The following is a 144179-nucleotide window of genomic DNA, read 5'->3' as shown; positions in this document are numbered from 1 at the left end:
AATCATTTAAAATGGAACCAACACATTAATTACCTTTGTAATAAATTACGTAAAATAGTATATTATTTTGTTTTATTGAGGAATTACTTGTCAATAAATTTATTACGTACAATATATTTAACTTTATTTCAATCGATAATTATGTATGGAATTATAGGATGGGGTAGCTCATTTAAATCCAATTTTAATCCACTTTATTTATTACAGAAGAAAATAATTAAAATATATCTTCATAAACCAATTGATTTTCCATCTCAAAATTTGTTTCTAGACTTTAATGTACTTAATGTAAGACAAATTTATTATATTGTATTAATAAAATTCATACATAAAAATCGAAATAATTTTGAATTGTATTCTCATAGTTATGAAACAAAAGGTATGAATTCTTTAAGATTGTTTGAACCAAAATGCAACACTGTTACAGTATTTAATCATAGTAGTAATTTAGGCCCAAGAATATATAACAAATTTATATTTAAATATCCTAATCTTGTCAATTCTAATAGTTCTAGTATTAAATTTAAAAAGTTATGTATGGATTTCATAAAAATTGAAAAATTGTAAATTTAAATTTATATACTATAATTGCAAATTGTATTGTATAATTATTAATTATAATTGTATTGTATAATTATTAATTTCAATTCAGGAATCCGCCCCTGAGCACGAGTTCTACTCTTTCAGGGGCGAGCTGAAGTTTCTCTGTATATTTTATATTTTATGTTACAATTATTAGAAAAAATAATAAATAAATAAATAAATAAATAATAAATAATAAATAAATAAATAAATAAATTTCTTAACCCTAGCAATACCAAGGTATTTTGAATAACATGCAGTACCAACTATTTATTTATTTATTTATTTATTTATTTATTTATTTATTTATTTATTTATTTATTTATTTATTTATTTATTTATTTATTTATTTATTTATTTATTTATTTAATCTGACAGGATTAAGGCCATAAGGCCTTCTCTTCCATCCTACCAGATAGCACATATAAAAACAAAAAATAAATACAAACACTGATGAAAATAATACTATTTTGTGACTATTAGAAAAATGATTAATATTGAACAAATTTTTAACATTTGAAGGGGTGAGAATAAGATAGTCCGAAGCCACACTTTTAACAAAAATGGTTTTTTGTACGAGTTCATTTCTTACACGTATGAGGAAGCTAATATTAAAATATTATAGAAATTACTCAACAAATGACGTAAGTATACGTCCAAGAAATTGTGATACCACACCTAGTAGCATTGGACTCTGAACCTTTAACACGCTCTCCTATAAAATTTTGTCTATGTGGCTTGGAACTATATCATTCTCACCCCTTCATTTGTCATCAAAAAATGAAGAGTTCACTGCAAGAATGATGGATGTCACTTTCTTGTCGAAAATGAACCAAGACTGTCAATGCATGGCTTGAGACATATAGAATGTACATACAGAGTTATATGGCATTAACACTGATAGTCATTGTCCAGTAATGATCGGAAAATCACAGTGAAGCTTTGAGCGCTAAGCATTTCAAACTTTCAATTGCTTCTCCTGCAAAAGTATTCCAAATGACATCCATCATTCTTGCAGTGGACTCTTCAATTATTATGCACTATAATAAAAAAGAAAAATTGAAATGTCATTGTATATTTTCGAACAAATACTTCAACACAACAGTCTGGAAAATGTTACGCATCACTTCCTTCACACCAGTCCTCACATATTGAACAGATCACACTCTTAGTACAAAAATGTTTAATTTTGAACAGTTTTTTAACATTTGTAATCAGGAAGTAGTATATGTACTCTAATAAAAGAGCAAAATTGAAATGTCATTGTATATTTTCGACCATTTACTTCAACATAACAGTCTGGAAAATGTTACACATCACTTCCTTCACACCCGTCCTCACATATTGAACAGATCACACTCTTAGTACAAAAATGTTTAATTTTGAACAGTTTTTTAACATTTGTAATCAGGAAGTAGTATATGTACTCTAATAAAAGAGAAAAATTGAAATGTCATTGTATATTTACTTCAACATAACAGTCTGGAAAATGTTACGCATCACTTCCTTCACACCCGTCCTCACATATTGAACAGATCACACTCTTAGTACAAAAATGTTTAATTTTGAACAGTTTTTTAACATTTGTAATCAGGAAGTAGTATATGTACTCTAATAAAAGAGCAAAATTGAAATGTCATTGTATATTTTCGAACAAATACTTCAACATAACAGTCTGGAAAATGTTACACATCACTTCCTTCACACCCGTCCTCACATACTGAACAATTATATTATTGAAAGTACAATGTTGGAAAACAAAGAAATAAATGCTCGGGAGGTGATGAAAATAAACAAATATTAGGGAGATGATAAAAACAAATGATCTGCACTTTTTTCAAACTTTACCTATCTTTGTTCTGGTAATAAAGTATTATATTATATATTATATTATTTTGTAAAAGCACTTCATCATCATCATCATCATCATCATCTTCAAGGTTTGGGCCTGGTGGCCTGTTCCTTCCTCTTGGAAAGTGTCCTCGCATCTATGGCGGGGTCTTCCGACATTCCTCCTTCCTTCCGGTCTGTAGTTCAGTATTTTTTTGGGAATCTGTCTTCATTCATCCTTAATATATGTTCCTTCCAGTTTTTCTTTTGTCTTGCTAATCTGTCGTTTAATTTGAAAATTCCCAGTTCCGTCCTTATGCCTGTGCTTCTTTTCTGGTCCAATAGAGTGTATCCTGCCACTGATCTCAGAAACCTCATCTCTGCAGCCTCTATCCTCCTTCTTTCTGATCGAGTCAATGCCCAGTTTTCACTGCCATACATAAGAACAGGGACTGTCATTACTTTATAGAATTTTAGTTGGGTCTTTTTTTAGTGTTTTCCGGGATAAAGTTCTTTTTATTGTACCGCACATTCTCTGGAATTTATTGATTTTGTTGTTAACATCGTTATTTTCGCAATAGGATGCGTTGCAACCCAAATAACTGAAACTACTCACCTGCTCAATAATTTTATCCTCTATTACTATTTTGGTAATTAGATGCCTAGTCCCCAGAAAGCCTATTGCTTTAGTTTTTGTTAAGGATATTTTAAGATTATAATCTTTAATAACTCTTAATAACTTATTTGTTGCTATTTGCAAACCGTTCTCTGAATTACTGAAAATCACTTGATCATCGGCAAACAAAAGAGTAGGCCTATCTATGCTCTCTTTGCCGACTATAAAATGTTCTGTTAAAATACTTTGCCATCCTTCAATGATGCGTCTATATTTATAACCTTAAATCGTAATATACTATTTTAATCCTGTAGCATTTTTACAATATTTTCAAGAAATATAAAGTGTCTTACGTTTTCGAAAACATACGAGATTTCTTATCATGTTTCTCTCAACAGGATCAATTTTCGACAGTTAAAATTGATTCCCTACTCCATGTAGGCTACATTGTAACATTTGATACAAGCTTCCTTAGCCGTCTGCAAGTTCCCTCGCATCGTGCGTGCATACTGTCGATTCCTACGACTTACAAAAAAACACGCGTCGCCTTTCCAACCCTTTTCCCAGAAAGGAAAAATATGGCGTCGTAGAAATCCGATCCCTAAACACTGTCATCCCTGAAGTATTAGACTCTTCATTGGCCCGTTACGGTCACGCACCATCTCTCCTAAGTCTTCCCAAAATATCGCCTTCTTCTTCGAATATATTTCACTACTTCTTTTGGCAATTTTCCTACTTCAGTTATTCCTAGACATTGCTTCCATTTTGTCTTGTATTCCTAGACATCTACAATCGCCTGTACTTTCATTCAGTACATATTCGTTTCTGTTGTAATAGCTTGTGTACATTTAGCGGCCAGCGATGCCCAACCCCTTCTCATAAGAGCTAATGACGTCACAGCGTGGCTTTACCCCACCTCCTTCGTTTGGAGGCATGATCGTGGATGAACCACTTCCCCTAATTTTATTCACTCAGGGGCGGCTGACTGTAATGGCAGGTTCCAAGGCAACCAAACATACCATTTTCCAGAAAGAGTGGGAGGAAGAATATTTTTGTGTTGCAGAGGAAACGACGGTCAAGTGTCTTATTTGCAAAACTCATTTATCGTGGGTTTCACGATATAATATTAAACGGCACTTCGAAAATAACTTCATGAAAAAACAAGTAAGCATAAAAATGTAAAATACTCATATTTAGTATCCATTATAACGTACCCCTAAAATATAACTGGTTTGTTATAATTTATAATATTTATTATTTGTAGGGTCATGAAGTTCCAGAACTAACTCAAGAAGAATGGCTGTGTGACCTGGCTTTTTCGACCGATCTATTTCATCACCTTGATATCCTAAATATGAGTTTGCAGGGGAAAGATAAAAACGTAATTGGTTTATCTAACGCAGTGAATACATTTATGACAAAATTAACAGTATGGCAAAGTCAACTGGAAACTGGCGACTTATATCATTTTCATTCCTTGGAATCAATTTTTACAATAAATGTCACTCTGTTAGAAAAATATGTAACAATTATAAAGGAACTATATGACACTTTACACAATTGATGAATTGTTTATGCTTGTGAATTGAATTATTCTGCTTAAATGACATGTACAATTTTATATAGCTCAACTAAAATATGTTTTTATATTGACAATCTGTTTACTATGTATTGTATTTTTTGTTTAGCATAACTGATGAATTGTATGTACTGTAAATTGAATAGTATACTGTATAGGTCAACTGATGAATTGTTTAAGCTTATAAATTGAATTGATCTACTTCATATGAATTGTATAGCTTAACGAAAATAAGTTTGTAAATTGAACTAATTTGATTGTATATGTTTGTATAGTTTGGCTGATGAATTGTATATGTTCTTAAAATGATTACTAGTCTGTGTAGCTCTACTGATGAATTGTATATAGACCTACTGTAAATTGAATGGTAATATGTATAGCTCAACTGATGAATTGTTTATGATTATAAATTGAATTAATCTACTTGATATTAATTGCACAAATTTGTATAGCTTAATGAAAGTATGCTACTTTGTATTGTATATATTTGTATAGTTTTGGCCGATGAATTGTATATGCTTTAAATTGAATAGTAATCTATATAGCTCTACTGATAAATTGTTTGTGTTTGTAATTTGAAGTAGTTTGCATGATATGTATTATCAATTTCTGTATATCACAACTGGTTGAATTGTTTATGCCTTAAATTTAATTAAATTGTTTTGTATTATAATATAGCTCAACTGATGAATGATCGCTTGCGTTTGTAAATTTAATAATCTGATTGGCTATGTATTGTATACTTTTAGTAGAGCCATCGATGTAGCTCAGTCGGCAGACTCGCTGGGCTGCTGTTCCGGAGCTGCGTTCGGGCTTGGGTTGGATCCCCCTTTGGACTTTGGTTTCTTCCGAGGTTTTCCACAGCCGTGGGACTGAAGCCGGATGGTCTATGGCGAGTCCTTGGCATCAACACCTTTGATTTGATTACCCCCTTTGATTTGATTACCTGGTTGGGTTTTTTCCGAGGTTTCCCCCACCGAAAAGGCAAATGCCGGGTAATATTTTGGCGAATCCTCGGACCTCATTTCATCTCACTACATCTCGCCAAAATGTAAAAAAATTGTACAACATTGTAAAAATTGTAGAAAATTACTAAATTGTAAAACTATAAAAATTTTAAAAAATTGTAATTGTAATATTGTAAAATGTTGACATGTTCCACATCTTAAAGCTTCATTGCTCATGTAAGATCTATGGAATAAAATAAATGAATGAATGAATGAGTCCAAATTTCGAGACTTGAAAACAATAGAGGCGAAAATTAGTCTTTTTAACAACCCGTTCAATTTTGCTTGCAAAGATGCTCCGCATGATCTGCAAATGGAACTAGTTGCTTTGCAGAATTCTACAGCCACGAAATGTTCTCAGAAAGAAGGTTGGGATTTGTTTAAATCTTTACCCAGGGAAACATTTCCCAGATTGCGAATGTTTGCTGCGAATTTAATGACAATCTTTGGTTCTACATATATCTGCGAGCAGATGTTCTCGAGAATGAATCAAATAAAAAGCCAATCTCGTAACAGAATAGGGCACGAACATTTGGTTCACCTTTTAAGACTCTGTTGTTCAGCCTTTGCGGCAAACATTGACGAACTGGTTGGAAGTAAACAGTGCCAACAAAGCCACTAACAGAAAAGGTGTTCAAGATGCTTATTTGATTTTCTTTCCATCACAAAATAATGACATTGAAATTAACTGAAGCCGCCACTGTAATAAGAGAAGTTTGTGACGTCATGAGTACATGAATGCGTAGTAGCTTCGTAAAGAGAGGGTGGAGGTAAATCCGCCGACTCCTCTTGCGGTTAAGGTTGGGCATCGCTGATTTAACCTTTCTTCTCATAAACTCCATCTCTGCAGCTATGCAAGACTCGCCTCATCTACTTTTATAACAGTTTACAGTTTACTGCCATAAGCCAAAACCAGCCAGAGTCTGGTTTGTTTCTCGATATGAGATACTCTTAACATCGCTTCATTATACCCATGATTGGATATCTTAATGAAGTTTATGGCCATTTTTTTCTCCGCGGTTTTCCCAACTGCGATGTCAAGTAACATTAGTGAGCTATTCCCCTCCGTTAATTCAATAGACATTTAATATGTAACATTTAATTATACCATGTTGAATCTTTCGTACACTACTTTTAACACTTGAATATAAACAATTGATTAAATGGCGATCTTACTCGTGTTAATTGTGTAAGCATGTGCGGCTTACAGCTGTTTCGGTGCTACTTGACACCATCCTCAGAGGCTTCTGTGTCTCTGCGCCATCTCAACTTAGCTGCCTGTTGTGTGGGTGCGTTCGTGTGATGAAGAGTTGTGTCAAATAGTGTGTGTGTGTTCTGAAATTGACCTGTGTGTTGAGAATTTGATCAGGGTGTGTTTTAGTGTGTCTGTATACTTCATATTGTTCTAGTGTGTTGAGTTTTTGGTTTTTGGGTTGGATGTGTAGGATTTCAATGTCTGTATTTATGTTATTGTATGTGTGGTTAGCATTGGTTATGTGTTCGGCATATGTAGATGTATTGTGTCCTCTGGTTATTGCTTTAATGTGTTCTTTGTATCGAGTTTGGAATGATCTGCCTGTCTGTCCAATGTAGAAACTGTCGCAACTATTGCATGTGAGTTTGTATACGCCTCTGTGGTTGTATTTGTTTGTGTGTTGAGATGTCTTTGTAGTGTGTTTTCTGTTCTGTATGCTATGTTGTATTTCTGTTTTCTGAATGAGGATGCGATCTTGTGTGTGTTTTTGTTTTCGTATGTTAGTGTGATGTATTTCTTGTGTTCTTGTGTATGTGTTGTGTTTTGTGTGTTTTTGTGTTTGTTAAGTTTTTGTTTTGTCTTCCTTATGATGTTGTCTATTATGTTTGGGTTGTAACCATTTTCTTGTGCTATGTATTTGATTGTGTTCACTTCTTCATTGTAGTGTTGTTGGTTCATGGGTATGTTGAGTAATCTGTGTACCATTGTCCTGAATGCAGCATGTTTGTGTTGTGTGGGGTGGTTAGATGTGTTGTGTATGTGTGGTGGTGGTGGTTGTTTTCTGTATATTTTGAAGGTGTGTTTGTTGTCAACTTTTGTTATGGTGATGTCTAGGAAATTTATGGAGTTATTGTTTTCAAGTTCCAGTGTGTATTGAAGTTTTGGGTGTATTTTGTTTATGTATTGGTGTATTTCGTGTATTTGTCTTTTGTTTCCTTTGTATAGTATGAGTATGTCGTCTACGTATCTGTGCCAGTATATTATGTTGTTTGCATATTTGTTGTGTTCATTGTTGAGTATGTATGTTTGTTCTATACTGTGTAAAAATATCTCTGCTAGTATGCTGGATATGGGTCATCCCATTGGCAACCCTTCTGTTTGGGTGTAGTAAGCCGCACATGCTGACATAATTAACACAAGTAAGATCGCCATTTAATCAATAGTAAAAATATTAATAATGATGATAGGGCACCCAGCACATCAGTTATTCATTGATTTCAAAAAGGCATATGACTCGATTAAGTTGAGTAGTTTTATATAACATTCTTAATGAATTTGATATTCCTAAAAAGCTAGATCGATTAATTAAAAAGAGTCTTAGTGAAACGTACAGCAGAGTCCGTATAGGACAGTTTCTGTCTGATACTTTTCCAATTCACTGTGGGCTAAAGCAAGGAGATGCACTATCACCTTTACTTTTTAACTTTGCTCTAGAGTATGCCATTAGGAAAGTCCAGGACAACAGAGAGGGTTTGGAATTGAACGGGTTACATCAGCTGCTTGTCTATGCAGACGACATGAATATGTTAGGAAAAAATCCACAAACGATTAGAGAAAACACGGGAATTTTACTGGAAGCAAGTAAAGAGATAGATTTGGAAGTAAATCCCGAAAAGACAAAGTATATGATTATGTCTCGTGACGAGAATATTGTACGAAATGGAAATATAAAAGTTGGAAATGTATCCTTTGAAGAGATGGAAAATTAAAATATCTTGGAGCAACAGTAACAAATATAAATTGCATTCGGCAGTAAACTAAACGCAGAATAAATATGGGAAATGCCTGCTATTATTCGATGTTAATAAGTGTAACTTTTAATTGTATAACTTTATTTTTCATTTTTAGTAGGTTATTTTACGACGCTTTATCAACATCTTAGGTTATTTAGCGTCTGAATGAGATGAAGATAATAATCCCGGTGAAATGAGTCCGGGGTCCAACACCGAAAGTTACCCAGCATTTTTTCATATTGGGTTGAGGGAAAACCCCGGAAAAAACCTCAACCAGGTAACTTGTACCGACCGGGAATCGAACCTGGGCCACCTGCTTTCGCGGCTAGACGCTCTAACCGTTAAGGCTGGTTCACAATAAACCGGAAACAGAAACGAGAACGGAAATAATGTTAAAATATGTGTTTTTGAATATGAGCATTCAGAATAGTTATTTGTGAACGCTCCCACTTAAATACATTTATTTTAACATTATTTCCGTTTTCGTTCTCGTTGTAGTTTCCGTTCCCGGCTTATTGTGAACCAGCCTTTACTCCACAGGTGTGGACTATAACTTTATTATATGAACTTTAATTATATAACATTTTCCTTCATATTAACACTGATCACCAGGCATATTACAAGCATTATAATGAAAATTATATGGAGGGACGCCCTATATACAGAAAAATTCCTTCTGTTCGTAAAATTGACGAGTCCATCGTACCAATTCTGGCGTCCATTTAACGCTACCCTTTTACGCAAAGTATTCTCACTACGTGAGTTTTCATTCTCTGAACAACGTATTTTTGCAACATTTCGCAGCATTTAATTTGCCAATGATTACTGGACCACCCGGTATATTACACATGGAGTAAACTATAACACAAGTAAAACGAAAGTGGATCAATGCTAATAAAATATTCACATGTTACAATAATTATTCAGTACGCAGCAATGTTCGAGGTCTCAAGGCCGAGAATTAGTCAAATGAGAAAACTTAGAAACAGAACAACTATTGCTTAGCGTTTCAAGTTGTGAAGTTCTACCGGAGTTCAAGTTGTAATGACTCCAGAGGAAAGTTTATAACGCAGGAAGTGTGTGCAGTATTTCACGACCCTTGACTAACAGAATTCAAACATGCCTCATTATTACGAAGAAATATTTCATATCTATACGTAAACATTAATTTTTTGGTCCTACAGAATATATCTGTTATGGTAACAATGGTTATTAGAGGAGAAAAATTCGCTCCGGCGCCGGGGATCAAACCCAGGTCCTTGGTTCTACGTACCAAGTGCTCTACCCACAGAGCTACGCCGAAGTTCAATCCAGAGCACCGGATCGAATCATTCTCCTCTAGTGTTTTTCCCTTTGTGGCCTGACTCCAAGTTCGACATATGTTGACACATTAACTCAACTGCCATTACGCAAGGAGTGCACTCAATTGAGTGACTTGGTGGTCGGGATTCCACAGTATTATGCACTGTTGGGCGAAGAATCTACGTAAAGATTAATGTTTTGGTCCTACAGAATATATCTGTTATGGTAACAATGGTTATTGTGGATTGAACTTCGGCGTAGCAGCAGTTAGAGCAGTAGGTACATAAAACCAAGGACCCGGATTCGATCCCCGACGCCGGAGCGAATTTTTCTCCTCTAATAACCATTCATATCTGTAGTTGCAGATATGATTTCACCTTGAATTGTAAGTCTGCATTATGTCGTCTAATAGTCATATTTTTTTTGTATTCGACAGATAGTCGAAACCGGATACCAGAAGACGACACGCTGAAAATAGCAATTGAGGAAGAAATTCATGTTATTGCAATAGACGTGTAACGTAAATCAATGAATGACTTCCCAAAAACGTTGCCGATTATGCTTGGATGAGAATGGCGAACAGTTGAGGCAATAAAGTGACTTTGTTAGTATTGTTGTAAGTGACCTGGGTTATAGACATAAAATTTTGTTTCAAACATGATATTGTTTTTAAGACAGCATGTCTGTTTGCTTTGGTGGCTCACCATCGTGTAGACCTGTCTGTTATTTCTGTTTTAATTCGGTTATTTAACGATGCTACGCAATCAAACGTATAGCCGTATTTCTGATACACCCTGTATAATATAATATATACCTAATAACGCAAGTACAAAGAGAACGCGTGTTTCAGTGACGGGAAGATGAATAAGATTTTCTCGCATGCTGAACACTGATCCCACACGTTTATTCTTTCAGTTTATGTCGTTTATGAATGCAGATGGAAAAAATCCTGGGACGAAATCTCCACACGATATTATGAGCTATTTCATTGTCTACATTCCAGCCGCAACTGAAGAATGCTGTACAACTGAACAGATTAATTAACACGCGACGGGCAGTATATTAAATTTTGTTTTGAATATTCACACATTCATCGCTGTCAGTTTTACTTCATTAAAATAGACGCATAATATGTTCTTTGGGCTGAAAGAATGTGAAGTCAAACTTCACGAAGTTTAGGTTGTCTAGATTTTTTTTCACAGAATTCAATGCGAACCTATAATTAGGCCTATTAACAACCTAATACATGTTAATTAATTTCAACATTTAATTATGTGTAGTTAGAGCAATAGCCTTCTTTCAATGTACTTACTTACTGGCTTTTAAGGAACCCGGAGGTTCATTGCCGCCCTCACATAAGCCCGCCATAGGTCCTTATCCTGAGCAAGATTAATCCATTCTCTATCATCATATCCCACCTCCCTCAAATCCATTTTAATATTATCTTCCCATCTACGTCTTCGCCTCCCTAAAGGTCTTTTTCCCTCCGGCCTCCCAACTAACACTCTATACGCATTTCTGGATTCGCCAATACGTGCTACATGCCCTGCCCATCTCAAACGTCTGGATTTAATGTTCCTAATTATGTCAGGTGAAGAATACAATGCGTGCAGTTCTGTGTTGTGTAACTTTCTCCATTCTCCTGTAACTTTATCCCTCTTATTCCTAAATATTTTCCTAAGAACCTTATTCACAAACACCCTTAATCCCTGTTCCTCTCTCAAAGTGAGAGTCCAAGTTTCACAACCATACAGAACAACCGGTAATATAACTGTTTTATAAATTCTAACTTTCACATTTTTTGACAGCAGACTGGATGATAAAAGTTTCACAACCGAATAATAACAGGCATTTCCCATATTTATTCTGTGTTTAATTTCTTCCCGAGTATCATTTATATTTGTTACTGTTGCTCTCAGATATTTGAACTTCTCCACCTCTTCAAAAGATAAATTTCCAATTCTTCTTTCAATGTACAATTATAAATTCATTTTTATTTATTTGATGTACCTAGCTCTTACTATCTTTATTCTCCAGGTAAGAAGGTAATTTTAATGTAATATTCTATGATAATTATGAAAATTATATACAAACACAAGAGGGGATATAGATCTTCAGCCCGCAACAGAAAAAATTATAATATTTAATTGCTTTAAATTTATTTAAATCGATATACTTAAGGTATTCATGACCCTTTAAATGACTGTTTTGGTCAAAATTTTGAGTTCCTCAATTCTGATATTTTCTGATTCCTTGCTATTTCTACTTTACAAATATATGCAGGGTGTTTCCGGACTAGTGTTACAAACTTTCAGGGATGATGGGGAAGGGCACATGTATCAATTTGGGACAAGGAACCCTGGTTCGAAAATGACCGAGTTGAAAATTACAAGCAAAAATAGTTATGTGGAAATGAAATAATTTTATTCCTCTGTAAACCTTATTTATGTATATTTATCTGTACATCTTACACATACTGTATTCATCTGACGTTGTTTACGTTGTCTACTTACAGTATTCCATTCAGTGCGCTGTCTGAGGGATGGGGACAGGAAACTACACTAAAGCAATGCAGATAGCGAAATGTGTAACGGACATGGTCGGTCCTGATATGCACGTCTGTAGACAGCAGTGTATGTATACAAGTTGCAGTGTCCAGTCGATCAGTCCTAGTGAAATGGAGGAGTACACGAGAGCGGAAAAAGCAGACCTGATTTTCGAATACGGTTGAGCCAATGGGAACAGTAGACAGGCTCACAGATTGTATCGGAACAAGTACCCACGTAGGAGACATCCGACCCATACCATCTTTTCACGACTGTTCCAAAGGATCAGGGAAGGAGGGCACGTGGTGGAAAATTACAATTCCATTCCCACACAACTATTTTTGCTTATAACTTTCGACTCAGTCATTTCCGGACCAGGGTTCCTTATCTCAAATTGATACATGTGCCCTTCCCCATCATCCCTGAAAGTTTGTAACAGTAGCCCGGAAACACCCTGTATAGTTTACATATATCTTGCTTCAATTGTCGATTGTTAGCATTTTTCTAACCGGAAGCAGTCATTCCTTCAACCAGAAGTTGCTGTCTGCAAGTGTACGACTGTCATTTTCAGGTTTTTTTCTGTGACAAATAAGTTAAATTTGGCGATATTAGTTTGGAAGAAATTTTTCTCATATTATAAAGTTACTATTTTTTCCACTAGATGGCAATGTTCTTTATCTATTCAAAGTTTGTTTCTCGTTTTCTCTTTTATTGATTTGTTTATTTCCAAAAATAATAACGCCCATAAAATAGGATCTTAAATGACTGTGCCATATATCAAATTAAAGGAAATTAAATACCCTGTGTTCTGAATCGAATAAAATTTAGAAAAATTGCATAACCAAAAATTTTGTGAAATAAATAAAAAAATATTTAAAAAAAATCACCCTCGCTAAAAGAAAAAGAAAAAGAAAAAGAAAAATGAAAAATTCACATTCAAAATGTATACTGCACAACTTTTTGAGGTTCCAAACATTCAACACATATTTAGGAATGTTCTGAATCAAAGAAAATCAATTTAAAATAATTCATTAATAAGTTAGAATTATAAAAAATGTAAATTTATATCGTAAAATAATTTTTGTGCTGCTTCTCAATATATATATATATATATATATATATATATATATATATATATATATATATTTTTTTAATTTTTTCTCCATAGAACACTTAGTATTGGTTCATCAATGAATCAGCAAAAGTTTGAAAAAACATTTCTCAATAATTGAAGATGTCTACTCAAAAGGATCATGAATACCTTAATGGTATGATTCAGAAGTTTTTTATTTAGTTAGTTTATTTATTTATTTAATCTGGCACGATTAAGGCCATAAGGCCTTCTCTTCCATCCTCCCAGATAGCACACATAAATATAAAAGAAATACAAACACTGACAAACACAAAATAAATTAAAGCCCTGTAGAGGGTCAACAGGGTCAAAGAAAATCATTAGCTGGACAAAATTAATAACTTCTCTGCAGTCTAACGCATTGTTATGAAACTTAATATATGCCATACAGCTGGCACATATGATTTGTGTACAAACTCTGATTACGTTTGCACAAGAAAAGCTACCCCTTTATAGCGAGTGCATTTAGACAGAATTAATAACTTCTCTGCAGTCTAACGCATTGTTATGAAACAATGTACGGAAGTTACAGGTAGCATATCTTTTTTTGTGCACAAACTGTACTTACGGTTCATAAGTGGAACTACTTTTAGGGATGCATTTAAACAAAATTAATAAATTCTGTCCTATCTAACATATTTTATGAAACTTTATACAGAAGTATATATTTTTCATCTACAAAGTCTGATTATGTTTTATAAGAGGAACTACCCCTTTATAGTGGGTGCATTTAGACAAAATTAACAACTTCTCTCCTATATAATATAATTTTATGCAACTTTGTACAACTACTAGGTCTAAAGGTAGCATACAGATGTAACCAGAATTTGTACACAAAAAGTACGGTAACTTATATGCTACCTGTAACTCCTGTAGAACGTTCATAAAATCTGTTATGTAGGAGAGAAGTTAATCTTGTGTAAATGGACCCCCTGTAAAGGGATACTTCCTCTTTTGGAACCGTAAATACAGTTTGTATACAAAAAATATATCCTACGTGTAACTTCCGTACAATTTTTCATAAAAATCTGTTAGATAGGAGAGAAGTTACTATTTTTGTCTTAAATCACCCCGTATAAATGGGTAGTTCCTTTTACACAATCGTAGTCAGAGTTTGTACACAAACGGTCTTACTAATAAAAACTCTATATACAGACGTTTAACTGTCTTATACTTATACAATGAGTAGCTCGTTTATAAGTCGTGTGTAAATTCCTTACTAATAATCATTACATACGTCGTGTATAACAGTATAACTGTTACACGCTACGTCATAGTTTCGTCATTACTTCATTACGAAAGGTAATAGAATATCTGAGGTTCTCTATTGCATCCGGTAGAGCACTCTAGTGTGCCGTGTTATATGTCGATAGTGCAACTGGCTCTGATCGATTACATACTATATTTTGGTCAAAGAGTACAAGCTACAGCAATATTATTCTAATTATTCTATGCTCTTTGTTTTGTTCTTCTGTGGTTACTAGGCAACGATCATCATAAAATGACAGTCGATACGAACAGCTGTTAGATGAGCAGCCATTTTTCTCTATATACAACGCTTAAACAAGGGATTTCGTGTATATAACTACTGCAAAGCAATTCCCATGTATAGTTACAGCCTGTTTATAAATCCATCGCTTATGCATGGTTTATTAGTAACGTTTTCTGTCTCAACTCTGCAGAAGTCTCTTATAAAAACTATTCACGGTTTCAATACCCGGCCCCGTAACAATTTTTCCCTTGGAATTATTCAAATCTGCTTTACAGGGAGCTTCACCTGAAAGACTAGATTTGCATAATATATACGTCACTGTGTACGTTAACAGAAAACCACAATTCCAAGTCACACAGAGATTGTGTGCACTCGAAGTGGGTCTCTGGCGTTTCGTCAGCCCACGCGAGTTGTGTGGATATAAAGGGAAAAGTTGAGACGGTGTCGGGTGGAGTTCCCGGGTAGCTCAGTGGTAGAGCGCTGGTACGTTCAACCAGAGGCCCCGGGATCGATACCCGGCCCAGGAACAATTTTTCCCTTGGAATTATTCAAATCTGCTTTACAGGGAGCTTCACCTGAAAGACTAGATTTGCATAATATATACGTCACTGTGTACGTTAACAGAAAACCACAATTCAAAGTCACACAGAGATTGTGTGCACTCGATGTGGGTCTCTGGCGTTTCGTCAGCCCACGCGAGTTGTGTGGATATAAAGGGAAAAGTTGAGACGGTGTCGGGTGGAGTTCCCGGGTAGCTCAGTGGTAGAGGGCTGGTACGTTCAACCAGAGGCCCCGGGATCGATACCCGGAACAATTTTTCCCTTGAAATTATTCAAATCTGCTTTACAGGGAGCTTCACCTGAAAGACTAGATTTGCATAATATATACGTCACTGTGTACGTTAACAAAAAACCACAATTCCAAGTCACACAGAGATTGTGTGCACTCGTTGTGGGTCTCTGGCCTTTCGTCAGCCCACGCGAGTTGTGTGGGTATAAAGGGAAAAGTTGAGACGGTGTCCCCGGGTAGCTCAGTGGTAGAGCGCTGGTACGTTCAACCAGAGGCCCCGGGATCGATACCCGGCCCCGGAACAATTTTTCCCTTGAAATTATTCAAATCTGCTTTACAGGGAGCTTCACCTGAAAGACTAGGTTTGCATAATATATACGTCACTGTGTACGTTAACAGAAAACCACAATTCAAAGTCACACAGAGATTGTGTGCACTCGTTGTGGGTTTCTGGCGTTTCGTCAGCCCACGCGAGTTGTGTGGATATAAAGGGAAAAGTTGAGACGGTGTCGGGTGGAGTTCCCGGATAGCTCAGTGGTAGAGCGCTGGTACGTTCAACCAGAGGCCCCGGGATCGATACCCGGAACAATTTTTCCCTTGAAATTATTCAAATCTGCTTTACAGGGAGCTTCACCTGAAAGACTAGATTTGCATAATATATACGTCACTGTGTACGTTAACAAAAAACCACAATTCCAAGTCACACAGAGATTGTGTGCACTCGTTGTGGGTCTCTGGCCTTTCGTCAGCCCACGCGAGTTGTGTGGGTATAAAGGGAAAAGTTGAGACGGTGTCCCCGGGTAGCTCAGTGGTAGAGCGCTAGTACGTTCAACCAGAGGCCCCGGGATCGATACCCGGAACAATTTTTCCCTTGAAATTATTCAAATCTGCTTTACAGGGAGCTTCACCTGAAAGACTAGATTTGCATATACACGGTTTATTAGTAAAACCGAAAGAATATGTACTATCTATAAGGTCTGTACAAAGTTTCATAACAATCCTTGGAATGCGAGAAATTATGAATTTTTTTTTCCAGCTAGATTTGCGTTATTGCGACAGTGGGAATTCAAGGACGCGGGATACACAAATTGCTAGAGATAAACGAGAAACCAGATTTTCCTTTACATCTAGGACTTTGAGAAATTCACCTTCCTCCTTGAAGATTTGTGTGACATAACTTTCTTGCTTGTTCTCAAATTTGGCTTGCTGCCTATTAGCAGACAGATTAGAGCCCATTTAACTTGGATGCAGCCAGTTCCTTGACCAGAGCACCGTGGCGGTTACTGCGGTACAACTTGGGGGGTGGGGGGGGCGCCTCGAAACTTTGCGTCAACCGCCTAAGAAACTTTCAAGTAGTTGAATCGTAAACTCGTGGATGTTAAGGTAATATTGTGCTTCGGGAACAAACATTATGCCTCGGATGCTTGTAGAGGAGACGTGAAGGCTTTATAAAGCCCGTCTTCCTCACATTGTATATCCTGCAGGTCGCAGGAGAGTGTCTAGGGGTTAATTCTCTCCTTTGTAGTGCATAGCGAGAAAGCAATGCGTGTGCAGGTGGAACAAGCTATTGGAGTTGAATGTAAAATATTTACGAGAATATCAACGGGAACTCGAAGAAGAGGAGAAAAGAAAACTCAATATGTCGGTGATGTCAAAACAAGTGCATTTTTCTGACCTTGACGTCGTGAGCGGGCATCAAGCGCTAAGTATGGAAAGAGGAAGGGTTGTGTATATGAATAAGCAGCCTGTTGGATTAAGAAAACAGTGGTGCACAAACTTCAAACGGAACGTGAAATTTTATGTCGTTATTTTTATATGGCTTCTTTCTGTTTAATATTATCTATATAACTCTGCCAGCTAAAATAAATCATTATTATTATTATTATTATTATTATTATTATTATTATTATTATTATTATTATTATTATTATTATATTGTCTGTAAAACAAAAGTACTAACACTGATTTCTTAATATTGCACTTGTGTTTTAAATCTTAATAACATAATAGAGAGTTAAGAAGGAATATTCACTTAAATTCCATAGTAGTATAATATTATACTGTATTAAGTGGATGAAACACATCATTCATAAAGAAAGTGATATTCCAAAGAAAGAGATTGAGTATGACATGATGAGTTTGAATTTATATTGATGGTATCTTTAGTCTTACAAAAGTAATAAATAAACTAATCAAAACAATATTACAGTACAAAGCAAAGTTACCTAGGTACTGTATCTGTTTTAAGTGTAACTAATATTACATAACAAAACTCTTATCGCATTATGCATTTAACGTGATATTTGTGAGCAACTTCCTATCATCAGAATATTAAATTATTTTCTCGAAATCTGCTGAAGCTGTAGAGCTGACATTTTTACAATACATGGGCACGTATATTTTGCTTATGATGTAACAGTAGTTGCTTTGTTAATTCATTTCCTTACAAACAATTTCCATGCGAATATTTTCAAAATTTTCAATACACTATCTTCAGTAATACGTATATACGGTATATTAGATTTACGAAAACATTCTGTAAGACTACTAAAAGTCTTTCACTTTTCTATACGAAAAGTTGAGAAAATATTTCTTTTGAATACAAAAATCAAACTTGTGAAAAATGAGCATTAAAATTAAAGCTTACATTCCTATAATGCACTTATACTTCTCAGGCAAATCTAAAAATTAACATGGATACAGTTTTAATAAGTTCTCTTCCCTTTGTCTATTGAATCAGTGCTGGACATCCCTGAATATAGCTCGACCAAGCGGCATATACCACCTCTTTCGTCTGTCTCTTTCCTTTCCGCTGTAAAGCGCTCAGGCTCTCCTGAGCTCTAAAGCGCGCGCTTGCTCCTGTGGGCATCAATTGACATTCCTGTATTACAGTATTGTTTCAAGTTGATTTCTGACCAAAAATCTGACTGTTAAGATTATTGTCCGTGGGTTTATGAAGCCACCTAGGGCTTTTATTTGCTAGAATTGGTTTTGTCCAAGCATTTCTCCGTGTAGTACACTAAGCTGCAAATGAAATGCCGAGTCGAAGTCGCTATCGATTTGAAATATTATCGTGTTCGATTAGGAAACAATATAAATGGAGATACCCAGAAGGCATTGCATTATAAATTCAGAACTGGCCTGAATTTTCTAAAGAGTTTTTATTTCATGCAAAGGAGAAATGTGTATTTAAATGTTTCAATTAGATTCAATTTTCAGTTCTGTAGCTGTATTTACAATAAAATTTTATATTTCTATTTATAATAAAATTGAAACATTTTTGTTAACACAATATGAAACGTAACTGGCCGTATATATCGAATGTAACAATGACAGCATCCATGGATAATAAGGAAGGCTGTGGAATACCATATAAACTGCAGTTTCACTGTTTTCGTGTAGTATTCTTATTAATGTTGTAAAAGAAAAGTATATGAATAATTTTGTATTTTATTTATTTATTTTATTAGGTTATTTTACGACGCTGTATCAACATCTAGGTTATTTAGCGTCTGAATGATATGAAGGTGATAATGCCGGTGAAATGAGTCCGGGGTCCAGCACCGAAAGTTACCCAGCATTTGCTCGTATCGGGTTGAGGGAAAACCCCGGAAAAAACATCAACCAGGTAACTTGCCCCGACCGGGATTCGAACCCGGGCCACCTGATTTCGCAGCCAGACGTGCTGACCGTTACTCCACAGGTGTGGACTATATATATATATATATGAATAATTTAAAATCAATTCCTACTAAACAATTTTATTTATACAACAATTTGTAATATGTATTTCAATACGAGATTGATATGCAATTTTGAATTTTGAAGCATATTCATATAGGAGTATTACAATAGTATTGTAAAATCTTTGTTAATGTATGTAATTTTTTCTTGAAATAATAAACATTATTATTATTATTATTATTATTATTATTATTATTATTATTATTATTATTATTATTATTCTGCAGTTACATCTGTAGTACTCATTGTAGTAAGATGTAGTATTCAACTTTTTCTAACAACTTTGTTGATTATGGCCTGTTTAGACAGCCATGAAATCGTGATCATGAATAAAACAAGCTGTAATTACATGGATACTTACTTCTTAATGGTTCTGAGTTTAAACAGCCATGACATCGTGATCTCGTAACCTCTTCAACTTGAAATATTTAATGTAATTTTTAGCAATATTTATTTATTCTGGTGTAGTTAAGACCATCAGGCCTTCTCTTCCACATCACCAGAAATACAAATACAATAATAGAAATAAAATAATAGAAAGCCACACAAAAATATACAAAGGTTACAGTCACGTGAACCTAATATGAGTTATGAAGTGTCATAATAAATTATATCCTAATTAATTAATGAACATAAAGAAGAAACTTGCAATTTTAATCTATGAGTATAATAAAAAACACAAAACAACACTTCTAGCAGTGCCTAAACACCATGAAATAAGACAAAATTTTAGAACTGAATTTTGAATTGTGATAAGTCCGACAGTCCCTGACGTCTTTAGATAACGAATTCCAGAGGCGACGTATTTCTACAATGTAGGAGAATTTGTGCTACCATAGAAAGACATTGTATGATACACATTCGTAAAGTTATCTTTTCGGCCTTCGTGTGTTTGTGAAAACTCGACTTCGCCTCGTTTCACAAACATGACACTCGTAGACTACCAAAAAGAGAATCTTTACGAACTAATACCATAAGTAACTGAATCGCCCCATGCAGAAAGAGCTTCAGTCACAAGTTTTGAAAAAACGAGATATCGATGGAAATCATATCTTTATGGGTGGCTCCATCGACCTGTGCAGAAAGGTATTCAGTTCAATGCTTGGAAAGATAGAAACTGAAGCGTCAGTTCTATGCAGAAAAGAATTCAGTGTACAGATTTTTTTTTTTTTTTCTCAAAATTAGGTCTAATGGACTGAAGCCCTTTCTGCACTATTCCAATATTTGTGTAGACGTGGTCTAATCGACAGCTGTGAAAATCTAATTTTATTATTTGTTTGTTTTGTAGTCAAACCGTGACTTTCTGTTCATTTTTGTTGTGTTGTCTGTATAAATGCTATATGATCTTTCCTGCCAGTGACTTTTAACCTTTAGGCGCAGAAATTTAAATACTTCTCTGACATCTGTAACCGGGATTTAAAATTTAAATCACAGTATCACCATTTGACGTCAATTTTACTGTGATTAAAACATATATTCTTATTTCTTATTACCGCATTAACAATAATTTGCAATTTATTGGTAATTATTAGTTCCTGCAAATATGTTTTGCTCATGTCATCTATATATTTTGAAATGTATGATACACTTAATATTCAGAAAGCATTCTCTTAACTTTAAATTCGTGTGTATACTAACACGAAAAGTCCCCTATTACTGCAAAAACACATCATTGGCTTTAATTTTGTGAAGAAAAAAATATATATATATATACCAGTGGCTTGTGCAGCAAATGCAGCAAATTAAGTTCATTAGACGTTCAAATAAACATTTTTCAGATTTATTTTCAATGAAGAATACCAGACATTCTGAAAGTTATTTGCTTCCATAATAATGAAAGATACTCTCTCTCGAGCCAATACTGAAGAGAACCACGCATATAAATATCTACACCACACCGCCATTAAGTATATGAAAAAGACCCAACCCCACTTGATTAACTATAAAAATAATTGATTTTTAATAATATTATCTTACGTAAGTTTTATAGCTTTCAGTAACATATACTATATATATCATATAGCCGCCACTCAGTAAAATATAGAAATCAAAATCTAATTTAAGGGGACACTCAACTTAAAAATTGCAGAAAAAGTGTCATAGAAATGAAAAATTAAATTTCTACACTAATTTACGTGACAGAACTAAATCAATATGCAGAATTCTTCCCCTATTCATTGAGAAGTCACAGTCAAATGCACAAAGCCAAAAAATAAAAAATGATAGTTAAAAGTGATATTTCAATTAATGATTGATTAAAAATTGAAATATTTTTTTTATTTTGAAAAGTATTGGATCTAATGAGCTGAGATTTTGCTCGTTACTTTCCATGTGTATATTAAATTTTTTCTCCAAATTTGAAAAAAATTGGTCAAATAGGAAAAAAGTTCCAAAATATAGTTGAGTGTCCCCTTAAGTTATTCTCTACATCTACTTAAATAACCCCAAAACGTTTCACTTTCATATCATCGTTATAGCATTAATAGGTATAATTAATGAAAAATAGTCACATCATGGCATTAACTATAATAATATTTCATTTATAATGGTAATAATGTCATCAAACCACCTCAAGTTTTGTAGTTTTTAATATCCAATACACAGCTGTATCCAGAAAATTACACACCACAGAATCGAGCCTGTAAATTATTTTTTAGTAAGTTAAGCTTTTAATAACTAATTTAATTTGAGCTCTAAATATGTCAGCATTCTTCCAGATCATGGCCTTCGTGTAATATTGTTTACTGTAGTATGTGTTTTGTTTTATTCTGAAGTGTAACACGGAGGACTTGATGCTCGCTTCGCTTCTCCTTTAGAAAAAAGCGAAGGGAATATCAAGTCGGCCGTGAATGCTATTAGCTAGTTCTCAAAACTGACGACAGATGGATTTTGGAAAATAGGAAAATTATGTTTAAAAATTGACATTTCACTGATAACTACTATTTTTCTGAAAATCTTTGAGTTCCAATCTTCAAAATGAGAGGTCATGTATTAAAATCCGTCCAGCCGTTTTCCCGTAATTTCCATTACCAGTTCAAATTATATATACAATATATTTATATATATAATATATATATATATATATATATATATATATATATATATATATACACTGGATGTTAAGAAAGTATCTAGTATTTTAGGAAGTGCTAGTATGCATCAACACAAGAAAAAAAATCTAATAAACTTGGGGCCTACAACACATACTTTCTGAGATCTGAACACTTGTTCATAGGTTGTGCTCAATGTGACGGAAGAGGGAATGTTCAATAGGCTGTTTAACAATGGACTTCCTATCGAGAGTAGATACCAGCGTTGATTTACATTCCGCACGTTCGTCACAATGCCATTCGATGACCTTTTTTGGCATCCTATGTTTCGTATAATACATTAAACTTCTGTATATGAACTTCATACCCGCAATTTTGGTTGAAGTGAATCTAATTTTACCCTCCATTGCTAAGTAATATTAAAACATTGTACAGTTCATATAATTTCACTCTTCATTGCCAAATACATATTACTAAAATTTTTATACATCTTGATTACACAACTTTTAACAATGTATCACTTCGGAATATGTATGATAAGAACTTTCTTGTGTTAAATTTTAACCTACCTTGTTAACATGTTTCGACTCCAACGATATTCTCAACACACAACTCAATTTCAAAACACATACACTCTTTGACTCTACACTACGAACGCATCCTCACAGGAACCAAGAGGCGCCAAGACCAACAACGACCATTTCTGAAGATGACCCAAAATAGGTCGAAACATGTTAACAAGGTACGTTAAAATTTAACACAAGAAAGTTCTTACATTCTAACATTTTCAGCAAGTAACCATGGAAACGTTAGTTATTTTTACCCTATTTAAACAACAAAGTCAACTGGACTAGAAACTAACAAAAAATTAGCATGTGACATCGTCCGGTGACAAAAGTGTAATCTGTGAAAAACCTTCCGGTGACTAAAATGTAATGTGTGACGAATCACTTATGACGAATGATCCGGATCCCGAATACATCAAATGTCAAAGCTGCCAAATCAATAACAAAAATAAATGGCGCACATTTCTAATTTCAATGGGGTTATGAATAAACTCTGCTAGTATTCTAGGGTTAAGAAAGCCTCGCTGAGGCCTTTATAATTCTTGGGTCCACTACAGCATTCTTCATCTTCATATTGTCAAGATGTAAGATGCAGGTTGATTTGCAGACCGGGAAATTCCATGATAAGTCTCTCGTTAGGACTATTCAATCTGTGCAGAGTTACATCAAGTCTGAAGATGGAATTTCCTATTAGAGATGGAATTCCCTATGAAGTATTCCATTCATCTGGTAAGAATATTCAGGGTGCGGCATATTTTAAACTCACAGTGTAAGTGAACAAAAGCTATTTATTTTTCCCAGTATTAAACGCAAGAGTCCACACCTGTGGAGCAACGGTCAGCGCGTCTGGCCGCGAAACCAGGTGGCCCGGGTTCGAATCCCGGTCGGGGCAAGTTACCTGGTTGAGGTTTTTTCCGGGGTTTTCCCTCAACCCAATACGAGCAAATGCTGGGTAACTTTCGGTGCTGAACCCCGGACTCATTTCACCGACATTATCACCTTCATTTCATCCAGACGCTAAATAACCTCGATGTTGATAGAGCGTCGTAAAATGACCCAATAAAAAATTAATAAATAAAACAATTAAACACAAGAGAAAGAAATGTCACTTACCTATCAACAGTATTGTCAACTCCAAAAAAAAATCTGCTAGTTGTTACTAAATATGACTTAACGACAAATTTATCACCAAAACGGCTAGATTTTTAAATAAGATTACATAATCATCCTCTCCATTCAGGATAATGTCATCTCCATCCAATTAGGTGGAACTGTTCTGTAATTGTGGCAATTTTATTTAGAAATAATGTGGAAACTTCGTAGTCATAATATTTCCCATGTTCTCTAAGACCTGTCTTAATTATTAGGTCATCGTTCAACCTTCAACCTCTGCGTTGAACTAATCCCATTTCAACTGCCAATAGAATTTAAAATTCCTTCAGTATTAAAATATGTTTCAGGTGTTGAAAATGATTGAACGTATTACATCACGTCCTTGTCTATGCGGATGACGTGAATATGTTAGGAGAAAATCCACAAACTATTAGGGGAAACAAGGGAATTTTACTGAAAGCAAGTAAAGAGATAGGTCTGGAAGTAAATCCCGAACAGACAAAGTATATGATTATGTCTAATAACCAGAACACAGTACGAAACATAATTATAAAAATTGGAAATTTATACTTTGAAAAGGTGGAAAAGATCAACTATCTTGCAGCAACAGTAAGAAATATAAATGACACTCGGGTGGAAATTAAACGCAAAATAAATATGAGAAATGCCTGTTATTATTCGGTTGAGAAGCTTTTGTCATCCAGTCTGCTCTCAAAAAAAGCTGAAAGTTGAAATTTATAAAACAGTTATATTACCGGTTTTTCTGTATGGTTGTGAAACTTGGACTCTCACTTTGAGAGAGGAACAGAGGTTAAGGGTGTTTGTGAATAAGATTCTTAGGAAAATATTTGGGGCTAAGAGGGCTGAAGTTACAGGAGAATGGAGAAAGTTACACAACACAGAACTGCACGCATTGTATTCTTCACCTGACATAATTAGGAACATTAAATCCAGACGTTATGGGCAGGGCATGTAGCACGTATGGGGGAATCTAGAAATACATATTTATTTATTCATTCATTCATTCATCCATCCATTCATCCATCCATTCATTCATTCATTCATTCATTCATTTATTTATTTATTTATTTATTATTTTGCTAATAATTGTAACAAAATATAATATATGCAGAAAAACTTTAGCTCGCCCCTGAAAGAGTAGAACTCGTGCTCAGGGACGGATTCCTTAATTGAAATTAATAATTATGCAATACAATGTGTCTTATGTGCAATTATAGTATATAAATTTAAATTTACAACTTTTCATTACTTATAAAATCCATACATAACTTTTTAAATTTAATACTACAACTATTAGAATTGACAAGATTAGGATATTTAAATATAAATTTGTTATATATTCTTGGGCCTAAATTACTACTATGATCAAATACTGTAACGGTGTTGCATTTTGGTTCAAACAATCTTCAAGAATTCATACCTTTTTGTTTCATAACTATGAGAATACAATTCAAAATTATTTCGATTTTCATCTATGAATCTTATTAATACAATATAATAAATTTGTCTTAGGTTAAGTACATTAAAGTCTAAAAACAAATTTTGAGATGGAAAATCAATAGGTTTATGAAATTAAAATCAATAGTGTGTTAGTTGGGAGGCCGAAAAGAAAAAGAGCTTTGGGGAGGTCGAGACGTAGTTGGGAGGATAATAAAATTAATTTGAGGGAGGTGGGATATGATGGTAGAGACTGGATTAATCTTGCTCAGGATAGGGACCGATGGCGGGCTTATGTGAGGGCGGCAATGAACCTCCGGGTTCCTTAAAAGCCAGTAATTAAGTAAGTATATTATATTATATTATATTATATTATATTATATTATATTATATTATATTATATTATATTATATTATATTATATTATATTATATTATTTTGAGAATAAGGTTCTTAGGAAAATATTTGGGGCTAAGAGGGATGAAGTTACAGGAGAATGGAGAAAGTTACACAACACAGAGCTGCACGCATTGTATTCTTCACCTGACATAATTAGGAACATTAAATCCAGACGTTTGAGATGGGCAGGGCATGTAGCACGTATGGGCGAATCCAGAAATGCATATAGAGTGTTAGTTGGGAGGCCGGAGGGAAAAAACACCTTTAGGGAGGCCGAGACGTAGATACGAAGATAATATTAAAATGGATTTGAGGGAGGTGGGATATGATGATAGAGACTAAATTAATGTTGCTCAAGATAGGGACCAATGGCGGGCTTATATGAGGGCGACAATGAACCTCCGGGTTCCTTAAAAGCCATAAATAAGTAAGTATTATTATTCCTAAATGAGTGCAACGGACCTAGAAGATCGAACCCATGTAGGCAACTTTCCTTCCGTAAAAATTGTCATACAGTTTTCTATCGACGGAAGCTGGTCTGTGAGTTTCATGAACCCCATGTTCTCGGGACGGGTAGTACAAGAGGGCACAGGCGCGGTGGGTCTTCGCCCCTCTCTCTCCTGTCTGCTCGATAAGTGCCGCCCATGACCACGCGTCGGGACGCCCCATGCGCCAGACGCCCGACGGCGCCGGCAGGAGGCCGTGGTGCACATTTAAACCCAAATCTGGAGGAGAGTTAAAACCCGAACCCATATGCATTTATTTACAGACGGCACACGCTCTGACGCAGGCCGTAAATACTGCACCATGCCCATTAGTGATGCGAGTCAGGGGTTTTAATCTTGATAACGTCTGTCAACGGGATGCAAGCAACCGCAAATCAAGGCTGTCCCACCGGCGAGTCACAATGTCTGGCCCAACTCTAGGGTTATAACCACTTCGGGGTTATTCGAGTCTATTCACTTCTGACTTATTTTCTTAGTAACTTCTTATCTGCAGAAATTATTATTATTATTATTATTATTATTATTATTATTATTATTATTATTATTATTATTATTATTACTATTATGACACTCGGGAGGAAAATAAACGCAGAATAATTATGGGAAATGCCTGTTATTATTCGGTTGAGAAGCTCTTATCATCCAGTCTGCTGTCAAAAAATCTGAAAGTTAGAATTTATAAAACAGTCATATTACCGGTTGTTCTGTATGGTTGTGAAACTTGGACTCTCACTTTGAGAGAGGAACAGAGATTAAGGGTGTTTGAGAATAAGGTTTTTAGGAAAATATTTGGGGCTAAGAGGGATGAAGTTACAGGAGAATGGAGAAAGTTACACAACGCAGAGCTGCACGCATTGTATTCTTCACCTGACATAATTAGGAACATAAAATCCAGACGTTTGAGATGGGCAGGACATGTAGCACGTATGGGCGATTGGAGAAATGTATATAGAGTGTTAGTTGGGAGGCCGGAGGGAAAAAGACCTTTGGGGAGGCCGAGACGTAGATGGGAAGATAATATTAAAATGGATTTGAGGGAGCTGGGGTATGATGATAGAGACTGGATTAATCTTGCACAGGGCTTATGTGAGGGCGGCAATGAACCTTCGGGTTCCTTAAAAGCCATTTGTAAGTAAGTAATTATTATTATTATTATTATTATTATTATTATTATTATTATTATTATTATTACTATTATGACACTCGGGAGGAAATTAAACGCAGAATAAATATGGGAAATGCCTGTTATTATTCGGTTGAGAAGCTTTTGTCATCTAGTCTTCTTTCAAAAATTCTGAAAGTTAGAATTTATAAAACAGTTATATTACCGGTTGTTCTGTATGGTTGTGAAACTTGGAGTCTTACTTTGAGAGAGGAACAGAGGTAAAGGGTGGTATTCATAGTCGACACTTTATATCACCACTTTGCAAAGTGACGCTTTTGATGAAAGTGGCTCTTTCATATTAGTGGTATTCATAGACGATTGAAGAAGTACACTTTACAAAGTATCACTTTGCGCTAGCAAAGTGTAGAGTTACAATTTGGTTGGTAATAGAAGTCCCACAATGCCTTTCAAAACAAGTGAACAAACAATAACAAATTAATGACGTATAACCTACAAATTATAATGCTTGTGATTTGAATTGGGAACCTAATTGATTGCGTGAGGAAGAAAATATATATTTAAAGTTGTTTTATTTCAGTTTCTAGCTTTTGTTGCCGATAGTTTAGATTATTTCAGACAGTTCAGATATATAACATTTTATTAAATAGTTAGTGATACTGCTGGTGAAATTAGGTTAGGTTTTGTACAGTACATAACTGATCCATTAATTTATATAGTTAGATTAGGTTCTGTACATATCTTTTTCATTGATATATGCCGCCAAGTTTAATTTTGTATGTAACCGTTCCACTGATTTATATAGTTCGGTTTGATTTTGTACATATCTTCTATTAGTTTATATAGTTAGGTTAAGTTGGATTGAGTAGGTTAAGTTTTGTGCATATATATATAATTAAATTTATATCATTAAGTTAGGTTTTATACGTTTCTCCTTCATTGATATATCGTGTTAGTTCCTTTATTTTCATTTTTGTCTTTTTCGTGAATAGTGAATAGAAGTAAAAAAAGAATGAAATAACCACATTACTACTGCCATTATTATTATTTTTTTTCTCTTTCTTTCTCTCTCTCTCTCTCTCTCTCTCTCTCTCTCTCTCTCTCTCTCTCTCGTTTCCATTATTGCCTGCTCTTCAGGGATATTTTGAATGCCAAATGTTTCTACAATGCATAACAAAATAGGCCTAATAGTATGAGATTTCTTTTCATGGTGAGGTTATGACTGCACATGAACTAGAGACAGTAGATGTATTGCTTACCGGCGTGAAAATATATATTACCGGTATCAAAACAGTAATGATTATATCAACATCAAGATAAATGTTATTTCAAAATACAGGTAGTCAACAAAAATCAAAATCATTTTAAACCCAATATAATTATGGAATCTGCTTAGAAGGCAGGCACGTGAGGTCTCTCAATGCCAATTTAAGATAGTTATGCCTACATTAGATTGAAGTTAGTTTAATATTATTTAAGTTAAAAAATTCGTTTCAATAATAAAAAGTAGGTTATGTGGACATATCTACCTACATATCACTTCATCGAATTGAGGTTATAAATATACGAATGTTACTACAGAAATATCTGAACTATAATATTATATATATTAATGTATGGTACATATCTGTAGCATAGAATTTTAATGCAGTCAATAACTGTATTATTGGAGGCACTGGCAAACGTCTATTATTCGTTTTTGTCAACCAGTCATGGAAAAGATTAGCAATCTCAATAAGTTTCTTTATCAGATTGGAACCGGTTTTTTTAATTCTATATCATTATAAAATTCCGCGGGATTGTCTTTAGGCCTATCTCTAATGTAGCGCTTTTGTACATTGTGCATCTCTTCCGCACATTCTAATAATCGACAACTTCCAAGACGTCCGCCATTTTTCTACAAAGTGTCACTTTCGGCTCAAAGTGTGGTCGGAACTACACTTTCATCCAAAGTGTTCCTTTGCACCAAAGTGTCGACTGTGCAACGGAAAAGTGATACTTTGCGTCTTCCAAAGGACACTTTACTCGAAAGTGTCGACTATGAATACTAGCCTAAGGGTGTTTGAGAATAAGGTTCTTAGGAAAATATTTGGGGCTAAGAGGGATGAAGTTACAGGAGAATGGAGAAAGTTACACAACGCAGAGTTGCACGCATTGTATACTTCACCTGACATAATTAGGAACATAAAATCCAGACGTTTGAGATGGGCAGGACATGCAGCACGTATGGGCGAATCCAGAAATGCATACAGAGTGTTAGTTGGGAGGCCGGAGGGAAAAAGACCTTTGGGGAGGCCGAGACGTAGATGGGAAGATAATATTAAAATGGTTTTGAGGGAGGTGGGGTATGATGATAGAGACTGGATTAATCTTGCACAGGATAGGGACCGCTGGCGAGCTTATGTGAGGGCGGCAATGAACCTTCGGGTTCCTTAAAAGCCATTTGTAAGTAAGTAATTATTATTATTATTATTATTATTATTATTATTATTATTATTATTATTATTATTATTATTTATTATTATTATTATTATTATTACTATTATGACACTCGGGAGGAAATTAAACGCAGAATAAATATGGGAAATGCCTGTTATTATTCGGTTGAGAAGCATTTGTCATCTAGTCTTCTGTCAAAAAGTCTGAAAGTTAGAATTTATAAAACAGTTATATTACCGGTTGTTCTGTATGGTTGTGAAACTTGGAGTCTTACTTTGAGAGAGGAACAGAGATTAAGGGTGTTTGAGAATAAGGTTCTTAGGAAAATATTTGGGGCTAAGAGGGATGAAGTTACAGGAGAATGGAGAAAGTTACACAACGCAGAGCTGCACGCATTGTATACTTCACCTGACATGATTAGGAACATAAAATCCAGACGTTTGAGATGGGCAGGACATGTAGCACGTATGGGCGAATCCAGAAATGCATATAGAGTGTTAGTTGGGAGGCCGGAGGGAAAAAGACCTTTGGGGAGGCCGAGACGTAGATGGGAAGATAATATTAAAATGGATTTGAGGGAGGTGGGGTATGATGGTAGAGACTGGATTAATCTTGCTCAGGATAGGGACCAATGGCGGGCTTATGTGAGGGCGGCAATGAACCTACGGGTTCCTTAAAAGCCAGTAAGTAAGTAAGGATCCTTTCAGACGAGAATATTGTACGAAATGGAAATATAAAAATTGGAAATTTATCCTTTGAAGAAGTGGAAAGATTCAAATACCTGGGAGCAACAGTAACAAATATAAATGATACTCGGGAGGAAATTAAACACAGACCACAACATATTCATGACCCCATTGTAACCAATTGGCTTGTCGTCAGCACGACACCTCATCCTGCTCAAGGTTTTTCCGTGGTTTCCCTTGAGTAATAAGACAAATGTCGGTATGAGCCCTAAAAGAAATGGGCCACGCACCACTTCCCTTCCCCCACTCTTTCTCTTCTACTATCACAAAGAACTTGCTAATTTCTTAGATGACAAACCTGTATTATGATAATAGGGGAAAATAATTATACTGTAAGTTCACAGGGCTAACGGCTTCGAAGCTGGGTACCTGGTTCTAATGAAGTGCACTGGAAGCAATTTAAAACATGGGGGCATGAGATAGTTACTCTGCCCGCCATAAAAATTCACTTCAATTAATCCCCAAGGTAAAAAAAAAAATTAAACACAGAATAAATATGGGAAATGCCTGTTATTATTCGGTTGAGAAGCTTTTATCATCCAGTCTGCTGTCAAAAAATCTGAAAGTTAGAATTTATAAAACAGTTATATTACCGCAAATCTAGTCTTTCAGGTGAAGCTCCCTGTAAAGCAGATTTGAATAATTTCAAGGGAAAAATTGTTCCGGGGCCGGGTTGAACTTACCAGCGCTCTACCACTGAGCTACCCGGGAACTCCACCGTCCCAACTTCTCCCTTTATATCCACACAACTCTCGTGGGCTGACGAAACTCCAGAGACCCACAACGAGTGCACACAATCTCTGTGTGACTTGGAATTGTGGTTTCCTGTGGTAGAGCGCTGGTACGTTCAACCCGGCCCCGGAACAATTTTTGCCTTGAAATTATTCAAATCTGCTTTACAGGGAGCTTCACCTGAAAGACTAGATTTGCATAATATATACGTTACTGTGTACGTTAACAGAAAACCACAATTCCAAGTCACACAGAGATTGTGTGCACTCGATGTGGGTCTCTGGCGTTTCGTCAGCCCACGCGAGTTGTGTGGATATAAAGGGAGAAGTTGGGACGGTGTCGGGTGGAGTTCCCGGGTAGCTCAGTGGTAGAGCGCTGGTACGTTCAACCAGAGGTCCCGGGATCGATACCCGGCCCCGGAACAATTTTTCCCTTGAAATTATTCAGTTATATTGCCGGTTGTTCTGTATGGTTGTGAAACTTGGACTCCCACTTTGAGACAGGAACATAGGTTAAGGGTGTTTGAGAATAAGGTGCTAAGTCAGTATAATTAGAGTTTGGCTATATTGCTTCAGCTTGTACTCTTTGACCAAAATATAGTGTGGTAATCGATCAGAGCCAGTTGTACTATCGATACTTAACACGGCACACTAGAGCGCTCTACCGGATGCAATAGAGAAACTCAGATATTCTATTACCTTTCGTAACGAAGTAATGACGAAACTATGACGTAGCTGTGTAACAGTTATACTGTTATACACGACGTATGTAGTGATTATTAGTAAGGAATTTACACACGACGTATAAACGAGCTACTCATTGTGTAAGTATAAGACAGTTAAACGTCTGTATATAGAGTTTTTATTAGTAAGACGGATAAAGAATAAATAATTTATCCCTCTGTTGTATTTCAATAACGTGAGCGGTTTTCCTGTAAATTCAATTTTTAAAATCTTACACTTCAAGCCACTGCACGATGCGAGCAGGCTGCAACGTCGCGCCAGAGAACAGCTGACCTAGCGAGACACACAGAGTCTGTTGACCTCTTACATCTGTATCACGAGAAGAGAGTGTTAGCGGCGATGTTGCCGGACTACAGAAACTTCAAACTTTATTTTCTAATTAACCGTGCATTTAATCACAAAACGTAATATAGGATTTCTATTCATTTACGTGTACAGTGAAACCTCTCATTTACGGACATCGAAGGGACGTGACAATCTGTCCGCATTTGGGAGGTGTCCTTTATTGGGAGGGAGGCTCTCCAATCTAACAGTAAATTTATAATATGCACTATGTATCCCTTCACGCTTTAAGTGAAATTTATTATTGTAGTTTAATTCTACATACAGTATTGTTTGCAACTTTGAACTACAGTAGATAAAATCGAAAAAGGAAAATACAGTACTGTGCCATGCAATTTTATTCTATGTCTACAGTTATGCAATACTGTAATTTACAGTTTTCAACTTAACCTTTACGTTCAGGTGCCATGTCTCTTGAAACAGAACAACTGATTGAAGTGAAGAGAATAATCCTACTAACCCTATCATGTGGCGAATACAATTTCACGATCGCGGAAACCTTGGACCTACCAGACAGGTTAAATTTTATGACTTTGTTTATCCACCCGCTTCCAGCTAACAAGGGGTAGGGCTAGTGGTAGCCTACGAGAGCCTTATGTAATGTTTCATGTTAAGGAATTTCTGTACAGTTCTCAAAACTAAATTTTCCATTTTTGTAACACATCAGGTCTTGAAACCCAAGTTCTGTCCGCAGTCAGGTGGTAAAGCAAGCTTTAGGACTGTGAAACAGCTGTCCGTGTCCGTGTCTGAAAGTGTCCGTAAACGAGAGTTAAATTTATCATTATTTCAGTTGGGACATAAAAATCTGTCCGTATACATACTAGGTTCAAAAAGTTCCCGGAATTTGCTAGCATCATAGAAACAACGTACCTTAAACACTATTCTACAGCATTTCCTTCAAAATAGTTGCCTTCCGCAACAACACACTTTTGCCAACGCGTGTAGAGTTCCTGGAAGCAGGCCTGGAAGCCATTTTGTGAAACCCGTCTTAGTGCTCTCGTCGCGTTTGCGATAACCTCTTCAGCATTGAATCTCCGTCCTTTCAGATGACTTTTCAGACGGGGAAACAGAAAGTAATCAGGTGGTGAGAGATCAGGAGAGTATGGTGGGTGATCCAAAGCAGTTATGTTGTGCCTGGCAAGAAATTTCTTTACAATAATTGCGCGATGAGCAGGTGCATTGTCATGCATAAGGAACCAGTTGTTTTCTACCCACTTCTCTGGACGTTTCCTTCTCACTGCGTCCCAGAGGCGACGGAGGGTTTCTACGTACAATTCTTTCGTTACAGTACGACCTTCTGGAATGAACTCATGGTGCATGAGACCCTGAGAGTCGAAGAAAACTTCCAACATAACTTTGCTTTAAGTGTGCTTAAATGCGACAGGCTCATGTCAGTAGATTTACTGGCATGTGAAAGAACTCCTGCGGGACAAAATTCCGGCACATCCGGCGATGCTGATATAACCTCTGCAGTTGCGAGCGTCGTTAAATAAAACATAACATTTAAAATAACTTTGCCTTTGGAAGTGTCCCTAGGAAATTTTTGCTTCCGAGGAGATGTTTTCGATTTCCACTCAGATGACTGTCGTTTAGGGACTGGGTCGTACAAGTATCACCAGTTTCATTTTGTTTAAGAAATCACCATCTTCATCAGCCATACTGATCATGTCCCCAGCAAAACACAGAACTTGATGTTTGTACTTTGCTCTGTGGACATAATTACAAAATGCGACGAACAAACAAAACACTATGATAAACAATTGCCTACAACTCAAAACCAATAATTGCCATTATCAGCAAACTTTAAGGAAATGACATCATGAATGTTACCAACAAAACAAATGTATAATATCCCTTGTTATATATTAATACGAAAAATGGTAGTAAAATTCCGGGAACTTTTTGAACCTAGTAGTATGAGGAGTGTCCGTGTCTTGGGGGTGTCCGTAAGGAGAGGTTTCAGTGTACTATATCGTCCCTTATAATCAGGAAGGTTATTTCACTTCCACCCTGTATAAGAAGTTCGGAAAAATTATGAAAGATAAAAATTACCGATGGGAACCGTCAACAGCCTTTGATGACTAATAAACTCTGGGATCTGTATCGGTGCGGCGAATATTTAAGCAACACACACTGTGTAGTGTCGGCGTGTCGTTTCAAAGGATAGAAGAAATGAAGACAATATAGTAGCGTGCAAATTAATCCTAACACGACATATTTTTACATTTTCTGTCATTGTTGGCCTCACAGCTGCTCATACCGCTTTAATTGACATCTGTAGTACGTGTAATTCCATTGTTGAAGGTCTGTCATTACTTTTTTTTTATAATATGCGACATTTTGCCTGTCGTTTTGTACTTATAAGCATTTCAGTTGTGTTGAAGACTTAATACTGCAATCCTGTGTACATTCTGTCGTCTTCACAAATGGATACAACTCCACGAAAACGGTCTAAAATTATAACATTAGCAGAGCATTCTTCTATGACACAGAGGCAAATTGCTGCAGAATGTCACATCGGTTTGGCTACTGTTAATTCGATCATAAAACGATACAGGAAGACTGGATCCATTACACCCCAGAAAAAAGGAAACTGTGGCCGGAAAAGGAAGACTTCACCTGCAGATGATCGTTTAATTGTCAGGAAAAGTAAATTAAATCCTAGACTAACTGCTGTCGACTTAACCCGCGAGTTAATGGCTACCACTGGGGCGAATATTCACGTCACAACAGTGCGGCGTAGGCTTTTGGAAGCTGGACGAATGGCTCGTAAGCCTATTAAGAAGCAACTGCTAACCCCTGTTATGTGCAAAAAACGCTTAATATGGGCAAAATTACATCAACACTGGACAGTGAATGACTGGAAGAATGTACTTTTTTTCCGATGAGTCTCATTTCAAGGTCCACGGCCACCGTGTTTCTTACGTACGGAAAGGATCCGAAAAAGTAACAGCAGCTCATCTCCAACAAGCACCCAAATACCCCCCTAAAGTAATGTTTTGAGGTTGTTTTACACATTAAGGGCCTGGAGCATTAATACCTATCAAGGGAATGATGAATTCTGACAAATATATTCACTTATTGGAAACCAGAATCGTACCCCAGCTGCAAAAATCATTTCCGGATGGCAGAGGTGTGTTCCAACAAGACCTGGCACCATGCCATACTTCTCGAACAACTACAGAATTCTTCAACAAGAAGAATATTAAGGTACTCCCCTGGCCAGGCAACTCACCCGACATCAACCCCATTGAGAACTTGTGGTCAATTTGCAAAAGAAGAATGCACAAAATGGATTGTTCTACAAAGGAGAAGATGATTTCTGCCCTCATTGGTGTATGGTTTCGCGATGAAGAAATGAAGAATATTTGTGGAAAATTAGTGGAATCCATGCCAAATCGTCTCAGAGCTGTTATTAGGAACAAGGGAGGCCACATAGATTACTGAGGTATGTCTTAGATCCTTTTTTTTTTTTATCCCGTTTGAGTGTTTTCGCATAAGTAATTACGTTGTTCGGATTAATTTGCACGCTACTGTATGAAAAGCTCGAATGAATTTTCGCAAGTATTGCACGCGGGTAGCTTGGAAATTCGAGTAACAATTTAACACTTTGTCCAACGTATTACGGCAAGTTTTAAATGTATTACTTTCTTTTTACATTTATGACATAAATTACCCCTTTTACGCGTCGTATAGAAATTAATCTTTTTCGCGTAACTTTCCAGTCCTGGTCTCACATTACATATTGCAAACACACTTATTATGGGATTCTAGTAATGTGCTTACCATTGGAGCTAGTATGGCTCGAACCAGCAACGATGTCCGTACATCAGTCAGGCGCTTGACGTGGAGAGAACTGAAAAAACGGGAATGAAATAATATACATCAATATTCTTACATTTCGTCACAACCAGGATAGGAGAGCAAAAGGAAATCGTCGCTTAAGAACCAATACCGCGTAACTGACAAAATGTAAATTTTACAGGAGAAGGAAAAAACTGAATAAAAACCATAAAAATAACAGAATAGTCTTGAAAAGTGGTGTATGGCTATGAAATAGCTTAACTAATTTATAACTAAGTGAAAATGGATGATCATGGCTGTAGACATTTGGCCATGTCACTTACGCGGTATTGGAACTCTGCCGTTGACTACATTTTGTTAGTTACGCGGTATTGTGAGACAACTTTAGCAGCTTCAAGATACATGTTGACAAGCGTTTTCTTTGCGTGAAAACTGCTTTCTGGAAATATTATTCGTGCTCTTGTATATGTCAATGTGTTATCTGAATTGTTGTCCTACCATCTGACTTGAGGTCAAGGTCGGTAGGCTGTAGCTTGAATCAGCACTAGATTACGTTCCAGACAATGATTGCTGTATTCTTAGTCAATCAAATGCTGAAACTATGGGAAAGGAAAAACGAAGACACAGTTCAATGTTTATTGTTATAATAATAATAATAATAATAATAATAATAATAATAATAATAATAATAATAACCTGTTACTAGGTACTTTATTTTCACACTAAGTATTTGAATAGATAAGTAGAATTGTTACTAAAACGTTGCTCACAAGTATAATTTTATAATAAAATAATTAATAATATTATTATTATTATTATTATTATTATTATTATTATTATTGACAATGAACTTGACTGACTTGCGAATAATGAAAAGAAAATGATATAAAAATATAATAATGATGATAACTTTTCAGGCACAATATTCGTTAAACACAATAAATAATTATAGGGCTATGCTGAAATCACAAAAAGTAATCCTTGAGTAACCCTAGTGTGGAATACTATCATAAAAACTATGGCACAATCGGTTCTACATACAGTAATGTGACGGTAATTAGACAGGCTACTGATGCTTTTTTTTTCTGTGCTTTTGCACGAGAACATGACTTTTTTTTATTGAGGGGACGCCATCAGTACTATTAGCTAACCAATATCGCACAGTTCATTCTTTAATTCCCAATGTACACAGAAACATCTTTTTGCAAACCTGAATTTTTTTCTCATCAACTTTTAGATTGTAGACAAATGTTCTCTTTCTTCTAGATTCAGAATTTGTACTGCCAGGTCTTTTAGTAGGAGTGAAATTCACAAGATTTGATACGTGAACGGCCCTCTGTCCCCAAGTCATAGTTTTCTAGAATGCCTGAAAGATGTGAAATTAAATTACAGCCTCTTACTTTCGAATTTTGGCACATTTTATAACTACACTCTGGCCCCAAATTCCTTGCATCTCCTTCCGTATCATGTGTCACTTTGCCATCTTTCGACCTCTTGTAGCTAAGATAAGCTTCCTCTTCCATTCCAAGTTTTCTATTTTTCATTTTCTTCCACTTAACCTTGTGTGGCTTTGAACTTATTTTTCTCTTTTCTGTCAAATTTCCATGAAACGCTTGAAGATTCTTCTCTTTACCTTTTTCTGACGAATGTAAAAATGTAGAATAAGTAGCACTCACAAATTCTTCGGGGTCGTACACATCTGAAGACGCATCCGAAATTTAATGTAGATCCTTCATTGACGAGGTATTGTCTTCAGTTTCTGTCCTATCATATTTCTAGCGATATTATTTTAATAGTGTTGCTTTAAATCATACCAGACTGCATAATGTGATCATAACCTTACCGGTAACACTGCACGGACAATCCCTGATTTGCAGCAGCCCATTTTCAGAAGGACGGTTTTCTTTTGCATTTGAATTATCAGGCAGTACACCTACGAATAAGATGAGATTACTAGTGTTCATAAATGTGATATAAATTGATTAAAAACATGTGTAGTAAATATTATCATCAATTTAGATCTTCCTCCTACCGGAGGAAATGGAAGGGACCAAGCTTAGGACCACTGAATGTAGCGCAAATTATTTTAGCGGCCCATTCATGATTATTTATATTAGGCTACTTAAATTAAGTTTGCTGTTATGATTCCGTAACTGAAGAAAAATAAATCTTTAATAACTGTGATACTTCTTATGCCATACCTTTGTTAATGTTCAAAGAAGTTTCTCCCGTCTTGAATGCAGAACATAGCACAGATAGGATTTCGTTCTCGCTAAACTGACCGTCGTCTGATTCATTATCCATTTCTTTTCTTGTATCTGTAGGCCTATATAATAAAATATTAAATGTACTATATTCCAGTGAATGAACTTGCAATAAGATTCTGCGGGAATTCAGCTCAACTAACATTCAATTGACATTAGTGAAATAATTCAGTTATATTTACCTTTCAAATAATTGAATCTGAACACTTCTTTAATCTTCTCAGAATATCACACACTGTTGACACAATTTCACAAGTCAGTAACGAGAACCAGCTTCCGTACTGACGGCGCGCAGGGAGTAGACATAACAGCCTATCTGTTGTCAGATACGCGGTATTTCCTACAGACTTTTCGTGACTTCAGATACGCGGTATTGTACCCCCCTCCTTCACACGCAGGCCATTCATGCAATCAAATTCCCGCGCTTGTCAATGCATGCAGATGACAATGGAGGTACCATCTGTGCAAAAAAACAGTTTTGACCAAAAATGTCAGTTACGCGGTATTGGTTCTTAAGCGACGAAATATCAAGCTGTGTTATAAAACTGAAACTAATTTAGATGAGTACAACAAACTGCCTAAGACGTCGTTACCCGGATTCTAGGCTTTATCCTAATTTTAAAATGCATGGCGTGCGAAGTTAATAACAGCCAAGTTTCTGTTACGCCACTGTTATAAGTTTTTAAGATTGTGAAATAGAAATTACTCTCGAAAGAATGTAAATACTACAAAAATTATATTGGCCATCTATGCCAGTTCTCTCATTATTTAAATATACTGCTTATTATAATTCAACCCTCAAGAAAACCGTCTGACTATATGAAAAGGATAAAGAAAAGCATTCACTAGTTTGAGAGGTGGTGGTATTTATCAAAACAAGGAAACAGAGTCTAATGAACTTGGGTCCAAAAATAATATATTTCGATAAATGAATGCTAGTTCATCAACATTATAGGAGATGTACAATGTGATTTTCATTAAAAAAAAAAAAAGATTCAATATTCTGAAAAAAAAAAAAACAAGAAAAAAGACTAATGAACATGAGTCCTAAAACTAATATATTTCGAGAAATAAGTACTTGTCCATTAGTATCATGAAAGATGCTCGATATGATTTTCATTAAAAAAAAAAAAGAAGATTCAATGTGATTTTCATTTAAAAAAAATTCAATGTGATTTTCATTTTTAAACAAAGAAGATTCAATGTGATTTCCACCTTAAAAAAGAAAGAAGATTCAATGTAATTTTCATTTCAAAAAAAGAAGAAGAAGATTCAATGTGATTTTCACTTTAAAAAAAAAAAAGATTCAATGTGATTTTGATTTTTAAAAAATTATTCAATGTGATTTTCATTTTAAAAAAAGAAGATTCAATGTGATTCCCATCTAAAAAAAAAAAAGAAGATTCAATGTGATTTTCATTTCAAAAAAAAAAAGGTTCAATGTGATTTTCATTTAAAAAAGATTCAATGTGATTTTCTTTTTTTTTTTTTTTTTTTTTTTTAAAGAAGATTCCATGTGACTTTCATTTGAAAAAAAAGATTCAGTGTGATTTTCATTTGAAAAAAAAAAGATTCAATGTGATTTTCATTTTAAAAAAAGAAGATTCAATGTGATTTTCAGTTTAAAAAAGATTTAATGTGATTTTCTTTTTTTTTAAGACGATTCAATTTGATTTTCATTTGAAAAAAAAAAAGATTCAGTGTGATTTTCATTTGAAAAAAAAAGATTCAATGTGATTTTCATTTAAAAAAAGGATTCAATGTGATTTTCATTTTTAAAAAAGGATTCAATGTGATTTTCTTTTTTTCAAAAAAAAAAAGATGATTCAATGTGATTTTCATTAAAAAAAAAGACAATGTCATTTTCATTTAAAAAAAATGATTCAATATTCTGGAAAACAAGAAAAAATCTAATAAATATAAGTCCTAAATTTAATATATTTCAAGAAAAAGTACTTGTCCATCAATATCATAGAAGATACTCAATTTGATTTTCACTTAAAAACAAAAAGAAAAAGATTCAATGTGATTTTCATTTGAAAAAAAAATGCAATGCTCATCAAAACAAACATGAGTCTTAAAATTAATATATTTCGGGAAATAAGTACTTGTCCATCAATATCATAAGAGATGCTCAATGTGATTTTCATTTTTAAAAAATTCAATATGATTTTCATCTCTCTTAGGTTGGCAACTTCGATGTTACGTGCGCTCTGCGATTGTCAAGAATTGAGTAAGACGTTTAGTTCAGTAATTCGCCGATAAGACTTATGCTTGGCCCCGCTACATCTCATCCTTTGCTGGCCATTGAAAATGCAATGCTTTCAATTTTAACATTGTTGAAATAGGAGCTTCCCCGATGGGTTTGTGGGCTACACGTTCTGGGAACTAGCAACCTAGCCCAAGGGAAGTGTGTGATAAATAGCGCCGTGACCGTATTGACAATATAAGGGCGTATTGTGTACCGCTCTGACAATGTGGCTATACTACAGTTACGGGCATAGCATTTCAAAGCCATGATAGCTGCTTACACATTGGTTTGGTGTTGCAGGGTCTTTTCAATGTGAAATTGGAACCTCTATAAGCGAGATGAAGGCCGTTGTGGATAACATGTTATTGCATACGATCTATTATTCCTTGCTCGAACACAATGATCTATGTAATGATGAAGTCATTGGTACATTTGTTACATTATAAATATTGATTACAATTAATAGATTTATTTTTTATTTTATTGGGTTATTTTACGACGCTGTATCAACATCTAGGTTATTTAGCGTCTGAATGAAATGAAGGTGATAATGCCGGTGAAATGAGTCCGGGGTCCAGCACCGAAAGTTACCCAGCATTTGCTCGCATTGGGTTGAGGGAAAACCCCGGAAAAAACCTCAACCAGGTAACTTGCCCCGACCGGGATTCGAACCCGGGCCATCTGGTTTCGCGGCCAGACGCGCTGACCGTTACTCCACAGGTGTGAACACAATTAATAGATCAGTGAACTGAATTTATTCAACTTTGCCGGCAGATAATGGTTAAATTATTTTTAAAACATTTTCAGGTGAAACTTCGATATATTCCACACCACAAACCAGAGAAAAAAAATTACGCACTCAAATAATTTAAAATAACCTTAGAATTGTAGCATACCACTCCAGAAACACGATGTGATCACTGCGAAAGTTATCATATAGCCTATATTTAATAGGTAACAGTTCCGTATTCAATATATTAATTAATGATAACCACATTGCATTGTATAATAATTATGTTTTCTTATTAAGGTATTTTAATTGGCTATTTTACGACGCCTTATCAACTGGTATCGTTATATAGCGTCTGAATAAAACGAAGGTGATAATACCAGCGAAAGGAGTCCAGGGTCCAGTGGCGAAAGTTACCCAGCATTTGCTCTTAATGGGTTGAAGGTAAACCCCCGAAAAAAATCCTCAACTAGGTAACGTGTCCCAACCAGGATTTTTATTGAAGTACGGTACCGGTATTAATTTTGTATGTATATATTTCATACTTCCATTTTTATATCTTAAACATAGGAATAGGTCATTTTCTATCTTCTTTGCTGTAAAGCAACTGTAAGAATATTACAGAATGAATAAATATATTAATGCATCTATCTATCTATCTATCTATCTATCTATCTATCTATCTATCTATCTATCTATCTATCTATCTATCTATCTATCTATCTATCTATCTATCTATCTATCTATCTACCTACCTACCTACCTATCTATCCATGTATCCATGTGTATCTATCTACCTATCCAACTATCTATGTACGTATCGATCTATTTATCTATCTATGTGTGTATCTATCTATCTATCCATGTGTATCCAACTATCTATGTACATATCGAGCTATCTATCCATCTATTCATCTATCTATGTGTGTATCTATCTATCTATCCATGTATATCCAACTATCTATGTACGTATCGAGCTATCTATCCATCTATTTATCTATCTATCCATCCATCTATCTATCTATCCATGTATCTATGTGTATCTACCTATCCAACTATGTACGTATCGATCTATCTATCTATCTACCTATCTATCCATGTATCTATGTGTATCTATCTACCTATCCAACTATGTACGTATCTATCTATCTATCTATCTATCTATCTATCTATCTATCTATCTATCTATCTATCTATCTATCTATCTACCTACCTAGCTACTTATCTATCTATCTACCTATCTACTTATCTATCTACCTATCTATCTATCTATCTATCTATCTATCTATCTATCTATCTATCTATCTATCTATCTATCTACCTACCTACCTACCTACCTACCTACCTACCTATCTATCTATCTATCTATCTATCTACCTATCTATCTATCTATCTATCTATCTATCTATCTATCTATCTATCTATCTATCTATCTATCTATCTATCTATCTATCTATCTATCTATCTATCTATCTATCCCACCCATCCGTGTATGTATCAGTCTATGTGTCTATCAATCTATATTCTATGTGTAACTATCTGCCTACCTACCTATCTTTAACCTTATAAACTGCGTCTTTACAGTATGAAGGTATAGTTTCCAAATAAGTAAAACATAACCTAGGAAGTGAAGACGCAAGAAGACTTAATATCAATTTGGTCCAGGGCATATAACTTATTAACCAAAACAATAACCGAGCCGTCTAGACCACTGCTCATTTTGTTTCCAATTTATTGTCTCTAGTAAACATGGCTTACTGTTACCTGTATAATGAATACGCATCGTTCCAAGATACATTAGGAATGAATAGATTTTTTTTTTTAATTTACCTCGAATTTCAAATATGAAAAATGTGCTTTTGTTTCCTGATAAAACGCTCGTTTTTATTCACTAATTAATAGCACCATTTTTTATCAAGAGAAAATATTTTGATGAAACTAGCGCTGAGTTACTTCTAGTGATTTCGGAAGTGAAAATCCGCCATTACCCATATTACTGACATCACAATAAAAATTACCAGTCTTTGCTCAGCGTATATGCAAGGTATAATAAAAGTCTAACCTAACCTGTCACAGATTTGTGTAACCAAGGCATAGCGTGAGTGTACACTAGTGTGAAATTTTCCTAATGTCACCAAAATTATGTTGGTATGACTGAGAAGAGAGCTGTATACACTTGAAGTACGAGGAACTAACTCAACGCTAGTTTAGCCACCACTTGTATGTGAATATAGTAATGATAATAATGATAATAATAATAATAATAATAATAATAATAATAATAATAATAATGAGTTGGCAATGAATTCTACGAATTCGTATACGCTAATTGCGTTGAACGTGTAAGTGATTGGTGGTTGTGTGATTTCAAATAATCGCAAGTCACCTCTTGATGAGAATCATCTTAATCATAAGATGTATGTAGACTATTACCAAGAATGGTAGCGGACATTTTTCCCGAGTATGCACGTCAAAAGAGTCTTTTTAACATAAAAGGCAAAAAGGTAGATAAAGTAATATTATACTTTAACAAAACTACACTGTAGTCTAATCGCATAGTATATACGTATCATATTACCCATCACCAATTATGTACATCTACAAATGAAACTGTTTTATTTCCTTTATAAATAGGCTACCATAATATATTTCTATCTTACCTAAAACCACGCAATTTGTCGCTAAGTTAAAGAACAAACAAGACGCTTTTTGTTTTTACAAGGAATATAAATATAATTTTAACATTGGATTAGCTGGATGAAGACATGACTAACTACGTCTACCCAGCAACGGCGATGGCACCTCAGCATGTGGCAGCGCAAGAGATCACAAGGAGGGGATGCCGGCTGCATTCATAAATCTGAACTATAGAAAATGTTTATATCATTAACGTTTGATCTGGGGCTTATGTATCATAATCTGTTGCATCGGTAGCGTGAGACAGAAAATATTGTTTATTTTTTTATAGTTAGCTGCTGAACTAAATATCTTGTAAGAAGTTCCAAAATGAAATTAATAATTACATTTAATATTAAAACACAATAAAGTGGACTGATTTAATGAAAACAAATACAGACGCCATTATTCCAGGAACTATCTCCAATCAATCATTCCGCTCCCAATACAACACAAAAGAAAACAGTCGAAGAGTAACTATTATCACAGATTATATACCGGTACAAATAATTAATTAATCGCCTTTATGATGAGCAATACTTATTTAATAAATGTTCTTAATTTATACTCGAGAATCATACGAAACTTTTAATAAAAACGTAAATATTTTTGGGGGGAATAAGGTTATGTTTTTACAAAACCTACCATACGTGCAATATTAGGTTTGATCCAGCAAGCGATTCAGAAAGCGTTCCAAACTAATACCCCCGGTAATCAGGTAACTTCTTTCGACGCGTGCGCCAGTTGTGTACAAAGACGTTATAATAGTATACTAGACTCACACAGAGCGCTGGTGTGCTGTCCAAAATTGAAACCAGTCTGCGCATGTTTACGCCGCCATGCTACTGGTAGAAATAGAGCGGTAAACACGATTGTCATACGACACGACACACGACACATATTGACACGACAAATCCTTTGTTTTGTCTCGGGTGTTTTTAGTGAATAGTGTGAAAGTAATGGCAATATAATTTTGAAAGATGATATATTATCGCCGCGGACTCATGGTTAACATGTCGGCATCATATAATAACCTGCGGTGTGGTTTAAAAAAATAATTTTGCCGACCGATTGTTGCTCTGTAGGTTTCACTCTAAGCGTCACGTTGTCACGTCTACTTTCTCGATAAGAATAAGCACTAGTTTGCTATATTGTTAAATGGCTATTATTATTATTATTATTATTATTATTATTATTATTATTATTATTATTATTATTATTATTATTATTATTTCATATACGAGTACGTTGGCTTTCTTAACTCTTAATAATAACTCTTTAATAATAATTTTTAATCACATACCTTAATGTTCGTCCTCAGCACAAGACATTGCAACCTCGGGTTTAGTCTACGTGGATTAGACAAGTAAGTGTCATTTAATAATAATTGAAGCTGCTTATAGGTTGCATTATTGAAATTGAGGCGAGTGATTGGAGCAGCGACACAAGAAATTGAAAACAATAATACAATTAAATTTCAAAGACCTGCCGAACGCATGAGGCCGCTCAAAGACCTGCCGAATGTTAACCATGAGAGCGCGGCGATAACACCATCCCTGTTTAATTTTCCAAGCTATTTGCGAAAGGCACGATATAATATTATTATTATAATGTTGTTACAATATCAATATCATTAAAAATCAATCAGTAGTTTACGACAATAAAGAATACCTAATTGTTAGTACAAGTATATCAGACTGTGGAGAAATCCCACTGAGTGAATTATTTTAGACTTACACATCAAATGTTAAAACATTAGTGGAAAGATAACTTTTTGTTTTTATTATGTAAATGAATTTATTTGCAAGATAATAAACTTTCATTCAAGATCCATATATGGATAAATAAATATACAGATAATAAATAAATAAATAAATAGCTATAATAGCTAAGCCTCCTTTGTGAATTTATGATTCAGAGTTCACCTATAAATAACTCTTTTACATTTTGCCGGATATATTTTATTAACAAAAGCAAGGAATGGCATCTTATTGATATTGCATATGTGCATAAAAATTATGTACCATCACTCCGCAAGCAATGATAATATATCTATTTTATTTATTTAAAATAAAAATACAATATGTAAAAAATCCACACATAAAAAGTATGTGGTTTTTTTATCTTGCATAAAGTGATTGTTTAGTTTTTAGGTCTTCACGTTACCTATTGTTTGCAATGTATTAGGTACCGATACTTTTTATAATTGATAGCATTCCCTTTATTAATTGAAGAATGAATTCAATGTAATTTGGCTACCTTCGCATATTATATTTTGCCAGATTACCTATGTCCTGTGGTCTAAAAGTACCGGTAATATAATTTATTTTTGATTCTCCAAAACTTAACAACAAGTCTATACTGATTATCGCATATTTATTTCACTTAGGGATTTGATTATAACAAGAACTTGTGTAATCAAGGTGCATATATTTATGTCTTGTGATCTAAGAGTTAATATGTTAATATAATTTTAGATTCTCTGAAACCTAACAATTTGCTGATTATCGTAAAATTATACAATCTATAATGTGTATTGTGTAGGCCTATTTATGGATGTATCAGTATGTTTTCTACAAATTGCTGCATACGTATTTTCTTTTCTTTAATGTTCTAACACATATCAATGAAACTTTGAATATGTTTATTTCGTCCTAATTTTACGTTAAACGTCGAAAATGGCCATAATATGTCAATTTTAGATCATCACAGCGTTAAATGGCGTGATTTACGCACTGCTATTATTTGTCTGCTCTCCAACAATATGGCGGCAAGCGCAGCGTTCAATTTGCCCCGGTTTCCTCGTTTCGCGCAGCCGAGACTGTAGGGGCTTGGTTGTGTACGGTGTCAGAACTAGTTCGGAATTTTACGTTGTTGAAACGTTTCTTGAACTCTTCTTTCACGGCCTTCGGAATTTCTTCTCATATTAAAACAATATTTATCTTCCGAACTTAATTCTTCGTAAAATATATTCCTACGACTTTTCAAATCACCCATAGTGAACTACTACTTTTTAACCGTAACTTTATAATACATCATCTGCGCATGCGTCAGCAGTTCAGAATTCGCAAGTTTCTGCTATCAGTCGAGAACCAATTTCACTTGTTCCGAACAAGTTCTAAAGCACGCTGGAACAGAGAACTGGGAGTTCAGTAGCTATCGTTTCGGAATCAGTTCTATGCCCGTGTGCACCATTCTCGATCAAAATTTGACCAAAGTTAAGTCGGCACTTGACCGTCTTCAACGCCAATTTGCGGAGTATCAATCTCGATCAAAGTTAAACAAGCGAGTTGATGATGATCAAATTTGATCACGGGTGTGGGACTGATTATCTTGAATTGAACATGGTCAAGTCGAGAAAACCAAAATGGCGGCACGATTTGACGTACTTGATGGAATCGAAGATGAAATGATGTATCTTGAACACGCAAATCACTGCGGAAATAATAGAATTGGTGTTATTGTAGAAAGAGGAGATCCTTTCGAAGATCTGGGAGACAGAAAATTTGAAGAGAGATTTCGACTGAGTAAAGAAACAGTGTGGTGGTTAGTGGACCAAATGAACGATAGGTTAGAGTTCCCTACCAACAGAAATAATCCCGTTTCTCCTATGAACAGAGTTTTGGCAACTTTACGATCGTATGCCACAGGTGCTTTTAATATTGTTATCGGGGACACTGCTAATATACATCGAACAACAGTGCAGCGTATCACCAGTGAAGTGTCGGAAATCATTGCATCGTTCTTTCCACGCTTCATTGTTTTTCCAGCAAGGGCCGATTTACAAAATGTAATGGATGGATTTCATCAAATAGATGGATTTCCGGGTGTGATAGGAACAATAGATTGTACACATATTAGAATTCAATCTCCTGGGGGAGACAACGCAGAACACTTCCGTAACAGGAAAGGTTATTTCTCTTTGAATTGTCAGACAATCAGTGATCACAATCTATTGATAAGGGATATTGTGGCAAGATGGGCAGGATCTGTGCATGATAGCACCATATTTCGTAACTGTGCTCGTAGAGCACAATTTGAAAATGGTGAAATACCGCATGGGTATTTATTAGGAGATGGAGGTTATGCCTGCAAACCATATTTATTAACTCCACTGTTAAATCCACTAACTCCAGCCGAACAGCGATATAATAGAGCACACATCAAAACAAGGAACACTGTAGAAAGGCAGTATGGTATATGGAAAAGAAGGTTTCCAATATTGTCAGTGGGTTTGAGATGTGGTCTGCAGAAAGCCATGACTGTAATAACGGCTACTGCAGTACCGCATAACATTGCCAGAAGCACCAGCAATGAAGAACCGCCTGAAGATCCACAGATGGTGCGACTACTAGAGGAGTTACGAGGTTTAAGAGGCCCTGACATTGATGATGATGAACCTGTTCCCCAAGGAGAGTTGATGCAGCGCAATGATGCTGTGCCTGGGAGAGCATTTCGTCAAGCTATAATTAACCAACATTTTCAATAAGGTAAGTCAGTCAGTAGCATCAGTGTAATAACATTGAACATTAATTTTTGCTTTTAATTATGAACATTAATTTTAACTTTATATTTAACAATTTCTGAAACACTTATTTTTTAGACAAAGCGCTAGAGTCATTCTGTGTCAGTGCAACTAAAACATGTCACCCACTGATAGCGATTGTTATGATATTTGGTCATGAGTTTTATGTGTACCAGTACAGAAATCTGGCAGAATTTAGATTATTCCGTTGTTGCATGAGTGAGTTACAGCCCGTTGAAGTTCATGTGTTCTCACCCAGTAACTGATATTGATGAGTGCAGAGTGGAACAAATGTAGATATAAAAAGTAAAGAATGAACGCCAGAGCCTTGATTCTTCCTTTATTTTATTCAATATACATTGGAGAATTTCACAATATGGCTTCTTGGTATCAGTATACTGGTAATTTAGTTACCTAAGTGTCAAATTACTTCAAAAATTTAGATATGTATAATATTATAAAGAACAATTTGCTGTATATTCAGAATTGTAGATTTTTTTTAAGTGTGCACCAGTCTTTACTAGGGAAGAAAATTGTTTTTTTTTTTTTAGAAATGAGAGGTTCTCGAGAAAAAAAAAATACTTTGATAAAATCTAGAAATTAAGCCACATAAAGCATATGTAAAATTATAATTTTCAAACTCTGCTTTGCATTATATTTCTGAAAAGTTTGGGTAATTCACTTAGGCTATATATGGAATATTGATATAGGCCTACGAGTATTTTAGATAGTGTAAACTTGCTGTTGGCTTATTACTTTTTTTATTGTACAGGTATAATCTTTAATACTATAAGTCTCAAAAGTCAATGTTGTTAGGTTGCTAATGCTCTGTGTATTGGAGTTCTTCCATTTGCATTCTTGCTTCCCAGTATTATGACAGATGTGTACTGTTAAATTTGTACAATTCTTGAGGTGTGTCATATCCATTATAGTATTTTCTTCTTTACAAAATAAATAATTAGGAGTATGAAAAATATTTATTTTATATAGATAAGCAGCCAAACAATCATATCACATATATAATTGAAAAAGTGCGACGACAGCTTTCATTCATGGGCAGTCTGGAATTAAATTGTTATTGTTTAATAAAATATTCCATTGCTTATTTATACTCTCATGTAGGCCTACTAATTTTTTGTGTATTTCTTGTTGGATGATTTTCTTAATTATTACTTTGGAAAATTGAAATGATAAACATGAATTTTTAATTTGTTGGATCATTGTGCCTTTTTTTAATTTTTGTTAAGAAATCTGCTATCTCATTAACAAGAATTCCACAGTGTGAAGGAATCCATTGCAAAACTATTTATTGTGAAGAGATAACTTAGTGTTTGATACTTTGGTGAATTTCAGTAATTCTTTTTGTTGCATAGGTGTTTGCATTAATGGCTTGTATAACTGATTTAGAATCGCTAAATATAACAGCTTTATTAAAGAGGTTACTGTGATAGAAAAGTTATTTTTATGTAGAATTGACTGCTTCAAGTTCTCATCAAAGTGAGTTGAATTTTGACCTAGAAATATATAAAAGCAAAATAATTTATTATATATTCCAGCACCAGTCGTATTATTAAAGTTATTGCTGATTTTAGAACCATCGGTGTAGATGTGTACCCATTCAGTTTCTGGAATCTTGTGTTGATAGTGTTATATTGTAATTTGGATTTTTAATTTATTGACAGGATAAGATGGAAGTTGTAACCTTTCCATACTATATTTGTCTAATGGTAGGCTATATTGGTTTTTTTTTTAGATATTTAACTTTCTGTATGAAACCTTGTTGGATCTCTAAGCTTGTACGAGTATCTGAGAAGGTTCTCCAGTAGTCTATGTTAGGTATTCTTTTCAGTCTTTCATATAAAATAAGGCTGCGTTGATTTCTGTGTGATTGTAATGGAGTGTTATCTGTAAAACCTTGTCATAAAGTCAATGCATATGCTGCCTTTTGTTCAAATACTGATACCTGTCAAGGGTCTGTTAATGACAAATAAACAAACAAAAGAAGAGGAGAATTTCTGTTATGGAGAGAAGATATAGCAATATCAAGTCTTGTAACAAAGGCAACATGCTGTGATTACCATAAGAACAAATAATTATCTCTGGAGGTTTTCACTCATAGTGAGCAAGTGTAATTTGTTTAAAACACACAAAAAAACATATCTGGTTTGAAAGAGATATAGCCTACCTTGTTAATGCCAGGAAATTACAGAGGAAAGGACATAATGCTGCACTTGGCATAAAGATGTGTCCAAATTGCAGGAAAAATGATACTTACTTACTGGCTTTTAAGGAACCCGGAGCTTCATTGCCGCCCTCACATAAGCCCGCCATTGGTCTCTATCCCGAGCAAAATTAATCCATTCTCTATCATCATATCCCACTTTGAAGGAATCGTATCAAGCTGTTTTTTTACAGTGATGGGTTGTTAGCTCTTCGCCCAACCCCCAAGCTGAGGACCATCCCTCATCGGCTGTCCGCGACTGCTTATTCAATATATATATACATATGCAGGAAAAATGATAAAAAAAATAATAGAAGTTTCTGAGGAAGCAAACAGTCCAGTCCTTTGGATGATCTTGTAGTCAAACTGTTATGGAAATTTTCTTTAAAGAGGGTATAAATGAAAGCCTTGTTAGTTTGGGTGTCTCAAGATCCATGGCATCCCACAACACAGAACGGCATCTGTAGCCAAATATAAAATAGAACTTGCATCAACTTCTCTCAAAGCAAAACTAGGTAAATTTTATATGGGGGGGGGGGGGGGGGAGAATCCTTTACCCTGATTCGGCTTCACTACCTGAAGAGGAAACACTTAGAACTGAAATAAAGCAAAAGACAGAAGATTTTGATATACTTTTAGACCTAATAATGCAAAAAATTCAAACTGTAACTAGCAGGGAAAAATTTAGTTACTAACACTAGTTTCTTAAAGTTGGTCAAAAAAGAAAGAGAGTGAAGCAATGAAGAAAACTTGTGAAAGAGAAAGGGAGACTTTATCTTCGAAACATAAAAAGAGGAAAGAAGCTAGCAGACGAAACAGTGAAAATGGTAACTGGCTTTTATAATAATCTGAATTTACCAGAATATTGTCAGGCATCAGAGACAAAGCATTTAAAAAAATGTACATGAACAGAAATGCCTTATACTTTGCAATCTGCAAGAACTATACTCTACTTTTAAAGCAAAACCCTCTTCCACAATAGTTTGTTTTTCTACATTTTGCCAATTTATTAAGACCAAAACACTGTGTCAGCAGGATCACCAGGAACACAATTCCGTGTGTATGTAAAATACACAAAAATATCCAGCTCCTATTGACCAGTACAGAACTAAAAAGCAGCAGTAAAAAAGGAGAAGCGTATCTGAAAATGTTAGTCCTTTTTTTATATTTTTCTAGAAAGGGGGTCCATAGCTTTCACCATATTTTCAAAGGGGCCTCTTTTTCCAAAAAAAGATTAAAAACAACTGTCCTAGTGGAACTGACAATATTTTATCACTTTATTTCAATATCTTTTTTTCAAATTAGAGTGTTGTATTTATAATATATTTACATTATGTGCACAACTAAATGTTATCATTATGATTTTGCTTTAAGCATTTTCTTGTTTATATTTTTTTCCGTTTTTTTTTTCAGTAACCAGGGAAATGTCTGGAATAATGCTTTACTTCCCTATAACTTACTTCACTGATGACAGTCTTTTTAAATTTTTTATTACTTGCATACGCTCATCTCGAACAGTAGAGCGTTCGCGTGCTAAGCGAAGGGTCCCGGGATCGATACCCGGCCCCGGAACAATTTTTCCTTGAAATTATTCAAACCTGCTTTACAGGGAGCTACTACCTGAAAGCCAGATTTGCATGATTTGCATAGTATCATATGTTTGAGCATGCCTGATGTTGTAATATGGCTCAATGTTATATTCTGTCCCTATAACAGAGTGCCTGCATAGTAAGTGTTTGGCAAGTTTGTCAGTTTGAACAAAAAGAGTCACTTTAAATGTAGTGCTGGTACTTTTCTGTTCTCTTTGTAAATAGCTTCCTTACTGTAGCATAAAATACTTCGATCTTCAGTAATTTCATCCCTATTTAATTATGCTATGTTTAATTTGTACTTCAGTAACTAATTCTTTCTTTGGTCTTAACTTCTATAATAAATTGTCCAGTCTTTATTATACAAGTAATGTTTAGTACTTTGATTTTATTGTAATTGTAAATTTAATATTAAATTATATTTTTGATATTGTAGTTGTAATCCCCTGGTAGAGGGAAAGAGAAGGCTACGGCCTTATCTCTCTCTACCAGGTTAAATAAATATTGTATCAATAGGTCTATCCATGATACAAACCGCAAGCAACCTTACTGCTAGGTTACAATAGGTCTGAGTGCACGACACTGTCTGTTTGCATGTACAGAAGTTTCCAGCACCCGCCCATCTTCTGCACTGGGCGATGTGCCCACCATGAGTACGTCTGATCTACAACTTCTGTAGGGAAACACTTAAAGAAATTGAAATTTTTCTTTGTACCATAAAAGACATCATGAACTCGTGTCCAACTGAATAAACGATTTCAGCAAGCTTTTATAATTTCTGGTACTCACAGTCTACATCAATTTGTGCCCTTGTCAATAAATGAAATTGGTGCGAAAAGGTTAGTGCTGATGAACATTACAGCATCAGCTCACAATGGAAGTGCAATAATTACAGTTGGAGTGCAAACTCCAACGTGGCTTGTGTATATGATTCATACTGGTGCAAAAGATTTGCAGAAGCAGTAAATACTGATGAAAGGGATATAACTGTTAAATGTATGCGTCCACATGGCCCAGCATTATCATATTATAGGTCTCAAAGTGATACCTGTGAGGTTGCTTTTGAGCATTACACTGTGTGAAGGCAGTATGCACACAGCAACAGGAAGAACATAACAAGTGACCAAGGAAACAAATGAACCCATTAATTCCAAATGACAGGAATATTAAGGAAATAAAATGTCAACAAACATTTGTGTGAAAATTATATTACTAAACTTGGACCCGGGGTACAATTATAAATGTCTATTTTTGTTTGTATCAGATATGTAGTGGTTCTAAAAGCTATGTTGCTCCACATTTAGACTTTATTATGATGTATCATGTACAACCTTAGACACAAAAAATGATGGGCCGCCATACAAAGTCCCCTTCGGAAGACTTCAATTGATTCAATGAGAGCTTAGGTTAACACATGAAGAAATTTCTTATGCATGACTCCGCTATTTTTCTTCTTTGTTTTGTTAGTTGCTTTTATTTGTCTGTTTATAGGTGTTATGAAGATATATGTGTTATAAGGAAGATATATTCAAATAATAAATTAAGTGCAAAATAAATATCCTTTCCCTAGTCGTGTAAACCAAGTGCTGTCCAAAATGGACTTAGACAAATTCACACTACAGGAGATGTCATTTTTTGTGTCTAAGGCTGTAAGTATATACAGTTAAAATACGCACGCACGCACACACACACACACACACACACACAGATATATATATATTTTTTTTACAAATAGCAGTGCATAAACTGAATAAAGTTATACAAGCTTATGAAATGGCAATTTCTACCATAAAAAACAAAAATGATGACATTCATAGGCCAAGAACCAGTAAGAAGTGAAATAGTTACTAATAATAAAATCACTGAGCAAACAAAGTCATTTAACTATTTAGGATGTTTACTGTCTCATGAGAATGAAAAAAATTACATCTCAAAGTTCCTAAAAATAACAGGACTCATAAATAATATTTTTTAACCTACAAAATTTTCAAGGAGTACCTACTAGAGTAAAATTTATAACAATTTGGCACTTCCAATGTTAATGTATGGCAGTGACATATGGACTCTAGAAACATCTGATAAATCAAGAATTAGAGCGGCTGAAATGAAGTTCATGAGAAAAACTGCGCAGTATAGCTATTTTGTTATATCACAAGGCTAATAAACAAATTTTAAATTACCAGTAACTGAAAGTTACATCAGTGCTGGATTAAATACAAAAATAACTGGTTTGAACACATCCAATGGATGCCACGACATTGTCTCCCAAGAATAATGAAAAATTTCCAACCTTGGGGAACAAGACATTAGGAACGACCATTGAAACAACTACTGATAACTGATACTGAAACAGATTAACCATTTGGCCCAAATCCATGGAAAGTGTTATAATGTGTGTGTGCGTGTGTGTAAAAGAAAGCAAACAATTATAATTTCATATCAATAGTAATTTCAAAATCTTCAATAACAAACAAACAATTAAATACAAGAATCAAGTACAGTTATTCCGTTTTTGCAGCAATTTTTGTTTCTGGAGTGCCTTATAAACCGTGTTTGTGACATATATGCAATTTTTATATTTTCATGAAGCTATAACAAAGAAATGGTGCTACAGGTAAAACAAATATTTTGGTTATGTTCACATCTCAGGTAAGCAAACATGTTCACCTAATACGAAGATGATCTGAGATGGTGGGTGACATTTTGAAAGAATATTGGTTGAAATGACACGGAATGACCCAGTTGAAAACTGGAAGAGACAGTGGTAGGCATTTCAATTAACAGAATTTTTTTTTTTCCAGTATTTTAGTTTCTGTCGTAACACTGAAATTTTTAAGTTTTTTATCCTAATTTCTTTTAGATGTTCTTCCTCCATCATTCGTAATTGATTTTCCAGTACACTTATTCTTTTTTTAAAGGTGTCAGCTACAGCATCACATGAAGGTTTTGGTTTTTGAGGCATCCGACGACGATTCCATTGGTACTGCTTGGAGCTGGCTGGGGTCTTGGAGTGTGCCACTTCCTTTTCTTGGAAGATATTAGGCGATACCATATCGACTGGTGTCTGTACATTTACTCTCTGTGTGATGTCCTGTATTACAGTAGCTGATACTGTTGATGCCTGCTCAACTGGTTCCATTTCAGGAGCAGTTGATGTTGATGGTACCTCATACTGTGTAGTTACTACTGACAAACTACCATCATACAAAACGTCACCCTGATAACTAGTATCAGAGTCAAAGGCATTTTGTAAGGGTCTTACAGAATGGCCCATAATTTCTAGTAGTTTAGGGTCAATGTTTGTGGTTTTAATGTTCTTTTTTCCTCCGCCAGTCTTATATGTCTCTACTTTCTCATCTGCAAGGTCTTTGCATAGACGTCTTTTTAAATTCTCATAGCATACTTTTAGATTTTGTGTAGACCTTTTTGTTACACCTAAAACATAAAGAAACATAAATATGTAAAAACCATGTTAATAATTATGCTGCTATATAGAAAATGTGGGTTAAATGTATTCACAGTCTCTATTAATGTATAATTTTCAACCATAAGTACAATATACTTCAAACTTTGTAGGGGATCCTGCATAATAAGCTTATTTAATTTTAGAAAGAAAGGAACTTGTGTAATTTTATTTTACTCATCACAGCTTCCAATAACTCCACATTATATTACTTATTCATTATTTACAACGAGGTCAGTACTGGATTTCGTAACTTTTTTTTCTGCAAAACCTCGATTTAATTGCTGTTTTACAAAAGGAATGTGAAATTTTTTTTGGAAATATACTCTCACTGTACAGCAAGCCTGGCTTGTCACTTTAGTTTAGGTTTGCTCAGCTTAACTTAGGTTTAGTGTATTTTATTAACAGTTTTGCCAAGTGTCAGGTTTTAAAACTGACCAGCATTTTCTAAAGTTTGTCAGCTTGTCAGTTCATATCTGTTGTCAGCTTTTGTCACAATTGCTGTGCCAATGTCTATTTTGTATTAATCGGTTAATTTAAGTTTTCAATACACATTTTTATAGAAACGACAAAATGAAACTCAGAACTCTCTCTTCCATTGCATGTTGCAAATTAAACTATGTTGGAAAGTGCCCTGAACAAGTGTTTGACAAAAAATATTTTAATAAAGTCAGATGTACCACACTGAAGAGTATAATAAAAATAATTCATAGCAATCTGGCTGTATTTGTTGTGTGTTTTACATTTCAAATGCTGAATAGTTTGTTATTGTATGCATGGTAATGTATTTACTTATTTTATCTTATGAAAATAATAATTAATGGTGTCAGCTTATTTTTGTTGTTTTTAACATGAATTTCAGCTTTTTCAGAATTTTAACTCGGCAACCCTGTATTAATAGAAAAAAAGAGAAAATTGTTAAAAAAATATGTTTTTTTGTGTGTTTTTGTGAAGTAAAAAGTAGTTCAAAATAGTTTAATACTGACCTCACTGTAAATAGGCTATTTACCTATTACATATTATGTTCAATTGATGTAAATTATTTAATTTATCAGATAACTGTCATGTTCATTTGTATTAATGTAGACCGCTGGAATTTTTTAAAATTATAATACTACTTGATTATGATATTGAACACTGATATAAATTGCAATAAATTTATTTTATTCACTTCTGTCTAATCTTCAATTTCATTTAATCACTCCTTACACTACCCAACAGTTTTCACAGGGAGGTCTAATAATATATCGATGGCTAAAAAGTGATATGTCTCTGCAAGTTTGCAGATGAATAATAAAAATATATATATTTTTTTTTTGTAAAAATAGACTAATATTTTATACATGTTTCTGGGGACTTTACTTGAGGACAAAATATTATTTAGGCCTAACTGTCCAATTTAATAATAAAGTAGTTATTATATGCTGGTAATAATATAGTAAAACTAAATGACCATTTTGTGGAATGCGAGATTATCACTTATTAGCTATAGATTTGCAGTTTCAAACTATTAGGACCTACATGACGTTTTGGACAATAAGGCTATTGACGCTTGAATTAAGAGAAATTACACGGATACCTTCCTTTCCCTCTTACTCCAAAATTCCAACCTTGTGAATACAAAATAAATGGATAAATTTCAGAACAAGGATACTTTCCTTTCCCTCTTACTCCAAAATTCCAATCTCATGCACACAAAATAAATTGGCACTAAAAACTTCCTTTTCGTATGCATGATGATGCGTATTCGACATACACAGATGAATTGCCTTTTTTTTTTTTTTTTTTAATAATTGTTAGTGAGGTATCCCTATACTGAAATTTTCCCAAATAAATTATTGGCTCTGCAATGTCTCTTCGTAAGCAAGATGATGAGAATTCGACAAATACATACAAATCTGCTCTTTTTAGTAGCCTATTTCAAGATAATTGTCAGTGAGGTATCCGTATACTAAAATTTTCCCAATTATTATCAAAATTATGAAATAACCACTGTATAAATTATGTGGATGGGATAAACTTCAGAACATGGATTGCACCCTTTCCCTCTTAGTTCAAAATTCCAACCTTGTGCACACAAAATAAATTATTGGCACTGAAAAGTGCCTTTTCGTAAATATAATGATGCGCATTCGACAAACGCAGACAAATCTGCTCTTTTTAGTATTTTAAGACATAATTTGGTACGTGCAATCCATGTTCTAAAATGTTCCCGAATTATGTAAACACGTATAACTCACCTGGAACAGCGTTGAATTGTGAGGTTAAATCCAACCAGGTAGCCTGCTTTTCTCTTAGAGAACTTCCGTCAGTACTTTTATTTTCTAATATAGATGCCGAATTGCCGACGAGTTCTAAAAGAATTCCCACTTCGAACTGTGAGGAGTTCGGTGCTCTTTTCTTTTTTTCTTCCATGAAACTTGTTTTGAAACCTGTGACGATGTTTGAAACAGTCCGACAAGGCGACAAACAAAAACGAAGCGATAATTGACAGAGTGCGTTCGTTCGCTGTTTTATACGCGGTTACCTAGCGCTCAGATGATTCTTCTCAAGCGAGCGTACCGTCAGCTGACGGTAATGAGTTGATCGAGGGAAAATGTCGGTGCACCGCATCTGTAACTTGATCATTGTCAAGAATTGACCATGTTTCCGTGATTGCTGATAAACGGGCTAGATGATCGAGAATGGTGCACACGGCCACTAGTCTTATTGGAATGCACATGGGCAGACATTTCAGAACCGATTTTAACCATGCTGGAACAAACCTGTTATATCATTGGCGTTTCATAACTTTGTATACTCACTGTACTGTATTGAAAATGACTAGTTTTCTCAAGAGCCGAGAGAAAATACCATAAAAGGATAGCTTCCCTTCATTAAATACAGTAACCATGCCATAGGCTATTAATATAAACTTGCAAGATAATTCACAATAAAAAAATATATTACCGATATTTTAACAAAACTGTCCTAAAAAGAAGAAAGGACAGCTATATACCGTATATAACAGATTACTTGCTTTTAGCGAACCCAGAGGTTCATTGCTGTCCTCATATAAGCCAGCCATCGCTCCCTATCCTGAGTAAGATTAATCCAGTCCCTACCATCATATCCCACTTTCTTCAAATCCATTTTAATACTAACCTTCCATCTATGTCTTGACCTCTCGACTAACACCCTATATGCATTTCTGGATTCGCCCATAAATGCTACATGCCCTGCCCATCTGAAACATCTGGATTTAATGCTCGTAATTATGTCAGGTGAAGAATACAATGCGTGCAGTTCTGCGTTTTGCAACTTCATCCCTCTTAACCTCAAATATTTTCTAAGAACCTTATTCTCAAACACCCTTAATATAACTGTTTTATAAATTGTAATTTTCTGTTATTTTGAGAGCAGACTGAATGACTAAAGCTTCTCAACCGAATAATAATAGGCATTTCCCACATTTATTCTGCGTTTAATTTCCTCCTGAGTGTCATTTATATTTGTTACTGTTGTTCCAATATATTTGAATTTTTTCACATTTTCAATTTTTATATTTCCATTTCGTACTATATTCTGGTTATGAGACAATCATATAATATGTCTTTTCAGGATTTACTTCCAAACCTATATCTTTACTTGCTTCAAGTAAAAGGTTTTTTGGAACAGAAAATATAATTAAGATAAAATATTTTGAAGTATAATTTCAAAAACGGTGATATTATGATAAGATTTCTATTACATTGGGGTTGCTGTTCTCAATTAAGATTGTAATAACCTCAGAATAATATTAAATACTTTGTTATTGTTAGTTAGAAAATACCCGTTTGTACCAGCAGTGTTATACCAACATTTAATACATTGCAGAGTCTTACCTTTGTTTAAAACAGTGATCATCAACTCGCGTATGAACGGGCGCGGGCAGTGCTTGGCTGATGCGTGCTTACTGTACCGGGCAGAGGACCGGTTTGTGGGAGCTAGCTATTGATGCTGCTCTTCAGTGTGTTACTCAAATTTCTGAAAAATCTATTTGCATACTTACCGACTCCAACGGGGCTATATTTAATATAATTAAATATATACCAAACCTATACGCACATAGAATTATTCCAATTCAGAAACAACTAAGTAAACTAAAAGGAAATAACATTTCAATGGATACCTAGTCATTGTGGTATACCTGGAAACGAGAAAGTCGATAATATTGCAAAACAGACAACATATTTGCAACCATGACCTCTTCAAGTGATATCTCTATCCAATGCTTTTGCTTCAGTAAAGTCTGATTTTACAAACCTATGGATCAACAATTGGCTCTCTTCTGACAAAGGAAAAATTTTACAGTCTGTACGAAAGAAACCAAATGACCTGGAAATGTACAAAAAACTTGCCCAGACATGTTCAAACATTTTTAACAAGAGCCAGAACAGGTCACATTGTCACTCAATTGTACCTATAACGATTTCACATTTCTGATAATTCTACTTGTCTGTGGTGTAATAATCATGATGAAGATCTGGAACACATTCTTCTATAATTACTGTCCATCCATAAACCACAAAAGAAGTAAATTAAAATCATCAGTACCGGTTGCAGAAGACACAGCCCTGCAGTATATATTGACTACATCCCACCTCTGGCTACTAGCAACAGGCATCTATAATGAACATTGATCAAAACATCCCTCACTTCTCATGAAAAACACAAACTTAATAGACTACAGTGGACTATAGTGGATTTTATGTTGTCAGCAAACAGCTGGATACATTAAGAAGCTTGAATGATTGATTGATTGATTGATCTTTCTCTGTAAGAACAAGCTCCAATCTTCCCCACACATTTTACAGAACTGGACGTCATACACTTATTCTTAAAGATCACTAGATCACTCTTTATGTGCAATATAAGGAACATAGAAACTGGTGATAGACTTTAAACTGGAAGATGTTATGCTTATACTCTTATAAACACAATATAAATATATTACAGTACATATTTACAACAAACTGAAATCGACACATATAAAAATGCGATCATTTTCAAAGGCAACTACACGTGTGCAATGTTTGAGCTAACAGTCTTCTAAAAATAATCATGAACTTATACCCTGGTGCTAAAATTGAAACATTCTGTTAGAAACTTCCTGTTGAACTAAATGTCCATGACTTCGTGCACTGGCCTGCCTTCAACAGCTCTCCTCTTGTTTGGGGATCACTGCATTACCTGCAATAAAATTCAAAATCTATATTTATAATTTGAACTGGTAATGGAAATTACGGGAAAACGGCTCAACGGATTTTAATAAATGACCCCTCATTTTTAATCTTGGAACTCAAAGTTTTTCAGAAAAATAGTAGTTTTCAGTGAAATGTCAATTTTTCAACATAATTTTCCTATTTTCCAAAATCCATCTGTCGTCAGTTTTGAGAACTAGCTAATTGCATTTCAGAATAAAACAAAACACACACTACAGTAAACAATATTACACGAAGGACATGATCTGCAAGAATGCTGACATATTTAGAGCTCAAATTAAATTGGTTATTAAAAACTTAACTTACTAAAAATAATTTACAGGTTCGATTCTGTGGTGTGTAATTTTCTGGGTACAGCTGTGTATTGGATATTAAAAACTACAAAACTTGAGGTGGTTTGATGACATTATTACCATTAGAAATGAAATATTATTGTAGTTAATGCCATGATGTGACTATTTTTCATTAATTATACATATTAATGCTATATTGATGATATGAAAGTGAAACGTTTTGGGGTTATATAAGTAGATGTAGAGAATATCTTAAATTAGATCTTGATTTCTATAATTTACTGAGTGGCGGCTATATAGTATATGTTACTGAAAACTATAAAACTTACGTAAGATAATATTATTATTAAAAATCAAATAATTCTATAGTTATTAATCAAGTGGGGTTGGGTCTTCTTCATATAATTAATGGCGATGTGGTGTAGATATTTTTATATGCGCGATTCTCTTCAATATTGGCTCGAGAGAGTGCAAAAATTAGAGTTCCTAAGGAAAAACCAAAAGGTATTACTTACTGATAAAATAAGAAGCCTACAAGATTTTGTAGTCTCCCGATCATTTCAGCAAGATCCCTTAACAGGATAAAATTATTCTATCCTCTATATTTCAAAGTAGTTCACGAAATATGCAGCAGCTATACCAAGATGCTACGTCTATTGTTCGAAAGCATAGCAAACCTGATATATATTTTTTTTTAACTCTCACCTACAATCCACAATGACTTGAAACAGCTATTGCTTTACTCCCACATGAAAAACCGACTGACCGTCCTGACATTGTCCTTGCGTTTTCGCGTTCAAACTAAAAAACTGAAGGTGGATAGGTTCAAGAAAAAGTATTTGGCATAAAAAAAACCATTCAGAGGGAGTATGTTTCATTATTATGGAAGCAAATAACTTTAAGAATGTCTGGTATTCTTCACTGAAAATAAATTTGAAAAATGTTTATTTGAACGTCTAATAAACTTAGTTTGCAGCATTTGCAGCACAAGCCACTAGTAGGCCTATGTATATATAGCCACCTATAATCTCTCCTGTAATTAGAGTGGAGCTTCGATTATCACCATTACTTCGGCACACAAAACAGTAATGATCATAGAAAAATTCTCTCCAGCACCGGGGCCCGAACCCGGGTTTTCAGCTCTACGTGCTGATGCTTTATCCACTAAGCCACACCAGATTCTACTTCTGATGTCAGATTGAATCCTTCTCAGTTTAAGTTCTACCTCTCTGTTCCCCTTTGGTGGCCTGCCTTCATGTATTCCTAACGGCACTCAAAAACAAAGAAATGCAACATGCAAACATAACACCACCCAAAGCCTAGATCAACCTTTCTCAAACTATGGTCCGTGGACCACTTATGGTCCTCGAGGTCTGCCCTTGTGGTCCTTCAAAAAAGACAGAAGAAAAAATAAAATTCAAACAAATTCACATCACATTATAGCTGAAAATCTCAGAGTTTGTAAATGACACATGGCAATCGCCTTTCACTTTTTCTCCCAGTATTGACATTTTATGATATTTATTACCCTTCCCGTCTATTGACTTCCCACTCTACTCTCAGCAACAAAAGAGGGATTTAAAGCACTATGATATATGATACGAGGGGGATCCAGGAAATAACGACCGTTCGAGCATACCCGCTGCGCAGCTGACTCCCCTTCCTTGTTTGAAGGTCAACTGGCTTCCTTAACATGTGTTCTCATAATGTTGTGAGTACTGGTTGCAACAAGTCGCCATTGTGCATTTTGTGTTACTTCAAAATGAACGACGTGATTGATAATCCCGCCGACTGTGAGGTGAGGAGTGTGATTCGATTTTTGAATGCCCGACATTTGAAACCTGCAGAAATTTACCGGCAATTGAAAGAAGTGTATGGTGATACTGTAATGAATGAAAGAAATGTGAGAAAATGGTGCGAAATGTTCAACAATGGGCGAACAAATGTCCACGATGAAACTCGACCCGGACGCCCATCACTCATCACAGAAGACCTGAAGACTAAAGTGAACGACAGAATCTTGCAAGACAGCCGCACATCACTCGACGAATTGCATATTGCCTTTCCTGACATTTCTCGTTCTTTGCTTGGTGAAATTGTGTCGCAACATCTTGGCTACCACAAAATCTGTGCACGATGGGTTCCACGGCAACTGAGTGACCAACACAAAATTCAGAGAATGGCCTCAGCATTGACATTCTTGATGTGATATCACACAGATGGAGACGCCTTTCTTGATCAAATTGTGACTGGTGATGAGACCAAGCGCCAATCACGTCAGTGGCATCATCCCTCATCACCCAAGAAACCGAGAAAATTCAAACAGACTCTCTCAACACAAAAAGTCATGGCTACTGTCTTTTGGGACCGCAAAGGTGTTTTTTTGCTGGATTTCATGCCAAAAGGCACTACGATCAATGCAAATCGTTATTGTGAGACTTTACGAAAACTACGGCGAGTCACCCAAAACAAGAGGAGAGGAATGCTTTCGAGAGGAGTTGTGCTTCTTCACGACAACGCCCACCCCCACACTGCTGCTTCAACTCGAGAATTGCTGGATCAATTCGGTTGGGAAATCTTTGATCATCCGCCCTATAGTCCAGACCTTGCTCCTAGCGATTTTCACCTTTTCACTAAGCTAAAAGACTTTCTGGGTGGTTCGCGTTTTGGAAGTGATGAAGAGTTGAAGAAGACAGTGAACACCTGGCTTAATGAACTGGCGGCAGAGGAGTATAACACGGGAATTCTAAAGCTAGTGAACAGATACGACAAATGTTTAAATGTAGGTGGTGATTATGTATAGAAGTAAAGGAAGCTTCAGTTATGTAACAGACTTTGTTTTTTCAAATAAATATTTTTTTTTTTTTTTTTTTTTTTTTTTTTAGTTATTACAACAAAACGGTCGTTATTTCCTGGATCCCCCTCGTATTGATAGCTATCTGCTGGTGCTAGTTCAGGATATCCCTATTACAAACTCTTTGGGAACAATTGACTGTGTTACTGCCATCGTGATCTAATACAGGCGATAAGGCAGACCATGTGATTCGCTCAACGAGTTAGATCTCTTTCTAACTCGTTGGTCTTGTCCCTACACGATAAATGTTGCACATTGCGCGCTTTTCTTCTTATTATTTATTATTTTTCCAACGTTTTTACAAATACTTATGTTTCGTTAATTCTTATTCTATAACTCAATATTATAATCTTAATGCACGACTTAAAATAATTTATCCATTATATTATATACAATAAAAAGGATCAATTTTTAAAACGATTAGGATAAACACATAACCTCAATTTCTCCATACCCAACTACATTTAAAAATTATCAACTGATTCAATATCTGCATAACCTCTTGGTACATATGGTTAACTTTTGACATGTTACTGTTCAGTTAGGTAAGTATTTATTTATTAAATGTACGTGTATTTATTTGTTGAATTTTCCTGTATAAATCACAGATGTGTGGCACGTATAGAGAAATCGTATTCACATTTCATTGCTCTTCAAAATTTCCTGTTTTGTGCATCGATATAAAATATCGGTGTGACAAAATCACCGATAAAGGTCACAGATATTTAATTGTCACAGTCATAGTTGTCACAGATACTTGAAAATATCGTTTAAGCTCATCTCTAGTTCTGCTGCTCAGTAGAGATGAAATTAAACAAGTGATTGTAATAATTAAATATCTGTGACTTTTATCGGTGATTTTGTCACAGCGATATTTTATATCGATAAGTAAGCACAAGAACATACAGCCACAGCCCGTGACCCCGCATAATGCTCCTTGATAGTTTCCCATATTAAGCAATAGATGCCACTAACAACGATCTTCATCCCCAAACTTAATTGTTACGAAATTACGAACACTGCAAAATTATTGAAATGGTTTCAAAGGAGATGAAATTGTTTCGTTTGAAGGAAATAAAAGCAAGAAAAGATATTCTATCGCACATATTTATCAAAATATAAGTTAATATTATGAAATAAAAAATATTTAAATCGCATTAGTACATGTATGTATTAGCCTCCTTTCATTGGTAGAGAATACTTGACAATTCACTAGTAAGTTACAAAATAATAGCACCTTTGCTGAACACAATCATGAAACTTCAATGGTAATTTATAAGTATGGAGTAGAAAAGTCTTTTGTGGAACAGAAACTCTAGTGATTGGAATAGGCCTCAGATATGGTTAGTGGTAATTTACTTAATCTCTACAGCTTTCCACAACTGATGGTGTTTTTCTCAGGGGACATACGAGCTATTCCATCTCAAATCGACCGAAATTGACCTTACAATTTCCAAATACAATGAAACTTTTTTTGTACGTAGAGAACTGTGATACAATGCTTTGTGCAAAGTTTGAGGCATCAGAACTTCATAGTGTTTAAATTAAAAATATTTAAATTTATCGTATTTTCATAAAATTAGCAACTTTAAACTGTTGTGGCTCCGAAACCCTTTCACCCAATGATCAAAATTATGGTTTATTTTGATGCTGAGAAATTAAAGTTTATATTGACATATAAACAGATTTTCTTACTTTTTATGGAAATGGAGAAATTTAGATTTTTCCTCATTAAAACACCTTTGGCTAGGAAAAAATATTTTAAAAATATATAGTTAGATTCCGCTTTGAAAGTACAAATAAACACATATTTTTTACTGATGGTATGTTGATAAGAAAGTATTGAAAATATCAAATAAAGAAAATAAATAGTACGCGCGTGAACTAACCAGCTGACTGTGAGACGGGAGCTTAGCCGAGACAAGCATGGCCAGGAGACAAACACGTTATGTGTCGTCTAGCAGTCATGGCTGTGCTAGCTTTATCACAAGTTTTCATAAACACAGTAGTAAAATGACGCCCAACGCTCGCTTATCTTCAGCTTTTGGCCAGTGCGTGCGGTACTGCGCCGTTCAAGTCTAGGCGTGTGAAAATAATCTATTTAATACCCTCGAAACTTATTGCCGTACCACTAAGCAAACAATGCCGAATCCCTTTTAATAGTGCAAGGTTTTTTCTCAATATTTTTTTACATTTTTACAAATGGCCAAAAAACCTAAAAGCAAGTAAAATCAGATTATCTGTCTCTCTGTATACAATAAAAATAAGGATTACCTCTTAACATAACCTACCAAATGTCAGCTTCAAAATGAGCTCCAGTTCAATGTTCTCCAGTAAATGGTTCCAGAGTTCTGAGTGCTGAAAGAGGCTTGTTTTTCTAAAATACGCTAAATTTGTCGCTCAATAGTACGAAAACCGTTTGACTTTCGATAGTATATTTTTGAAAATGCACTCCCCTCAGCATCTTGTATAAGTAGGGAAAAAATTAGAGTATAAAAAAATGCGAGGTTTTTTACTGATCGATTTCATATGGAATAGCCCATACTCTTCACTGTGTTATATCCAAAGCCACAGAGTATCAGACTGTGCTTCTAATATGGTTATAAAAAGTTGTAAGAAAAATTGGAAAGAGCATATTGGAGGAATAAAAGCAAATAAAATCCCAAAATAAATTCTCAAATATTAAATCAAAGAACCCAAAGCAGATGCTTGAAAATATGTCCAAGAAGAAAAGAAGATATGATGGCATTGCATAGAAAACATTGAAGCTTTCTTTCAATCACCACTGCAGGGTTGGGCACGAATAACTGACCCATTTCATCTTGTGAGACACTCACACCCGGGGCCTGTTTCACAATGTTTACAATCTTTGTTAAATTGTAAACTTTGCTTGTAAATTGTAAACTTCTGTTTCACAATCTTTGTTTGTAATGTTGAACTTTACAAAGGAAATCAAATTTTTACAAATTAAATTTTGCTCACTTTACAAGTATTCTGTTTCACAATGAAGAGTAATTTTACAAACGTGTAAACTTTACTTGTAAAATTAGCACATTTTCTACAATACCTCTGAAATGTGTAAAGTTTGATATTGCAACAAATTATGAATAAATACAATAAAGAAATACTTATTAAATTAATTTTTGAGTAACTGGATAATATTAAGAATTAAACTAACGCAGTTTTGATGTTATTAAGGAGTTCTAATGACTCAGACGAAGATACTGAATTTAGGCCTAATCAAACGAAGATGTATACGTAAAATTCTCCGGCCAAAAATTAATAACACGTTCGTATCATTGTATGAATTTAATGAAAGGTTTTGAATGAGTCCCATGCTATACTTCAGTATACCGTGTAAGTATTTATATATGAAGACTGTATTTAATAAATACTCGCACTTAAAAAAAGATGTTTCCTGCACAAAAAATAAATAATTCAATAATGCAATAACGTCACTACTTATGCGGTATTCTGAAGTCGTTTTGAGTTCCATTTCGCTGGAATCTCTCCTACAAGATATGGGACATCATATCCAACATCCAAAAGGAAAAAGTGATGCCCTAACCTCAAAGCGAGAACTGTATTGTTTTGCATTGGTTGCATACTAACTGTCAGTTCCATGCGTTAGCAGATAAGCACGGAATTTTTAAGATATCAGTATGCAAAAGTGCCCACAGGGTAGTTGATGTTATTAAAAGAGTTAAATTCGGGGCAGGTTTTTGATCACCAAAATGTTATTTACTATAACACAGAATTTTTATGCTGCTGCTGGGATCACTAATGTTTGTGAGGTTATGGATGCAACATTAATAAATACTGATGGATCAACACAAAAAATGAACCTGATTTTGTAGTTAGACATCGTAATTATTTTATCAATTGCATATTTGTACGTGGAACAAATCTGTTATTTACTTATTTTACTGAATTTGGTGCTAACTTTCGTCATTTAAGTCATAGACGTATTGATATACTCGACCAATGACATCACATGAAACTTCATTGTCACCAATATATAAAAATCTAAATACTTTTAATTTTCTTTAACAATACTTTATATTTTCTGTTGGTGAAATATGAATCAGCAAGCATAGAATAATCTATTTTAGTACAAAATATAAAAATATATATCAATAGTAGTAAAAATTCAGCGACTTTAGCTCTGCTCCTTAGCATTTTTTGTAAACTGTCGTTGGCGATATTGTGTAACCAATAATGTGTATTTGTAAATTTCTTTAACTGATTTTGTAAAGTTCGTCAAACTTTACAAACTAATAAGATACCATTGTGAAAAACAATTTACAAGCATTTGTAAACTTTTACTTGTTATTTTTAAATTGTTAATTTGTAATTTGTAAGGCCCGTAACACACTTGCAGAGTTTTCGCCAGCGAGAAATGTGTTGCGAGAAAATAAAAAAACTAATAACATGGACTCAAATGGACGTCCACACATTGGAAGAGATTCTCGTTCGAGGCAAAAACCTCACGTGAGTTTCTCGCTGGAATTGGTAGCTCAGCAAATTTTCTTGACACATTTATCAAAGATGTTTGACATTTATACTCTTTAAGACGATTGAATGTAGAAAAAGATATCACAGGTGGCAATGAATTGTATTGTTTTTATTTGAAAATGAGGAAAATTGGATGATAATTGCAGTCAGGAACTTGTCGAACTTGTACGATGTCACCCGTAGGCCTATTTATATGATACACGGGATGAAAACTATAAAAACACGAAACTTAAAGAAGAAATCTGGAGATTATCTCAAAATAAATAGGGCTATATTTTATTTTGATGAGATTTAATAGTATTGATTAAACATTTGAAATAATGTATCTATATGTCTTAACAGTTTACATAATTTTAATCAGAATATAGCAAAGAATCCTTTATCATATCATGAATGGCAAAAAACTGTGGTCCATTCAACCTGAAATAACGCCTAAATGTATCATCATTCAAATCGAAACCAGTGTCCAAAACTCGCCCTTATTTTCGTAAGATGCAATGTGATTTTCAGATATTTTTGGCTTTAATTTTAGGCCTACTTCTTCTTTTCATGAACAAAATATGTTCATGTAACTCCATTTCCTCATCATTTGAATACTCAGATTCAACATAGCGTTCGTACATAATTTATAAAGTACGATAATATACTTACAGGTTATATAATTAAGTACGACAATATACGTAAATACATAACCTACTTTCCCCAACAAGCGATTACTATAATCAGAAAAATGCTTTCTGCATGAAGGCAGTGCATAGATGATCATAGTGAGGTGTGATCTGTGATAGCGAGAACTCGCCAAGTGTGTGGAGGAAGGCTCTTCGCCTCTTTCTCGCAACACATTTCTCGCTAGCGAAAACTCTTCAAGTGTGTTAAGGGCCTAAGGATTGTGAAACGGGCTCCTGGTCTTAAACTATTCTTTTTCCTACATTTAGCCATTCCACAGCTTCATTTTCACTTCCATTACATTCCATTACAATTAATTGAGAATATTTATTCTCAGAACAAGTGACATGAGGCAGGCCGGTTATTCGTGCCCAACCCTGTAGCTCAGCTCACCTTGATGAAGAAGGCACTAATTCGATATTTTTGGAAATTCTTTGACGTGAACAGTTAGCATTACATATCTGCGGTGCTCCATTTGTAGGCCTCGTCATCCACAGCTTTACGTGAATTCTGGTGTTCAAACCACTTCTTCTCGTAGCCATTCGATCGGTCCACACCATCCCACCTGTAGCCTGGAGGGATACCAAATCTGTTTGGCAGATAGGAACCTTTGTATTTAGGTTTACCTGAAATCCAAGAAATACATTATTATTCAACGGGCTACTCCAGCTCAAATCGATAGAATATAGAGAAAATTAACCTTGCAATTTTTAAATACAATGAAACTTTTTCTGTCAATATTGGACTTAATAAAAGAATTGTATTCCAATGGATACCATCCCATTGTGGAATCCTGGGAAACGAGAATGCGGATGCTTTAGCAAAGAAGGGCAGCACTGCTACTTACAGACCTGTTACTAAATCTACGTATTACTCTGTGAAAAGATTTATTAAATCTACATACTTAGACTTCAACAAACAAAATTTGATAACACAATCTCAAGGTAAAATCCACAGTTAATTCCCGATTTACCACGAAAATCGTCTGTAGCTGCATTTAGATTGGTAACAGGCCATGATTGTTTGGCCAAGCACCTGCATAGAATTGGAATATATCAGTCCCCTAACTGCCCATTGTGCAACTCAAACCAAGAAATGGATTTGGAACACCTCAAAATCTGTGCTTCAGTGGCCAGCCATGATAATACCTTTGAAAAATATTGGAGTGCAAGAGGTCAAATGACTTTATTGTCAAACGCCTGGCATTAGAAAACAACAACAACATTACTATAGATTGAGATATGCTATTGAATATGCCGGTACTATTGATTATTGAAAGTCGAGTCGATTTTTGGGCTTCATTATTACAAAATTCACTTGAAAAGTAGTCCTTAAAATTGGGATTTTCCTTAAACTGGGTTTGTTTAAAAGCAGGAATTAATTAAGTTATTCTTATGGTAATTTGGCTGGGACTTAACATTATACTATTGTGGCAACAGTGCTGGAAGGTTCTCGCTGCCTCGGGAGTCGAGCGCGCGTCCGGCAGAAGGGAGGGCGCGCGGGAAGGAAGGTGGCGCTGGGTTTATACCTTATATCTCCACCTATGGTATATCTAATATACCGAGATATTGTACGATAAGGACCTATCAAGGATTACATACCAAAATAGTAACAAAAGGATCACGATGAGGTATAATCTTATTTATTATCTCAGAAGTATTCGAAAGAGAGGGGGAAGGAAGACCACTGCGGCAGAAGTAATGAAACGTCTGGAGACCGATTGTTGTAGAAGCTACGAGACACAGTACATTCGAGAATGTGTGATCTAATAAATAGAAAGGGCAAGTGAGCTGCAGAATTTACTTCAGTTGAGCCAGTCTAATTAGACAGTCAGCTGCGAGGAAGCTAGTTAGCTGCGACGAATCCAGTGAAAGTCTTGGGTTCGAAGTACAGTGAACTTAAGTGATTACTGTGGCAGTGTCCAGGCAAGGGCAACGCGTCCGGAAGTCTTGGGTTCGAAGTACAATGAACTTAAGTGAGTACTGTGGCAGCGTTCAGGCAAGGGCAATGCGTCCGGAAGTCTTAAGTTCGAAGTGCAGTGAACTGACTCTGGAAGTCTTGGGTTCGAAGTGCAGTGAACTGACTCTGAAAGTCTTGAGTTCGAAGTGCAGTGAACTGACTCTGGAAGTCTTGAGTTCGAAGTGCAGTGGACTGTTATCTGGAAGTCTTGGGTTCGAAATACCGTGAACTTGAGTGAGTGAGCTAGAAGAACTAGCCAAGGCGAACGAACTGAGAATTGACAGTTTTGTTTTGTAAATAGTGCTTTGTGAACATTAGTTGAAATTAGGAGTACATTGCTGTTCTTCTCAATAATAAACGATAAACGTGAATAGTCATTGTCGTTCAGCGGAAAGCAATAACGACTACTGTGTTGCAGTGTTGAGTGGAATACCCATTGTTGACGGGTGTGTGGTTGTTGTAAATAAAAGTAACATTATTGCTGAAATATGTTGTTGTTTTCTAATGCCAGCAGTTTGACAATAAAGTCATTTGGCCTCTTGCACTCCAATATTTTTCAAAGATATTATCATGGTCAGCCACTGAAGCACAGATTTTGAGGTGTTCCGAATCCATTTCTTGGTTTGAGTTGCACAATGGACAGTTAGGGGACTGATATATTCCAATTCTATATTATTGAAATATAAAAGTTACACTATAATAATAATAATAATAATAATAATAATAATAATAATAACAATAATAATTTGGAATTTAACGGGTTACATCAGCTTCCTGTCTATGCGGATGATGTGAATATGTTAGGAGAAAATCCACAAACGATTATGGAAAACGTGGAAATTCTACTTGAAGCAAGTAAAGAGATAGGGTTGGAAGTAAATCCCGAAAAGACTAAGTATATGATTATGTCTCGTGATCAGAACATTGTATGAAATGGAACTATAAAAATTGGAGATTTATCCTTCGAAGAGGTGGAAAAATTCAAATATCTTGGAGCAACAGTAACAAATATAAATGACACTCGGGAGGAAATTAAATGCAGAATAAATATGGGAAATGCCTGTTATTATTCGGTTGAGAAGCTTTTGTCATCCAGTCTGCTGTCCAAAAATCTGAAAGTTAGAATTTATAAAACAGTTATATTACCGGTTCTTCTGTATGGTTGTGAAACTTGGACTCTCACTCAGAGAGGAACATAGGTTAAGGGTGTTTGAGAATAAGGTGCTTAGGAAAATATTTGGGGCTAAGCGGGATGAAGTTACAGGAGAATGGAGAACGTTACACAACACAGAACTGCACGCATTGTATTCTTCACCCAACATAATTAGGAACTTAAAAAATCCAGACGTCTGAAATGGGCAGGGCATGTAGCACGTATGGGCGAATCCAGAAATGCATATAGAGTGTTAGTTGGGAGACCGGAGGGGAAAAAGACCTATAGGGAGGCCGAGACGTAGATGGGAGGATAATATTAAAATGGATTTGAGGGAGGTGGGGTGTGATGATAGAGACTAGATTAATCTTGCACAGGATAGGGACCGATGGCGGGCTTATGTGAGGGCGGCAATGAACCTCTGGGTTCCTTAAAAGCCAGTAAATAATAATAATAATAATAATAATAATAATAATAAGAAGAAGAAGAAGAAGAAGAAGAAGAAGAAATTCTATGAGAATGTGTGTCTGTATTCTTAATACAGGTTGTTCCTAATAAAAGAATTAATAAAATAGAGGCACAACGCATCTCACTTTTTGTGGTGTCTTCCTCCGTCTTCTTGCTCCGTATGTACTCCAGCATGGGATCCCCTTCGCGCTCTTGATTGCGCAAATGTTGCTCCAAGTCTTCGTCATCTGCATAGCGGGCCAGTGGCTTCGACATCTCGTGTAGCGCATGCTGCAAATTCTCTTTCTGGTCTTCGACTTGTTTCAACCTACGATATTTAAAGTACAAGGCATTAGGTGAGGCAGTTAAACTTCTCAATTCTTAATAACAATGCATGCTCATCTATTTCAACAGAATATTCAATTAAATACAGTAAAACCCCACTTAACCAAACTTCACTTAACTGAAACCTAGAAGGTGGAGTAAAAAATTCATATACGCTATATACCATTTCCTTAAAAAATATAAAGGAATTCAGTAGGTACAAAAATCTGTTTTCAATGGGAGACACTCGACACAATATTCAGTTAGGCTAAATACAGTAAAACCCCACTTAACCAAACTTCACTTAACTGAAACCTAGAAGGTGGAGTAAAAAATTCATATAGGCTATATACCATTTTCTCAAAAAATATAAAGGAATTCAGTAGGTACAGAAATCTGTTTTCAATGGGAGACAGTGTTATTTGAATGTTATGCATAACAAGTTTGAATTTGCACACCAATTGGACAAGATATCAGTTAACCCACTGAATGTTGTTGTTGTTTTCTAATGCCATGTGTTTGACAATAAAGTCATTTGGCCTCTTGCACTCCAATATGTTTCAAATTTATTGTCATGGTCAGCCACTGAAGCACAGATTTTGAGGTGTTCCGAATCCATTTCTTGGTTTGAGTTGCACAATGGGCAGTTAGGGGACTGATATATTCCAATTCTATGCAGGTGTTTGGCCAAACAGTCATGGCCTGTTGCCAATCTAAATGCAGCTACAGACGATTTTCGTGGTAAATCGGGAATTAACTGTGGATTATGATGCAGAGAGTTCCATTTTTTCCCTTGAGATTGTGTTATCAAATTAACCCAGCTTCTTCAAAGGTAAACTTAGTAACGACAAAATTACGAAGCAAAATATGATGAGAGACTTAATAACTGCAGAGGGAAGATTATCTGTCACCCTAAGATATTTGGCAACAGGAAACTCATATAAAGATAATCTTTTGACTTCACATCCCACTAGCAACTATTTTGTCCATACGGTTATATAAATTCTTTCCAAAATTTTTCTTTTTTGAGTCCATGGAGAATATGTAATTATAAAAGAAAAAAAAAAAAACAATCATAGCACCTGGCATAAGAGATGTGAAATTGTACTACAAATATTATTATCGGTCGTTACAACCTCTATACGCTGCAACCTATTGTTTGATATGCTGATAGTACAACAGATTTTATGGAAGCTCCGTACTGCCATCCAATTCGACTGCAACTTGTTGCAGGTTGTACTACAAGGCTATAAAATAATAATAATAATCCGTGGCGCTACAGCCCGTGAAGGGCCTAGACCGACCAGCCGGCTGCTGGCCTCACGCCCACATGTCGAAGCAGAGGTGGACGATCATCCAACCAGAATGGAGGTATCGTGTGCTTAGCACGATGATCCCCCCAGCCGTTATAGCTGGCATTTGCAACCGGATTTCGCTACCTATCGTAGCTCCCCAAGTGCATCACGATGCTGGGTGGGCACCGGTCCCATACACTGGCCGAAATTTCATGAGAAAATTTCTTCCCCCATTAGGACTCGAACCAGCGCGCATTCCGTAATGCCAGTCCTAGGCAGGATGCCTTAGACCACGACGCCACGGCGCGGGACACTACAAGGCGATAGAGGTTCAATTATCTTTCAAACCATCAAACTAAGTGCAAATGTACGACAGATTGTACAACTTATAATTGCATCTGTGGGTAGTTTAAGGCTGTTTTATGATTAATTGATTAATTCGCGGACTTACTCATGTTAAGTATGTAAGTTTGTGCGGCTTACAGCTGTTTCAGTGCTTCACACACCATCCTCAAAGCCTACTAGATTCGGCGTCATCTCGAACTTCTCTGCCTGTTATGTGGGTGTGTTTGATTGTTGAAAGGTGTTGAAGAGTGGAGTCAAATAGTATGTGTGTACTGAAATTGATCTGTGTGTTGAGAATTTGATCAGGGTGTGTTTTAGTCTGTTTGTATATTTCATATTGTTCTAGTGTGTTGAGTTTTTGGTTCTTGGGTTGTATGTGTAGGATTTCCATGTCCGCATTTATGTTATTGTATGTGTGGTTAGCATTGGTTATATGATCAGTGTATGTAGATGTATTGTGTCCTCTGGTTATTGCTTTAATGTGTTCTTTGTAGCGTGTTTGGAATGATCTGCCTGTCTGTCCAATGTAGAACTTGTCTCAACTATTACATGTGAGTTTGTATACACCTGTGTGGTCGTATTTATTTGTTTGTGTTTTTTGTGTGTTGAGATGTCTTTGTAGTGTGTTTTCTGTTCTGTATGTTATGTTGTATTTCTGCTTTCTGAATGAAGATGCGATCTTATGTGTGCTTTTGTTTTCACATGTTAGTGTGATGTATTTCTTGTGTTTGTGTTGTGTTTTGTGTGTTTTTGTGTTGGTTAAGTTTTTGTTTTGTCTTTCTTATGATGTTGTCTATTATGTTTGGATTGTATCCGTTTTCTTGTGCTATGTATTTGATTGTGTTCTTGTGTGCAAGATTCAAAATAGACTGTTTTATGGTTTCATTGAGCTTTTGAAAGAGAAATTGAGTTTGTAAAGCTTTTTATCAACAACTACCAGAGCCTTAGCATTCATTATCTTTGACCTGGGAATGATTAGTGCCATTGTCAGGAGTACAACATTTTACAACTTACAGTAGTCTCCAATGAGACCATTATGTTCTTGGAGTTTGCTAACGCAAAGACGTGTTTCATTTACTGTTAGACACAGTCGAGATAACATGCCATTAAATCCAAAAGATTCTGCAAGAGTCATTGTACTCATTGAAGAAGAATGATTTGATCACTACAGTGCAGAAAATCTTGGGACGACAATTGGAAGTATCCACAGACCTGACACACGTTTCAGAGAGACAAATTCATTTACCAAGATGACCAGTATCTGGTCGGAGTAGGCTCACAACCCAGAAGAGCCAAAGTCTTAGTACAATCAAAGAAGATGTACTTGCAAGCATCCAATATGTTCAGTTCTTATGTGTACTTTAATTGAAAAAAAAAACTGACTTAAATTTATAAACCAATATAAACTCATACCCTTTGCCCCATCTGGAGTATTTTTCCCTATGCTCAGCCATTTTCTCTTCTTCTTCTTGCTTCTGCTTAGCTTCTTCCTCCAGGTTACGCCGCTTGCCTGTCTTACGGTCTCTCATTACCGCTGCTGCCCCTTTCCCTGACACTTCATCAGCCATCTGCAAAGAATAAAGATTATGTAACTCACACAAAATATTTCGTTGCTTCTGAACATGGAATAAAATGTTAACATACAGCAAATGCTAGGCAAATTATTAGCAGCGCACCAATCTTATATATAAAAGTCAATTTTGCAATGTTACAGGACATAGTTGCGCTGCGTAATCAGTTTCTTTGTGCAAACAAAAATATAAGATCAACCAAAGGAAACGTGGATAAATAATGTGAACATGACAAAAGATAAATTATGGACAATTAGTGATGATGACCCAGTTCTGCATGCGCCGATTGGTAAAGGTTCCAAGATTATAGTACTTAATGCAGGTAGTGAACAGGGTTTTATAAAAAAAATGGATTACTGGTGTTCGTAACGTATTCAAATAACGATTATTACGAAGAAATGGAGAGCGACTGTTCAAAAAACTGGTTTTAGGAGCAGTTTTTACCTAATATTTCACCTAATTCTGTGATTTTTATGGATGACGCAATACATGATACATACACGAGTGTTCTACCAGGATTATGAAGTTTCTTTTGAAACATTCGGTAGTGTTCTCGACCTCCTGCAAAACTGACCTGCTACTAGATTTAAAACCCCGGCCAGATAACCCTCTCTATTCGTGAAACACTCTGTTCGCATCACATTTCTGCACATTTAAAGGACAAAACTAAATATTCTTTCAATCATTTATTATCATAATACACTGCTCTCTTAAATTGGCTGAGCACATTGGAATTAAATCAATGATCTTCCCAAAACACACTATGCAATAAATTCATATAAAATGATGTCAATCCAAATTAAAGAATGTCACAAAATGATCCGACAACTTCAAAAACTACAGAAAAGAATTCAATTGCAATGGATACCTGCACATTGCGGAATTGCTGGAAATGAAACTGCTGATTTTCTTGCCAAAAAAGGATCCAATTTAATTCAGAATACAAATACAAGCCTACCTTTTACATCCATCAAAAGACTAATTAAAAATAAATATAAAATCAAGCAAAACCAAGCACTATGTACCAAAGCCAAAGATAAAAAATGGAGCATTTTTTTAATAAAAAAAACAGAAATTATTCCAGAAATCCCACGTAAATCTGCAGTAGCAAAATTCAGACTGCTTACAGAACACGATTATTTGGCCAAACACTTGAATAAAATAGGAATTTACACAAATCCAAATTGCCCTCTATGCAACAAAGAAGAAGAAATGACTGAAGATCATCTCATAACCTGTGAAGTTCTACCTGATGGATCCACCACAGAGAAATATTGGAGAGCAAGAACGCTAATGGCTTCGTTGCCAAAGCCCGGCATTAGATAACAACAACAACATGTTTCTTCTACCTAAAACAATTTTTATTTCGAAAATTAAGTAAAAAGGAGCAAAACTGTAATAAACTTGTTTGTTTGACATACCTCTAGAATATCCCCCTGAAATAAAACATTACATACGGTTCACCCAGTATACTTAATAAGAACAAAACCTATTCAGATCACTGATAGACAAGACAAAGCATGTCAAAAACCACTTTTTTTCAATTTCAGTGATTCAGAAAACATGTATTATATACGCGAAAAATTGGAAATCAGTCGATTTTGAATCTTGCGTACACTACTTTTAACACTTGAATATAATTAATTGATTAACTAGCGGACTTACTTGTGTTAATTATGTAAGATTTGTGTGGCTTACAGCTGTTTCAGTGCTTCACGCACCATCTTCAGAGCCTACTAGATCTCGGCGTCATCTCGAACTTCTCTACCTGTTATGTGGGTGTGTTTGATTGTTGAAAGGTGTTGAAGAGTGGAGTCAAATAGTGTGTGTGTACTGAAATTGATCTGTGTGTTGAGAATTTGATCGGGGTGTGTTTTAGTGTATTTGTATATTTCGTATTGTTCTAGTGTGTTGAGTTTTTGGTTCTTGGGTTGTATGTGTAGGATTTCCATATCCGCATTTATGTTACTGTATGTATGGTTAGCATTGGTTATGTGATCGGCATTATGTAGATGTATTGTGTTCTCTGGTTATTGCACACATTAAAGAATTAAAGAACACATTAAAGCAATAACCAGAGGACACAATACATCTACATACGCCGATCACATAACCAATGCTAACCATACATACAATAACATAAATACAGACATGGAAATCCTACACATACAACCCAAGAACCAAAAACTCAACACACTAGAACAATACGAAATATACAAACAGACTAAAACACACCCCAATCAAATTCTCAACACACAGATCAATTTCAGTACACACACATTATTTGACTCCACTCTTCAACACCTTTCAATAATCAAACACACCCACATAACAGGCAGAGAAGTTCGAGATGACTCCAAGATCTACATAAAATCTTACAAATCTTATATAATTAACACGAGTAAGTCCGCTAGTTAATCAATTAATGGAAATCAGTATTACAACATTTTTTTCTGTGTACACAAGATCAAGAAACAATTTATTATAGCCAGAACTAACCTGAGCAAACATTTGATCCTCTCTTCGTCTGAAGCTGGAGATCTCTTCTTTAAGCTCTTTAGCGTCCTGCAAACCAGCTCTCTTTCCATCCAAAGTTCTTTCCATTTTGCTCTTCGCTTTGCCCTTTTCACTGTCGGCCTTCCCTCCATCACCAGAATTACTCCTCTCCTGTGTGGGCGACGCAAATCTAGACTTCTTGGCAGTCCTGTGTGGTGAATTATCAGACCCGCTGTTCCTTCTAGATTTTCTGGACTCTGATTCTGGAGAATGCTGACGTTTGCTCTTCCTGTACGGGGACTCGCTTATATCTCGTCTTGAGGGAGAAACTGAATATCTTTTCTGTGAAAAGTCTTTGCCCTGTCTATTTGATTCTCCCTGCCGTTCAATATTTTGGGATTTTCCTGAATAATCAGAATCGATATTACGTGATGATTTATTAGACGACGAAGCCCTCGAACCTTCTTTTCCTGATTGTAGTGATGGTGAATTGTAGCTTCTTGAAGCCTTCCTAGGAGGCGAAGAATCCGAATCACTGTTTTTACCAAGATTTCTGCTAGTTTTAGTAACCTGACCACGTGAATTTTTAGCTACTGCCTCGTATTCTTCCGATCTTATCGGTCTTCTTGGTGGCGAATCGAAATGTTTCATTTTTCTTGGAGGTGATCTTCTCGATGATGAAAACGACTGCTCACTTCCATTTCTGCTCTTTCTGGCAAGTGTTAAATCAACATCGTGTTTGCCTTTTCTAACAGGCGACAGGTCAGGAACAAGTTTGTTCTTCCTGACAGGAGACAGGTCACCTTCTCTACTCCTTCTGACAGGGGACATATCAGCATCGTGTTTATTTTTCCTGACAGGTGAATAACTTCTAGTAGCACCTTCTTTTCTCACTGGAGACTTGCTTGTTTTGGGAGACACTTCTGAACCATATTTTCTAATTCTCGGTGGTGAAACATCAGAATCACTTTCTTTCTTATTCCTCCGGGACTGTAACTTGTCAACATTCACTCGTTTTTGCGACCTTCTAGGTGGAGAGGTATCTGAATCACTGTGCCCCTTGGATTTTCTAGGTGGAAAGGTATCTGAATCACTATGCCCCTTGGATTTTCTAGGTGGAGAGGTATCTGAATCACTGTGCCCCTTGGATTTTCTAGGTGGAGAGGTATCTGAATCACTATGCCCCTTGGATTTTCTAGGTGGAGAAACGTCTGAATCACTGTGTCCCTTTGATTTTCTAGGTGGAGATGTATCTGAATCGCCTTTATACTTCCTTACAGGCGACGCATCTGGATCGGAATGTTTATTCGAATTCTTCTTATTCCCTTTCGCTTTAGGTGACATATCTGAAACACCGGATTTCCCCTGAATCTTTGCTGGTGAACCAGGAAGTTGTTTGGCTCCACCTCCTATTGCTGTTACTTTAATATCTTCAATGCCATTTTCATCAGACATTATCTTCCATTTCTTCGTTCGGAACTCTTCCAATGTTCGCATATCATCCGGTCGTTCATCAATAATTCCAGCAATTTGAGGTGCATCTTCTGCTAAGTTATATAGATCTACCTCATCTTCATCGAGTGGTCTCATATTGTTCAGGTCAATGTCGTCATCGACAACTCGAAACCTAAAATTTGTAGAGATATTACAATCAAAACATTTTTTGAAGAAATTATTTACAAAAAAAAAAAAAAAAAAAAAAAAAAAACATTAGACTGCCTGCGAATAGTCGTTTGTGTCTTTGTATTGATTCTCTTTAAGTGTAATTTTAATTTTTGGCAACTTAAACTAAAATTAATACGTGTCTTTCTAGAAAATATTTGGGTTATATTCGGTTCTTTGCATGCAAGCAACTAAAAGAAGGTCGCTTGAACGATCTATTCAACTATTATTCTATAAATTTAAATCAGTTTTCGATTATTTACATCACATTCCCGTACTGGGTACGTGCAACGATAATTCCTATAACAATAACTTATAAATTTGAGGTTTTCATTGTTAGTAGATTAATATTATTTCGATACTTAATATTGTGACAGCTTACAGTTGTTCACAAAAATTATAATAGCTAAGTAAATACTGAAACATTAATTATACAACATAACCTCACTTCCCTTAATTGTCAAATTTTACAAGTACAATTTGAGAAGACAATTAATATGTAATACCTTTCATTTGAAGGTTTAGCAACCTTCTTTTTCTTCTTCTTCTTTTTGTCATCAGAACCAGATGATAAATATTTCTTCAAATAATCTTTCTGGCTCAACTGAGTTACTGCCATGTTAACTCAACTGAAGTTAATGTATACCTTGTGTACACAATTTTCCTTCGGAACAAGGGCAGAAATACACAGCCTACAAGAAGTATGTCAATTTCTACTTCACAAAGTACAACTGCCTACATTTATGCAACCAAATTTCGAAATTGGTTTCCCATATCAAGGACCCAAAACATTTTAAAGAATTGTAGTAAACAGACTAATCAAGCACCACGGAAATTTAACATTCTATCAGAAACTAATTTATTCGTTCCTTATTTGTTGGCGACACTGACATGTAAAGTGCTACCAACTAAGAAATGTAGTGTAATTCGACCATAACCTCTCTATTGCTGCAAAATATAATATTTTCAAGAAACAGTCTAATAAAAGTTGTGAAAGAAACTAAATACACAATGAGTTGGTCCGGGAAGAAAGGAGTGGACAAGGCTTTTGCCATGTTAAGAACTCTTCCTCGTGTGTGTTTGGCAAATATCCGAAGAAATCCGGGAACACGTACCAAGGTAATCAATGTATTTATTATGTGCGGTATTACGTATTAGTAGGCCTACTGCGGGATTGAGGGGCAATGCATAGCGACCGACAATTACGAAAAGTATTAAAATATTTAAATTTTCCTTCTTACTCAGCCACTCAGAGGACGAGCACAGCATGGAGGTGATAAGCATGGGGCTGGAAACAAAGGCTCTGGACAACGACAGAATTATATGCGTCTCGGCTATGAGACAGGGAACAATCCATTCTATTTGCGGTTTACATATGAGCCATACTATAAAGGACATCAGTAAGTATTTTTGCAAAAGTTTGTGGTGTGAAAAAAAAAAAACTTGCTCCTAGATCAAATATTCCATTTTGATTCGGTGGGACTTAAATTGTATTTGTACATCTTGGTTACACTACTTTTAACACTATATCACTTTGGAAAACATATTATACCTTTTTCTGGGATTCTATTTGTCTTGTAAGTAGGCCTATTGTATATTTTCATTCTTAAATATCCTCCAGGCTGTATTTTTTTTTTTGGTGTTACTGAATACATTTCTGTTTGACTCTCATGTTTTCAATTGCATTTCTTTAGCTTACGACGGGAATACCCTCCTCTCTCCTTGTTACAACTGCAGAAAATGATTGATACAGACCGTCTGGACACATCACAGCCAATTGACCTGTCCATAATATGTAACACTGGATTGTATCAAATGAATCCAAGCCATAAGCATTTTGGAATCCAATTAACAGACGAGGTAAGAAAGTATGTATGTTGAAAGTACGTGTTTGTAGTCTTATTGAACATATTAAATTAATGAAACAATTATTAAGTTAAGGTTACTTTTTGACTCTCCCTTGTATATCCAAAACCAAACTATGCACTATAAATAGAAAACAACAAATCCATAAGTTTCTTAGACATCACAATACAAAAACAGACAAAATACACAGGAACACACGACTATGATAAAGACCTACAAATTAAAATATGGCGTTTTCAGAATATGTGTGGTACAATCAGAAGAACACTGAGAAACAAAACTAGAACTGATACACAGTTAAAGTTTTATAAAATAATGGCAATACCGAGACTTTTATATAACAGAGCGTAAGTTGGGTTTTAAATAAGAGAGAAAAAAGTAGATTGAATGCATCCGAGATGAAATTTTTAAGAGCAATAAAGGGATGCACGTTAAGAGATCATATTATTACGGAATTGCAAATTACACCTCTGCTTGATCAAACCACAGTCTACTATATACAGTCAAGAAGCTTGAGTTTTGAGGGTGCTAGAAACAATAGACTGTGCTGGTACTATTTCGCATTGTCTGTAATGAGGCGATCCTAGTGGTGAGCAACTATCTAATGTTGGCATATTTACTACGTATTGAGCTTCGTGACTGTATATACTAGACTGTGATCAAACTACAACATATAATAGGACAAAATGGACACAACATTTGGATAGGATAGAAGAGAGCAGAGTGCCCAAAAGAGTTTGGAGTTATATATCCAAAGGCAAGAGATCACAAGGAAGATCAAGAAGGCAGTGGAATAAAGAGCCAGAATAGGTCATAAGCCTATACCACAGTCTACTATATACAGTCACGAAGCTTGAGAAACAATAGACTGTGCCAGTACTATTTTGCATTGCCTGTAATGAGGCGATATCAGCGATCCTAGTGGTGAACAACTATCTATCGTTTGCATATTTACTACGTATTGAGCTTCGCGACTGTATATACTAGACTGTGCCTATACCATGAAGATGATAATGAAAATAAAAAATCGAATTTTTTACCCCTAATCATTACTCAGTCCCCTTAAATGGCAGATTAGGAAAACAGTAGATTTTTCTAAGGGTGGTTCTGATCTGATGATTTAGTCAAGGTTCTGTTGTGAGCATTTTCTTGACCTGACAATAGACAAAGGGACTCCATGACTTGCTAACATAATGCAGCATGAAACCGACATACTTGAAACTGTGCCTTTGTAGATGCATATACCACATTCGGCAGCTTTAATTAAATGATAGTCATTAATATTATCTTCTTCTTCTTCACTTCATGGATTAGGCTTCAGGGCTGTTCTGGTCTTATGCAAATCTTTCTATCTCTTCTTTAGTCTTTCAATATCTCTCTTGCCTACAGAATTATAGTCTATATATTATTTCAGACATTCTTGTTAATTCCATTCTTCCCAAGTGTTGCATCTATTTATGTCTATATTCTTGAATCCTGTCATTTATTGCATAAACATTCAGTTCAGTTCTAATATTTTTATTCATAATTAAATCTAATCTAGTACATCCTTTTATTCTCATCAAGAAACTCATTCCAGTACTCTGGATTCTAGATTAAATTTTTTTTTTTTTGTAGAGACCCAAGATTTACTACCATACAAGAGGACAAGTGTGACCATTGTTTTATAAAATTTCATTCTTGTTTCCTTTATTGTGTTATTTTTCAATGTTCTATGTACTGTTCCACAAGTTATCTTAAATTTATTCAAAACATAAAATTGTTTAGTCACACGTTAAAAAGTGTTAAAATTTTTGCATTTTAGTTGTCCACATTTTTACATAGGACAGACAGGAAGATCCTTTCATACAAGATATAATGAACATATTAAAGCTATAACCGAACCCTACATCACATCAAATTACGCAGAACACATTATCAACAATAATCATGATTACAATAATATAGAAACAGATATGGAAATTTTACACATCACACCAAAAAAGTTCACAGTTAAACATCTTAGAACAATACGAAATATATAAACATACAATAACATACCCACAACATATTCTTAATACACAATTACAGTTCAATACCCACACATTATTCGACGTCATGATACGTCATAACACACAAACAACCAGCCCCCACCATAAGAGCAACACACCCCTACCCCTACAATCGACAAATGCACATCGCAGAATTCAAGATCACCAGTAGTTCAGGAGACACTGATGAAGACGTCACATCACGTCGAAACGGGCCGTCTGTCCAAGGTATATAACCTTTTTTAAAAATTATAACACTTTTTAACGTGTGACTAAACAATTTTATGTTTTTAACAAAGTGTTAACGTGAACTATAATCAATAAATTTATTCAGTTTTGTTTGTATGTCTTTTATAATTTTTTTATGTATATTTCACATCCGAAATAATGAAATTAATAAGTAATTAATTAATTCCAAAATTATTTTTGATCTAACAGCTGATTTCCTCCAGAACGCCATAACTTTGATTTTTTCCTTTTTATATTTTAAAATTGTTTCCAGAACAAACATTATTTGAGTGGTGTAAAAGAATACTGCAAATCATCTTCATTGTTTTGAATTATTACTAATTCACCGGCATATAATAAAATATTTAAATAAATTCTGTAATTAATTTTATTCCTGGTTTAATTGTCCGTTTCTATATTTGATGTCATTAGTATATATTAAAAAGTGTAGGTGATCATTATTTCGGTATTACGGTACAAGCTTTTAAGAATTTGTCCCTTTTAACTATTAATATTGTCTACAAAGCAATTTACTTGTCTTGTCTCGACAGGGAGCTGATCTTTTCAAATCCAAAGTAAACATAGAAGTACAGTGGGCCTCAGAACCTGTCATTGCAGCCATAGAGAGAAATGGAGGAGTTATCACAACAGCTTATTACGATATACACAGCCTTTGGGCTGTAATAAATCCTGAGAAGTTTTTTAAGAAAGGTAAGGACAGATTTTTTTCCAACCAGTTCCAACATAACTGCTACAGGTTGGTTCAGATGGATGCTTTTTCTCTTAGCATGATCTCTAGACTATTTAAGGAGAGAGACAGTCTCAAATGCACTGTTATATATAATTAATCAATGATCCCACAATTTCTTAGCTATGCATCTAAAATTTGGTACAGATATTTACAATGACTGACTCTATTATGATACTTAATTAGAATACCTTACCATGTCAAGAAGTCTTATTACAAACTCACCTAACCTAACCTGATATCACAAAATATAAGGAACATTTTCTCATGATCTATTACAGATATGGTTCTGAAATTTTATACACATTTGCTCTACATTATATGTAAAAATCTCTGCAGACAGAATTTTAAAACTTCAGTTAGTTTTTTTTTTTTTTTTCAAAATAAATTTTCAAAAAATGTATTTAAAAAAATATATAATAATAATAATAATTAATAATAATAAGAATAATAATAATAATTCTTTATTTATACTGGCAGAGTTAAGGCCATAGGGCCTTCTCTTACACTCTACCAGGTCACAAAGTATACAAGCAGTTAAAATTTAACAAAAAGTTAAAGAACAGAATACTAACATATTACAAAAAAAAATAATAATAATAGCATAATAAAATCGACACTAAACAACATGAAAATAATACCATAATAGAAAAAAAAAGAAAGTAAAATACATTGGAATGTATGGCTTTCAATGTAGTGAAAGCAACTCATTTAGTACAAATGGCTAATATGGAAAAACGTAAGGAAGAATATATCAAAATGGAATGTAATAAAATAATAATAAAAAAGAAAAGAAATACGAAAATTAAATAAAATTCACGATAAAAAAGCTATGATAATAAATTCATCAGCTGATAAAGAGAACAAAAAGGGGAAAGGAAGGAAAAAGAAATATATAGCCTATATTTTTACAAAACTATGGCAGAGAAAAGGGCTTATAACTGAAAGGAATCTAATTCAAAAAGTGCAATTTTAATTTATTTTTGAAACTAGACAATATCCGACAGTCTCTGACATGTTCTGGTAGAGAGTTCCAGAGATGAGCTGCAGAGACGGTGAAAGATGAAGAGTACAAGGATGTTCTGTGTATATAATTGCTTTGTCAAAATAAAGTTCTTTAAATATTAACCTAAAAACAAATTTTCTGCAGGGAAATTTGCATTATTCAATAATAAAGGAGTGTGCAAAATTACATTACTTCATTTCAAATAGTTTCTGAGAAAATATTCCTTATTTATTGAAAATTGGGTACTGCGGATAACAAGTCCTAAAGTTTTAATATGCATGACACATGATTAATTATTCTTGACCTCTTGTGACTCACAAAAACAACAATAGAACTGATAAATCAAGTATTCTAATTATTTTCTAGTCCAAGTCCCTCTCCAATCTTTTTTCTAGAACTATTCTGTGGTTCTTCTTGATTGAAACCAATTTAGACTAACATTTTAGCTGTAATAAAATCTTGTGGAGAGATTCCCAACACTGAGAAATATCTTTTAGTCTGGTTTTTAGAAAATGTGATTTTTTTGTCAGTTTGGACAATATTCTTCGCTTGTGGCAAAAGTTATCATCTTTCATTTTTTCAATTACAAACTGGCTGCAATGTTATTATCATCATCCATGTATTAGACCTCTTTTACTCGTAACAACTACACTTGATCATTCAACATTCTGCTGGTCTTCCAATGTCCCGGTTGGTAATTGGGTGGTAGTTCCAAAACTGCAGTGGAAGTATGATGTTGTCCATGCTTCCTAAATGTAATTTCCAGTTATTCCTGTAATTGCTAATTTTGTAATTCATTTAAAAAATGTCTCATTCTAAACGGATATCTTCATTTCTTTTGTAGTCTAGTTTCATATAACCTGCATCATACCTAAGGAATTTTTAATTTGCTTGCAACCTTGATTTATCTTTTTGTATGTTATTACAAAATCTTAATATAATAGAACTTCATTTAACTTAAACATTTTTATAGGGATCTGAAGATAAAAACGCGTGACAAAATAGTACATTATGCAACGAGCCTATAATGGTAGTAATTAAGACGCAAGTATGTTTGTTTATGAAACGAGCGCGAGTTTCATAATTTTCATACGAGCTTCTTAATTACCATTATAGGCAAGTTTCATACGCCTTTTTATGCTCGACCATATTTCTAACTTGAAATTATGAATAAGTATTCATGTTATTGTTATGTGAGTGCAATAGCCTACCTCATAAATTGTGAGATGTGCGCAGACGCGAAAGTATTGATTTTTTCCGGGAAACGAATGTCGACGACCTTGATATAATCTAGAGAGTAAGATAAACATTACTCTTGATCTAACCTTGAAATTGAATTCGACATTGAAAAACGAGATGACAAATTGAATTTATTTGAATATTATTTACAATTAACGCTAATTATTATAGTAACAGAACATAACCTTCTGCGACAGTATTGGATTTCCAGCCTCCGTGACGTTTCGCTAGTTGTCTTTCGATTGCATATCCGAGAATAATAAAAAACCTGAACTTTAATGACATGCATTAAAGGGCTGCTACCAGGTGTATAATTACTACATTTCGGCATGATCAAGCATAAATATATAACTGAAATGACACTTAATAACATCTGAGGTAGATCTCTCTTTTTATTTTATTTTGTATTATTATTTTTAAGTTAATACTTGTATACTGGTATGTATTTTCCTGTATGTTCTTTGATTCTGGCTGAGTGGAAGAGAAGACCTGATGGCCTTAACTCTGCCAGGGAAAATAAAACTATTATTATTATTATTATTATTATTATTATTATTATTATTATTATAGCACGGAAGAACGAGTTAAGTCAGTTTAGTAACATTTTCGCAGAGAAATTTAGAACTTCATCGTTATTTATAGACAATCTTAGTTATTTAGAACCAAAGCTGGCTGATATATTAAATTTCGAACTCCAATCTATAAACTTTTACGAAAATAACTCACCTTGTTCTTCCTGTTTGATCCTCATTTGGTAACATGTCAGTTATTTTGGACTGCTTGCTCCTAACGAATAAACCATGCCTTCAATTTCACTATTTCAAAGAGGCAATACATATTTAGCAGCTCAAATTTTCACGAATTTCAAGACATGTTACTATATTAAGTAATTGTACTAACTGGCATCACATTCATTTTTTATTCGCACACCATCTACAAACGAAACAAAAATAAACATGATCAATTTTATAACAATAAAATAAATCACTTTTAAAATTTATAATTACAAACATCGAAATTAAGTACAACTATGTATTATTATTATTACTACAATTAGTATTTACTTACGACTTTTAAGAAACCCGGAGGTTCATTGCCGCCCTCACATAAGCTCGCCATTGGTCCCTATCCTGAGCAAGATTAATCCAGTCTCTACCATCATATCCCACCTCCCTCAAATACATTTTAATATTATCTTCCCATCTACATCTCGGCCTCCCCAAACGTGTTTTCACTCTGGCCTCCCAACTAACAGACTATATGAATTTTTGGATTCACCCATATATGCTACACGCATTTCCCTCCTCAAATGTCTGGATTTTATGTTCCTAATTATATCAAGTGAAGAATACAATGCGTGCAGTTCTGCTTTGTGTAACTTTATCGATTCTCCTGTAACTTCATCCCTCTTATTATTATTATTATAATACAGCGTTTCTCAAACTATGGTCCGCGGACCACCTGTAGTCCTCGAGGTCTGCCCTTGTGGTTCTTCAAAAAAGACAAGAAAAAATAAAATTCAAACGAATTGCGTATCACACTATAGCTGAAAATTTCAGAGTTTGTAAATGACACATGGCAATCGCCTTTCACTTTTTCTCCCATTGGCAACTTCCTACTCTACTCTCAGTAACAAAAGAGGGATTTAAAGCACTATGAATGTGGTGTTTCTCACCATCTTTTCCCTGCACATCTGACGTCGTGCATGTAACCCAGCCAGGGACCACCTGAATTCATAACAGGACCAAAGTACCGAACCTTTTCATGTATTTATGACTTTCTTAATAGTTTTGCCGACATCTAGTCTGCACATTGAAATGGTCATGTACTGTATGTCGTACACCAATAATAGAACATGCAAAATTGCATCTTTACTTGTTGAAAATCGGGCATGTTTCTGCATTAATTTTTTTTATTTCTGTTTCTCCAGATGACGATATAAGAAATTTTCTTCGATTAGCATTAACTTAATTAGTTAATATTAATATAAAATTAATTGGATTAAATTAATTTTAATTATTTCTACATTAAAATATAAGTAGGCCTATACTAGTATTAAAATATGCTACATAAATGATAAATTGGCTTTCGAAGGGAACAAGAGTAAGGTGGTCCTCGGAACTGTTCTGACTTAAAAAAGTGGTCCCCACTTCAGAAAAGTTTGAGAAACGCTGTTATAATAAATAAAATTTATTATTATTATTATTATTATTATTATTACTATTATTATTAAATAATGTTATTTGATAATTGAAGCGTCGGCTGGAATAACATAAGTTACATTTAGTAAAATTTACAGGAACTGCAAAAATATGGACACGTACAACATTGTTCTTATAGGGTAGCAAACTTTTGAGTGGACAAATTTCACGTACTGCAATGATGGACAGTTGCAAGCCAAAGAGCATAGCAAAGTAACATGACATACAACATTATTACACGGAAACACGCCGAATGAAAATTTTGTAACTTACAATGTTGTTCCAGCCGACACTTCAATTGTATGAAATGTTTTGACAACTTTTTGTACAGTAGTTACATTATGTCATGAAGTAAATATTTCTTCACAAAAACAAAAACTTACCTTACGCAGGAGAAGCCATTCCACGACGTATGCTGCCACCAGAGGATGCAGTAGACTATTACACAAACCCTGCTAATCGTGGTTACCTAGCAGATCCTGAAAAAATATCATGGGAGCGACTGGTGCTGGCACAGAAGTATGGCTACCAGCTACCGGTGCTGGAAGAAGACCCTGACTACGCCATGCTCACTCAGAGGAAAGACCCCAGACAGATATTCCTGGGGCTTGAGCCGGGTTGGGTCGTCAATCTCCGAGACCGCTGTATCCTCAAGCCTCAAGACGAACAGCTACAGGAATATTACCAGTCATAGTGCAGCAGACGTGTGACAAACTGTGTAAATAAATATACTTGTCTTTTCTATTTCAAAAAATGATTTTTTTAATTTTTTGTCTTCATAATATTGTGTACATCAGCTACCAAATTAATTGTTCACAACAGAGTTCTGATGACAAAAAATACAAATTACAATACTATAGAAGGTTTTCTCTTTCTTTTAATCTCTTATAAAGTTGAAGCATTGCCACAAATAGTTTGATAAGCTGATATTACTCGGAAACAAAGTTTAAATTACGATATTAAGCTTCCAAATAGTTTAAACCCCATCTTCCCCTGTTATACGTATATCAGCTCATGGAAAACTTTGTCGAAGGGATGTGAATACAAACATTGGTTACTTAAATGTGGCACATAGAAATAAAGGCTGTCTTACAACCCAGTCTGATTATTACTGTTTTTTTTATTGTGCATTTAATGAAGCAGTAGTGGCTACCTGTATTTAAGACAATTTTTTTTCTGATTATCCAAAATTGATATTCAGCAAACACTTAATTTGCTGCTGGAATCAGATGTTGCTGTTACATCTGTCTTACATACAGATAGCCATTTCTGTAAACAAGTTTACACTGACAGTAAATATACCGTTCACAGCAGACAAGCTCCACTGCCCTAAATCCTCCCCCATGTCATAGTTATCTACTTCACTGCTTTCCAAGGTGAAAGTATTCACAAGATATATGAAGTTACATTTCGGAATCATTTCAACAATTCCCTCTAAATATCCTGGATTACAGAAAAGCGAGATACCCATTGATGGGACGATGTAATCTATATAGGAATAACAGACATTCGAGCAACATTATAAATTCCAGGTGCAGAATGCACAGGGTGTAAAAAAAATATAAGACAGCATCACTGTTATTAGCTGCACATTCTCGTACGTTTCAAAAAAGAGGAAGAACTCTCAAACTTTATAGTAACTGCAAAACACGTGGTCTGATATAGCGGGTGCTTGGGACAAATCGTTTTCATGTATACAAATTCAACCACTACCTCACAAAATTTATATAATGCTATTCACAAAATTAAAAGGGGGAAAAAAAATTTTGACTTCCTGCTCAAACTTGTGGAAATTGCATTCTTATAACAATTTGACTTCAATGTCTAAATATTCTTGTGGATAAAACAACTATATTAAGACTCTCATAGTAACAAGCCATGTATTAAACTGTACAGCAAAATAACCAAAATTCATTTCTTCTTCACACGCATTCCCACACACATTCGCTCTGCTCTCACGCTTCTACAGTAGACATTAGTTAGCAATATTAGTGTCTCTTTGGAGTCGTATTATCTGCCAATAAATATACATACTGTTCCTCTGCTTGATGTGAGGAAAACCCTCCATAATATGCCCGGCCTCAAGTAGAGAACGACCTCTCGACACACAGAAAGATCGTGTCCTACTCGATGCACCTCTGCATTATAGAGACGAGAAAAATAAATAAAAAATATTTTAATTACGATATTATTCACAAAGACAATCAGTTAGCAGCTTAATTACTTCCACCACTGGGCAGGCGCTTCCTCGTTCTTTTGCGCTTCTATTGCACAGCGGCCGGCCACGTAAGTCCAACAAGGCCACAGTTACCGCAGAGAATTCCGTCCAGATCATTATTTCGGGCCGACTAAAATCCACCTTATCTATTCTACCACCTACCCTATTCTCAGTACTACCTAGTGATTCGTTTTATATAAAATTTTAATATAAATTAAAATACAGTTTTACAAGTGTAGGATTCTGCAGACTAAGATAGTAAGGTGTGCTGCATCGCATATATAAAAGTAATATTATATTTTTAATAAATATAGTACGTAGATTTGCTTCAAGAGGGTAGGCAGCGAAATGGGTAATGAGGAATTTTATAAATCAAACCTAAAACATTTCCAGAAACGAGATATATTCTCTCACCCATGACCTTACTGCAGGCGATAGCATCACTGACCCTGTCCAGTGGTCGGGTCTACCACAGACATCTGCAGGCTACAAGCCAGCAGTATCACCGTCGGCTCAGCAGTCCGACGAGTTCTGGTCCGGCGGCGCAGACGGCTTCTTGCTTCGGGTCAGTCGATCCAGTTCAGCCGCTGCGTCCGAGCGCATCACTGCCTTGTCTACAGATGTGTGTGGTCGATCGTTTGACAGGTCAGCTGTAACCATTGCTACACGTTAGGTGCATTATTTATTCTGTTTTCTCAGTATTACATAGCAGTGCTTTTCAACGTCATTTCTGTGCTTTCCACTCCCACTCATACTGATGTTTACTTAAAGGTACTGGGTACAGCTGGTAACAGTATTTTCGCGTATAAATATGAATACAGTAAAACCCCGATATAGCGTGGTCTGATTTGCCGAGAATTCGTATTTAATGCAGGGAAAGTACCGTATTTACTCGCGTAATTCACGCCATCGCATATTTCACGCACCCAAATTATTTACTATATAATTTAATAAATTAATTTTCTCGTATATTTCACGCATTTAATATTCGTGAAATACTGTAACAAGTACATACTGAAACTTGAAGTAATGAGGTGTGTTATGTCGAGGAGCCCTGAATGTACGGTATCTTAAATGCCGTAACGAGAGAGTGCATAGCGGTATTTGGGACCGGGCAGCTACCTGTTACAGGCGCACCCTTCTCATCTATGAAAGTCCTTTAAAAATACCGGTATAGGGTATTGACCTCCCCCTACCATTTGAATGGGGGTGGTTTGAAAGCTTTGTGTTGGATCGCATCAGTTGAGTTTGAGACTCGAAAAGGGAAACCTGTCAAAAGCCGTCTGTTAAAAGTTTTAACAATGAATGGTAAATCCCGATATTCGAGTCATACTGCGTCCTTCAAATTAAAAGTTATTGCGTATGCAGAAACACATGGCAACAGAGCAGCTGGACGTGAATTCACAGTTCCAGAAATTAATATTCACTACTGGAGGAAACAAAAACAAGCTCTTCAAGAAACAAATGCATCAAGGAAAGCATTTCGTGGGCCAAAAAGTGGAAAATTCCCTGATCTTGAAGACAAGTTACTAGGATATGTAAGGGAACTGCGTAGTTTTGACATTTTTACCCTTAAAAATACCAGCTTGTGAAATTCCTCGCTTAATTCACGCACCCTTAATTTATAGATCGAAATTGCGGGGAAAAAAGTGCGTGAAATATTCGAGTAAATACGGTATATCCCCCAGTAAAAACATAAAATATATTGTGACAGCCACGTCGAGGCTCGATCACGTGTCCCGCAGAGGGTGGGGAGCACGAGAAAAAGCGGCGAAGAAGGCTGCAGCCGCTCGGGTCTGGAGGGGCGCGACGTAAGGGGAACGACGACACTCTAGTCCGGGGCAGAGAGGGGGGAGTAAAGCAGCTGGTGACTGAGGGGAGAAATCCAGAGAAGCCTAGATAGGCGCCATCTTCTCGACATCTGAAGATTGTTCGCGAGATCGTAGCTTCTCGAAACTATGGTTTGGTTATAAAAGAAGACATGCAAGTGAACTTGAGTTAGTTAGTTGCAGTCGTTGCTAGTTTTGGACAGCAAGGCAGTCTTGTGTAGCAGTGAAGCCGAGACCGCAGTTCGACTTGAGTTGTGTCCGTAACTGTGGCAGCCAGAAGTCCTGAGTTTGAGTGCAGTGGACCGCAGTTGGGGGACCTGAGTTCGAAGTTCAGTGGACTGTCTCTGAAGGTCTGGGGTTCGAGATACTGTGAACTCGAGTGACTGAGCCGGAAGAACTAGCCAAGGCAAACGAACTGAGAACTGACAGTTCTGATTTGTAAATAGTGCTCTGTGAACATTAGTTAAGATTAACAGTACATTGTTGTTCTCAATAATCCAAGTAAATTGTCATTGTCGTCTGTGGAGTGCAATAACGAGTACTGTATTACTGTGAGGAGTGGAAATCCCATTGTTGACGGGAGAGTTTACATTCAATCATAGAAAGTGATTATTGTTGAAACAATAAAATTACATTATTGATTTGTAATAAAAGTTACAATATAATACATTTAGTGGAAATCAATCTTAAAAAAAAAAAAAAGATCAATATACGAGATAATACTGCATAGAGCAGCGTTTCTCAAACTATGGTCCGCGGACCACCTGTGGTTCTAGAGGTCTGCCCTTGTGGTCCTTCAAAAAATACAGAAGAAAAAATAAAAATAAAACGAATTGCGTATTACCTTATAGCTGAAAATCTCAGAGATTGGAAATTACACATGGCAATCGCTTTCACTTTTTCTCCCAGTACCGATATTTTATGAAATTTGTTACCTTACCCGTCTATCGACTTCCCACTCTACTCTCAGTAACAAAAGAGGGATTTAAAGCATATGAACGTGGTGTTTCTCGCCATCTTTACCCTGCACTTCTGGTGCTGCACCTGTAACCCAGCCAGGGACCACCCGAATTCATTACAGAGGACCAAAGTACCGAACCTTTTCATATATTTATGACTTTAAATCTTTTTTATGTGGTACACACTAGTAGTTGTTTCCCATTATACATAATGAAAAACTGGCTTCGATCTGGATCTTTGAAAAGAAAGGAACATGATGATATGCTTCATTTAGGCTCTGCTAATAATTCAGAAGCTGTGTGTGAAGATATTAATATCAATGATTCTAGTGCCGTTAAAGAAATAGGCCTATTTAGTCATTCAAATATATAGATCTATAACAACTGTGTACTGTGTAAGAATCGACAGGCACATTCATCTCACTAATGTGAGTACCAATTTTTTAGTTAATAAGTTAAAGATTATCCAAACTCTAATAGCCTGGAATTATTAAAAAAAAAAAACGAAAATAAATTTTCTTCCATTAACATTAACTTAATTAGGTAATACTAATATAAAATTAATTGAATTAAATTAATTTTAATTAATTAATTCTAATTTAAAATATAAGTATACTGGTACTAAAATATGCTACAAAAATTACGTTGTTGTTTTCTAATGCCAGGCGTTTGACAATAAAGTCATTTGCCCTCTTGCACTCCAATATTTTTCAAAGATATTATCATGACCAGCCACTGAAGCACAGATTTTGAGGTGTTCCGAATCCATTTCTTGGTTTGAGTTGCACAATGGACAGTTAGGGGACTGATATATTCCAATTCTATGCAGGTGTTTGGCCAAACAATCATGGCCTGTTGCCAATCTAAACGCAGCTACAGACGATTTTCGTGGTAAATCGGGAATTAACTGTGGGTTTTGATGCAGAGAGTTCCATTTTTTCCCTTGGGATTGTGTTATCAAATTTTGTTTGTTGAAGTCTAAGTATGTAGATTTAATAAATCTTTTTACAGAGTAATACGTAGATTTGGTAACAGGTTTGTAAGTAGCAGTGCTGCCCTTCTTTGCTAAAGCATCCGCATTCTCGTTTCCCAGGATTCCACAATGGGATGGTATCCATTGGAATACAATTCTTTTATTAAGTGATATTAATTGAGAGAGCATTTTAGTTATTTCTGCTGTTTGAGATGAAGGTGTGTGTTTAGAGACTATTGATAGAATAGCTGCTTTGGAGTCTGACAATATAACTGCATTCCTAAATTTACTGATGTGGCATAGAAGATTCCTGAGACTTTCACTTATTGCAATGATTTCTCCATCAAAACTTGTTGTTCCATACCCAAGAGATCTATAAAGTGAGAAGAGACAGCACGTAACACCTGCACCGGCACCTTGTTCTCTGGAGATCAAGGATCCGTCAGTGTATAAATGAAGCCAGTTTTGTGGAGGGTATCTAATATTAATTGTCTCTAAAGACAATTGTTTTAGTATTTCAGTGTTTACTTCTGATTTCAGTATTTCTTCTGTTAAATTTAGATTATATTCTATATTTAATAGAGTTAAAGGGTTTGGTTTAATTTGTAGGTTTTCTTTTAAATTCGGGATATATATGGTGTTCACTTAAATCGGCTACAACTTGCCATTTTTCACTCCAATATGAAATGAGTACCATTAAGGTAAAATTATCCGGAGGTAAAATAGTCCCCCAATCGGATCTCCGGGCGGGGACTACTTTAATGGTACAGAATCAACTAAACATCTTACAATGGAATGATGGCAGTATAACATCAGCCAAGAAGACTAACTTGCTACAAAAATTATAAATTTACTTTCGAAGGGAAAAAGAGTAAGATGGTCCGCGGAACTGTTCTGACTTAAAAAAGTGGTCCCCACTTCAAAAAAGTTTGAGAAACCCTGGCATAGAGCATTTCTGCAGCATAATGTACTGCATCAGCAGGTATATCCACAGCCCAGCCCTTAATGGACAATGACCTTTTTCTTCGGGTTGTAAAACTGCATTCCGAGGGATTCTGCAGGCATAATGGGAAACAATTTGTGCCTTAACAAGTCATGAACGCATTTTTATTTTAGTTTTCTCAAATCTTCTAAAGTGAAAGTTACACTGTGTTTTAGTCTGTGTCACACGTTCTGTGTGTTAAGTTGTTCAGTTTTAGTCTGTGCCACACGTTCTGTGTTTTAATTTAATTAAATGTAAAGTGCAGTAATGTCGCAAAAACGAAAAGAATATTCAGCGAGTGAAAAGTTTAAAATAATTGACTGTGTAAAAAGCGAAACTTGCTGCGGCATTCCAGAAGGTACAATTAGAGGGTGAAGATATCAATTGTTACAGGGATGAAAATGGTGTGAAAATGAAGAAAATAACGAAGATGTCGGTAATGAAACTGATGTAGAAGAGAAATACAATATTCGAAGTGTTACTGAAGTGATATCTCATCTAAATAATGTAATGTAGTAGTATTTCTTTATTTAACCTGGTGGCCTTCTCTGCCCCTCTACCAGGGGATTACAACTATAATATGAAGAATAAAATTACAATTAATATTAAATTTACAATTACAATTACAATAAAAATTAAAGTACGATAAATTACCTGATTAATGAAAGCTAGACTTTTATCATAGAAGTTAAGAACAAAGAATATTTTTGTATTTACTGAATTACAAATTAAACCTAGAATAACAAAATTCTATAGTGATGAAATTACCGGATATTGAAATATTTTGTGATATATTAAGAGAACTATTTACAAGAAACCATGTCTGAATGAGTCTCAATTACTGACCAAGTGCCTAGTAAGTTTGAGTTTGAATTGAATTTTATTTCGACAGTCCCTGATGCTAGCAGGTAACGAATTCCAGAGTCTTGGCAGGGCTATTGTGAAAGAGGATGAGTATGAGGAGGTGCTTTGTCAAATCTGGCAACCTTTTCATAAGGGAAGCTAACTTTCTTCTTCTTCTCTTGTTTCATGACGAGAGCGTGTGTTCGGATTGTGGTGGGAAGAAAGGTAAGTGAAGCGAGACGACAGGTACGAAGGAATGGAAGAGTTCAAGATTTCGAAGAGAAGGAGAAGTGAATGTAAATTTCTTGTCTTATCTAGTTTAAGCCAATCTATTGCTTCAGGGATGGGATAATATGATCATATTTACGAACATTGCTTACAAAACGTACACACAAATTATGAGCACGTTGAAGTTTCGTTTTGTTGTCGCTGGAAAGGTCAGTCAGTAAAATGTCAGCATAGTCAAAATAGGGAAATACAAGGGTCTGCACAAGGGACTTTTTCAAGCAAGAGGGGAGATGAACATTTATCCTTTTTAGCACATGGACAATAGAATATACTTTTCTGCAGGTTTCTGTGATTTGCAGGTCCCAGTTGAGATTATTATCCATGTGAATGCCAAGATTTTTTACTGAAGAACTGAAAGGGATATGCACTGTACTTACTTTAACGGGGGAAATGTCGAGGTGCTTTACAGCGTCGGTTTGCCGTTTGTGTCCTAATATAATTGCTTGTGTCTTTCCAGGATTGATTTTAAGATGTAATTTCTTTGTCCATGTCACAATCGAGTCAATGTCTTTGTTCAATTTGTCTATAGCGTCATTTACTCGGTCTAAGCAGGAAGAGATGTAGCATTGAAGGTCGTCAGCATACAAGTGATAGTTACAATACCTTACAAGAGATGTAATATCATTGAAATATAATGTGAACAACAATGGTCCAAGTACGGACTCCTGTGGTATACCTGGTCTTGGTTGCAAAGGCAAAGTGAACTAAACAGTGTTCATTTCCTCTATCTTGCTAATATAAAACAATACACGGAGAAGAAACGCAGTGATTTAGTCTGTCAAACAAAACTTACGGATTTTTTTTAAGTCTCCGTAAAATCAGGATAGTTTATAAACAGTGAAGTGACTATTGCTAAAAACAATACAATAACAAGTTTTATGGAATAAACTGCATAAGTGGTGAGAGTTTAGTTTATATTGCAGTACGTATTACATTATTTAAATTCATATATAGAGTTATAGTGCATTAAATTACCTTAATGCATGGACTATAATCACTTCCGATATATCACGGTTCAGCTATAACGCAAGGGTTAAGTATGTCCTCCAACAACGCACTATATCGGGCTTTTACTGTATAAAATTATTTTCTTCCTCTATTTCTATCAAACACACGCTAAAGTCCTTTGCACCGCGTGATAAACAAATGTTGGTGAGTTGTGAGCTGGGCACAGAATCAAATTATCTTTCATTGTTTTAAATAGGCAAAGCAATACAGCAAAGGTTCGTGTGACCTGTTGCACTTATATTTTGTTCCAATTGCATGATGGACACAGGCATAGTACTGGCATTTTCTTTCAGATCACCTATGTTCTTCATAGGTAACATTAATTTTAAATACTTTCACATCGTACCAGTTGAAAAGCACTGCTATACACAAGGTGAGTAAAAACTATGAAACATTGCTTGTAGTTTTCCTATTTTTGATTTTATGAAGAAATTGTATCTATACTGTAATTAATTTTATTTATTTCTATATTCGATATTACAAAACAAACAATAACAGAATCCATAATGAATCAAAGTAAACAACATAATTATTCGCTAATATGTTTTCGCGGGATATCAGCCGAGTTAAGATTTTGGAATGCTCCAAGCTTTCGACTGCTATCTCTGCAGCCATCTTCAGGGAAGTGATGTCCGAACAGAAAGTCGAAAGGTTATATAGATGTGGCTGTCTCAGGTGAAAAGGGATTGGTTGGCGGATCGGCCAATCCGGGGCCGGGAATTGTCATCGCTCGTAAGCTCCGCCCCTCCCGGGATTACTGCGTGAAGTTTGGCGGGCGGCGAGCCCTGTTCCGCCGGTTGGAATCGGTTGCCGTCCTCGGTCCGTGATCTTCATGACCTTGATTGTAAGAGGGCCTGAGTTGGTCTAAGGCCGGTGTCCATGCCTGACTGAGCTGGAGTCCACTGTCTCTGTTAAAGTTGTTTTTCTCCAGCTTGATCTCTATGGCCTCCTTGATTGTACGATCCCAGTAGTGGCTTGATTTGTTAATGACCTTGGTGTGGTCAAACAGTATTTTATGCTCCTTTTCTATGCTGTGTTGCGCCACTGCAGATTTTTCCGGGTAATACAGCCTCAGGTTCCTCTTATGTTCTTTGATTCTGTCTTCTATTGTGCGGCCAGTCTGCCCTATGTATACTTCGCCACACTCGCATGGAATCTTGTAAATCCCTGGAGTCCTTAAGCCCTGACTGTCTTTAACCTGACGTAGATGACTCCGGATTTTGCTCTGTGGTTTATGGATGGTTTTGATATTAACCTTCTGGAGGATTCTGCTTATTTTGTGTGACACGCTACCGCAGAATGGAATGAAAGCTTTCTTTGTCGGTTCTTGCTTGCTGTCTAAGTCTATTGTGTTACATCTCGTGGTAACTTGTTTGAGGGCTTTGCTGATGTCTCTCCGGCTGTAGTTGTTTTGTTGTAGTGTTCTACGAAGATGGTCCATTTCTGCAGGCAAGTTGTTGATATCGGAAATGACTATGGCGCGATGTAGTAGACTAGTCAGGACGGACTTCTTCTGCGAAGGGTGGTGGAGGCTGAGTGCATTCAGGTACAGATCTGTGTGCGTCGGCTTTCTATACACGCCATGTCCGAGAGTACCATCTGCTTTCCTGTGTATGTGGATATCCAGGAACGGCAGTGAGCCCTCTGACTCCACCTCCATGGTGAACTGGATATTCGCGTGGATGCTGTTGAGATGTTGTAGGAACTCTTGTAGCTTGTCTTGTCCGTGCGGCCAGACCACGAAGGTGTCGTCTACGCGTCTACGTGCAACACAGCATAGAAAAGGAGCATAAAATACTGTTTGACCACACCAAGGTCATTAACAAATCAAGCCACTACTGGGATCGTACAATCAAGGAGGCCATAGAGATCAAGCTGGAGAAAAACAACTTTAACAGAGACAGTGGACTCCAGCTCAGTCAGGCATGGACACCGGCCTTAGACCAACTCAGGCCCTCTTACAATCAAGGTCATGAAGATCACGGACCGAGGACGGCAACCGATTCCAACCGGCGGAACAGGGCTCGCCGCCCGCCAAACTTCACGCAGGAATCCCGGGAGGGGCGGAGCTTACGAGCGATGACAATTCCCGGCCCCGGATTGGCCGATCCGCCAACCAATCCCTTTTCACCTGAGACAGCCACATCTATATAACCTTTCGACTTTCTGTTCGGACATCACTTCCCTGAAGATGGCTGCAGAGATAGCAGTCGAAAGCTTGGAGCATTCCAAAATCTTAACTCGGCTGATATCCCGCAAAAACATATTAGCGAACCAACGCCGAGAAAGCCTCAAATCATACAAACATAATTATTGCTAACAGAAGAAGAGACAACGTAAAAATCATATACCAGGAACACAACTTCTGGCACTTACATACTTGAGTTCAAACAAACATTTTGTATCCATGCCTCAAGTAAAGTTATGGGGGTGAAAAAGGGATATTTTGAACATGCTTTCAAAAACCATGTTTTTAATTTTATAAAATGTGTGCCAAGAAGCCTTTTTTTTTTAATGGCACTGTCTACTTATTTTTCCATTTTTGAGTTCTTCAGGTTTCAAAACGTACAAAATTATATATTTTTTTTACCATTTATAAATTATTATTTTGTAAAAACTTTGTCTTAAATTTGTGATCCCAATGTATGTGTACATAACAAAGAGAAATGCTTCAGAATATCAATATGGAGAATAAGGGGGCCATGGATTAAATAATCATAGACAAAAACTAATCAAAAACAATCTCTGCCAGCCACACCAATGTATTTGCGGGGAAATTGCTGATATTTACGGTCATCATGCACTCAGCTGTGCGAGGAGCAATGGTTGCATCCCCAGACATACATCACTCAATGATATCATTAAAAGATCTCTGACTTCGTGTGGCATCCCGTCTCTTTTGGAACCACCAGGTATTAGTCGCGCAGATGGTAAACGACCCGATGGTCTGACCTTAATTCCATGGTCTAGAGGAAAATCTTTAATTTGGGACTCCACTTGCGTTGACACTCTAGCTCCATCTCACTTACCGAATACCTCCAGACGCGCAGCACCTGCTGCTGAATTAGCCGTGAAGAAGAAAGTCAATAAATATGCTCATCTTTTAGACAATTATATCTTTGTCCCCTTTGCTGTGGAGACCTTCGGTCCTTGGAATCATGATGCTAAAGTTTTGGTATCTCAAATCAGCCAAATTTTGATCTCCATTACTGGTGATCGCCGTTGCACTACTTATTTCCGTCAACGCTTAAGTATTGCTATTCAACGCGGAAATGCAATGAGCGTTTTGGGTACTCTTCCAGAGTCCAGCCCTTTGGACGAACTTTTTCTCCTGTAAAATTTTTTATCTCTATGTAAATGTCTATATTTAGTGTTTATATATGTGTAATTGTAACAGTGAAAATATTGTTAATCCAATAATTTTTTATTTATTTATCAAAAACAATTGAATAACTATAGTTCATGTAGTGATTAAATATAGCGAATCTTACAGAAAGAGAACGAATTGTAATAGTGATGATGATCAGCTGTGGTGATAAGAAGATCCAAAAAGAGGTTAGTACCTTATTTAATGAAATGCGTCCAGAAAGAAACATTTTTCATTCTACAGCATCTGAGTTTTTACGAAGTTCAATGAAAACTGGATCTGAAATTCAGTTATTTTTTTTAGCTTCATTTTTGTCTATGATTATTTAAATCACTGTCCCTTTATTCTCATACTCATAAATTGATATACTGAAGAATTTTTTGTCTTTATGTACACACACACACACACACACACACACACACACAAAAAAATATATATTTTGTGCACTCTGGGACAGTTTTTACAAACATATTCAAATATTTCCCTTCTCACTCCATATAATGATCGTATACAGAGCTCTTCTTCTTCATGAAATTAAACATAGAAAAGCTACAAGCAATGTTCAATATTTTTTACTCACCTTGTATACATTGCTATATACTATTACATTAGAATATAATATAACAAAATTCATCATTTCTACTTCAAATGAGACAAAATTTAGCATTACCGATATCCAATAACATTTCAATACAAATGCAATCACATTTTATGAAAAATTTATCATAAATTTATGGCAATATATACAGTATTACATCGAAATTACTGAAAATTAACTTATGTGCAAATACAGAGAAAATGAAAAGAATAATGTATGAGGGAAAAATCCACTGAATATATATCTGACAATTTATAGTCAGGAAGATAATGTTAAGTATACCAAATTAAATTTCGAGAAACAAAAAACGTTACTCTGTGAGGGAAAATCTTGAGAGGAATTCTTAGAAACTGGTTTATAGGACTTTAATAAGTTCAATATCAAAACCTCCCCTCAAATTGTGCACATTGTTGGATCTTCACAGCCTGCTCGAACACATCCTTGAACTTAATGGCTGCTTATATAAACTGCCTGCTAATTCAATGGTCAAACATGAATAGAAAATTTGTCACTAGATGGCAACTCCTACCAGCTAATGAAGTTGCCTGTGGATATAGGTTCTATGCTTTATGTTTGTTGTATGTGATTAAAATATTACTTTGTTTTGCGACTCTAATAGCTTCTTCTTCCTCTTCATTAATTCATTACATTCTTTGCTTTTCAAAGAACAAGAAAACTGGAAAATTTTTTCCGTGTGGAACTTCCTTACATTACTAAGTAGAGGTTTCACGAATTTATCCACAAGAGATTCTGAGGGTTATTATTCCTAACACACTTCAATATGTGAGCCGTTCAGAGCAGAAGTGGTGTAAGTCAATTAGGTAATGAGGTTTAAAGTAAAAATTCTGTAAAATACAGGGCAAAGTAGCAATTAACATGTCCTTCTTGCTATCCACTGACTACTAATAGTTTAAATAAATTGAATATTAATTGCTACTTTGCGCTATATTTTACAGAATGTTTACTTTAACCCTCATTACCCATTTTTGACTTCTCTCAACGGCTCATGTCACACTGGCACAAAATAGATAGAACAAAACTTTATTTTTTCATAGTTTGAAGCAGACATATGGATGAACATAGTATGTTTTCTTTTTTAGTAGGTTATTTTACGACGTTTTATCAACATCTTAGGATATTTAGCGTCTGAATGGGATGAAGTTGATAATGCCGGTGAAATGAGTCCAGTGTCCAGCACCGAAACTTACCCAGTATTTACTCATATTAGGTTGAGGGAAAACCCCAGAATAAACCTCAACCAGGTAACTTGTCCTGACCAGGAATCGAACCCGGGTCATCTGGTTTCGCGACAAGATGTACTAGCTGTTACTCCACAGGTGTGGACTAGCATGTTTGGTGCTGACATCTACCGTTTCAGCGAAAACATTGTTAGATAAGCATCCATCAGATGCGTTCAAGCAGGTGGTGCAGCAGATAGACAAAAAAAATAAATAAATAAATAATGAAATAATAGTTATTTATACAACCAGTCGAACTTCGTATCATGAGAGCTTCATTTATCAGCACAAGTGATGTAAAGTTCCTTGACCCTCTAGTTGCGTACGTGATTTTTACAACACCTTCACATGAAGTCTAAATAAATATATTAAAGATAATAATTAAAATATCAGAGCTAGCGCCTGACAGCTGAATGTCTTCTGTTCTGTTTCTATAGTTACGATCGTCGAATGTTTTGTGTTGTGTTCCTAAGACTGCAAACAAATAATGGAGCCAATTTAATTAAAAACATTGTTTTTGTAAACAAAAATATGAGTGGCTGTATTCAAGCTGATGTTCGCCTTAAAAAAAAACTTTACAAGAGAAGAGGTAGGAAATGTATATTTTTTGTGCGAGATCGTGCTTATTTGCTTGTTTTCCGCACAGAACCAATACGCGGTAAGTGTGAAATACCACATTCAGTATTCCCAACGTAACACACATAACAATTTCCCTCTTCTTACAGCTTAAGCGCGACATTCATTTTACTGCTTCAAGCTTTTAACATATTATTTTTAGAGACGTTTAACATAGTAATAATTATAAATTGGAAACTTACCACTGCAATTTCGCCTAAATTGCAATGTTAATTATTATTTTTAAATATTTGCAAAAGTTAAGTAAAGTCTACTACTCCACGAAACTTATTGCATTCCTGATACAAGTAACATTAAGGAAGCCGTGAAAAAATCAACAAGATTCCAGATGCCGATGTTATTACTGCAATATGTCATATAAATAATATTGTTAAAATATTAAAATGAAAAATAAATCATTACATAACCTTACCGTTTGTTCTAAGTTCGCATTTATAGACTGGGGGGGGAAAAAAAAAGACAAGACGTATATCACGGCCTGCTGGAGTATAGTAAACACAGAAAACATTTTATAGCAACAATGTTGAAGAAAGATATTTTGGGTTTCCGAAGTTGCCGTCATTAAACAGAAACCAACATGGAGATTTCATTGCAACTAATTAGAAATTCGTCTTTCAGGTATGTAATAAACGATCTTCGCACAAAATAATGTACGATACACGAGCGGTATGTTTGTTTTCATGTTCTCAGAAATTAAAAAAGCTCAACTATGTTTCGCTTTTTCAATCTTTTCCTCGACCATGAAAACGTCAACACACCACTCTTGTAACGTATATTACTATTACTTCTTATGGGGAGAGGATGGTATTTTTTTAACTTTTTTCCTATTTTGTGTAAAATATTAATTTTTTGTATGTAGAGAGCTCATAGCTGTGGCAACTCAACCAAATAAAAATATTAAAAAAAAAAAAAAAAAAATTCTTTGGGGGCCCAAATTTGAAAAAAATATACCCAATGCAGGACTGTACTAAAACAGATATATCTAAACCGTTTTCAAAGATAGATTCAAACAGTTTTTTGCAATGTATTTCCAAAAGCATGTTCTACAAACTGTCTGTAACAGAATTTTGATATTAGTCCCTACGTTTGTAAAATAAACAATTAAAATTTAATAACAATTTTCTGATTTCCTTTCTTGCAAACAAACGGACGTTATACTATGCATTCCACACAGAGTATTTTAAAGATTTTTTTTTTAATTTACTCATTTTTCACCAAAAAATACCATTCTCTCCCCTTAAGTTTTTACACGTTAAATCACACCTGGGTCCACAGGATTACGAGTCCACTGCTCTAGCTAGGGAATTGCCATAGCAGCTCTACTGAAATAATTGAAATAGAGTGTGAGAATGGAATTACAGGGTGAAAACAGAAGCACTCCGAAGAAAAATCAGTCATCTTAAGTCAGTGTTCTGCTAACTGCGCTAGCAATGCAGCCATTTTGTAAGTTACCTGGATATGAAATCTCGAACATCTTATTCAGTGACCCTGAGTATCCAATAAAACAACTTTTCAGTCTTTCCATAACTACTATAATTAACCATGTGCTTAAGATTTCATTACAACGAAATTTGATCTAAGACGTTAATTTCACAAAATGTCATTAAAATTCGTTGCAACAGTATTTTACATAACATAAAGTAAATAAAAGAATAAATAAATAAATGTTCTCTTCACTATTATATACAGGGTGGACCATTTAAGTTGATATTGTACAATATCTCCAAAACTAAGCGTTGTACAAATAAATGTCTTGAATAAAAGTTGCTTGATATTATGGGGGAAAGTAAATGCCATTTGTCGTGTTTTATTTTGAGAACGTTTGGATGGTCATTTGAGGGTCAAGGTACGTTTTTTAAATGGGAACAAATATTTTTTATTTTGTTTTCTTATTCCTCATCACAAAATAGACAGATTTTGTAAAACCATTTCGTAGTACATGGTTCTTTCACTGGTGTAGACAATTAAACATTGATGAAAGATAGGTACACAGAGTATCACCACTGTACGGGTATTGGTAACCATGGAAACATAACAACGACGCCATTTCCTCATATTCTGTCGTATACTTCAGCGCTCCACGATTGTGTTCTGTTTCCAAATCACGTAAGCATAAGCATGAATGTTTGGAGTTTGCAAACTTTCATGTTAACGTCTTACAGTAATGTTTATGTCAATGCTTATGTGAATCATTGTGAATGATCCCATTTGGTAGCCTGGTCGCAAACTTCTGTGTTTATGTTACGGTTATGTTTAATTTTCATTGTGAATGGGCCTTTAAACGACTTGCATGGAACTGATGGTTGTTACTCAGTAATCGCTAATTGTAGGTACGTACCACCAGTGGATCCACCTGGACTCGAAGGCGACTGCAAGTACACTAACGACAGATACAAGGAAACCGTCCTACTGTGGAAAGTAAACAAAACAATGGACACAATGTCTCATAGCCTCCTTGCCTACTGTGATGCTGGACTGTTTCGAATGGGTCCAACCATTCATAATTTTTGTTGTTATTTACGTTGGTGTATCCTTCACCTGACATAATCAGGAACATTAAATCCAGACATTTGAGATAGGCTGGGCATGTAGCACGTATGGGCGAATCCAGAAATGCATATAGAGTGTTAGTTGGAAGGCCAGAGGGGAAAAGACCTTTGGGAAGGCCGAGACGTAGATGGGAAGATAATATTAAAATGTATTTGAGGGAGGTGGGATATGATGGTAGGGACTGGATTAATCTTGCTCAGGATAGGGACCAATGGCGGGCTTATGTGAGGGCGGCAATGAATCTCCGGATTCCTTAAAAGCCAGTAAGTTAGTTAAGTTAGTTATTTACGTTGGTGTAAGAACAATTATTGCAAAGTGCTTCATACAAAAGTTGTTTAGTTTTTTATGAGGAATGAGAAAACAACATAAAAAATGTAGGTTCCTATTTAAAAAAATTAAATTGACCCTAAAATAACCATCACATCGTCCTCCAAATAAAACACGACAAATGGCATTTACTTTCCCCTATAATATCAAGCAACTTTTATTCAAGACATTTATTTGTACAACGCTTAGTTTTGGAGATATTGTACAGTATCAACTTTAATAGTCCACCCTGTGTATATATAAAAAAATAAAGGTTATGCAGCTTAGATATGCCCCTCTGACATAAAAGAAATTAACTTCATTGTCCAGTTTTTGTTGTCTGAATTCATTTACAAGGCATAATTATGAACAGAAGTGCCAACAGAAAGTTGCAAGTGACAAGAATTGCACCCTTCACACCACGCATGCCTTTGTCATTACCTCTATTGACTGTAGACACCATGGTGTCCACATGGTCAAGTTATTCAAGTTTTGACAATTCCATTATCATCACCTGACATTTTGGGCGCCGGAGAACCAGCTCCAGTCTTCTTGTGCAGGAGAGAGTTAAAGAAGTTGGCGAGTACGCCTTCCCCACTACCAGCCACGCCAGGTTTGCTTCCGTCGATCTGTTAACAGATGAAATGCCATCACAATTTGGAACCAAGATCATTCTTGACAACCACGGTACTGAATAAATTCTTTTATTTCTTTTGTTAAGTTGATACTTAAAACAAGAAAAGAAAATTACGTAAGTTACACAAAGTAATGACAAAGTATTGATTCAAAAACGCAGAACAATAAATCTACAATGCCCTAGAAAGACCAATGTTTTCGTATGGCAATGGCTTGGACCATATCGATGGTGTTCAAGTGAAAGGGCTTAACTGTCATTTTTTTTAATGTAACTTTTTTTGCTGTAACTGGTGTAATTACTTAAAATTCAATTACAAAACGTGAAGACATGTTCTTGACAACCTTTTTAACAATTTATGTTTACATTCCTTCATATAACGTAACTAAAGATAATGTGTTAAAATTAATAATTAAATTTTAATAATTATAATGACTATTACACTTTTACTACGTCATACTACTTTTGACCAATAAAATGGTACGAAAGGACGTATTTCAACCAATCATGGCTGCTTATCGCACAATTTTATCGCGTCCCTAGCATTTGTTTAATTTTATTGCGTTCCTAGCATTTGTTTAATTTTATCGCGTCCCTAGCATTTGTTTAATTTTATTGCGTCCCTAGCATTTGTTTAATTTTATCGCTTCCCTAGCATTTGTTTAATTTTATCGCGTCCCTAGCATTTGTTTAATTTTATCGCGTCCCTAGCATTTGTTTAATTTTATCGCGTCCCTAGCATTTGTTTAATTTTATCGCTTCCCTAGCATTTGTTTAATTTTATCGCGTCCCTAGCATTTGTTTAATTTTATCGCGTCCCTAGCATTTGTTTAATTTTATCGCGTCCCTAGCATTTGTTTAATTTTATTGCGTCCCTAGCATTTGTTTAATTTTATTGCGTCCCTAGCATTTGTTTAATTTTATCGCGTCCCTAGCATTTGTTTAATTTTACTGCGTCCCTAGCATTTGTTTAATTTTACTGCGTCCCTAGCATTTGTTTAATTTTATCGCGTCCCTAGCATTGTTTAATTTTATTGCGTCCCTAGCATTTGTTTAATTTTATCGCGTCCCTGGCATTTGTTTAATTTTATTGCGTCCCTAGCATTTATTTAATTTTATTGCGTCCCTAGCATTTGTTTAATTTTATCGCGTCCCTAGCATTTGTTTCTTTGTTTGCCAACATTTCAAACTGCGCTGGTCTGGACATCAAAAAAAAAAAAAAAAAAAAAAAAAAAAACAGAAAATTACAAACCACTCCAGTCGATGCACAGCACTTTCAAATATGACTCGCATTGGCATTCAAGAACAAGAATTAATGAAGATCACTGGTCATACCTATGCATCTTCCTTGAAATTCTATTTACAAATAAATGAAGAGCACCATTCGGAAATCCTGAATAAGTTGAGGAATACATCATGTACATCGAGTTGCACTTCTTTTACGCACACGTCTAATATAACACTAAAACATTCAAATTTGAAAACTGTACTTTCAATAATTGTTTCTTTTAAAATTATTCATGTTTATTTTTTTATTTCATCATCCCTAATTAAAAGTTTTCTAACACTTGCCAGGTTAAATAAATCATCATTATTATTATTATTATTATTATTATTATTATTATTATTATTATTATTATATTATTTAGGTTATGTTTGTTATAGCTTCTGCTATATGATATTATGGATAGTCACGTATCAGAGATTGTTTAATACTAGGATTTATTGAAAATCATCTGTCAAGTGATGTTGATTACTGGGATCCGGATAACTGAAGTGGAATGCAAATGTTTTAATAAAAATGAAATTGAATCAAGAAAGCCTTCTTGACTAGTAACCGTCCACAGAGTTCAATGAAGATTCCATAGTTGGCACACCTGATAACATCACATAATTATTACAGTCACGGTAATAATTATAACACACCACTGCCATCTAGCATGCATCTAGCGTAATATTTGTAATGTTGAGATGGTACAATAATATATTAATTGAAGACAGTTGTATTTTCGTAAGTCAATTAATATTTTATTGTATTGGAGTACTTCGTTACTTCTAATCTTTAAATACTTTCTTCTAATCGTGTAATAGTCAATTAAATCCCACTAGAGTTTTGATTTTCTCTAGATAAATCTGGTCGTGTTCCACTCGCAGATTTATCGATAAAATCAAAACCTCTAGTGAGATTAGTGTTGATAAATTGTGTACCTTTTTCGGTGATCCCAGCTGCCCCTGCACACCAGGTGAGCCCCTGGTGGGCCTGTCTACTGTCTTTTGCACACCGGCTGGTGTTCGCATTGGAGAGGAATCCTGCCGCAGACTTGGTGCTCCCTGCTGCAGCAGTTGCAACTGCCTCGTTAGGAATGACTGCTCGTCTTCTGCCTGCGTTTCCGATTCCCGAGTTACAGGCTGAAAAAATCATCCAGCATATCCATCAAACTTTCTAATATTAACAACATAAAACCAGATTTTATTGCAATAAAATCATTTTCTTTCTGTATCTCTCGAACTTCATAATCATGTAGATTCTTTTCACTTTCATTGACATTCAGTGCCATTGAGAAGTCACTCCACAGCCCTGGTGCTGCTTGCCGGCCACGAGAGGGTTGGTATTCCTCCGTTCCCTTCACAATCCTTCCAGACCAGCAGCTAGCCCTGCTAAAGGTTGGTGAGTGTAGTTGTTCAGTGAATCAAAATGTTTTCTATTGAGAAACGTGTGTTTTTAGTGGATGTTTTTACTGAACGTGGCAATTACACAGTAAAAGTGCAACAAAAGTTCGCCAAGAACTTTCCCAATTCAATAGTTATTAGAGGAGAAAAATTCGCTCCAGCTCCAGGGATCGAACTGGGGTCCTTGGTTCTATGTACCAAGCGCTCTAACCACTGAGCTACGTCAAAGTTCAATCCACAGCACCGGATCGAGTCGAATTGTTACAGTATAAGTCATCAGATTTCTGAAGTTGGCAGGTATGCTTGTATTAGAGATAAAGGTAAAGGTAAAAGGTAAAGGTTTCCCCCTAACATGCCATGAAGGCACTTGGGGGGCATGGAGGTAGAGCCCCATGCTTTCCATGACCTCGGCACTAGAATGAGGTGGTGTGGTCGGCACCACGCTCTGACCGCCTTTTACCCCCGGGAAAGACCCGGTACTCAATTTTATAGGAGGCTGAGTGAACCTCGGGGCCGTTCTGAAAGTTTGGCAACGAGAAAAATCCTGTCACCACCTGGGATCGAACCCCGGACCTTTCAGTCCGTAGCCAGCTGCTCTACCAACTGAGCTACCCGGCCCCTGTATTAGAGATAGCATTAGAAAATATTATATATATATATATATATATTTCTAAATTATAGACATCAGCTCAAAGAATTTGAGTGACCACAAGGGTCCTGAATACAATAAACATGTACAATATAATGTGATGTGACACATTAAAGAAAAAAGAAAGTTAATTGTTGAAGGCAAATATAAGTGGATTAATTGAAATAGAGATGATGATGTAATATCTGAAGAGAGTCCTTGATAATATTTATAAGGGCAGACATTATATAATCAAAAGGAATGTGAAGTTTCTTAAGATAATTCCATGTGAATTTTGTAATAGAACCTCTACTGCCAAACAGCAAACCAATGACGGACCATTGTTTAAGAGGGACGTTGTACTTTTGAGAAAGATACGGCAGACAAGGTTCATATATGGACTTCTTCTCAATATCAACTTCGGTGGCCTGATTTAGGTTCCTTTCGAAACAGATAGAAGGGTCAAGAACAAGAGCCCGTTTTAAGCGTCCGTTAATAGCAACAATGTCTGCCCGTCTAAGAGAACCATCTGATGGTACACAAGGTACTTCCTCATGAATCTCCCAATTTAAAGTTTTTAACGATGTCGCCAAAGCATGTCGTACACGATGATGTCTAGCATTGATCAGCAGCTCGCCTTTGGGGCATTGTCCAAGCACGTGTCCAAGTGTTTCAAGCTCGCTACAGTCTGGATGACGGCAGCGGGTTGTGCTTAGAGTTCTGCCCGGTATTGCGCGAACCGCCGAAATATTGCTTGACATTTTTAAAGCATTGGTCCATTCTGAGGAAGAGAGGCCCTTTCGATTGCTTACCCATGAGTTAGCCTTGGGGAGATCACTATAAACAATAACCCCTTTACCAAGCAAGGTCTGGTTTGTCCAAGTTTTGAATGCGTCATTTCTTAAGTGTTTACGAATTTTACGACCTGACCAGTTGATAGCATCAATAGTTGTGATATTCAATTTTAACAGAGCAGAAACTTTTTCGCTTACAAGGTCCTTAACATTGTGGAGATGGCAGTCATCAACACGAAGAGTATTACAGATATTTATGTGTTGTACATATTGTCAATACTTTTTCTAATAGCTAATACAATCTTTCAAAGTTTTTAAAACCACTGGATATTCCATTTTAATACCATGCTACTGTACATGAAATATATTTAGATAATAAAATAACAGATTGTACTGGAAATAAGAACAGGACAACAAATACAGTTGTAGAGAAGATTCACTGGCACTGACTCAATGACATATATAGACACAGCTTCCATTTCATGCAGTAAAGAGTATACCATGCCTAACCTATAGTGTTTATATGCTAAAACAAATGCTTGTAGCACTGCCCACAGAGGAGGAGTATGAAATGAAATATCATTGGTTTACAAGCAAAACACATTAAGTCAAAATTATTACTTTTGAGAAAAAGGCGTTTTCTTCTAAAAAACTGAATCCTCAAAATATTATTTTTTTAGTAAGTTGTTTCTGTTTATTTTAGTAGGTTATTTTACGACTCTTTACCAACATCTTACGTTATTTAGCATCTGAATAAGATGAAGATGATAATGCCGGTGAAATCAGTCTGGGGTCCAGCACCGAAAGTTACCCAGCATTTGCTCATATTGGGTTGAGGGAAAACCCCGGAAAAAACCTCAGTCAGGTAACTTTCCCCGACCGGGAATCGAACCCGGGCCACCTGGTTTCGCGGCTAGACGTGCTAACCATTACTCCATAGGTGTGGACGTTTCTGTTTAAGTGTATTTTATTTTCCAATTATGAGTTTATACACATACACGAGGGGGATCCAGGAAATAACGACCGTTTGCGCATACCCGCCACGCAGCTGACTCCCCTTCCTTGTTTGAAGGTCAACTGGCTTCCTTAACATGTGTTCTCATAATGTTGTGAGTACTGGTTGCAACAAGTCGCCATTGTACATTTTGTGTTACTTCAAAATGAACGACGTGATTGATAATCCCGCCGACTGTGAGGTGAGGAGTGTGATTCGATTTTTGAATGCCCGACATTTGAAACCTGCAGAAATTTACCGGCAATTGAAAGAAGTGTATGGTGATACTGTAATGAATGAAATAAATGTGAGAAAATGGTGCGAAATGTTCAACAATGGGCGAACAAATGTCCACGATGAAACTCGACCAGGACGCCCATCACTCATCACAGAAGACTAAAGTGAACGACAGAATCTTGCAAGACAGGCGCACATCACTCGACGAATTGCATATTGCCTTTCCTGACATTTCTCGTTCTTTGCTTGGTGAAATTGTGTCGCAACATCTTGGCTACCACAAAATCTGTGCACGATGGGTTCCACGGCAACTGAGTGACCAACACAAAACTCAGAGAATGGCCTCAGCATTGACATTCTTGATGCGATATCACACAGATGGAGACACCTTTCTTGATCAAATTGTGACTGGTGATGAGACCTGGGTGTCTCACAACACCCCAGAGACCAAGCGCCAATCACGTCAGTGGCATCATCCCTCATCACCCAAGAAACCGAAAAAATTCGAACAGACTCTCTCAACACAAAAAGTCATGGCTACTGTCTTTTGGGATCGCAAAGGTGTTCTTTTGCTGGATTTCATGCCAAAAGGCACTACGATCAATGCAAATCGTTATTGTGAGACTTTACGAAAACTACGGCGAGCCATCCAAAACAAGAGGCGAGGAATGCTTTCGAGAGGAGTTGTGCTTCTTCACGACAACGCCCGCCCGCACTCTGCTGCTTCAACTCGAGAATTGCTGGATCAATTCGGTTGGGAAATCTTTGATCATCCACCCTATAGTCCAGACCTTGCTCCTAGCGATTTTCACCTTTTCACTAAGCTGAAAGACTTTCTGGGTGGTACGCGTTTTGGAAGTGATGAAGAGTTGAAGAAGACAGTGAACACCTGGCTTAATGAACTGGCGGCAGAGGAGTATAACACGGGAATTCTAAAGCTAGTGAACAGATACGACAAATGTTTAAATGTAGGTGGTGATTATGTAGAGAAGTAAAGGAAGCTTCAGTTATGTAACAGACTTTGTTTTTTGAAATAAATATTTTTTTTTTTTAATTATTACAACAAAACAGTCGTTATTTCCTGGATCCCCCTCGTATTATGAGCATTACATACACCTTTCTCTCAGAAGTATTATTTTTTACTTATTGTGTTTTGCTTGTAAACCGACAATATAAAGGTAATTGGATGGTAAGATATGAAAATAAATCCACGGTCTAAGAAGTCTGGCAGGAATCAAGAAGAGAATAAAAATAGTTAAATGGCCTCATAAAGTAGAAGAAGAAGATAAAGATGACCGAGATGATGAAGAAGAAAGATGACTGCTATCATTTTTTAATATTAACAACAACAACAATATATGACAAATACAGTTACAAATCTGACAGGGGTGATCAAATTACAGTAGAATCCCTCTTACCCGGTACCAAAGGGGCCAGGCTAGTTCCAGATACGAGATTTTGCCGGATAATTGAATAAATACCGATATATACAAAAAAAAAAAAAAAAAGTTCATATTTCAAGGTGCCAAATGTTGAAACTGCAGCCATGTGAACCTTATTTCTCTGTCACTTGCTCATAACTGAATAAACATAAAAACTGTGTGGAATAATACACTAATGTTAGGTTCGAATATTCACTGAAAATGAAAGTTCGTGCAAACTTCCTAATGTGGCAACACTGACGGCCCAGACTGTGGCAATGTGGCAGATTTGAACTTTTTTTTTTGGCCCAGCCAAATGTGCCGTTGCTTTGGTATTGCCGGTTATTTGGATGTCAGTTATGAGGGATTTTACTGTACTATTATGTCAAGCACTTAAGAGAAAATAGAGTGTAATTGTAAGATAATTCAATAAAATATTTAAATAAAATCTAAAAACAAAAGTAACATAGTATTATAAGAAATATTTACTTTAAACACTGCATTTCTGCTTCATAAATACAAATAACTATGCAGAAGGTCAAGCACTAATGTTTCATACAAACTGACACACAACAAACAACACGACAATGTGGGAGAGGTGGATACTTTATCTGTCTCACTAAAGTATCAATCATTTATGGATACTTTAAAATAAAGTTCTATAGACTGATTTCTCTATCCTACATTATGCAAAACAACACTAATAAATAGGTATTCATTCTTGCCTTGTTGCTGGTTTAGAACAATTGCTGATGCAGATGTCAGAAATACAGAAATATGCTGATAATTAAATATATTATGTATTATGTTCTTTTACTTACTGGTATTAAGATTTTCACAGTGTCTACATCACACACTTTACTATTCAAACATGAAACTGCAGCACTCAACACGTGTATCTGTTAAGAAATATGTATAATTCATATGTGCAGATTTCTGAATAATTCTTTATGCTGTAGCCAAATAAAAAACACGTTTTTAAAAAACTCATTGCTGTAAATCTATTTCCCTATTACAGTATTAATTTTAAGGTTCCTTGGATGTCGTTATAACCAAGTTCTACTGTAATTAAAAATGCTTCTTTCGTTTCTACCTGACCAATAAGTGTACCCTAATTTAATTACTTGAGTAATTATATACAGGTTGTATCTAAATTGGTGTCAAATATTTCGGGGACATGTTCCTAACACCAAAACATTACAAAAAGTTCATATCAACATTGGTCTCAAAATAATTTACTTCAGAGTTACAAGACAAAATTTAATGTTACAAAAATCGCTCGAAGTGGCTTCCTCCTGCTTCGATGTGTCCCCTAAACCTGCGTTACATGCTCTGGTGTACTCTGTTGAAAATTCCTGGAGTGTTTCGTATTTCGTGAAATCCAGTTTGGATACCCTCTCAGAATATCAACATTAAGTACAGGAGTCGCATAAACCAGGGACTTTAAATGTCCACAGACGAAGAAATCCATTGGATTCAAATCAGGCGATCGAGCAGGCCATGCAATGAATCCCCTTCGACCAATCCATCTTTGGGGAAATCGATCATTAAAAAAATTACGAACTATCAGACTGAAATGAGCTGGAGCAGCATCGTGTTAAAACACATTCGTTGGATGACATCCAGAAGCACATCATCAATTAAATGATGCAAATCATTTCGCTCTGTTCACTCACAAAAAACATTTTCTTTTGATTTCTTTGCTCTACAAAATACAAACAAACAAAAAACCATCAAACAATCAGCAGTCAACGAAGGGACAAATCCTTTAATTACTCCCTAACAAATGGTTTTCAGACCCATGTTCTTGTTAACTTTTTTAATTGTTTTGATGTTAGGAACACGTCCCCGAAATATTTGACACCAATTTAGATACACCCTGTATATTTAGTGTATGATTTGCAACCCTAAAATTCCAACACCTGCTATGTTACATTTTAATTTTTCATAATTGGACCCCTCCATGACTGAAATTCATAAGCTGTCACTGTGGATACATCATTAAAATACCTATCAAATTAACAGCCTGGAAAGCTATTTTATTTTTTTCCCTTTCCCATCATTTCCTAGTAGGACATCTGATTAAACTGTTCATGTTTACTAGAACGGAGCACAACCCCTCAATTCTGGGATCACACACAAATTTGAAAAATGAAGTACTTAAAACAGGAACACTTTACTTCACTAATAAGTCTATGATCTAATCAACCACCTCCTTAAGGAAAAGAAGTATCCCTGATTACCGCAATGAACCTGAAATCCTAGTAATGAAAAACTCAGCCAGTGTCGCTGAACACAGCTTACCTTTCTTACAACAGGCTGGACTATAATATCTCGGTAGTAGTCGTCTGGCTTCATACTCTGCATGTTCTCGTACAATATGCTTATTTTCTTCATATTATCCCAACCAGAAGGACTGAAAAGTAAAGAAACAAGACTGAGTACAAAGCCAAATAATTGTTTTTCAGATTTTTTTATTGTTGCAACTTTCCAAACAAAATTCCTATTTCAACTAACACAAAAGTGAATTTTCATGTAACATTCAACATTAGTTTAGGATTTAGGCTATGGTCATAACTAGAGACCGGATTCTTATGTATTTACATATTGCATTCTTTTACTTGTAGACTACTGGAAATGACAAATGTCAGCGATTTGTGGTTCTGATATGGTTATAGTTGAGTTTCATTTGACATATTTTTACATATTCTTAGTAATATTACATATTTTACATATTATGTAAAGAATGTAATATTTTTATACATATCTAGGCAATTATTGAGTTTTTAAGTTTTTGGAGTAAATTCTTTTTATTTTTCAGATTAAATTATTGAATTTTTTTTTCATGGACATATGTCTTAACGTTCCTGTCCCATTAGTCCGATTGCAGGGTCGCTTTTTGTTCTCACTACAGTACACAATGTTGGTAAAGAGGAAGGACGTCGTTATGTTTTGTTCACATAGAAAATACTTCAATTTGTAAAGCTGGCTTAAGACAATAGTTCTTTTATAAATAAAAAAACAAACATAAAACTAGGGATTCCAACTCTTTGTCTGTAAAACATAATAGTTCGGAGTGCCTCAAATCTATGCATTTGCCCTCATGCTTTCTCAGAATCTGGGATGTTTAGGTGCGCCGGTTATTTAACTATGTTACAAATTGAAAGTAGGCTATTAATAATAATATGAGAATTGCGCAAAAATGTGCAATTACGAGAAGGGTGTCACTGTTCACTAGCGTAAAGTAGGCTATTAGCGAGGGGTTTGAGTCGGGTGTCAGGCAAATCAAAATACCATTATGTGTGTCACAGAGAAATATTTTTCTAGGAAATCTTAAGGCACAAGAAAAAAAAAAAAGCATAAATTGTGGCAGAGACAAGTTGTATTTGCAAACTATACAATGGGATGGAAATGGCAAGTCACTTTCGAGGCTATATGTATGTATGTATGTATGTATTTATTTACACTGCAAGTGGGCAACCACCCGGTGGCAGTGATATATACAATATTAACAATACACAATAAAATGATAACCAATACACAATAAAATTTACAATACACAATACAAATTTACAACACATATACAATTTTATACACAATACAATAATAATACACAATACAATTTAACAAAATAATAATAAAACATAAAATAAAATACCTAATTTTACAATACAACCTACATAATTATCTATAGGTCCTACATAAGTTTCAATAGTCTTTCACTTTACTCTCATCTCATTCCCTGTAGTGGCACTATGACGCATTTCACTGACACTTTAGCACACATTTCACTGACACTATAGAACACATTTCATTGACGCTATAAATTATCACTGATCGGAACTGTTCACTGCACTGTAAAACCATAACTTCACTGACTCACCTCGCTTCACTGATACAACAGTTCAAATAAGTCAAATAATTACATCCTTATGCATACTTATAAACAGAACTACATTTAAACTAAACATTTCTAGTCTAAGGCCCTCTTACGCGCTAGTTTTAAATAATTTACAATTCAAATCAAGGAAGTAAACTCGTCAGCCTAGATAAATACATGTCACCTTAAAAAATTAAATGTTGAATGTCACCTTAATTTTAATTTTCACTTTATATACAACTTTTTAAATTATTCTTGAATCTCCTTAAGGAAGGACAGCCCTCAAAGACCGCTGCAGGTAGGTCATTCCAATCATTTATAGTTCTATTTAAAAATGAGAATTTACCTACATCCGTTTTCTGTTTCCTACATTTGATTTTAAAATCATGATCGTTCCTACCATAGTACGTTGGCTTTTCTAACCGACCCGTTATGTCTACCCATGCTTTCTGACCTAGATGTGCTCTATACAATGATGTTATTCTAGTTTTCCTACGTCTGTTTTCCAAAGTTTCCCATTTAAGTTCTTCCTTCCACTTCAACTGACCAGTTAAATTGTGACGACATTTTTGTGAATTTAATGCATTAATAAATAGTGATTTTAAATTACATATTTTATTAATACTACATATTTAATTACATATCTCCCCAATATTTACTACATTTTTATGCACATATTTCGCATTCTCATATTACATAAAAACCCGGGGCCTAGTCATAACAGTGTTGTCAAATCATTTTCGTTCCCTGCAGCTAGTCTTCTTACAAAGAAACCCAACGCATTATCTCCACTACCACGTTATATGCAAAGCTATACCAACTATTAGATCATTTAGCGTCAATGGAATTCGTAGTAACAATATTGTATTTGGGAGATGAGGGCAAGGATTAGTCACGAATTACCAGACATTTACCTTACAGTTGGGGAAAACCTCAGAATAAACCAACCAGATAATCAACCCAAACAGGAACCGAACCTATGACTCAGCATAACTCCAGAGTAACAGACATATTTAGGGTGTTTGGCATAGGTATCGTAATTTTAACTGATGATATCCCTAGCATACTTTTCTATATCAAAAGTGCGTCATCTGTCCTACCCTTGAGGGAAAAATGGCAATGCAGTACATTTTGAAAACTTCCAATTCTTGTCATTTATTATAGGATATGTTTTCTAGTCTTGAACAACTGTCAATGAATCAGCAACCTTTGACTACTGTATAATTTTGCAGCTGTATTTTCTTTTATACGTATAATTATAGTTGTGATGCTGTTATTCCTGGCGCAACTCCTCCTCTTTGCTTACGTCTTAGGAAGTGAAGGCTCTATAAAGTATAGGTAGGTAGTATCGTTCGCCATTTTTGTTCTTTCGTTGCCGAACTACCATACAAGGAATCTATTTGTCACACCGTTGAACATTATCATGTCGTAGCTCCTATGATAATAAATCAAACGCACTGTAATTCAGCAAATAATTGAGCGGCAAATAACGTCTTCGTGTGCTTCCTGCGAACGCCAACGAAAGAGCCAAAATGGCGGGCGATTATATTAAATATTTATCGAGCCTTAAGAAATGAATAACGTGTTCCTCAGCAAATCACAAGATGCACACGTTTAAATGTAGCCGATCTGCAATGCGATTGGCTGCTGGAAATTAGAGCGACAGGACTATAACTTTCATGCAATAAAATTTGGTAAATCCAGAAGTGTATTTGCCTCTTATTAGTAGAAATGACAACTGTTTAAGTCAATTATAATGCAATAATTATTTCCTAAGAATATGTGTACTTACATCAGCACGGCATCCTTCTCGACAACCAGTGCAGGCGTTCGGAAGGGAAAGCCATAAATGCGGTGTGTGAGGTATTTATACAGTAGATCACAGTTCTTGTCTTCTTTAGCCGACGTGTAGAACAGCGCTGCTCCGTACTGCAGGCAGAACCGCCGAACCCACTGCTGCATGAAGTCGAAATGTTCGTCACGATAATCGTAATCTTTTTCTAGCGTTGACATATAATCCGTCTGGAAAACATCAACATCATCATAAATAACATATTTACAAAATAATACACATTCAAAATTTCACTCTTCAGATTAGTAACCAACACTAAACACACAGAAGAAGCACAAGATGCTGCATTACAACACATCTGTATGAATTGGATTGAGAAAACTGACCTTTAGAGCTTCATCTAATCATTCATCATCATCAGTCTATCAAGTAATAGGTCTAGTGATCTGTTAGGGTCTTTACCTTCTATATGGACGACAATTTGGGAATATGTTGTTTTCTAATGCCAGGCATTTGACAATAAAGTCATTTGACCTCTTGCACTCCAATATTTTTCAAAGACATTATTATGGTCAGAACAGTTAGATTACCTGTTCTTCTGTATGGTTGTGAAACTTGGACTCTCACTCTGAGAGAGGAACATAGGTTAAGGGTGTTTGAGAATAAGGTGCTTAGGAAAATATTTGGGGCTAAGCGGGATGAAGCTACAGGAGAATGGAGAAAGTTACACAACACAGAACTGCACGCATTGTATTCTTCACCTAACATAATTAGGAACTTAAAATCCAGACGTTTGAGATGGGCAGGGCATGTAGCACATATGGGCGAATCCAGAAATGCATATAGAGTGTTAGTTGGGAGACCGGAGGGAAAAAGACCTTTAGGGAGGCCGAGACGTAGGTGGGAGGATAATATTAAAATGGATTTGAGGGAGGTGGGGTGTGATGATAGAGACTGGATTAATCTTGCACAGGATAGGAACCGATGGCGGGCTTATGTGAGGGCGGCAATGAACCTTCGGGTTCCTAAAAGCCATTTGTAAGTAAGTAAGTAATTATCATGGCCAGCCACTGAAGCACAGATTTTGAGGTGTTCCGAATCCATTTCTTGGTTTGAGTTGCACAATGGGCAGTTAGGGGACTGATATATTCCAATTCTATGCAGGTGTTTGGCCAAACAATCATGGCCTGTTGCAGCTACAGACGATTTTCGTGGTAAATCGGGAATTAACTGTGGATTATGGTGCAGAGAGTTCCATTTTTTCCCTTGAGATTGTGTTATCAAATTTTGAATGTTGAATTCTAAATATGTGGATTTAATAAATCTTTTCACAGAGTAATACGTAGATTTAGTACCAAATCTGTAAGTAGCAGTGCTGCCCTTCTTTGCTAAAGCATCTGCATTCCCAGGATTCCACAATGGGATGGTATCCATTGGAATACAATTCTTTTATTGAGTGATATTAATTGAGAGAGCATTTTAGTTATTTCTGCTGTTTGAGATGAAGGTGTGTGTTTAGAGACTATTGATAGAATAGCTGCTTTGGAGTCTGACAATATAACTGCATTCTTAAATTTATTGATATGGCATAGAAGATTCCTGAGACTTTCACTTATTGCAATGATTTCTCCATCAAAACTTGTTGTTCCATATCCAAGAGATCTATAAAGTGAGAAGAGACAGCACATAACACCTGCACCGGCACCTTGTTCTCAGGAGATCAAGGATCTGTCGGTGTATAAATGAAGCCAGTTTTGTCGAGGGTACCTAACATTAATTGTCTCTAATTGGGAATATAGTTAATATTAATTCAATTACTAATAAGGGTGCGAAACTACTAATAATGGTCTTCTACAGCTCGTGCTCAATTCATGTTACTAGGATCACACACCTTCTTACTAAACGAAAATAGATTTGATTAATTGGATAGAACTGTAATTCTCGAAAGTTTGAAACTTTTGTAGATCAACTTTCATTAGTGATATCAATACAACAAAAGCAATATTCTCATGACAAAGTGTGAAACTGTGCTTACCTTTGTTACAACTACGACCACATCTAATCCTAGGTTCCTTGTAAGTACACCCTCGCCTAAAGGCAGAATGTCTCCACCTTCATCTTCTAGATTCCGAGAAGTCCTCCTCATTGGGGACCCTTGTTCCAACTCATCTCCTGGTTCCACGTAATCTTGCCACTTCTTTACATCTGTAAATTAATATATTGACACATTAACAACGACGATATACATGCATTCTCTTCATTCAATGATAGAATTTCATAGCGAAAATCCTGAGACAGCAATCTAGAGAAGAAATATAAATAAAGTTGTATATGTACAAATTGAGATTGTGAGAATCTCAACTGGCGCACTCTACCTTCAAAAACAATGGAACCTAACGGTAAAATATTGGCTTTAGTGGGCTAAAAGATTGTTTGGTATATAATCTAGGGGTGTGGTTCATAGGTCTGAGAACAAACAACTTCAAAACAGTTGCTGATAATTTAATTCCAGAAAGAGGCATGTAGGTACCACCTGGTCACCATCCATTGGCACAGAAAGCAGATTTAACTCCATGGATATGGATGTATATACAGTGTTTTAAATAATATATATATGTGGTGTGTCACACATTTCTACGCGAGGCTACACCGAGAGGCGATTGAAATATATAAACATAAGAACAATTTCAATCGAAAAGAAGAAGGCCTCAAGGTTAACAAGGCCTGGTATCCGGCATTAAGGAAAACCAACATCAAACCCGCCCGCGTAGCACAATTAAACAACACAACCCCGGACGCGAAGAGCGTGGAAAACAGCAAACCCGCCCGCGAAGCACATTTGAGCGCAGACCGAGGCGACAACAGCAAGCCCCCCCCCCCCTCCCGCACTATATATACAACGATGCAGCCAGCGCAGACTGTAATCGGCACACGCAGTAGAACCAGCCACACCAGCAATAGACACCACTGAAGATGTTCACCGCAGCAGTGAACGAAACGTTTGGTCTCACAACCAACAGACCACGGCCTCATAGCCCGGAAAACTTTTCTACTGCTCAGAACATTATTGTGATTTTCTACTGACCGACCTCAATGTCAACCAGTCGCAAAAATTACGTGTTCATAATTCTTGTGTTCACTTCGTCTGCGATGTCCGTCGCGCTGACCACATTACCCCATCCTTCCAAACTCTAAACTGGCTACGGCTTAACGAACGTAGAAATTTTCATTCTCTTGTTCTCCTTTTCCAAGTCCTTCACACTTCTACACTACCTGCCTTGCCTCCCGTTTCAGTTACCTGTCATCATATCATAACCTCTTCACACGCACGCAAAATAGCCGCATACTAGCCATACCAACACATAAGACATCATCGTATTCATCATCATACACAATCTCGCTCTCGCGCTTGTGGAATACCCTACCCAATGACATCAGAGACTGTCGGAATTTAATAGCGTTCAAAAGCAAACTTATTAAGCATTTTCTTACTGCGTAGAGTAGGTTTAATTTTTACTTAATCAATAAAAGAAATGCTCCTCTCTTCTTAAGTTTTACAATAAACTGTCTAGCTTTTATAAATCAGTTAATTTTTTAGTACTTTGATTTTTATTGTATTTGTAAATTTAATATTAATTGTAATTATAATTGTAATTGTATTCTTAATATTGTAGTTGTAATCCCCTGGAAGAGGGGAAGAGAAGGCCTGATGGCCTTATCTCTAACAGGTTAAATAAATAAATAAATAAATAAAATAAAATAAATAAAAACATTAGCTTTTCTTCATCTGTTTCCTAATATATTATTGAACGTCTGTGATGTTATTGACACTTTTATCTGAAATGTTGCAGTTTAGTATATGCTGCAAGTTCATAATTGAATCTTCTTCTCTGAAGAGATGTAAGTGCCAACTCTGAAACACTGCACTTCCACACAGTCATGTCCAACTACAAACTTCTTCTGTTGTAAGCAGTAAATCCATAATTACTATCATTTTTAAATTAATAACGATGGTTACTTACATTTGTGTCTAGCATCCTGTAAGTCATCTATGTCGATTTTCAGCCTGTCGATATGGTCTTGTAAAACAGTTGCCCATGTCTGCAACTGATCTAAAATACCCCAAGGAGTCGTCATGGCAACTACAAACATCACCAGTGTGTGTGGGAAACTTTCTTCTGATAGCGCAAACCGTAAAAGATGAGCATGAGAAGGATCGCCATCCAGGACCCACACGCTGAGTCGAGTGTGATCTGCACAACAACAACAATTACTGAAGATCTAACATAATTTATAAGTCAACTATGACACTAAACACGTATCAGCGATTACACTACTGCACTATTATGTTCAGTTACATTAACAATAAACATCATCTTCTATGGCCATTCAAATTACATTATTCTCCTGCGCCAGTCAGTTTTAAGTAATGATGTACTGTACCCTTATACTCCCATTTTTTCTCCATTATCTGTCTAATACAAAAAATCTGATTAATAGTTGATCTATTATGCCTAAAACCACACTGATAATCCCCAATAATTTCATCTACATATGGAGTTAATCTTCTCAAAAGAATATGGGACAAATTTTGTATGACGTTAATAAAAGTGATATTCCTCGAAAGTTACTACAGTTAGTCTTGTCCCCCTTCTTAAAGATAAGTTATGGACTCCTTCCATTGTTCTGGGACAATTTCCTTTTCCCAAATAAGAAGTACAAGCTTATAAATTTTACTAAATAATGTGTAGAAGAAATATGACAGTAGAAAATAACATAATTATGTTTAAATGTAGAGCATTATTCCAGCTTACTAATGTTTTCAAATTTTCTGGTTAATACCTAAGCTGAACACTTTCTACCTGTGTCAGGCAGCAAGTTAATTAAAGTACAGTCTTACTCATAAATTTATAATAGCAAAGCTCTATGGAACCGAGTGAAACAGCATGCTTAGTGAACATGAATAATAAAATTCTTCCTGGGAAACTACAACTGACACATCACAGATCTTTTGGTAAAATTACTGACATTTTGTATACTGTAGGAAGAACAACAACAAAGCCAACTGCTACAAGATTTCAGAGGCTTTCAAAGAGAGCCTGAAAAATGAAATCAGGTTCATAGCTAGAGTTGTTATAAAAATTTCATAAATATCTTTACCATCAGTTCATCACTTACCATCTCTATATTCATCACGAACATCTATATACGCATACTCCAATCCAGAACCTTTCTTTGGATCTTCTACACCCTGAAGTTTGGCTATTAAAGTTGTCTTTCCAGATTCATTATCACCTACAAAATATTAAAATACTATATCAGAAAAAAATTATTTAAAACTTGTAGATCTATACTGAAATATGAGTCACTCAGAAATAAACTCAAATTTTGTTGTGTAAGTGAATTGCATAATTCAGTTATAGTCACGCTGAATGCAGCACCTATTCTGCCTAGATTACGATATGGAAACACTGAAAGAGTTTTAATTTTAGTTATTGTTTTCTCAGTTTTAACTTAATACAGTTCATTAGTTTAGGCTACAGATGTTTTGAATCGTATTTAGTTCTAAGGCAGCGTATGAATAGTATGATCACAGAAGTAATATTCATTTGCAAAATACAGTCTTGCCACAGTGTGCAATTAAAAATTCTTTGGACGAAATTTTGTCACTAACATTTTCGCCTCCATCTGGAGTTCACGCTATGTAGTCCATGTGTGCAAATTTTGGGACAGCCCGTACATACAACAATAATGTCTAAATTATTTTTCTATTTATAAAACGAGGCTTTTAAAAGTGGATCACTCAGGTGTATCAAATGTATTTAAGAGATCTGATCCTATAAAAATGACGCACCCTTCACTAATAATAATAATAATAATAATAATAATAATAATAATAATAATAATAATAATAATAAAATGATTTATTTAACCTGGCAGAGTTAAGGCCATACGGCCTCCTCTAACACTCAACCAGGAGTAAAAACTGTGTTACAAAAACACTACAAATTTACAAAGTACACTACAATTTTACACACAAAACTGAATAAGATAATAATAATAATAATAATAATAATAATAATAATAATAATAATAATAATAAAATGTAAACAACAGGTAAGAAGAAATCAGACATAATATTTAACATACAGAAAGAAAGAAAAAAGCATAATAAAATGTGAACAGCAGGTCAAAATAAATGAGGCATACAAAGTATAAAAAATAAGAATTATTGATGATGATGATGATGATGATGATAATAATAATAATAATAATAATAATAATAATAATAATAATAATAATAATAATAATAATAATAAGGGTAGAGACTGCATCTGGTTTTTCTTCATGTGATATGACATGGGAGTTTTTACAGACTGACAAAATTCGGAATGAAAAGTAGAAATAATTTCGCACATAGTAATAAATTTCTCCACAACTTAGGCGTCTGGTAACATATTGGGCAGCTCATTTCATTTCTTTTCAGATTGTTAGAGCCTATTTCAAATCCATTGTCATTTCATGTTTTAGATTTTTTTTACTTAAAACCATTGTATTTCATGTAGGCCACATTTCCTGATAAAATGACTCATACTGAACTTGAACAAAATCCGTCTCAATAATTATGAAAAATTGCTGCTGTGCACAAACGGAATGCAAAAAAAAAAAATCTTTTCGTGTTTTTTCTTGAAAACGTTGATATCCATTTTTATAGCATCACAATACTTTAAATGTACTTCGTACAATGAGGCAGAATAAATTATTAAGTATAATATATGGATGAAGATAAATGCAAATAAGACGAAGAAAAATAAAGAAGGTAAACTTGTCAATACTAAATGAGGCAGTAGAGCAAGTGGACAGCTTCATATATTTGGAGTGTACGTACTATATAAGTAGTAACATTAGCTGCTGCCAGGAAGTCAAAAGGAGGATAGCAATGGCCAAGGAAGCTTTCAATACAAAAAGGAGCATCTTCTGCGGACCTCTGGAAAAAGAACTAAGAAAGAGACTAGTGAAGTGCTTTTTGTGGAGTGTAGCAATATGTAAGGCAGAAACATGGACATTGTGATGACGTGAAGAGAAGCGACTAGAAGCATTTGAAATGTGGATATGGAGAAGAATGGAGCTTGTGAAGTGGACAGATGGAATAAAAAATGAAGCTGTGTTGTGATGAAAGAATAATGCTGAAAGTGATCAGGAAGAGAAAAAGGACTTGGTTGGGTCACTGGCTAAAAAGAAACTGTCTACTGAAGGATGCACTGGAAGGAATGGTGAACAGGAGAAGAGTTCGAGGCAGAAAACGATATCAGATGATAAACGACATTAAGATATATGGGTCGGTCTGGTTGGCGCAGCTGGTATAGCGCTGGCCTTCTATGCCCGAGGTTGCGGATTCGATCCAGGGCCAGGTCGATGGCATTTAAGTGTGCTTAAATGCGACAGGCTCATGTCAGTAGATTTACTGGTATGTAAAAGAACTCCTGCAGGACAAAATTCCGGCACAGCGGCGACGCTGATATAACCTCGGCAGTTGCAAGCGTCGTTAAATAAAACAACTTTTTTTTAAGATATATGGATATGAGGAGACAAAGAGGAAGGCAGAAAATAGGAAAGATTGGAGAAAGCTGGATTTGAGTGAAAGAACTGCACTTGGGCAGAAGAATGAATGAATGAATGAATGAATGAATGAATGAATGAATGAATGAATGAATGAATGAATGAATGAATGAATGAATGCGTTTTTCGGAAGCAACACAAGAGTGTATGACTAATAGTAATAATAGTCTTCATTAAACATGTGCACAATTTTCATCTTTTTTTTTAATTTGTTCTGGAAGCCTGGATCAGGACCTTGCAGAGTAAGGGTGATTTTGAAGTATCGGTGGAATAATAATAATGGTTAAGAGTTAGGGGGAAATGGGAAAACTCGGCGAAAAACCCCTCTACCACAAATTCATTCCATTACCGAGACGAGAATCGAACCTGGATCGGCATGAGGGAAGCAGAGAGGCTAACCACTCGACCATAAACGAATTTTACGACAAATTAATCTGTCTGCAATAAATACGAAAGTTACTATAATGTACAAAAATAAATTAAACAAGTTTCAAAGAAAAAAAGAGGATGCATATATCAGAGCTGTATACTTTTCTATAAAAACAATCTCTTAAGTTCATAGGCCTATGATGGAAAGGTCAGATGCCATATGTCAACTTGATATTTAACCTCATTTACTGATCTAGTTTTAATGTAACGGACCATATGGGTATAGCATCACAACCTGCCAAAACCACAACGCAAAAATAGTTAATAGAACAGGAACAGTTACTGTAACATATTTCATTTGTGAAGATTTAATGCTACAGCGATACCATATCGACATCAAATTACTTGAAAACAAACAGAAAAAGGAAAATAAAATGAGTACAGGAAGTGTTTAGTTTCACTCATGACGTCACACTCCATAAACCATAATGTAGCTTCTCTCAATGCCGTGGGTGAAGCCCGGGTATAATGTCACACATCGTGAAATGTTTGCAAACTTGATAACATCATATTACCATAGTCACGAAGCTCAATACGTAGGGAATATGCATCCATTGATAGTTGCTAACCACTAGGATCGCTACTATCACCTCATCACAGACAATGTGAAATAGTACTGGCACAGTCTATTGTTCCTAGTACCCTCAACAACTCAAACTTCGTGACTGTATATACTAGACTGTGATATTACTCTACGACTGCGATAAATTCTAATCCTGTTACGATGTGTGTGTATTTGTGTATATTAATATCACTTTGGATAATATTATAGATTTATTAATTTGTCCTACAGAATAATATCTGTAATATTGACAATTAATATTTGAGGAGAAAAATTCGCTCCGGCGCCGGGGATCGAATTCGGCGTAGCTCAGTGGTCAGAGCGCTTGGTACGTACAACCAAGGACCCGGGTTCGATCCCCGGCGCCGGAGCGAATTTTTCTCCTCAAATATTAATTGTCAATATTACAGATATTATTCTGTAGGACAAATTAATATCTATAATATTCTCATAGCTGCAGTGCATATATTTGTACAGATTACAGTGCACGTAACTGCGGAATCCCGGCCAAACAAGTCACTCAGCTGAGTGCACTCCTAGTATAATGGCAGTTGACATTGGACATATACGTCAACATATATGCCTAACTTGGAGTCAGGCCACAAAGGGAAACATTGAAGGAGGAGGATTCGGTCCGGTGCTGTGGATTGAATTCGGCGTAGCTCAGTGGTCAGAGCGCTTGGTACGTAGAACCAAGGACCCGGGTTCGATCCCCGGCGCCGGAGCGAATTTTTCTCCTCAAATATTAATTGGACAATCTTGCCAACCGTCCCGTATTTCCCGAGACAGTCCCGATTTTGACCACTGCGTCCCGAAATAATTTGCATACGCATCAAAATGTCCCGATTTCATGACCTATTAGATCTTTACAGTTTATTTTTGTTTCTATCATCTTGTTGGATTTAGTCTGGATTGAAGGTAGGCTATTTCCACACAGTCTCATACAGACATGCTTCCAACATGTGACGAAATAGAGAAATGACTCTAGTACGCATATTTAAAGCAGAAATTTAATTATCATTTACGTGTCAACAGAGTGACGGGTGTAATGACCGTAATACACAAAGGGCAGGCTTGATCACAGCCTACAGGATATTTACTGAATCATCTATCCACTGTGCTCATCTTAATCATTTTGACTTTAGTTCGGCGCCATTCAGTATTATGTTATTATGCCCACTTTGTTCCATTTGATGCCTCAGTCATTGGTTTCGGCGGAAAAATGGAGAAAAAAATTATACAATAACATTTACGAAAGATACAGATATCAACGAGAACAACAACAACAAAGATTTATAAAATACCGTAGCCCTTCAAGTGTAATAAGATCTGATACCTGTGGTGATAAATCACGTAAAGGAATCGGTGTTTTCCGAGAAGAATAGCTGAAATCTTTTATGTACGTAGGTTAGGTTAGTTCTGGGAACATTTAAACATTTTGTTTATATTAGGTTAATAATTACATTTTTTTAGTAGGTTGTTTTACGACACTTTATCAACAGCTTAGGTTATTTAGCGTCTGAATGAGATGGTGATTATGCTGGTGAAATGAGTCCGGGGTCCAATACCGAAAGTTACCCAGCATTTGCTCATATTGGGTTGAGGAAAAACCTCGGAAAAAACCTCAACCAGGTGACTTGCCCCGACCGGGAATCGAACCCGGGTCACCTGGTTTCACGGCTAGACGCGCTGACCGTTACTCCACAGGTGTTAGTATTTACATAAATATGATGGGTTCCTAATTTCCAACGAGTCAATATTTCTTTTATAGGTAAGTTTTACTGTTTTTCAACTTGTTTTGTGGTCATTTTTGGTAAGTTTTTGTAACTTTTTTTTATATATGATATCTACTGCATAGATGTCCAATTGTAACTCGTACGAGGTAACCCCTGGTGTAAGCAATCCGCAACACATATTCTTTAAGGTCGTTTTTCCTATTTTATATGGGAAATTATTGACCTTAGCAGAGCATGCTTGAACTGCAATATCTCCTGGTTATACACACGTTTGGACATCCATGATTTTGTGTGTGCGTGCGTGTGTATGTGTGTTTACCAATTGAATATGTGGATTGATAGATGGAAATAATTAGTGCAATAAAATTGTCCCTAATTTTTACTTACGAAAATTGACAAGCCTAATAATCATGTAGGCTTATATTAATAATTTCACCTTAGTGCTAAAAATGATAAAAATGTAGAGAAGGGAAATTACTTATGGACATACTATTTTTTTTTTAAGTGTTAATATCAATTTTATTACAACACATTCAGTTTTAATGTTTACTGTTACAAAGTTATTTTTAGCATGTATTATTGTATTCGAAATTTTAAAAATGTAGAGGGGGAGGGAAGTTTCTCGTTTTTTCTTAAATGTTTATATCAAATTTATTAGAACATATTCAGTTTTCATGTTTAATGTTACAAAATTATTTTTAACATGTATTATTGTATTCGAAATTACAGTATAAAAATATAGACGAGGAGGGAAATTTCTCGTTCACATACTAATATTTTTATTTGTTTTTTTTTTCTTAATTATTTATATGAAATTTATTACAACGTATTCAGTTTTAATGTTTAATTTATAAAGTTGTTTTTAGCATGTATTATTGTATTCGAAATGTTAAAAATGTAGAGAGGGAAGGGAAATTTCTCGTTCACATACAAATATTTTTATTTTTTATTTTCTTAAATATTTATATCAAATTTATTATAACATATTCAGTTTTAATGTTGTTTAATGTTATTCGAAATGATGAAGTGGGAGAGAAATTTCTCGTTCACATACTAATATTTTTACTTTTTTCTTTTTCTTAAGTATTTAGATCGATTTTATTATAAAATATTCAGTTTTAAAGTTTGTTATTACGAAGTTACTTTTATTGTGTGTTATTATTATTATTATTATTATTATTATTATTATTATTATTATTATCATCATCTTCATCATAATACTTGTTAAAACAGTGAATAGCTGCATCCTCCCCATCTTGCTGTATGGAGCTGTGCCAGAGAAAAATGGAGAGGAAGATTCTAGATGGCAGTGTAAAAGACAGAATTCAGAACTAAGAGTTTAGGAAAATGACAGGTGTCAAAGATGGCTCAATAACAGCAAAATACCGTACATTATTACTTCTTTGTTCGATTTCACAATCCTTCTCGCTATCATAACTTAAATACTCGGTCACAACACGATAACACGCTAGAAATTCCATTTCACAATCCTCTCTGCACTCAACTTTCACTGTCGCTATTTCTCGTCACTGAAATTTTCTGCTGCTTGAAGTCAAGGGCTGCTGAACTTTGATGATTTCTTTTAAATATAAAATAGAAGAATATCTTATGATGAGTTGCCAGATTTAACACATTGCAAATATTTAATACAATGTATTCCGCTGTGTTTATTTTTACTTTTTGTTTCTTATTTTTATTACGTATACTTAATTCAGCTGTCTTTATAATATTATGCAAATAGTATTTTTTTTCTAATTTAATGTTCATATTTTACCGCAGTGCACTATTTATTCAAATGTCTGTTTATGACTCTCATCTAAGTCACGTGATAGGTCACGTAATCTACTTCAATATATTTGCGCAAATATATCTTGTAGCTAACAGTGGTGCTATCTCTCAGTAATGTTCGGAACGAAGGAGGTAGAGAGAGAAAAGAAACAAATTTCTTCCTACAACGACGCCACACACCAACATCGTGTTCTTATGTTGGCAAGATTGTGTATTTACTTAAATTTGGTGCTAAACGTAAGGGCACGGTTCAAAGATACCATGGGGAATTCTCCAGTTTAGCACCAATATAATATGTATTCCAATGTGTTTATTTTTATTGTGTACATTTTATTGAATTATTGGGTTATGATTTTATGTGATTCGTATTTGATTCTAACAACATTAATAAGTATTCCACCGTGTTTATTTTTATTTAACTGTCTCTTTTGATCTCATTATGTAAATCGTATCAGTATGTAATTTCTTAAATCCGATTCAGTTGTATGTTGAACTATGTAAGTAAGTTTTAATCCTGGTTGAGTGTAAGAGAAGGCCCTACAGTCGCAACTCTGCCAGGTTAAATAAAGTCATATTATTATTATTATTATTATTATTATTATTATTATTATTATTATTAAACGAACATAGGCATGCCGGGTTGTGAGAATGGACACACAAAACAGCTTGGAACCCAAATGTCGGTCACAAGAGAGCAGGACAGAGAAAACAATGGGCAGACAACTTGAAGATCCACTTTGGCAGCAACTACTGATCCGAGGCAAATGATCAAGAGGACTAAAGAAGTCAATTAAAGGAAGCACTGAAACAAGCATGAGAACTTTCCCTGAAATTACTAGGAATTGCCAAAATAGCTGCCTTGTTTAGGCCCTTGGCTTTGAGGAACTTTATGAGCTAAATAAAATAAATAAAAAAGATGATAAAAAACTACAAAATTTATAATGGTGTAGAATTCATTTCAATTCCAATATAATACTGAAGCACGGGAGTGTGTCATCATTGTTGCTGCATAAGAAACAAAAGAAGTTACTCAGCAGTGACTGAATAAACAAAATGCCATTTACTGCACAACAACGAGCGAAATGTGTCTTGTGGTTTGCTAAATTTGAAAGTGTAACATCTATTCAACGGCGGTTCCAACGAGAATATGGTGTTCGATGGGTTCTGTGTTACAAATATCATGTGAACTGGAATGGGCTAGCCCTAAAGTTAATGTTTGGTGCGCGGTAAGTCACTATAATCTGTATGAGCCGTTTATCTTCGCAAAGGAAACAGTTCTATCACGACCATACCTGGACATGTTGAAAAACTTTTTCGAACCACAAGTGCAACAGGAAAACATCATGTTCCAACAGGATGGTGCACCACCTCATTGGGTAACAGACGTCTGTGATTATCTGGATGACACATTTGGTAACAACTGGTGTGGTCGACGAGGGCCAATTATGTGGCCTCCAAATTCCCCAGACCTGACACCACCTGATTTCTTTCTCTGGGGTTTCGTGAAGAATTATGTGTATGCACAGCGATCCAGGGATATTTTATGATCTAAGAGCAAAGATTTTCTCAATGGAGGAATTATCCTCAAGATATGAACTGTGTCGTGACTGCAATGGTGGGCACGTTGAGGTCTAATTTGGACAAAACTCCAATTCTTCTAGAATGCATGTACAAATTATTTAACAATAAATAGCAACAGGTCTCATTTTACAATGTTTTTATTTTATGTCTTTCATCATCCTGTATATTATGAGCATCTCAGACTGGATTAAAAATTAAGTATGTAATATTATGAAAGTATTAAATACATTCTAACACAGAAAATACAATAATTGAAGACTTCCCTCGAAAAAGGGTATAACATCAAATTAATGAATAATGTGACTTCGGTAGAAAAAGTAATTCTGAAGCATTAATTTCTAAGAATAAATGGCTGCATCCAATAGCTGAATAAACTTGTATCCTTGGTCAATTAAACTGTTCTGTTAATAAATAGAGGTCTAACGAAATATGCCCCTGAAATTATTTTCTTTTCTCCTGAAAAGCGTATTATAGATTTGTTGGTTACACCCTTAATCGAGGGAGGTTTTCAATTATATTCATATCTAACTTATGGTATATCGAGCTGATGATTGTTAAGAAGGCAAAGAAAGTACTACTAGTTACACCTTAAGGCAAACACTTCATTCTCGGCAATCTACTACTCACTACACTGCCATTACATTCAAGGTTTCAAGTTTTTGTGGCAGGCACAGATAGAGTAAACAGAATAGTGCAAAGGTGAAGGTAGCTGATATAATAACATACTGTACGAGATAATTCTTTGTCATGATAATGCAGGAAGATCCCTTTTTTAAGCAGAGAGGATGGTATTTTTTTAAACTTTTTTCCTATTTGATGTAAAATATTAATTGTTTGTATGTAGAGAGCTCATAGCTGTGGCAACTCAACCAAATAAAAATATTTTGAAAAAAAATTGAGGGCCCAAATCTGAAACAAAATATACCCAATGCAGGATTGTACTAAAACCGATATATCTAAACCATTTTTAAAGACAGATTCAAACAGTTTTTTGCAATGTATTTGCAAAACCATGTTCTACAAATTGTCTGTAACAGAATTTTGTTATTAGTCCCTACGTTTGTAAAATAAACAATTAAAATTTAATAACAATTTTCTGATTTCCTTTCTTGCAAACAAATGGACGTATTTTTAAAATGAAGTCAGTTAACAAAATTCTGTTACCGAGAAAAGTTTCCTAATAGTCTAACGAATGTGTGTTCTAAATTTCATGCATGTATCTTTAATAGTTCAGAAATTATATCCATTTTTGTCTGGCAATGTAGCAAAAAAAATGAAGTTACTGGGAACCGATAAAAGCAGGTGTGTGATTTAAAAATCCATAGCGCAGAAAGTTTAAAAATGACGTTTCAACATCCGATAAGGGCACAAATACCCACAAAATGTTATGCAATGCATTCCACACATATCAAAGAGTATTTCAAAGAAAAAAAATTTTTTTTTTTGAAAATTTAATTTATTGGAAACAACAATAAAAGCGGGCGAGTGGTTTAAAAATTCATAATGCAGAAAGTTTAAAAATGGCGACTCAACATCCGATAAGGGCACAAATACCAACAAAATGTTATGCTATGCATTCCACACATATCACATAGTATTTTGAAGATTTTTTTTTTGAAAATTTACTAATTTTCCACCAAAAAATACCAGCCTCTCCCCTTAATTGCAGATTATAATCCACTTCCAAAATTTCGATAAGTTATTTGCAGACATTGATTCATTTCTAGGTTCGTTACAACAAGCAGTGTATGTATCAGTTCCTGTGTAAACCATGGATGATCTTATGCACATGCGCTGGTTGGGTATCTGGTACGGGATTGAAACAGAACTGGATGATGTTGGAATGCTTTTTCAGGTCACCGTGTACTAAATTCAGAGATGCTGTAACTGTGATCATCTTTGCCTGACAATGGACTGCTTAATTACTATCGTTTCGCAGCTAATTCAAGTTGCAGAAGACAGAATTTCGATAATTTTCTATAAAAAAGATAACAAAAAATATGGGAGGTAAGAATTCTGCTAATTCGATGTCGTATACTAGGGACTCTTTCACCTAAAATGAAAAAAGTTTTTTTTTTTTTTTAATTATTCATTTATGTAGTTTATTTATTATACTTTTACTCGAAGTTGCATTTTGAAATTGTAATTAACTATTTCAATACCCAAATAATTTTCATTGTCTTTCTTTCTGGCGAAAATTTAAATTAAATCTCTAGTTTTATTATTCGTCTGCACTGTCACTTTCCATCTTAATCTCACTGATGTGAACAGTCGATCATGTCTTTCTTCAGTATCCAGGAGACTTTGGTGAGTGTATGCACATGTCCGAGACACGTAACTCTTCCGTACATGCCTCAATCCGCTGACTACTTCTGATCGTACCGAACCCGTGTCAAAAGTTTGTTGGAATGTCCGACTGCAGTATGTACATGTTTCCGGTTCAGAACTGATGTGGAGTATTTTGGAATAGCTTTTCTGTACTGCGCATGCTTACGATGGTTACAGATGGTTACTAACTGTTGTTGGAACAAACCTACTGTTTCAATTTAGTGGAGGTGATGACGGTGTCTTTGGAAGGACCGAAGCTTGCCAACAATACACGGGTGTTGCTGTATGCTCATTCGCTATGAACGACTGACATTCTGAGCCATCACTGAACCACCTGAATCAGTATGATGCCGTCTTAATAGTGACCAGTAGTTCATCTTCTACTCCATGCATTCATTCTTAAAAAAACGCAGATACATCCAAATCGTAATTTCAAAAACTGGCATTGTATGAAGAAACTTTTGCAACATTTTAAAATAAGAATTAAATACTGTATTTCAATGCTAAATTATTTTTGTTCCTAAACCATTTAGTGCAGGTTCATACCATTATTTACAAAATAAGCCTTTAGAGACAATATTTAATATGCTATCAAATAAATACAATAAATCTGTGTAACGAAACAGTCTTTCAGAAGAAACATCAAACCCTTACTTCAATGCAAGAACTAGGTAACTGAATTTTTTATACTGAAGAGGGGGGAGGGGAACTTCTTACATTGGCTGGCCTCAACATTGATTACAATACAAACAAGTAACTTCTCTATAAGTTATAGGCTATTTGCTAGCAAAAGATTACACGATGAAAAGTAGGCCTACATGAAATTGCAAAAAAAAAAAAACAAAACAAAAAAAAAAATCACTACATATCAAAACTGATAACACTTTGAATAGATCTGAAAGAACAAACAAAGGTGAAATAGGAACCACTTATTCATTGACGATACAAGTTCAATGACTCTAAAGGGGAATTGGGAGATTTCACTGGCCACTCGGAATCTCAGATAGTATTTGGAAAGCCTGGTTCAAAGGTAGTATAGGAATACTAACAGAGGGAATAAATCTTGCAAAATATGAAAGAAAAAAAAACGAATCTTGTGATGAAACATCAAAATTTTTCCAAAACATTGTTGTTGTTGTTTAGTCAACTGTCCGGAGACAGGTTGGAATCTCATAAGTGACACCAATAAGGCATCACTCATGACCCAACTAAGCCAGGAGATAATGGAGTAGTGTAGCCAGTTCCTCTCCCCCTTCATTACATACATCGCTGACTAGTAACATATTACAGCAATCAGACTACAGTGTAAGAGAAAAAAAAGAATCTTTTGATGAAACACGAAAATTATTTAAACATTATTAAATATTAATTTTTATGACGTTAATTTCATTCTACACATCGCGTATCATGAAAATCCTTGTTTCCATACAACTAACAGGAATAGTTTCGAATACGAAATTTCATATTTTCCCTGTCACTATTCATTACATATAATATGGAGAATATCATCATCATCATCATCATCATCATCATCATCATCATCATCATCAATGGCACGACAGCCCTTCATGGGCCCTGGCCTTCTTCAGAAGTTTTCGCCATTCCTCCCTATTCAATGCCAAACTTCTCCAATTTCTAACACCCAGTCATCCATCACACAGTCTTCCCATCTCAATCTCGGTCTACCAACCTTCCTTCTTTCCATCGGAATAAATGTAAAAACTCTCTTCGCAACTCTATCATCTTGCATTCTCACAACAAGCCCGGCCCAATCCAATCTTCTTATTTTTATAAATTTAACAATGTCTGGCTCATTATATAATCTGTACAGTTCGAAATTGTATCTTCTTCTCCATGTTCCGTTTTCTCTAACTGGTCCAAAGATTTGCCTAAGAATCTTTCTTTCAAATGTACATAATAATGTCGCATCTGACTTCTACAATGGCCAAGTCTCAGATGCGTAAGATAGTACAGATCTCATAAGAGTTTTATACATCATAATTTTTGTATTCCTAAATATAATTTGAGATTTCATATGTCTTCTAAGACCATAAAAGCATCTATTGGCAGATAATATATGCAGAATATACCAACAAATATAATAAGTAGTTAAATGCTTTGCTCCAACATGAGTTAAAACGATTTCAATGTTGCTGTTTCAATTACCGTCACAGTTTTGTACAACAAGTTAATGATAGTAGACGCTTCACTGTATAATGATAGTAGCTTGCAGATAAAAGTGCTTGGAGTGTGGCAAGAGAAAGTAAAACAAGTGGGACTTGCTTCCAGTCCTTCTGTGTACTGTCACACTGTAAGCCTACTACACTTATCAGAGTTCAGGGGCATTCACACCTCGGTACAGTTGATATCTCACGAAAAAGCTCACAACAACAGATTACTATAAATTTGAACTCTAAAAGTATGTTCTTTTCCCTGTTGAAATGTATGAATATGTCTTTAAGACTGATAAGTGGTTATAGGCCTATATAAATAATCAGGAAACAATAACAAGAACTGAACATGAATTGCAAGGGAATATTTTCAAATTAAATTGTATGTTTACTGTAACAATGCCTAGAGAAAAGATAAAGGTTATGGCATTCTGAAGTATCAACAAATTTTGTAAATAAAAAAAATTGTGCTGAATCAGGAATACACCAACATGTAGAATTTGTTACCCAGTTTCGGAAATGAAACTACAGTGTATCAGTTTGAATGTTTTAGTTTGTTTTGGTTTACAAATGGAGAGTATGGGTCTATGATTACTTACTTACAAATGGCTTTTAAGAAACCCGCAGGTTCATTGCCGCCCTCACATAAGCCCGCCATCGGTCCCTATCCTGAGCAAGGTTAATCCATTCGCTATCATCATATCCCACCTCCCTCAAATCCATTTTAATATTATCCTCCCATCTACGTCTCGGCCTCCAGAAAAATGATCTTTCTCCCTCAGGTCTCCCAACTAACACTCTATATGCATTTCTGGATTTGCCCATACGTGCTACATGCCCTGCCCATCTCAAACGTCTGGATTTAATGTTCATAATTATGTCAGGTAAGAATACGTTGTGTAACTTTCTCCATTTTCCTGTAACTTCATCCCTCTTAACCCCAAATATTTTCCTAAGCACATTATTCTCGAACACCCTTAGCCTCTGTTCCTCTCTTAAAATGAGAGTCCAAGTTTCACATCCACACAGAACCAGTAATAGCCTATATAAATATTCTATAAATTCTAACTTTCAGCTTTTCTGAGAGCAGACTGGATGATAAAAACTGCTCAACCGAATAATAACAGGCATTTCCCATATTTATTCTGCATTAATTTCCTCCTGAGTGTCATTTATATTTGTTACTGTTGCTCCAAGATATTTGAATGTTTCCACCTCTTCAAAGGATAAATTTCCAATTTTTATATTTCCATTTCGTACAATATTCTGGTCATGAGACGTAATCATATACTTTGTCTTTTCGGGATTTACTTCCAAACCTATCTCTTTACTTGCTTCCAGTAAAATTCCCGTATTTTCCCTAATAGTTTGTGGATTTTCTCCTAACATATTCACGTCAACCACATATGCAAGCAGCTGATGTACCATGTAATTTAGAAATTTCATTACGGATATTGCTGTCAACAGCTGCTGGCAACCAATTGTTCAGCCAAGCACTCTTTCTCACTCCTCAAAAGCCTCAAGAATTATTTACGATCATCCATGCCACAAGATCCAGTCTATGGAGAGATTAATTTTTGATCCTATAGAAAAAATATATGCCAATAAGTATATGTAACTCGAACACGGAGTAAGGCAATGAAGGGAAAAGAACCAAAGGAGAAGGATTCGATCCAGTGCGGTGGGTTGAACTTCGGAGTAGATCAGTGGTTAGAGCACCCAGTGCGTAGAACTGGAAGACCTGACATTACACAGCAACTAGACTATGAAGATGTGATCGATGAATTTGCAACAAAGAAAGCATGCCATAGACCAATCACTGCCTGATTTGACTTTGGCGAGTTCAACACACATGTACGGTATTTATTATTATTATTATCATTATTACTATCAATTATGGTACTGTTGATATTGGTTACTTGATGGTAGCCTATATTCATGTCGAAATAAGGAGAGGAAATATTTTCCTCTGCCTAGAGGCGCCAAGTAGCTAGATTCCCCCCTGATAATGGGTCTATCGGTGGTGGTAATAATAATAATAATAATAATAATAATAATAATAATAATAATAATAATAATAATAATAATAATAATGTGTCTAAATACAAGTACAAAGCATTACCATAAAAGTATTCTGTAGGCCTAACTTATTAATTCTATCCACTCCTCTCCCCAGGAAGAAAGCTCAAAATCATCACGTCATGATGATGATGATTTTTATTTTATTGGGTTATTTTACGACGCTGTATCAACATCTAGGTTATTTAGCGTCTGAATGAAATGAAGGTGATAATGCTGGTGAAATGAGTCCGGGGTCCAGCACCTAAAGTTACCCAGCAATGATGATGATGATGATGATGATGATGATGATGATGATGATAATAGCTCATTGTTCCACAAATAAAGAAAATCAAATCATCAGTCGCATGGATTCAGCCATTTACAACGACCCCTTCAGGTCAAGAGCCACATGCATTTGTTCATCTAAAGAGGACAACAGACAAAGTACTTCAAATGTTGTGAGTTTTTATTACCGTACTTCATAAGTAACGAAAGATACCCAAGACGCATCGCTTCAAAATACATCAAAATGCAGAAAGCGGTTCCTTTATGCACAGGCATCACTGTCCGCAGATTTATGAATAGTGAAAAAGTTACAATAAGTACTTAGTAGGTAGACCAACCTATTGTATGAATAACCAGGTCAACTGGACAAATATAATAACAGACGAAAAAAGTGGAGAAATCTGTAGTAACGGCAATGATATAGATGTAGCTAAATTGAAATATCTATGATTAAATGTTCAGTATATCACCGCCACTTCGCAGCAACGACATACTTTATTTCTGGTCCAGGGAAAATACAATACGTCTCTGCTACCAAGTGACATTCACCCCGAGTGTTTTCGTAAAGTGGACCAAAACTACAATATTGTGTTGCTATGAAGTGGCGGTGATGTACTGAACATTTACCCACCAATATATGTTAGGTCAGGTTAGTTATTTCTTTCATGTAATTTTTATGAAATTAATTTAGGAATGTAATACGGAGAGTACACTTTAAGAATTTAATAAAATTTTCATGAATGTTTAGCCATTTCAATGTGATTAATGTCTAAAGACTTCTAAATCACACAAAAGTAGGGTGAATTAGAACAAAACATAAAGAATACATTTACGTACCTACTCTTAATATGAACGATGAATAAATATACAGGAAAGAAACTACCACATATAATGGAAACAAAATTAAGCAAACATGACTGTAAACAGAACACACTGTTTACTTTTCCTTCAGCTGTTTCTTTAACACGTGATGACGTCATAGCTCTTTGCATCATGGATACGTCCTACGCAGTAACTGCATGGAAACACCCTACTTTATTATTAATTTCAATTTGTCGGAACACAGAAAATGACTTAATTCAAAATATCATAATTAACAAGAAGACATTTAGGCTATTAATTTCAGCTTAACACTGTTTACTCTTGAATCTTAACCTCTTTACCTACCAAGTATGGTCCCTCCTACAACCGCACATTTAATTAAAATTATTGAATAATATACTTCCTACAAGTGAGCCAAGAATTCTGAGCTTAGTCCGTTGTTAGCCAATTACAATAGCTCAAGTCTTCACCTACACCATCACTCCACGTGAACCAACTACTCTTAACACGAGTAATTTTAAATAATTAACATAAAATGACATTGATACAGATTGAAGATAAAGATAATATCCATGCAATAACATTATTTCTGTTCTAAAATAAAATATTCTACTTACCTAACACTACCACTGATTTACATGATGGCAACTTTGTATTTCCTCTTGTCTGTACGTCTCCTAGTATAGCTGACCTGAAATATGTATAAATTTTCAAATAAGGCTCTTATTTTAGCATTAGAATTAAATGTGCACTCATCAACACACGAAAACATATCTACTAGAAAGCACCAAAGTAATCAATATTGTTATAATAGTCAACCTTCAAAATACAGACATTACACATAGCCTAATCGATACTGTGATGAAATACGAAGTTCGGAGTCATAGAATGACAGTAAGTGTCTGCGATCTTACAGGGTTTATTATTGACAATTACTCATTATAAACTAAATTAGAGCTTGATATGTAGAAGTGCGTGGACTACAAACAGTCGGATGGTCCGGGATCAAAAGTCAGCCGTGGGAAAGAAGTTCACACTGTTGGACATTTAAATTTCACAACCAGTGAAGATTTATCAAACGACACCAAAGGCGATATAAATTCTGTTCAATCGATTAAATTCACGTACCATAAATTTTCTTTATTATCCGCTTCTTCCTTCTTTTTCGACGAAAACCCGTTCACCTCCACATTTTCTACAACCGGCGCCATCTTTGACAGGCCCTAATGACATTACCAACATAACAAATTGTAATGTCACTAACTTCATCTATGAAAATCGTCAAGCTATAAAGCAACTAATTAAAACGTGATGAGACATACAGTGAGCAATTTTGTCTACTCCTACAGCAAATAACGCACTATAAAACAATACGTACTGTGTTTAACACACACTGCATCAAATTGAAATTCATACAATAGGTAGGGCGCGGTTATTTAGCGGTGTATTGGCAATGCAGCGAAA

At 35.4% G+C, this 144179-nt stretch overlaps 4 protein-coding genes, 1 long non-coding RNA gene and 1 other non-coding gene across 10 annotated transcripts in view; 3 read left to right on the top strand and 3 right to left on the bottom strand.

Annotated features, from left to right (window-relative positions):
- The window catches only part of LOC138697169 (uncharacterized), a 47452-nt gene extending 2785 nt beyond the window's left edge, over positions 1 to 44667 (bottom strand). The window contains exons 1-2 of the long non-coding RNA XR_011331552.1: positions 44533 to 44667; positions 36610 to 36679 (exon numbers count right to left, since the gene is read on the bottom strand). This is a non-coding gene — a long non-coding RNA (uncharacterized lncRNA). The remainder of the gene's footprint in view (positions 1 to 36609; positions 36680 to 44532) is intronic.
- Positions 44668 to 47730: 3063 nt separating this feature from the next.
- Positions 47731 to 57516, top strand: LOC138696962 (putative nuclease HARBI1). Its single transcript, XM_069822497.1, has 2 exons — positions 47731 to 49038; positions 55802 to 57516. Exon 1 carries the CDS (start codon positions 47916 to 47918, stop codon positions 49035 to 49037), a length of 1122 nt encoding a protein of 373 aa, XP_069678598.1. The 5' UTR covers positions 47731 to 47915; the 3' UTR covers position 49038; positions 55802 to 57516.
- Positions 57517 to 61262: 3746 nt separating this feature from the next.
- On the bottom strand, positions 61263 to 82012 carry LOC138696959 (BUD13 homolog). Its single transcript, XM_069822490.1, has 6 exons — positions 81676 to 82012; positions 79511 to 81134; positions 76854 to 77008; positions 73623 to 73804; positions 70311 to 70543; positions 61263 to 61557 (listed from the first exon to the last, which is right to left on the bottom strand). Exons 1-5 carry the CDS (start codon positions 81786 to 81788, stop codon positions 70371 to 70373), a joined length of 2247 nt encoding a protein of 748 aa, XP_069678591.1. The 5' UTR covers positions 81789 to 82012; the 3' UTR covers positions 61263 to 61557; positions 70311 to 70370.
- Positions 82007 to 91586, top strand: mRpL15 (mitochondrial ribosomal protein L15). Its single transcript, XM_069822496.1, has 5 exons — positions 82007 to 82288; positions 82415 to 82569; positions 82864 to 83029; positions 85845 to 86004; positions 90880 to 91586. The coding sequence occupies exons 1-5, from the start codon at positions 82181 to 82183 to the stop codon at positions 91179 to 91181; spliced, it is 891 nt and encodes a 296-aa protein (XP_069678597.1). The 5' UTR covers positions 82007 to 82180; the 3' UTR covers positions 91182 to 91586.
- On the bottom strand, positions 90882 to 143973 carry Dlic (dynein light intermediate chain). Of its 5 annotated transcripts, none has more exons than XM_069822491.1 (10): positions 143844 to 143973; positions 143333 to 143406; positions 126511 to 126627; positions 125355 to 125585; positions 123368 to 123537; positions 121333 to 121562; positions 117965 to 118076; positions 111125 to 111325; positions 108797 to 108911; positions 90882 to 93367 (listed from the first exon to the last, which is right to left on the bottom strand). In XM_069822491.1, the coding sequence occupies exons 1-10, from the start codon at positions 143924 to 143926 to the stop codon at positions 93219 to 93221; spliced, it is 1482 nt and encodes a 493-aa protein (XP_069678592.1). In that variant the 5' UTR covers positions 143927 to 143973; the 3' UTR covers positions 90882 to 93218. The 5 variants fall into 5 exon arrangements, with proteins under 5 accessions (XP_069678592.1, XP_069678593.1, XP_069678594.1 ...); XM_069822492.1 differs by having other exon boundaries at positions 90882 to 93355; XM_069822493.1 differs by having other exon boundaries at positions 90882 to 93319.
- Positions 130242 to 130314, top strand: TRNAT-CGU (transfer RNA threonine (anticodon CGU)). The gene has a single exon. It is a non-coding gene; the product is annotated as a tRNA-Thr (tRNA).
- Positions 143974 to 144179: the final 206 nt, after the last annotated feature.

Source organism: Periplaneta americana, chromosome 3, assembly GCF_040183065.1.
Source record: "Periplaneta americana isolate PAMFEO1 chromosome 3, P.americana_PAMFEO1_priV1, whole genome shotgun sequence".
Classification (NCBI taxonomy): domain Eukaryota; kingdom Metazoa; phylum Arthropoda; class Insecta; order Blattodea; family Blattidae; genus Periplaneta; species Periplaneta americana.
The sequence above is the reverse complement of the archived record's forward strand: the minus strand, read 5'-3'. Positions and strand labels throughout refer to the sequence as shown.

Coding starts and splice junctions, on each gene's coding strand:
- LOC138696962 (XM_069822497.1), top strand. CDS start 47,916: ATGGCGGCACGATTTGACGTACTTGATGGAATCGAAGATGAAATGATG.
- LOC138696959 (XM_069822490.1), bottom strand. CDS start 81,788: ATGGCAGTAACTCAGTTGAGCCAGAAAGATTATTTGAAGAAATATTTA. Junction 81,135..81,675: donor GCTAAACCTTCAAATGAAAG/GTATTACATATT, acceptor TACAAATTTTAG/GTTTCGAGTTGTCGATGACG. Junction 77,009..79,510: donor AGGATCAAATGTTTGCTCAG/GTTAGTTCTGGC, acceptor TATTCTTTGCAG/ATGGCTGATGAAGTGTCAGG.
- mRpL15 (XM_069822496.1), top strand. CDS start 82,181: ATGAGTTGGTCCGGGAAGAAAGGAGTGGACAAGGCTTTTGCCATGTTA. Junction 82,570..82,863: donor CCATACTATAAAGGACATCA/GTAAGTATTTTT, acceptor GCATTTCTTTAG/CTTACGACGGGAATACCCTC. Junction 86,005..90,879: donor TGAGAAGTTTTTTAAGAAAG/GTAAGGACAGAT, acceptor TACCTTACGCAG/GAGAAGCCATTCCACGACGT.
- Dlic (XM_069822491.1), bottom strand. CDS start 143,926: ATGGCGCCGGTTGTAGAAAATGTGGAGGTGAACGGGTTTTCGTCGAAA. Junction 143,407..143,843: donor GATAATAAAGAAAATTTATG/GTACGTGAATTT, acceptor TACATATTTCAG/GTCAGCTATACTAGGAGACG. Junction 121,563..123,367: donor TGGTCGTAGTTGTAACAAAG/GTAAGCACAGTT, acceptor GATGTTTTCCAG/ACGGATTATATGTCAACGCT.